A 144,179-nucleotide genomic window follows, 5' to 3' on the forward strand; every position below is an offset into this window, starting at 1 on the left:
TAATTAATATTGCTAACTTGCAATACTTGCCTTAATAATCATACAATCATAACATTTATGCTCCCACTATCACGATGATTATTATAAACATAACACTTATGCTCCCACTAGCTTTGACACGTATTCAGAAACAGCTTAACTTTCAGAAAAACAATGCCTATTGAATTTCTTTAAGTTCATATTTCTAATACCCAATGCTTTGATAATCTTTTATCAAGGCTTTATAAACTTATACACCTTTGCCTTAGATAGTTCATGTGTGTGTCTTAAGCAATTCAGACTAATTGTCAGATCTCACAATTCGAATCATGGAAAGGGATACCGTAACCATAATCGAATTTGAGAATCCAATTATCACAATCACTATCTTCTTAAAATCTTTTTTAGTGAAAGCATTTCCGCACAATCATTTTCATGAAGGAGGGAATCTTATGACACTTAGAACTCGCCGAGTTCCTCTATGGACTCGCCGAGTTGGAGCTACTCGCCGAGTCCACATTGGAACTCGCCGAGTTCATCAGACAGGGGGCCAAAAAATCGATTTTACAGCTTGAACAAACAAACAAGGCATAAATACAATAGAAACCAATCAAGGCTCTGATACCACTGATAGGTTTTAGCCATAAGAACATCCTATGTGCTCATACAAACCCTAATGCTTGGATCTAGGTTTCTCTATTGTACATGCAATTCATCCAAGACTATAAACCCTAGATCTAATATATGATAATCAATATAACATATGAATTAGGGTTTAGATCATACCTTGATTGTTATGTAGCAATAACAATCTCAAATCCTCCTTGTATTGACTTTAAAAAGCTTAAAGTCACAAATGTCACTCCTCTAATGGTTCACAAACACCAAGAGCAAGAGGATGAAGAAGAGAAGAGAAGGAGGCTGCCCAAAACGTGTGGAAACCCTAGAGAACAAGTTCCTTACGTTTTTGGGGCTTAAGGGTACTTTAAATAGTGAGGCTATTAGGGTTATCTAACAAGGAAACCCTAATTTGGATGCTTAGGCCCTAAGCAACCCATGAACTCCTTTCTTAAAGGCATTGGACGATTTCTAATGGGTTTCCCCATAGAATTCGTCCAACCTTATAATATAAGGTAATCCATGGCCCAATTGCAAGTATCTTATAACTACAATTCCAGTCCCTTAAGTTTAATTAATCTCTTTTAGTCACAAACTTAATTCTTATTAATTCTTGACTAATATTAATTAAACAATATGATTTCTCCTTTAATATATTATTCTCATAATATATTAATAAATCATATTTAATCATTTCTCTCCATAATTCATCCTATCAAGTTGCTTTGGTGAAGGCAACCCAAAAGGACCATGCACCATCGGGTCAAGTACATACCAAAATAATTATGGACTTAGACACTAATCCAACAAAAGTCATCTAGGCAGCTAACATCAAGATCAAAAGCAAGCACTGAGCCACCCGTCAGATCGAAAAAGAAATGGGTTAAACCCGACTACAAATGGTTACCAAAGGTTTAATCTCACAAATCAATTCATGATTCTAATATTTCTACATCTTCTGTTTGTGATAAGCAGGATATGTCATGGGAGAGAGTATCGTGCATTGATGACAAAGGTTGACCCAGTTTCAAAATGGGTTGGGTTCCAAAGACCAATTGATCCCGCTCTGTGTAGGAGCAGCTATGGAGGCATATCATCAGACTTCGGTTTGTTGGTAGTGGTTGTTCCAGGCACATAATAGGGGACATCTCTCAATTGTACAACATTCAAACCTTTGTTTGAGAGGTCAGGAAAGAAAGAAAGGAAGAGATCACAAATGGGGTTAATGCTTAATGACATGAATAATTTTCGGGTCTGTTCTGAGATTATGCGTGATGTTCTCAGACCTTTTGGATGCAAATTCAATCGGTGACTTACGGTTTGAATTTTCTTCTCTATACTCCTGAGTTTTTCTTAAGCTGATTCGCTTTAAAGACTAATTTTTGTTTTAGGATAGTTTAAATTTGCGCATTTACTTTTGTTTCTCTCCTATGCACAAATTTAGGGGGAGAAATAAAAACAAAACAAAAATTTTAAAATTTTAATTTAAAAAATCCAAAAACATTAGAAAATCAGAAAATAAAAATGGTGTTAATGGAATGTGCTTGCAGGAGATGTTTTGGAAAATGAAATTAGCAAGTGATAAAAGGCAATCTGAATCTGCGTAACGTACCTAAATTGAATCGTCTACGCTCTATGCTCGATGCGCTGGTAGGCACGAAAGCTTTTAAACGGACTTGACTAGGGAAAGTTGAATCTAATGAATTTAAGGACTTGACAAACTTGGACCTAATTAGATCCGTTTAGCCTGACATCACGACGCTCAGATAGTTGAGCAGGGAGATATACATGAGAATCTATCGGTCACACTAAATAACCTGTATCTAGAACTGTGGATTCACTTTTCCTCGATGTGCAGATTCTGTCCTTAATTCCGGTTGGCTGGGGTGACTGGGGAATTCCGATAAACTAGGTATGTAGAAGGTTATTTTCTTTCTTTCTATCTGTTAGTCATATGTTGCCTCCTCTATGTGATCGAAAGATCGGACCTGGACTGTAGCATATGCAACTCTATCTCTCTGCATCTTCTATCTATGTAATTCTTTCCATCTGTTAGCCATATACTGTCTCCTCTGCGTGACTCAAAATCCGACCTGGTACACAGTATATGCAACGTTCTCTTCTTAATCCCTCTGAAACTTCAGTTAGCCATATGTTTCATCCTTTGCGTGATTGGAAGAGATCCGACCTGGATGTACATCATATGCATTCTAAATCTATCTTCCCTCTTAATAATTGTCTGCTCACCCGGTGTAAGGAGCTGGAAGTCCTTGATGGCTGGAGCATATCAGGAAGCGGGAAACACGTTCTAGTACAATTAAAATTGAACACATACAGATTGTCTATAGATCTCGCTGCTCAATTTAGGTGGACAACAATATCTTTGGTCGTCGTCAGCTGAATGGCCCTTAAGGAATATTATCTAGGAACTTAGGATCACATTGTCTTGTCACTTATAGTATGTCCTAATTTTGTCACAATCTCTCGTGTTTAAGTGGACCACAATACTGGCGATTGACCAGATCTATTCATGAAGGGAGAGGTACTGATAAACGGATAAAGGATGTCTAAAAACTTTGATCCCAAATCACTCTTAAAGTTAGCTATTATTTTTGTTTTTTTTGTTAAGTTTGTTCATAGTGTTCTTCTAATTTAAATATAAGGGGGAGAATTAAAAATAAAAAAAAAAACAAACAAAAATCAGAAAATTCAAAATCAAAAATAGTGTTATTTCTGTTTTATTTCTTGTTCAGAAAAATCAAAAAAATCCAAAAATATTTTTGTTTCTGTTTTATTTATTGTTCAGAAAATATGAAAAACCCAAAAATATTGTGTGCTAAATTTTCTTTTAGTTTTGTTTTGTCTTGAAAAGTGAATTCAGATGAAGATGAAACTCATGGAGTTTGTGTCGAAGATTTCTGAGCCAAAGGCTTCGTCCGTGAGCATCGAAGAATTCTCATTCGAAGAAGCAAGAAATAAAGATTATTCTTTCAAATTCAATCTTTCAACCCCAGAAGCAAGGTGAAACTGAAATTGAAGATTATGTGAAGGATTGCATTGAAGCCTCCTCAATCAGTTTGCTGCTATCTTAAACTTGCTGAAGCGATCCAGAAGATTATTTCTCTTTGATGTTCTCTCTGAAGATTCTCAAGCTGAAAGCGCTATCTTTCAAGAATCAGTACATCAAGCCTCCTCACCCAATGTGCGTTCAATGCCAAATCTTGAAGAATTGCCCAAGTGCTCAAGATGAAGTCATTCATTGAAGATAAATGTTGAAGCCAAGCTTCCAATGAAGATTAACAAGAAAAGCCAACTACTTTTTAGGGTGAGCTTGTTGGGTCTATTAAGAAAAGAAAGTTATAAATTAAGGGGGAACTTGTTGGGTCATTTAGAAAAGAAAGTTATAAACTAAGGGGGAGATTGTTGGGTCAAAAATATGGTTTATACTTTACTTTTCTAGGAAAATATATTTTTGTGTCTTGGACCGTAAACAACTTGGTGTTTACGGCCGTATACGTGTTTATGGTTGAGTTTACAGCCGTAAACAGGTTTACGGCCGTAAACCCATTTACGACTCATGTTCTCCGGCCCATACTCCCTTGTATATATAGGTGTTATGGGTGAGGAGTAGTGATTGATGGAACATAAGAGAGTTTACGGCCAGAGAGAGAGAAAGGAGCGTATGTGTGTAACTGTGTGAATCTTGTGTAAAGGAACTTCATTCATATCAATACATACAAGATTCATATTAATCTTCTTCTCCTTCTCTTGTATTTGATCTGACATCATCCGTTTGATTGGGATTCCGCACCATCAAACGAATCTGATTGATACACAGGCAAATCAAGGACTTACACCTTTTCTACCCTTCGTCCTAAAACACCATTCAAAAGTTAAGATCTCGTAAACATCATTGCCTCCATCCAAAAGGCCTAAGTATTACCTCCTTAAGGCCCATGGCCTTTACACAATCAACTTCCGGGCCACGTCCCTGAAATAAAAAATGACAGTAAACAGGATGTTACATATAATCACAAGAGGACCTCAATGATCCATAAAGTTGCCAACTTTATGGATTCCAACCACACCAACTAACCCAAACGTGTTGGAAAACGCAAAGAAACCTAGATCTAGAAACATAAAGCATAAAGGTTGGAACTTGAAGACTCAAATGGTCTAGAAGATGAGCTAGGAGGTGGAGGAGGAGCTTGTTTGCTAGATCTTCTCACAAAGGATACCTTCTTCTTCTTCTTCTTCTTCTTACCAAAAATCACCACAAAACTTCAAAAAGTCAACGGTGAAGGCTAAGGGTGCTTCTAGCTCGAAAATGTGGTGATGGAGGCTGAGGGTGTGCAAACTCTAGCCATCACATCACTTAAATTAATAAGGCTTAAGGCCCGAAAATATGGGTTTTACGTCCTGACCCTCGCCACATCGTGGCTAACATCATGTCACGTCGTGGGGACTAAAATAAATGCGCGTTTCATCTGGATTTGACCACGTTGGGTCACCACAAAGTTTATTATTTAATAATTGAATTGCCAAAACTCAAAAGTGATAGTTACTTGAAACTTGGTGTTACATTTGTATTGGATGAGATCTAAAGAAAAATAAAGTATTATATCAGTACATTTAAATGATTTAAACTCTAACAAATCTACTCAAATAAATCTTTGTAACCCTTATATACAATTTGTTAGACAAAGACTCATGTATCTCCCTCACTAAGTTTAAATCACGTCATTAACGTGGCATTCCTCATGTTATTTTCGATCGGCATTCTAAAAAACTCTTTTCCAACAATTGCACCTTTTAGGATATGATCCCTATAGCTTATAGGGTTAATGATAACATGTTTATCATAAGTATGGTTTAACCTATTTATTTATTTATTTTGGTCGTTATCGGTGAAATCACCAAATACGTTGCACCTTAATGGCTACGTGCAATTGTTGGCTGCCACTAGCAGATTTGTAATAAGTCTACCATGTTTCCATCATGATGGTACTACTAAATGGTCGTCATTTCTATGCTAACTGCCACATCAAACCATGGAAAACGTACTTTATTTTATATATCAAGGTCTACTGCATACTATGATGTCAAATGAACAGAGTGCTTGGACAACCACACACACACACACAAACACCGATGGGAGAAGAGAGATGAAGGTAAGAAGGGAATTGTTTAAGCTCTGAATGGTTCAAGACACATCCATCATCTGAGCTATTTAGAGATAAAATTTTGGCACTTAACGGTTAAGAGATATTTTTTACTAGCCAAACACCATGAATGCTTAATGGTTCATAGACTACCTCTTAACTGAATGGTTAAGAGGTGAAACAAACAGACCCAAAGTTCCAATATGTCGACATATTCACGAAAGGATTACCTTGCCGCCTATCTACTTGATACAAATTCCAGTCTCAACATTTTTTAAACTACCATTTTGATTGTGAAGGAGTCTTGAGTATACTTATTTTTGTAAACTGATTTGTATATTATGTTGTATACTATTTGTCATAATGTTTGTTGGGGCTATCTGTTATGTACAAACATAAATGCTCTCTGTGGGTTTCTTATTTGTACAAAATACATGAATGTTATTTTCCAGTGAAAATAATTTTAGAAATGCCACATTCCATCCAATCATGTTACGACTTAATTAACAAACGAAACTTTAAAGTTTAGTAAGTGAACATGGAATTGCAAATTTGCACAATTAAAATTTGAACAAAAATGATTAATTACAAAACGGTTAATCAATCAGTTAAGCAGGGAAAAAAAAAACTAATAACTAATTTATGGCTTAACCTGTGCGTTGTTTCCGTTTATCATGCATGCACACATATGGAAAATTTAGCAATGGAGCATTGACTGCATTGTGATTTGTGCTTGATAGGAAAACGGATGAAACCTTAAACGGTTATAACTTTTAATCAAATTGGTAGCTACAAATTAAAGTGTGAGCAGCCGAACATAAATTAGTTAAGGTGTTGATGGAACGGATATTATGACAAACAAACAGTCCATAAGCCCAAACTCTTTCTTTACGGCTGTGAATCCAATATCTTTTCATGTATATTTACTTTGTTTTTAATACAAATAGTCATGTAAAATCAACATCTCCACAAGTTGTAGCTAGCAGTATCCAAGTTTTTCTAAAAGTGTAACTGTAAATTTTAAAATTCTTTTAATCGTGACGAAAGACAAGCGACTGAGCGTTTTGCAGCTAAGGTTAACACAGGACCACTTGGCGTCGGGGAATGGGATCCACCGCCGATTTTGGAAACTCATCTATCACAAACCATTAGCCATCGGATCTTCACAGCCCTAAAATTACCAACGATTCTTCCAATAAAACAAAAGGATAAGTAATAGTAAAAAATAAAAATTTGATGTTATGTATGATTAGAAAAACTTTTTTCCCCCCTTATTATGGGTAAAAAAAAAGGTAAGAGTCCCTATTGTTTTATGTCATTATCTAAATCTTAGAAATATAATGTTTTATATGTTTGAATTTTATTTCATTTTGTAAATAGATGAGAACAGTATATTATACATATTGATTAAAACAAAATATTAAATACAAAGAAGCAAAACGAAAAGTTTATTTGTATTTAAAATTTGAAATAAATAAAACTTATGAGAAAAAAAATTAAAAATAAATAAATTAAAATTACATATTTAGTTGTCAGACCCGTATACTAAACAAGTTAATTATAACAAAATGTTAAATACGAATGTTTAAATGTAATTTATTAAATTTGAAATTGAAAATTTAAAATTAATATAGTCATTATGTATATTTAATTTATAGAAACTAAATTAATGATATATTGGAAAATGAAAAGTAAATATTTACAACTGACAAATGGAAAATATGTATCTCTAAATTACCACAAATTGTCATTTGTCAAATTAAAGGAAATAATGACATGTAACAAATTATTTTCATTTATTAGGAAGGATGTCATTTTTTTCTCACACATGTAAACTTTAGTTTTAATTTGTAAATTTCATATTATGTTTTTTTTATAAATATTAAAAAAGCATAACCTCTTATAGATCAACTACACTGTATTGATTGTATGTCTCTAAGAACCTCTATTTTCTAAAAACATATAATTGTATTTTAAAGGTTTTTTCATTAGGATATTCATAAAATAAATGTAATGATAAAAGTTTTAAAATTTCTTAAAATAGTTTTTGGATTAATAACTTTTTGTTTAAAATAAAAGGTGTTATGCTCATATTCTGAAAAAGTTTTTTTTTTTTTAATTCCATATCAAACATCTTAGATCTATTGATGTTCATGTGTGTTATTGGTAATTACATAAATGATTTACCCAAATCTATAAATTGTGTGTTTTCATGGTATTTACAAAAACGAGTTTGTGGGGGTCTAGAAACGAGTTCTTAAAGTAAACACAATGAAGATCTGATCTAAGATGAACACGGTGAATATCCAAAAAAAAAGTGACAAACCATTCTTTTTCTGCAAGTTTGAATCTTTATTAAATTTGAGGTGAATACGTTGAAGATCTGAGATCCAGAAACATGTACTTGGTTTGTGTTCTGATTTTTGTTCTTGAGTTCTCAAGTTTCAAAAAAACGATTTATGATATGCGTTTTGAAACGTTCTTGATTTCTAGAGATGTTATTGGAAATTTAATGTTGGCTTAAGAAGATTATTGGAGTCATCGGATGTGCAACTCAAACCCAAGGACCGGTTGACCTACAATAGTATGTGACTTGAGGGCTTGGTATGTTGAGGTGAAAATGTTAAAAGCAAAAATATTTCCATCTTAGAGAAAAAAAACTATTCAAGACATTCACAAGCAAAAAATTGATGTCAAAGGTGGATTTGGATGTTCAAAGCAGAGGTGTATAATGCAATTTTACTTCCAAAAAAAAACCTGATTATAAGCGACATCGATCTAGAAAAAAACTATTCTTAGAAAAACCGGACCTATTTAAAACCAATATATGTGCAACTCTAGTTCGAAGTAATGCCTTTAAAGAATCAGGAGATATTGATCGTCATTAAAGTGTGGATTTTGTATTTTTTTTTTCCCATAAGTATAAATTCAATTTTATAGTTTTTTTACTTGGTCTAACTATATGATGAATAGATACAACATAAATCAACTCATTTTTCATAAAAGGATTATAACCGTCACATAGAGTCCATTCAAAATTATCCCACACTTTTAACTTTGAAGTATCTGAGTGGGCCTCATAAAAATATTATTATTTTTTTGTTATTTGCAGACACTTTATAGTTTCTTTGGTTGGGAAAGATAAAACATGCAACAAATATAATTGGGTATATTAAAATGCACTTTATATTTTTTTTAATGGATCATGAATGGGAGAAGTAAACTAATAAATATAACACGGAGTGGGGCGGTATCCTATTATAGTTCCTGATGCAGTTTTAATGAATTAAAATTCATCAACGCATTTCGTCTAATTACAAGCTTGGACGCGTCAACCGTCGTTGCACTCGCATTGTTAGTGTGTCCACTAAGAGTCAGAGACAATGCTTTTTCGCGTTTCTTTTTTACATGGCCAAAATTTTACGCGTCAACCCAAAATTTTATACATTAAAACCATTGATGTATTTTAATTTTCACAAAACAAAACAAGTATACACCAAGTATCAAGTACAAAATACGTCCAGGATCCCAACTGGGTATTACAAAGTATTATACAAAACGAACGATATTTCTCCATGAAAGTCTTTACTTGGATGATTGTTATCATGCTTTTCACAAATACACTCATAACATAAGTATAAACTTAGTGATTAACTTAACTACAACAATAACATGCCACAAAATAATCTTAACCAAACTCAACAACATATAACTTGTAAGTCTTAATATACTCGTTCATTCTATTGAATATTGTCCACCTGTAACTCATTAGGAGGCTCACGATTTGATTAGGATATCACAATACTCCTATATGACCCTAATCATCTCATATATTAAATTCCTTAAATAATGAACTTATACTCTTTATAAGTCTTACCAAGCCATATCTCATTAAAGTACTCTTAACGGCAATTCATAACATAGATACAATTAAACAAATATAGTTTGTATTCCACAATATATCACACGGGTTAAAGTTAAATTACTCACCTTGAATTGTTTGAGAAGAACTTGTTCCGACTCCATAAGATCTCGTCCCGATCCTAGTCATGGCTTCACCGAAACCTAAGTAATAACACATCTCTTGAGTGTTATGACTTATTATGTAATTTCTCTTATATGTTCTATAACATCACATCATTAAAATCATAACACTCAATTATGTAATAACTTCAATAACTCCATATCTAGATAATTTAAGTGTCTTATTGCATTAAGACACAATTTCTCACTACAATACCACTCTCTTTCTCACCTCATGTTTTCATTTTCTTTACTTTGTCCTAATTCACATTCATAATACATCTCATACAACTTTAAATAATGGGATTGAAAATCCAATAACTCCCCTTTTTCTCCCTTGAAAATCCAATCAAACCCTCTTTTCTTTGTGTTTCTCTGCTATGGAACGAGGAAGGTAAAATAATGGGATTGAAAACGACTCCCTTCTGTTTTATCCAGTTTTTACCCCTTTAACGACTTTGCGTCACAGTATATGTTTGTTCACGTCATATCCTCTTTATCAAGTCACTACTTTCTCACTACATACAACACTTTTGTTGTTTGTCATTAAAAACCGCCACAAAAATTATGTCATCCTACTTCCATTGCCTCGTGTCTTACCTCTTTCGCACTACGATTTTATGAAGGTACATTGCCGCCACTATTCATTTTACATCGACCGCTTTCTCGTTTTGAAATCGTGTCACGACCCTCTCTCTCATCGCATCGCTAATAATGATGCAAGATATAATTATTTTCCCAAACTTCTTACTTTATCCCTCCTTACAATTTCTACTTTTTAACACATTAAGCTCTTTACTCTCGACAATATTTCTTTAGCAATACATGTTAGAATCACACAATTCCAAAACATCATTTTAGTTTTTACACACAATTTTTTACATTTTAAGTTTATATTACACTCTAACTTATATTTTATCCAAAAACAAGCACATATACATGGGTCTGAGACATGTTCCTTCGATCCAAACGTTGTGTTGATTCCCATGCTTCCTTGGACTCACTTGAGTCCACCCTTGACTTCTTTCATCCATTGCAATTGACGAGCATGTAACCCTAAGTGATGCGCTTGAACTACATGCAATTGAGCCCATCAAGCCCTAGTTGCACCATCCTTCATCTCACAACTTGTCCATCATACCAAACCCTCCTCCTTACTCGGGTGATCGAAGTCGGACTCTTGCACCCCACTTGTAGTCAATGTCAAAGTTTATCACCAAGAGGGGCTTAAGCTAGAAATTTCGTGAAGAGGGAATCCAACTTGAAAACAAAATGTAAAAATCATCCTGAGTTAAAATTACTGGATCAAATTACATCATAAATCAATATAATACCCATTGATAAGAAACGCATTACTATAATTCTGTTTTTTAATACCAACAAGATTAATGGACTCACACCTAGTGTAACGCCCAGGTTTCGGGGCTAAACATTTTTAGACGATGTAATAGTCTAGGTCAACTATTGTAACTCTTTTGAAGTAATAAAGATTATATATTTGAATAGTATGTGAATTATGTGCTTATTACTTATTTATAAATGTATAATAAATAAAGGATAAAAATAAGCGTCAAAATTAAAGTGTGAGATAAACCCGATATCTTTACATAAAGTTGTAGTAGTAGAAACAAGGATTCCGGGGATATAAAGAACGCCGAAATCCGAGTTATAACGAAGAAGTTATGACCCGTTGAAGTTTCGCGATGGAGCACAATACCGCGAAGTGTGAATAGTGAATTTACGATAAAGCGAGTTTTAGCCTTAGCGACCTAAACTAAAGTCGTAGAATAAGTTAAACCGAGAGCGTCCATAAAAAGAACGCCCAAATCTGACTTCGTATGATAAAGTTATGATTTTTCGAAGTTTCGGCTTAGCGGTATACAGCCTGAAGTTCGAATATCAGATCAAGCGGTTTGTAGCCGACACAACTTAAATGAGAATCGAAGATCTCGTTAATAGTAGTGTAACGATAAAAAGACAGACGAAAACGGACATCAGATGAAGAAGTTATGAATTTTTAACGGACCAATCATGTCCCGGCCTGTTAATAATATAACTTTTAAAATAAAGTCAAAATTTGCCGACTGAGTCTAAACAAAAGTTGTAGAGTACGTTCCCGCCTACGCGTGGCTATAAAGAACATCGAAAATGGAGTTTTGTATGTTAAAGTTACAATTTTTTAAAGTCGAGTGTACAATTTGCGAAATCTGATGCAAGATGCGATGACGTGGCACGATCCTAGCCTTCCCTTGCTCCCCACGGTCTCGTTTCGGATGAAGGACACATCGACCTTCGCTACGCCCCGCGTCCAAGGTTGGGTACGCCCAGCGTACCTCGGCCTTATCCCTTCCGAGCCTCATGCGAGACAGCTGGATGCGAGGTAGCGGTCTTATCGGAGTTAAGCCCAGCGTAACCGAAGGCTATGCCCAACGTAGTTCGAAGTTCCAGCGCTATAAGTAGGAGTGCGAGGCTGCCATCCTTCTTCACTCATTTCTTCATTCTTTCTCTCACTACTTTCTCTCTCTAAGGTTCCTAAACCTCCCTAAACCCTAGGGAACCTCCCTAGCACCCGAAAGAAGCCCCGAGGCTCCCAGAGTCCCGAGAAAAAGGGTCTTTCAGTTTAGAAATGCTGCTCCGAGCAAATCCCAGTTTTCTTTAAAACCCGCTGTAAGTGAGCTACACCTACGCTATTTTAGAATAACTTTTATTTAATTATAGTAACGTTATTAGGAACTTATAATAAGTACTTGGGCTATTATTATGGGTTATATAAGTATTGTTTAACGCTTATATAATAGTAACAATAACTAGACTATTAATTAGTCGCAGTTAACGTTAGACTAAACCCTAGTGATATTGATACTAGGTTTTATCAAGGGATAATTGTTTTGAGATAACGAAGCGTTGTTCGAAGGCAGAATCACCGCCTTTTCAGGTGAGTGCATAGTTACTTTCAGCTTACACATAGATATAAAGTATTTTATATAAAATACGTGTTGTGTGTGTGCATATTATCTGTATACTTGCTACCTATGTTGGATGAGCGAATTTATGCATGTTTTAAACTGTATATGTATTTTATATCTACCAAATGTGTTGGGTAAAACATGGGTAGATGTAATAGTTGCTATGTAACAAAATAAAATAATGATAGGCCTCGTTATAGACGTTATTGATGATCCAGTCATCTAGTGGAGTATAGATGACGATCATAGGCTATTTTAGACAGTCCAGTGGAACGCTAGCAGACTCGCAACTTATAGGTGTTTATTTGAACTGTGTGCTCACCCGGTGTACTCCATCCCCCACATGGTTGCCTTAAGGACATTTATTGATGAGGAATCCCCTTAGCAGTAGTTTCCATCCCGATGATGATCCTTAGGCTAGGTCCCTTATGATAGGTGTTTTAGGGACGTAAAGTGAGGATAACGGGAACGGGTAATCGGGTTATTGTTGGTTGATGAAATTAAATAACTTATTAATTGTGGGTTGAAAACCCTATGTGCTCACCAGGCTCCCAAGCCTGATCCACTCAGTTTCTTGTATTACAGGTAGTGGCGCATGAGCATAGATGTGATGTCTTGGGATGAGAGATTAAGGGATTTTAGGCCTGTAAATACGAAATAATGTAGTAAGGCCTATATTGTACTGTTTATGTTTTTGATCTGTATCGAACATGACATCCCGAGTCTTTTAATGAAATACATTTCTTTGAAAATGCTTTTGATAAATCTTTATCATATTTTGTTTTGGGACAAATTCCGCAACACTTTTATTTAAAATGTTACTTTGATTTTCAAACAAAGCATAAACAAATCGGTCTTTTCTGGCCGTGAAAATGGGGATGTCACACCTAGACAAGTATACGAAAAAAGAATCAACTTTAAAATTCTTCCTAGTAAACTATAACAAGAAAGAGGGCAGTCATATATATATATATCTATATATATATATATATATATATATATATATATATATATATATATATATATATATATAGAGAGAGAGAGAGAGAGTTAGGTTCAAATGTTTTTAGCAACTATTGTGTGCCTAAATGCACCAATGAGAATTCAAGAAATAATAAATAATTAACTAAATCATTAAAGAGTATTTTGGACCTTTTGTACTTTTATTTAAGGAAATTATTTAATTGAAATCATTCAATTAAGGAAATAAACTAATCATTCAATTAAGGAATTAAACTAAATATATTTGACCTAGTTATGTTTGTGGCTGAACACTTCATCATCGACATCAACATCATCACCATCAACCTAGTTATGTTGTTGTTGCCTTCCGTTCGTTCTTCCCCTGCTTCGATCGAGTTCCTTTCGTCCCCGATCAAATGAAGACGAGAATCGGAGATGCTTTCTCTCTCCTTGCAATAGATCGACAAAACATCGGATTTCTTAAAATGCATGCGAGCCTTCATGCTTCATTCTTTCCTGTCGACGTTACTTTCATTCGTTCCTTCATTACCCGATCAAACAAAAACACATGACATAAAAAGCCCTAATTTCTATTAGGTCACCAGGGTTTGAGAAATCATATTCGTTCCTTCTATGCTTGTAAATTCGGTCGTCTGATATACCGATGTCTTCTTCCACCACCACACAAGCAGCAATGGCGGCCACAACGTCTCTTGATAACCCCACCACGTTTGCCTCTTCCTTACCCCGTGGTCACCACCACCAAGCGTCTGTTTCTGTCTCCACCTTCAGTTTCTCGAATTCCATAAAACAACGCTCATTCAAATCCTTAATTTCCCAACCTATCCTGGCTTCTACCTCACCGGTAACACGCCATACATCCATCGTCTCTACGGCAACATCTGATTCATCTTCATCAGGTTCTGCCACCTCATTTCACGGTCTGTGCTATGTCGTTGGAGACAACATCGACACCGACAAAATCATCCCCTCTGAGTACCTAACCCTGGTCCCATCAAAACCTGATGAATACAAGAAGCTAGGATCCTACGCTCTCATTGAACTCCCGGCGTCGTACGAGACTCGATTCGTTGAGCCAGGGGAGTACCAGTCGAAATATTCGATCATCATCGGTGGAGATAACTTCGGTTGCAGCTCCTCATGAGAACACGCTCTGGTGGCTCTGGGGGCCGCTGGAGTAGCGGCGGTGGTGGCGGAATCATACGCGAGGATATTTTTAGGAATTCGGTTGCAACGGGAGAGGTTTACCCATTGGAATCAGAGGGTATGATTTGTGAAGAGTGCAAAACTGGAGATACGGTGACGATTGAGCTTGCACAAAGCCTTCTAATTAATCATACAACAGGGAAAGAGTATAAATTGAAGCCGATTGGTGATGTTGGACCTGTGATCGAAGCTAGTGGAATCTTTGCATTTGCTCGAAAAGCTGGGATGATTCCTGCTTAGAAACTTGAGGTATTGATCACATTCATCAGTAACTGAATCTCAATGTCTTAAACTGCAAATTGGTATGTGCTAACCCTCAATTTGGGCATGAATTTTGTTGTTTGGTGGTTTATAAACTAGAAAAAACAATAGCTTGATCAAATTAGTTAGGTATTTGAATGTTCAATGTCAAGTGGTTATTATGAAACTTAGAATCAAAAATCACACAACAAGATGATCAGTTCCTTTAAGCTATTGTTAGGCAATGTATTTTTATCTAGGGTTTTCTGGAACTACTTAGCTATGCAACTCGCATCACTCTTGATCATAATTATAATGCATAATCAGAACATAATCATAATGGGTTTATCTGCTCATCAAAACGTTAAAAAAGCTAATTAAACTGAATAAACATTGATCCTAAAATGTTAGTATCTGTATAACTTTCTCAATTGGTGAATTGTCTTCATGTTATTTGATGTTTGTTAAATATCTTCCTTAGGTGAATTGTCTTCATGTTATTTTAAAATTTCTATAGTGATTAAATCATTAAAAACTACTTTGTTATCTGATATAGTATTCTACTTTTGCATGTATGTTGGTTGTGGAAAAATTGTTAGGCAATGTACATCGATAATGTTTGTGGAAAAATTTTGAGACAACTCTCAACCATAGCCCAAGAAAATTATGTAATGAAACAGAAAGTAACTTTAACGCACATAGTAACTCATTTGTATTTGATATATAGAATATAATTTACAAATATTAATAGTAACTTTAATGCTTTATTGGGTCTGACATATATTTTTTTCTTTCGGTTATGGAATACAATTCTAGGTTGTTTGTGCCTTTTTATTTTTCATCAACACAAATTAATTTACTCTTTGAACCTTGTGGTATGCATTCTAAATCAAATATGTTGCTGGAAATTATGTATTCTACCAGAATAGAATTGATATATTCTGCCAGAATGTATTATATGTATTCTGTCATATTCTATTTATTCTACCAGAATATATTAAGTGATAGTTAATTGCAAGTAACATGTTTTTAACAATTATTAGTTTTTGTTGTATTTGTGATAGGAATGGTTGGAAGAAGGCGTTGAAGACCTTCATATTCTTTTAGAATATGTATAATTATATTAAAATGTATAAGGATTTTAGTCTGTAAGAATATGTATGAATTTGTATTTAAGTTCGGATGTATAAGAATATATTAGGATGTTTGTTATTTTTCAACATCTGATTCAAAAAATTTGTTTTTCTTCAATAATATTCTATTAGAATTAAATTCTGAAAGAGCATCATTCTAACAAAAAATATTCTGACAGAATATAATCGGTAAAAATTGAAATTGAATTAATTAAAAAATTCAGATTTTCTTAAATTAGGAGAATTAATCATCCCTAAAAATCAGAAAATTTCCTTTCATAAATGTAGTTAATTGTCCAAAATACCCTTTTGCTAAAAATTGTGTGATTATATGGTACATGTTACCCCATTGTAATATCATACACTCTCAAATCATGTTCATTGATTAATTTCATCCGTTGGTCCAGATCTGTACATTCTGGCACACAATACTTAGTAAAAACAAAATATCCTAAGCCTATATATATATATATATATATATATATATATATATATATATATATGCATCTGCCTCTGAGAGGATAATCTATGCTCTGCTCTGGAAAAGTGTAAGGTGGTCTTCTAATAATGCATATGCATTCCTCTTGTTTCGTTGTGTATAAACAATGGTATTGTGGTGTAGGGTGTGGGTGGATGTAAAGGAAACTAATTCATAAAATTTCTACAATTGGTAGCCCTACATAAACAAGGGACTTTAAGTTCATCATGCTCATCTTGATCAAATTTGTAGTCATACCTGAATCATTCACAATTAAATATTTAAATTAATGAAGTAATGAACCCTCCTTAAAAGCAAAGATATGCAATACATACGTTAACTCATCACCAACAGATACATTGGTTTTGGCTATAAGAGCTATATGGCTCTGATCTGCACCCATACTCAATATCCTAGCATAGCAATTTGGCATGCACTGCAAGAAAAACAAATGTTATTTTTTTTAATTACCACGATACAAAAAAGAAAAGAAAACGTTGTTCGTTTTCAATTGAAGTCGGAAGCATACATACCGAATGATTGATTAATCGTGTTATATTCCCTTTATTTGTGGCATCAATTACAATGTCATTGCTCACCTTGAAGAGCTATAATGCAAGCCAAAAACAACAAGAAATATAATAGTTTATAGTTGTTTTACTTTATATTAAATAAATAAACAAAAAGATTGCAGAATCGACTCACATAGCAATCCTTGGCTTGAGACCGATAATGTACCTCCCTCAAATCTGCAACACTACGCCTCACCTGCTCACCACGATATTCAAGCACCTGCATTCCCACAAAAAAAATCAAACTTACTAGTATTATAATTTATAAAAAAAATCAGTATTGCTTACCATTTCTCCTTCTTGAATTTTGCGTCATGCAAAGAGGCCCCATCCATGTATTCCAGATTTACCAAAACAGACATGCTGCTTTTCTGTCCTTTGGATTTTAATAAAAGAGTTAATAGTTAATAATAAGAACAAAACACATCACATCGATTACAATGGTAGAAAGACAAGTAATATTGTCCATACCTACAAACAGTCAAGTCTTTCCTTGAATGTAGAGAAGTTATTCAAATCTTCGACTTACTGCCAAGATAACAACAAAACAAGTTTTGCTTGATCATTCCATGTCCCACCCAATGCAGATAGAAATTAATTAATTAATTATTGTGTTTGAGGTTAAGCCATCTATTTCATCTACTGAATGTTGGATTGGCCTCATTAACCGATGGAATATTGCCTCCTTTACACCATTCTGAAAAAAAAAATAGCTAACAAGTGAGTGAATATTAAACACAAAAATATTATTATATATAACAAGTCTTTATGGATTGGGGCCTACCTTGACCTTGTGCTTGATCTTTTGTAAATGCGACACCTGGCAACAGAGAGTGGTTCTGGTTCATCTTCATCATTCTCTTCTGCGGTTGATGAATAAGAGACAAAGAGTTCCATTATGGTACACAACAGAAACCTTGAACCCCTAAAACTCTTTCTCTTTCTGATGCAACCTCTTTGCACAAAAAACCTCAGAAGATGTCCTGATTACAATGCCAATGTCTGTTGGGGTTCTACATAAACAACATCTCACTAAAATACCAAAAGGACAATCATAAAGAAAAGGAAATCTAGCCTTACCTATGGACAACACAGTATGAAGTCCATTTGGTGTTATATATGCCACCCTTCTCTGATGAGTGCCGCTAAATACAAACAAACAAATGAGATACGTATTTTATAGAATAAGTAAGTAAACAGATTTATTATTATTACTTGAGCTTACCTCTACACAGTAGCCAGCCCTTAAAGCACACATGGCATGAAAATAAGTAGCACACTTGCAACATTGTATACAAGAACCATGGACCAGTTTGCAAATAACACATGCCTATATAAAGTTATTTCACCAAGACAAGAATTAGATGATAATGATGATGATGAGATATTTTGTAGAGTAAAGTTATTCCTAATGCCTAATCCTACTACCTTGAAAAAAGATTCAAGTGGAATCCGAAGGAGACCAGTTGTAGGCTCCATTTTTTCATCACTTGCAAAAGAAACCTCGGGCCGGAACCATGCACAAATCACATGAACCCAAAAACTCTATATCAGTTGGCTTCAAAGCACCACCTGCATAACAACATATTATATTATATTATATTATATTATATAACATTTACAAACACCTCAACCCAACAATTGCAAAAGTACCTTTAATAGGGCAGAGACAACAATCTCTTTCAACTTGAGGCGTTTCAAATGCTCTACAACCCCAAGATGTGAAATCATGGATGTCTCTCACCCCATAGCATTCTTGATGGACATCTATTGCACACTTGTTGCATATAATAAATTTGTTCACATCATAGTCCTCATCCCATCTACAGATAGCACAGCGTTCACTTGTCCACTTTGCATTCACAGCCTCATACTTGTCTGTAATTTCATTTTTACAGATCAACATTATATTATATTATCTATATAATATAACACAATAACAAGGTTACAAAGAAAACTGTACCTTGAAGAAATGAAAACAATTGTTATTCATCTAAAGCTACTATTACAGCTAAATCAACCTTTGATGGGTTTTAGCCATAAGAACATCATATGTGCTCATGCAAACCCTAATGCTTGGATCTAGGTTTCTCTATTGTACATGCAATTCATCCAAGACTTTAAACCCTAGATCTAGCATATAATTAATCATATTAACATAAAATAGGGTTTAAGATATTACCTTGATTGTTATGTAGCAATAACAATCCCAAATCTCCTTGTAATGACTTTAGAAAGCTTAGAGTCACAAATGTCACTCCTCTAATGGTTCACAAACACCAAGAGCAAGAGGATGAAGAACAAGGAGAGAGGAGGCTGCCCAAAATGTGTACAAACCCTAGAAGGAGTCTTCCCCACGTTTTTGGGGCTTAAGGGCACTTTATATACATGTAGGCTATTAGGGTTTTGAACTAGGAAACCCTAAACTGACTGCTTAAGCCCTAAGTAGCCCATGGACCCTTCTCTAATAAGCCTTGGAAGATTTCTAATGGGTTTCCCCATAGAATTCGTCCAACCTTATATTATAAGGTAATCCATAGCCCAATTGCAATTATCTTATAATTACAATTCCAGTCCCTTAAGTTTAATTAATCTCTTTTAGTCACAAAATTAATTATCAATTAATTCTTGACCAATATTAATTAAACAATATGATTTCTCCTTTAATATATTATTCTCATAATATATTAATAAATCATAATTAATCCTTTCTCTCCATAATTCATCCTATCAAGTTGCTTTGGTGAAGGCAACCCAAAAGGACCATGCACCATCGGGTCAAGTACATACCAAAATAGTTATGGACTTAGACACTAATCCAACAGTCTCCCACTTGGATAAGTCTAATAACTATTATGCGCAAGACTTCAGATCCTGACCTGCAATCGTAGCTTTCAAAAGCCGCTGTCAACTCTGATCTTATCAGATACGCGTGTCCTTTAGATAAGGGATCATACATTCCTCCATTCTAAATATCATATAGATATGAGACATGAACTTAATCATTATCTCTATACTATTTCTCTATCTCCGATTTATGACAACTGACAACAGACTACAATTGAACACATCAATTTAGTCCCGGCTTGGCCAAGCGCTTAGGTGCCATCACTAAATCACCGAGAGGCCCAAAGATATCGCTTTTATCCTACTTTGGATAAAAGGAACGGATAAACTTTGATTCAATGCTTGCTTGCACTCACTTACCAAATTACACACAACAATATGTTTTATAACACCAAGTTACTGGTGCGTTTACATATTATCAATATGCAATCGACTCGCAAGATACAACTCACACATCTCGGTTTCAAGAATATAAGATGTTATCGTCTCACCAATCACTCGTGATACAATTCATGAAGTGATCTGTGACATCCCCAAAATCACGGCCAGAAAAGACCGGTTTGTTTATGCTTTGTTTAAAAATCAGAGTTACATTTTAAATGAAAGTGTTGCGGAATTTGTCCCAAAACAAGATATGATAAAGATTTATCAAAAGCATTTCCATAGAAATGTATTTCATTAAAAGACTTGGGATGTCATGTTCGTACAGATCAAAAGCATAAACAGTACAATATAAGCCTTACTATATTATTTCATATCTACAGGCCTATATCCGTAATCCCTCGTCCAAAACATCACATCTATGCTCATGCGCCACTACCTGTAATACATAAAACTGAGTGGGTCAGGCTTGGGAGCCTGGTGAGCACATAGGGTTTTCAACCCACAATAAATAAGTTTATTAATTTCATCAATCAACAATAACCCGATTACTCGTTCCCGTTATCCTCACTTTACGTCCCTAAACACCTATCATAAGGGACCTAGCCTAAGGATCATCATCGGGACGGACACTACTGCTAAGGGGATTCCTCAGCAATAAATGTCCTAAAGGCAACCATGTGGGGGATGGAGTACACCGGTGAACACATCGTTCACAAACACCTACAGGTTGCGAGCCTGCTAGTGTTCCACTGGACTGTCTAGAAGAGTCCGTGGTCGTCATCCATACTCCGCTAGATGACAGAAACAACAACATCAACATCGAGGCCTCTCATCATTTTATCACACATCAGCTATTACATCTACCCATGTTTTACCCCAACATTTTCGTAGATATAAAATACATATACAATTTAAATCATTGAAAACATGTATAACAATGTTCATCCAGCATAGATAGAAAGTATTCAGATAATATGCACACATAGCATGTAATTTGTATAAAATACTTCATATCTATGTGTAAGCTGAAAGTAACTATGCACTCACCTGATTAGGTGGTGACTCAGCACTCGGACAGCGCTTCGATACTCTCAAAACGATATTCCTTCGATAAAACCTAGTATCAATACCACTAGGGTTTAGTTTAACGATAACCGCGACAAATTAATTAGTCCGAGTATTATTAAGCGTTAATAATACTCGATATAACTCATAATAATAGCCCAAATAATTATTTTAAGGACCTAATAACATTCCTATAATTATTTGAAAGCTATATTAAAAATTGCGTAAGCGTAGCACACTTACAACGAATTTTATCGAGAACCGGGACTTGATTGGAGCAACGTTTCGAAACCGAAAAACTCCTTTTTCTCGGGACTCCGGGAGCCTCGGGGCTTCCCTAGGGTGCTAAGGGGCTTAACTAGGGTTTAGAGGTGTTTTGGGGTTGTAGAGAGAGAAAGAAGTTAGAGAGAGAAGTGAAAAAGGTGTGAAAAATGATGAAGTCTCGGCCTCCTTTTATAGTCCTGCGAGGCCTCGGTACGCTGGGCGTACCTCGGACCTACGCGGGGCGTAGTCATCGGATAAGGGCGCCACCTCGGTCCAGCTGGCTTGCACTCCGGAAGAGATAAGGGCGAGGGTACGCGGGGCGTACTGGCTTCGGACGCGGAGCGTACAGCGAGGGCAGGTGTCATCATCCGAAGCGCGTTCCTTCATCAGCGATGGGCGGCCCAGATGCAGCCACGTCATCAGCCTCGCAACAGACTTCGCATTTTCATACTTCAACTTTAAAAATTCGTAACTTTCGCGTACGACCTCCGTTTTCGACGTTCTTTATATCCACGCGAAGGTGGGAACGTACTCTACAACTTTCGTTTAGACTCCGTTGGCTAATTTTGGCTCGATTTTAAATTTTATATTATTAACGGGCCGGGACACGATTGGTCCGTTAAATCCTCATAACTTCTTCATCCGACATCCGTTTTCACCCATCTTTTTCTCGTTACGCTACCCTTAACGAGATCTTTGATTCTTGTTCAGGTCGTGTCGGCTAAAAACCGCTCGATCTAATATTCGAATTTCGGGCTGTACACTGCTATTCCGAAACTTCGAAAAATCATAACTTCTTCATACGAAGTCAGATTTGGGCGTTCTTTTTATCGATGTTCTTATTTTAACATATTCTATGACTTTCGTTTAGATCGCTAAGGCTAAATCTTGCTCTATCGTAAATTCACTATTTACGCTTCCCGGTGCTGTGCCGGTTTTACCGTAAAACTTCGACGGGTCATAACTTCTTCGTTATAACTCGGATTTCGGCATTCTTTATATGTACGGAAACCTTGAGACATATTCTACAACTTTATGTAGAGATATCGGGATTATCTTATACTTTAATTTTGACGCTTATTTTTATTATTTATTAATTATACATTTATAATTAAATTATAAGCACATAAATACACATAATTCACATAATACTCAAATATTTCATCTTTATTACTTCAAAAAGAGTTACAAGAGTTGACCTAGACTATTACATTGACAAAATGCTTAGCCCTGAAACCCGGGCGTTACAATTCTCTCCCCCTTAGGATGATTCCGTCCCGGAATCATGCATCAGCAAACAGATGTGGATAGCGACTCATCATGTCATCCTCTGTTTCCCAAGTGAGATTCGGCCCATTCGAATGTTTCCATCGGACTAGCACCAAGTCGACCATCTTGCGTCGTAACTTCTTAGTCTTACGGTCGACAATTGCCTCAGGCTCTTCGATCAGCCTTTTATTCTCATCCATCCTTAACTCTGAGATTGGAATTATGTCGGGAACATCTCCCGTGAATTTCCTCAAATAACACACATGGAAAGTGTTATGAATACCATTGAGTTCTTCGGGCAATTCCAGCTTGTAAGCTTGGTTCCCAATCTTCTGAAGAACTTTGAACGGTCCAATAAACCTTGGACTCAACTTTCCTCGTTTCCCAAATCGTATAAGTCCCTTCCATGGTGAGACTTTAAGCAGAACGGAATCCCCAACCTCGAAGGTTATCGGTCGTCTTTTCTTGTCAGCATAGCTCTTCTGACGATCCTGAGCTGCTAACATTCTTTCCCTAATCACCTTCAACTTCTCGGCAGTCTCATGGACTATCTCGGGGCCCATAAACTGCTTCTCTCCGGCTTCAAGCCAACAAGACGGCGTACGACACTTTTGTCCATACAAGGCTTGGTAAGGTGCCATCTTGATGCTCGAGTGAAAACTATTGTTGTAGGAAAATTCTACCAGAGGTAAGTGCTCGTCCCAATTTCCTTGGAATTCGAGGGTACATGCTCTCAGCATATCTTCTAGTGTCTGAATCGTTCTTTCGCTTTGGCCATCAGTTTGCGGATGGTAAGCAGTACTCAAACATAACTTTGTACCCAACTCCTCTTGTAGACTCCTCCAAAACCTTGACGTGAAACGACTATCACGATGTGATACAATCGTAAGAGGAACACCGTGAAGTCTTACAATTTCCTTCACGTAAGCATTTGCGAGCTTATCCATAGACCACTTCTCGTTGGCTGCTATGAAGTGTGCGCTCTTGGTGAAACGATCCACGACTACCCAAATCATGTCGTGACCGTTCTTCGTCCTGGGCAGTTTAGTCACAAAATCCATGGTGATGTCTTCCCATTTACCCATGGGTACAGGTAAAGGTTCTAAACTCCCATACGGTTTCTGATGTTGTGCCTTAACCCTTGCACATGTTACGCACTCGGCCACATACTTCGCAACATCGAGCTTCATCGTCGGCCACCAGTAGTAGGGTTTTAGGTCCCTATACATTTTAGTGCTACCGGGATGAATCGAGTACATGGTCTTGTGTGCCTCTTCCATCAGAAGATCTCTTATTCCTCCCGTCTTAGGTACCCAAATTCGATCTTGGAATACCTTCAGTCCTTGACTGTTTGTACCGAACACTAACGTTCTTCCCAAACGTTCTTCCTTTCGGTCATTTTTCTCTAAAGCTTCTTCTTGAGCTTTCCTGATACTTTCGACAATCGTTGAAACGACTTCATATCTTAACGCTCTTGGCCTTTTCCTTTCCAGATTGACTTTCCGACTGAGAGCATCAGCAACAATATTTGCTTTACCTGGGTGGTAAAGTATCTCACAGTCGTAGTCCTTGAGAAGTTCTAGCCAGCGTCGTTGCCTCATGTTCAAATCCTTCTGATTAAAGAGATACTGGAGACTCTTATGATCAGTGAAGAGCTTGCACTTCGTGCCGTAGAGGTAATGCCTCCATATCTTTAAGGCAAAAGCTACCGCTGCCAACTCCAAATCATGAGTGGGGTAGTTCTTTTCGTGCTCTTTCAATTGTCGAGATGCGTATGCTATCACCTTTTCTCTTTGGGTCAGAACACAACCCAACCCGACTCCAGATGCATCACTGTAAACTGCGAAGTCTTCAACTCCATCGGGTAGAGAAAGTATCGGTGCTTCGCATAACTTCTTCTTTAGCTTCTCGAACGCCTCTTCGTGTTTCTCACTCCATGTATATGTGGCTCCTTTATGAGTCAAAGCTGTTAATGGAGCAGCTATCGAAGAAAAGCCTTGGATAAATCGTTGATAATATCCGGCTAATCCTAGAAAGCTTCGAATCTCCGTGGGACTCTTTGGACGTTCCCACTTCATTACAGCCTCGATCTTTGCGGGGTCAACCATTATTCCTTCTTGGTTAACAACATGACCCAAGAATTGGACTTCCCATATCCAAAAGTCGCATTTGGAGAACTTTGCAAAAAGCTTCTCCTTCTTCAACACTTCTAATACTTCCCGTAGATGCTTGCCATGCTCCTCTTGGCTTTTCGAGTAGATGAGAATGTCGTCGATGAACACTATCACAGATTTATCGAGGAATGGTTTACAAACCCTATTCATCAAATCCATGAATGCTGCGGGAGCATTGGTTAGTCCGAATGACATAACCAAGCACTCGTAGTGTCCATATCTTGTTCTGAATGCAGTCTTTTCAATATCCTGCTCCCTCACCTTCAACTGATGATATCCTGACCTAAGATCGATCTTTGAGAAGTAGCTCGAACCTTGCAGCTGATCGAATAGGTCATCAATCCTCGGCAATGGATACTTGTTCTTCACCGTTGCCTTATTCAGCTCTCGGTAGTCTATGCACATCCTCATGCTTCCGTCCTTCTTCTTGACGAATAACACCGGAGCTCCCCAGGGTGATGAACTAGGTCGAATAAAACCGTTGTCCAACAGCTCCTGAAGTTGCGTCATGAGCTCCTTCATCTCCGTCGGTGATAATCGGTAAGGTGCCTTTGCTATCAGTGTTGTTCCTGGTAACAAGTCTATACGAAACTCCACTTGCCTATCAGGTGGTAATCCGGGAAGATCTTCGGGAAAGACTTCCAGATAATCACACACAACCGGTATATTCTGCACCTCTTTCTTCTCCTTCTTGGCATCGATTACGAATGCCAAGTATGATGCACATCCTTTGGACAAACATTTCCTGGCTTTCATCAGGGAGATGATTCCAGAATTCACTCTGTGTTTGTCCCCATACACCATAAATGATTCTTTTCCGGGTGGGTTTACCTTTACTATCTTCTTTCGGCATTGAATCTCAGCATCGTTAGCGCTAAGCCAATCCATACCCAAAACGATATCGAAACCGTTTAACTCTATGGGTAATAGCTCTTCGTGGAATTCGTTTCCGTTTAGGTCAATGACGATGTTCCTAATATGATTACTAACAGGTACGAATTTGCCACTGGCAACTTCTACAATCAGGGTATTATCTAGTTTTTCTACAGGCAATGCTAATTTCCCACCAAATTTATGCGACACAAAGGAGTAGTTGGCTCCGGAATCAAATAGTATATTTGTAGGCAAACCATTTACAAGAAAGGTACCTAAAGCGACGTCTGCTGCCTCCTTTGCAGCCTCGAGCGTCATCTGGAAGGCTCTTGCCTTCGGCTTCGGTGGTATGTTGGGTCTTCCCGTCTCCTTCTTCTTCGGGCAATCCCTTGAAATGTGCCCCTCCTCGTTGCACTCATAACAGACCTTCTTAGTGAACGTGCATTCATTGGCATAGTGCCCAGGCTTTCCGCATTTGTAACAAGTGACCCCTCCGTCACACTTCCCAGAGTGCTTTTTCTTGCACTTGTCACACCACTTCGCTTCTGATCCTCCTCCTCTCGAACCAAACTTCGAGAATCTACCCTTCTTACCGGACCTTGAGGATCCGTCAAATTTCCTTTTCTCGCCAACCTCGACTTTGCTGGTAGCTCTTCCCTTAATCATATCCTCCACAGACTTGGCAGCCCAGATAGCTGCCTCCAAGGTAGGTGCCTGACGCACTGGCACCGCGTACTCCCATGGTAATCCTTTTGCGTACTTATCAATTTTTGTCAGCTCGTCCGGAACAAGACGCAAGGCAAATTCCATCTTTTCTGTGAAGTTGTTCGTGTATTCATCGATTGACATGCTCCCCTTCTTTAGGGTTAGAAACTGGTTCTCTAGCTCGAGCAGGTTTTGAGCTGAGCAATACTTTCGTTTGAATTGTACCAGAAATTCTGCCCATGCCAGTTCCAGGGGTTTGTTGGGGCTTAAAGTCTTCCCCAAAGTATTCCACCAACGTACAGCGCCTCCTCGAAACTGACGCACTGCAAACGTGGTCTGTAGTTTCCCTCTGCAACCGCATGTCATGAAAGCTAACTCCATCTCCGAGATCCAATCCATGACTCCGATTGGATCTTCCTTTCCCGTGAAAGTCGATGGCTTGCAAGTCTGAAAATCCTTGTACTTGCATCCATTTCTCTCGAATCCGTCATCTTGGTTATTTTCTTGAACTATTGGTTGGTTGACTTGACCAATAGTTCCACTGTAGTCTCCTTCCTCAGTCTGCCCTTCGTTCAACTCGGGCTGTTCGATTTGAATAGTGCCTTCCTCTCGATTTTGCTGGAGAAAACGTCTAGTTTCCTCCATTTGACGATCCAACATAGCCTGGATCATCGCTTGCACTCCGGCCATCATGACTGGCTCAGGTGCAACTTCTTCTACAACAGGTATTTGTTGAACCACTGGGGGTTGGTTCCTATCTCCATTCGCGTTCACGTTTCCGCTACGAGTCCTTGCCATCTTGATCTATACACCGAATAAGGTGAATTTAGATCTTTATTTAGGATAGACGTTTTAAATCGTCCTTATCACTCCGAAACGTTTACATGCTAGTTCTAATATTGTAGTCGTACGTTTAGAATCCTAAACACATAAGGTTTCCAGATCCGGTCAGCAACAGACCATAGATCCGAACAATTAACAGCATATTATGCACAAAGCATTTAGCACATAAAAGCATTTTAGGCACAATTCCTAAAATAAGCTAGTGCTCACACCTCACAATCATTGCTTAGCATTCTAAGTTTAAGTCTAGAAATCCTACAAATTCCTAGTTCGCTTAAACTAATGCTCTGATACCAACTGTGACATCCCCAAAATCACGGCCAGAAAAGACCGGTTTGTTTATGCTTTGTTTAAAAATCAGAGTTACATTTTAAATGAAAGTGTTGCGGAATTTGTCCCAAAACAAGATATGATAAAGATTTATCAAAAGCATTTCCATAGAAATGTATTTCATTAAAAGACTTGGGATGTCATGTTCGTACAGATCAAAAACATAAACAGTACAATATAAGCCTTACTACATTATTTCATATCTACAGGCCTATATCCGTAATCCCTCGTCCAAAACATCACATCTATGCTCATGCGCCACTACCTGTAATACATAAAACTGAGTGGGTCAGGCTTGGGAGCCTGGTGAGCACATAGGGTTTTCAACCCACAATAAATAAGTTTATTAATTTCATCAATCAACAATAACCCGATTACTCGTTCCCGTTATCCTCACTTTACGTCCCTAAACACCTATCATAAGGGACCTAGCCTAAGGATCATCATCGGGACGGACACTACTGCTAAGGGGATTCCTCAGCAATAAATGTCCTAAAGGCAACCATGTGGGGGATGGAGTACACCGGTGAACACATCGTTCACAAACACCTACAGGTTGCGAGCCTGCTAGTGTTCCACTGGACTGTCTAGAAGAGTCCGTGGTCGTCATCCATACTCCGCTAGATGACAGAAACAACAACATCAACATCGAGGCCTCTCATCATTTTATCACACATCAGCTATTACATCTACCCATGTTTTACCCCAACATTTTCGTAGATATAAAATACATATACAGTTTAAATCATTGAAAACATGTATAACAATGTTCATCCAGCATAGATAGCAAGTATTCAGATAATATGCACACATAGCACGTAATTTGTATAAAATACTTCATATCTATGTGTAAGCTGAAAGTAACTATGCACTCACCTGATTAGGTGGTGACTCAGCACTCGGACAGCGCTTCGATACTCTCAAAACGATATTCCTTCGATAAAACCTAGTATCAATACCACTAGGGTTTAGTTTAACGATAACCGCGACAAATTAATTAGTCCGAGTATTATTAAGCGTTAATAATACTCGATATAACTCATAATAATAGCCCAAATAATTATTTTAAGGACCTAATAACATTCCTATAATTATTTGAAAGCTATATTAAAAATTGCGTAAGCGTAGCACACTTACAGCGAATTTTATCGAGAACCGGGACTTGATTGGAGCAACGTTTCGAAACCGAAAAACTCCTTTTTCTCGGGACTCCGGGAGCCTCGGGGCTTCCCTAGGGTGCTAAGGGGCTTAACTAGGGTTTAGAGGTGTTTTGGGGTTGTAGAGAGAGAAAGAAGTTAGAGAGAGAAGTGAAAAAGGTGTGAAAAATGATGAAGTCTCGGCCTCCTTTTATAGTCCTGCGAGGCCTCGGTACGCTGGGCGTACCTCGGACCTACGCGGGGCGTAGTCATCGGATAAGGGCGCCACCTCGGTCCAGCTGGCTTGCACTCCGGAAGAGATAAGGGCGAGGGTACGCGGGGCGTACTGGCTTCGGACGCGGAGCGTACAGCGAGGGCAGGTGTCATCATCCGAAGCGCGTTCCTTCATCAGCGATGGGCGGCCCAGATGCAGCCACGTCATCAGCCTCGCAACAGACTTCGCATTTTCATACTTCAACTTTAAAAATTCGTAACTTTCGCGTACGACCTCCGTTTTCGACGTTCTTTATATCCACGCGAAGGTGGGAACGTACTCTACAACTTTCGTTTGGACTCCGTTGGCTAATTTTGGCTCGATTTTAAATTTTATATTATTAACGGGCCGGGACACGATTGGTCCGTTAAATCCTCATAACTTCTTCATCCGACATCCGTTTTCACCCATCTTTTTCTCGTTACGCTACCCTTAACGAGATCTTTGATTCTTGTTCAGGTCGTGTCGGCTAAAAACCGCTCGATCTAATATTCGAATTTCGGGCTGTACACTGCTATTCCGAAACTTCGAAAAATCATAACTTCTTCATACGAAGTCAGATTTGGGCGTTCTTTTTATCGATGTTCTTATTTTAACATATTCTATGACTTTCGTTTAGATCGCTAAGGCTAAATCTTGCTCTATCGTAAATTCACTATTTACGCTTCCCGGTGCCGTGCCGGTTTTACCGTAAAACTTCGACGGGTCATAACTTCTTCGTTATAACTTGGATTTCGGCATTCTTTATATGTACGGAAACCTTGAGACATATTCTACAACTTTATGTAGAGATATCGGGATTATCTTATACTTTAATTTTGACGCTTATTTTTATTATTTATTAATTATACATTTATAATTAAATTATAAGCACATAAATACACATAATTCACATAATACTCAAATATTTCATCTTTATTACTTCAAAAAGAGTTACAAGAGTTGACCTAGACTATTACATTGACAAAAATGCTTAGCCCTGAAACCCGGGCGTTACATGATCCAAGTGAGCGTGGGTTTGATCCAATGGTCAAATCATATTCATAAGCACTCATGAACGTTGCAGCAAACATTTGCTTATGTCTAATACACTTTAGACAATCCACACACCAATTCACGACAGTTTTCATTCATACCTACTTCCAACATATGAATGACTGTGGTCCGTTCGAATAATTTGACTGTTCTAAACCAATTAAATTGCTCAGGAAGTCAAAACATGCAAAGTCAAACACAAGAATAATACTAATCCTATATGGTCCCAAACCCTTGAGTATAAATAAACCCCTTTTATTTATCACCATATCGATTAGTCATTATTTGTTGTTTCGGATAATCAACTTCTTACTTGAATCATTACAACACTTGTCTCATGCTCTTAGCATGCACACGATGTTTACCTATGGTTCTTACTTTGTAAAATAGATCAAATGAACACATTTCCAATCATACTCATTTCATAATTCCCAATTCTTATCACAAGTGAAAGAATATCAAATTCTTGCCACTTATAGAATATGTAGATTTTAACATTTTATACAATGATCCTTTCGTAAAGTCATAGCTAAAAATCATCAAGACTTGGCCAATCTCTATAAGAAACAATTCTATAGATATGATGTCTCTTACTCAAAGTACATTCCTTTGAACATCCTTTTGCATAAAAGTTTCTAACAAAGATTCTCAATATCCAACTCCCAATATGGAAACATTTCCATATTTTTCCATATGACAAATCTTTCTTAATAGAATCTTATCTATTCATAATAATGTCGATATGGTCCATCCAATATCATACTTCCAACTACTCACAAGCGACCAATCCTCAGCGAGCTTTGGATCGTCCTTTGATAGTTGTTTAATTATCTTAGTCAAAAATGATTATTGTCCTTTTTCCCTCTAAATGCGCTAGACATTTGGAAAATTTTAGAATGGTCAAATATTATAGCATTTGCAATCGATCCTTTACCTGAAGCGTATGGGACACGATGCATAATGTTCTTACATAAAGATACAATATTTTATCAATCTTTTGCCATAATATTTTATGTGTCATGTTCTCACAATTCGAACTATGATGAGGGATTCCATAATCATAATCGAAATTTGAGAACGCACTATGTATCCTTGATTAAATTTATTAACATTCCACAACCTAAGCTTTTAGATTTGAAATGAAGCATAATATTCTCTCCCTTAATTATAGAAAAACAACTATTCAACCCTTACAACTTTGCAAAGTATGACTCTTGTTTTCTATAATTAATATTGCTAACTTGCAATACTTGCCTGAATAATCATATAAGCATAACATTTATGCTCCCAATATCACAATGATTATTATAAACATAACACTTATGCTCCCACTAGCTTTGACATGTATTCAGAAATAGCTTAACTTTGAGAAAAACAATGCCTATTGAATTTCTTTAAGTTCATATTTCTAATACACAATGCTTTGATAATCTTTTATCAAGGCTTCTTAAACTTATACACCTTTGCCTTAGATAGCTCATATGTGTGTCTAAACAATTCAGACTAATTGCCAAATCTCACAATTCGAATCATGGAAAGGGATACCATAACCATAATCGAATTCGAGAATACAATTTCACAATCACTATCTTCTTAAAATCTTCCTTTTAGTGAAAGCATTTCCTCACAGTCATTTTCATGAAGGAGAGAATCTTATGACACTTAGATTTTAATGGTGTATGTGTTCCTATCCATGCGAATTTGTCAAAACCAAAGTTTCCGACAAATCCAAACTCATATGGACCGAACTTCTAAATCTTGATTTCTTGCCTTATGGTAACACGAGTGCCCACCATGTCTTCCAAGTAGTTAAGCAGCTCACCCTTTCCTATCAATGTACTTTTCATTGATCAAGGTGCTTGCCTTTTATGCATCCAAATGAGAACTCACAGAACAAACATGCATAATTAACTTAATTGAAATGGCACAGAAACAAGATAGTGTCAACACTCAAGTCAATTGAGACTCCCACTAACTCCTTGACATATAAGATTCTTTTGTCAATAACATTTCTTGACAAACAAATATTCAAGAGTTAGTGTAGCTTTTATCAAAACACTTCATGAAATTGGTCCTAGTTGGTCTTTGTCTTGTCCAAGACATCACAACTTTCCACATTCGATGAATGTTATAAACCTTCTTTAGACTTGTCACTCAATGTCACAATCTTAACACCAAGACTTGTTATTGGAACGAAGTATGATTGACCTTTTGATTTAACAATTTCTTCAATTCTTGATTCCTCTTCTCATACATACAATTGTACTAAGACTCATTTAGAGGATCAATTGAGATATGGTTCTTAATCACTAAGACCTATCATAAAACATAATAATAGGTACTCTCCCTTCTTCTTAGAATAGAGAAACTTTTATCTTTCTGCCTACTTGATTCTTCTTATTCGTTCTGCTATTAATTTAAACTCTTTGAATCAATTCAGAATTACACTTAATCTTATAAGTATAATCATATTTACTAAGCCTTTAGTAAATCATGACGAATATCTTTGTTACTCTTGTGGTGGACTTGATCAACACACAACTTTGTGTACTCGATCTCCTAGTCCTTCACTTGACACTTTGTCAACGAATTAGTCTAATTTCCAAATATGAAATTTCTCATTCATCATGCAACCAAGTTGCATGATTCCAAGTTTCTGTCCAATTGAAACTTGGGTGATGAGAAGCTCTCCCAATTTGGTAAATTCTCGACATTTCCACAAATAACATAATTAAGAATCACATCCACTCGTTGTAGAAATATACGAACATCAATTTTTCATAACGATTTCATTGCAAGGAAATAAATAAATGAGTCAAACCAAAATTTATTTTATTCATAAAAGCAGCGGAAAACATTTGTCCTTACAATGCAAAATCAACTGAAGAACTATGTAGTCAAATATTCCTAACAACTCTATCATAACTCTCTAAGCTTAAAATCTAATCTTCAAGTCCATGCGATCGAGATCCATTTCTTTGTGATTAGACTCGTCTTGCTCTTTCATCAATCTTCCTCTCTTTTCATTGATCCTGCAAAACATTCAAATGCAATCTTATCACATTATGTATTAAGAATCAACGAATAGGAACTTAATGGAGTTAGATAGTGGATTTTACCTGAAGCACAACCATACTCTTTGACTCTCCCATCTTCTGGACTCTTCAGGCTCTTAGGGAAGACTTATATCCAACGCCCTTTCACTTGGCAGCAAACGCAGGTCGGTTCTCCTAGAACGTCCTCTGAAGCATGGTTGGTTGACTTTCCTAACAAATATACTCCATTGCCTTGCCAAATCATTTCTGATTCAGCAACAATGAGCATGTAAGTTAAGTCAATGAGGCTTACGTCATGATCCATCATATGATACTTTCTTTTGAACTAATTATATGTGACATCCCCAAAATCACGGCCAGAAAAGACCGGTTTGTTTATGCTTTGTTTAAAAATCAGAGTAACATTTTAAATAAAAGTGTTGCGGAATTTGTCCCAAAACAATAATATGATAAAGATTTATCAAAAGCATTTCCATAGAAATGTATTTCATTAAAAGACTCGGGATGTCATGTTCGTACAGATCAAAAGCATAAACAGTACAATACAAGCCTTACTACATTATTTCATATCTACAGGCCTATATCCGTAATCCCTCGTCCAAACATCATATATATGCTCAAGCGCCACTACCTGTAATACATAAAACTGAGTGGGTCAGGCTTGGGAGCCTGGTGAGCACATAGGGTTTTCAACCCACAATAAATAGTTTATTAATTTCATCAATCAACAATAACCCGATTACCCGTTCCCGTTATCCTCACTTTACGTCCCTAAACACCTATCATAAGGGACCTAGCCTAAGGATCATCATCGGGACGGACACTACTACTAAGGGGATTCCTCAGCAATAAATGTCCTAATAGGCAACCATGTGGGGGATGGAGTACATCTGGTGAGCACACAGTTCAAATAAACACACAGTTCAAATAAACACCTACAGGTTGCGAGCCTGCTAGTGTTCCACTGGACTGTCTAGAATAGTCCGTGGTCGTCATCTATACTCCGCTAGATGACTGGATCATCAATAACATCTATAACGAGGCCTCTCATTATTTTATTTTGTCACACAGCAACTATTACATCTACCCATGTTTTACCCAACACATTTTGTAGATATAAAATACATATACAATTTAAATCTTTGAAAACATGTATAAAACGTTCATCCAGCATAGATAGCAAGTATTCAGATAATATGCACAAAGAGCACGTAATTTATATTAAATACTTCATATCTATGTGTAAGTTGAAAGTAAATATGCACTCACCTGAAAAGGTGGTGATTCCGAACTCAGACAGCACTTCGCTTCTTAAAAAGAATTTTCTTCGACGAAACCTAGTATTATTACCACTAGAGTTTAGTTTATTATTCGTCGAGACTAATTAATAGTCTAGCTATTATTATTATTATTATATAAGCGTCAAAAAAATACTTATATAACCCATAATAATAGCCCAAGTATTTATTATAAGTTCCTAATAACGTTACTATAATTATATTAAAAATAGCGTAGGCGTAGCTCACTTACAGCGGGTTTTATAGAAAACCGGGCTTTGCTTGGAGCAGCGTTCCCGAGCCGAAAAGCTCTTCTTCTCAGAGCCTTCGAGCACTCCGGGGCTTCCGCCTCGTGCTAGGGAGGTTCCCTAGGCTTTTCGGGGGATTTCGGGGCTAGAGAGAGGTTCTAGAGAGAGAGAGAGAGTAAAGAGAAGAAAGAATGGGAAAGGTGTGAAGAAAATGAGGGTGGGAGAGGTGGTATTTATAGGGTGAAATGTGGCTGAACTTGGTGCCACATGTCACCATCTGGTGGCAAGCCTTGGGGAGAAAGCAATGGCCAAGATTGTGCCACATCACCCATTTTCGCACAGCACACTTCCGACTTCTAAAATCCGTAACTTTCACATACGACCTCCGTTTTTGACGTTCTTTATATCCACGCGTAGGTAATAATAAGATCTACAACTTTCATTTTGACACCGTCAGCCAATTCTCGATCGATCTTAAATTTAACAGTACAAGGAGATTATACTGTTAAACGTCTGCGTAAAATTAATAACTTCTACATACGGACTCTGTTTTTGTCTGTCTTTTTACCGTTGATTTCCTATTAATGAGATCTTCAACTCTCATTTACGTTGCGTAAGCCAAAAACCGCTCGAACTAAAATTCGAGTTTCAGGCCGTACACTGCTAAGCCGAATCTTAGAAAAATCATAACTTCTTCATACGAAGTCAGATTTGGGCGTTCTTTTTATAGATGTTCTTAGTTTAACATATTCTACGACTTTTGTTTAGATTGATAAGGCTAAGAAGTCTTCTATCGTAAATTCACTATTTACGTCTCCTGGTGTCGTGCCGGTTTTGCCATAAAACTTCGGCGGGCCATAACTTCTTCGTTATAGCTCGGATTTCGACATTCTTTATATGTACGGAAACCTTGAGACGTATTCTACAACTTTATGTAGAGATATCAGGATTATCTCACACTTTAATTTTGACGCTCATTTTTATTCTTTATTAATTATACATTTATAATTAAATAATAAACACATAAACACACATAATTCACATAATACTCAAATATTTTATATTTATTACTTCAAAAAGAGTTACAATAGTTGACCTAGACTATTACATTGACAAAAATGCTTAGCCCTGAAAACCCGGGCGTTACAATTCTCTCCCCCTTAGGATGATTCCGTCCCGGAATCATGCATCAGCAAACAGATGTGGATAGCGACTCATCATGTCATCCTCTGTTTCCCAAGTGAGATTCGGCCCATTCGAATGTTTCCATCGGACTAGCACTAAGTCGACCATCTTGCGTCGTAACTTCTTAGTCTTACGGTCGACATATCTTCCAGCGTCTGAATCGTTCTTTCGCTCTGACCATCAGTTTGCGGATGGTAAGCAGTACTCAAACACAACTTTGTACCCAACTCCTCTTGTAGACTCCTCCAAAACCTTGACGTGAAACGACTATCACGATCTGACACAATCGTAAGAGGGACACCGTGAAGTCTTACAATTTCCTTCACGTAAGCGTTTGCGAGCTTATCCATAGACCACTTCTCGTTGGCGGCTATGAAGTGTGCACTCTTGGTGAAACGATCCACGACTACCCAAATCATGTCGTGTCCGTTCTTCGTTCTGGGCAGTTTAGTCACAAAATCCATGGTGATGTCTTCCCATTTACCCATGGGTACAGGTAAAGGTTCTAAACTCCCATACGGTTTCTGATGTTGTGCCTTAACCCTCGCGCATGTTACGCACTCGGCCACATACTTCGCAACATCGAGCTTCATCGTCGGCCACCAGTAGTAGGGTTTTAGGTCCCTATACATTTTAGTGCTACCGGGATGAATCGAGTACATGGTCTTGTGTGCTTCTTCCATTAGAAGATCTCTTATTCCTCCCATCTTAGGTACCCAGATTCGATCTTGGAATACCGTTAGTCCTCGACTGTTTGTACCGAACACTAACGTTTTTCCCAAACGTTCTTCCTTTCGGTCATTCTTTTCTAAGGCTTCTTCTTGAGCTTTCCTGATACTTTCCACAATCGTCGAGACGACTTCAATTCTTAACGCTCTTGGCCTTTTTCTTTCAAGATTGACTTTCCGACTGAGAGCATCAGCAACAATATTTGCTTTACCTGGGTGGTAAAGTATCTCACAGTCGTAGTCCTTGAGAAGCTCTAGCCAGCGTCGTTGCCTCATGTTCAACTCCTTCTGATTAAAGAGATACTGGAGACTCTTATGATCAGTGAAGAGCTTACACTTCGTGCCATAGAGGTAATGCCTCCATATCTTTAAGGCAAATACTACCGCTGCCAACTCCAGATCATGAGTGGGGTAGTTATTTTCGTGCTCTTTCAATTGTCGAGATGCGTATGCTATCACCTTTTCTCTTTGGGTCAAAACACAACCCAACCCGACTCCAGATGCATCACTATAAACCGCGAAATCTTCAACTCCATCGGGTAGAGAAAGTATCGGTGCTTCACATAACTTCTTCTTTAGCTTCTCGAACGCCTCATCGTGTTTCTCACTCCATGTATACGTAGCTCCTTTATGGGTCAAAGCTGTTAATGGAGCAGCTATCGAAGAAAAGCCTTGGATAAATCGTCGGTAATATCCGGCTAATCCTAGAAAGCTTCGAACCTCCGTGGGACTCTTCGGACGTTCCCACTTCATTACAGCCTCGATCTTGGCGGGGTCAACCATTATTCCTTCTTGGTTAACAACATGACCCAAGAATTGGACTTCCCGTATCCAGAAGTCGCATTTGGAGAACTTCGCAAAAAGCTTCTCCTTCTTTAACACCTCCAACACTTCTCGTAGATGCTTGCCATGCTCCTCCTGGCTTTTCGAGTAAATAAGAATGTCGTCGATGAACACTATCACAGATTTATCGAGGAATGGTTTACAGACCCTATTCATCAAATCCATGAATGCTGCGGGAGCATTGGTTAGTCCGAATGACATAACCAAGAACTCGTAGTGTCCATATCTTGTTCTGAATGCAGTCTTCTCAATATCCTGCTCTCTCACCTTCAGCTGATGATATCCTGACCTAAGATCGATCTTTGAGAAGTAGCTCGAACCTTGCAGCTGATCGAATAGGTCATCAATCCTCGGCAATGGATACTTGTTCTTCACCGTTGCCTTATTCAGCTCTCGTTAGTCTATGCACATCCTCATGCTTCCGTCCTTCTTCTTCACGAATAACACCGGAGCTCCCCAGGGTGATGAACTAGGTCGAATGAATCCGCTGTCCAACAACTCCTGAAGTTGTGTCATGAGCTCCTTCATCTCCGTCGGTGCTAATCGGTAAGGTGGCTTTGCTATCGGTGTTGTTCCTGGTAACAAGTCTATACGAAACTCCACTTGTCTATCAGGTGGTAATCCGGGAAGATCTTCGGGAAAGACTTCCGGATAATCGCACACAACCGGTATATTCTGCACCTCTTTCTTTTCTTTCTTAGCATCGATTACGAATGCCAAGTATGATGCACATCCTTTGGACAAACATTTCCTGGCTTTCATCAGGGAGATGATTCCAGAAGTTACTCTGCATTTGTCCCCGTACACCATAAATGATTCCTTTCCGGGTGGGTTTATCCTAACTATCTTCTTTTGGCATAATATCTCGGCATCGTTGGCGCTAAGCCAATCCATACCCAAAACGATGTCGAAACCATTTAACTCTATGGGTAATAGTTCCTCATGGAATTCGTTTCCGTTTAGGTCAATGACGATGTTCCTAATACGATTACTAACAGGTACGAGTTTGCCACTGACAACTTCTACAATCAGAGCATTATCTAGTTTTTCTACAGGCAATGCTAATCTTCCACCAAATTTATGCGACACAAAGGAGTAATTGGCTCCGGAATCAAATAGTATATTTGCAGGCAAACCATTTACAAGAAAGGTACCTGAAGCGACGTCTGCTGCCTCCTTCGCAGCCTCGAGCGTCATCTGAAAGGCTCTCGCCTTTGGCTTTGGTGGAATGTTGGGCCTTCCCGCATCTTTCTTCCTTGGGCAATCCTTAGCAATATGCCCTTCTTCACGACACTCGTAGCACACCTTCTTGTTGGTGGTGCACTCATTGGCATAGTGCCCTGTTTTCCCACACTTGTAGCTGGTTACTTCATCGCCACATTTTCCCGAGTGCTTCTTCTTGCACTTCTCGCACCATTTAAATTCGTTTCCTCCCCCGAATTTTTTTGAACCGAACTTGCTCTTCTTTTTGTTGGGTTTAGCAGACCCTTCAAATTTCCTCTTCTCGCCAACCTTGATTTTGCTGGCAGCTCTTCCCTTAATCATGTCCTCCACAGACTTGGCAGCCCAGATAGCTGCCTCCAAAGTAGGTGCCTGACGTACTGGCACCGCGTACTCCCATGGAAGTCCCTTTGCGTACTTATCAATTTTCGTCAGCTCATCCGGAACAAGACGCAAGGCAAACTCCATCTTTTCTGTGAAGTTGTTCGTGTATTCATCGATTGACATGCTTCCCTTCTTCAAGGTTAGAAACTGGTTCTCTAACTCTAGCAGGTTTTGAGCCGAGCAGTATTTTCGTTTGAATTGCACCAGAAATTCTGCCCATGTCAGTTGCAGGGGCTTGTTGGGGCTTAAAGTCTTCCCCAAGGTATTCCACCAACGTACAACGCCTCCTCGAAACTGACGTACTGCAAATGTGGTCTGTAGCTTTCCTCTGCAACCGCACGTCATGAAAGCTAACTCCATCTCCGAGATCCAATCCATGACTCCGATTGGATCTTCCTTTCCCGTGAAAGTCGATGGCTTGCAAGTCTGAAAATCCTTGTACTTGCATCCATTTCTCTCGAATCCGTCATCTTGGTTATTTTCTTGAACTATTGGTTGGTTGACTTGACCAACAGTTCCACTGTAGTCTCCTTCCTCAGTCTGCCCTTCTTTCAACTCGGGCTGTTCGATTTGAATAGTGTCTTCCTCTCGATTTTGCTGGAGCAAACGTCTAGTTTCCTCCATTTGACGATCCAACATAGCCTGGATCATCGCTTGCACTCCGGCCATCGTTATTGGTCCGGCAGCGGCTTCCACAACTGGTATTTGCTCGATCACGGGGGGTTGGTGTCTGTTCCCATTTGCGTTTACGTTTCCGCTACGGGTCCTTGCCATCTTGATCTATACACCGAATAAGGTGAATTTAGATCTTTATTTAGGAGAGACGTTTTAAATCGTCCTTATCACTCCGAAACATTTACATGCTAGTTCTAATAGCGTAGTCGTACGTTTAGAATCCTAAACACATAAAGTTTCCAGATCTGGTCGGCAACAGACCATAGATCCGAACAATTAACAGCATATTATGCACAAAGCATTTAGCACATAAAAGCATTTTACGCACAATTCCTAAAATAGGCTAGTGCTCACACCTCACAATCATCACTTAGCATTCTAAGTTTAAGTCTAGAAATCCTACAAATTCCTAGTTCGCTTAAACTAATGCTCTGATACCAACTGTGACATCCCCAAAATCACGGCCAGAAAAGACCGGTTTGTTTATGCTTTGTTTAAAAATCAGAGTAACATTTTAAATAAAAGTGTTGCGGAATTTGTCCCAAAACAATAATATGATAAAGATTTATCAAAAGCATTTCCATAGAAATGTATTTCATTAAAAGACTCGGGATGTCATGTTCGTACAGATCAAAAGCATAAACAGTACAATACAAGCCTTACTACATTATTTCATATCTACAGGCCTATATCCGTAATCCCTCGTCCAAACATCATATATATGCTCAAGCGCCACTACCTGTAATACATAAAACTGAGTGGGTCAGGCTTGGGAGCCTGGTGAGCACATAGGGTTTTCAACCCACAATAAATAGTTTATTAATTTCATCAATCAACAATAACCCGATTACCCGTTCCCGTTATCCTCACTTTACGTCCCTAAACACCTATCATAAGGGACCTAGCCTAAGGATCATCATCGGGACGGACACTACTACTAAGGGGATTCCTCAGCAATAAATGTCCTAATAGGCAACCATGTGGGGGATGGAGTACATCTGGTGAGCACACAGTTCAAATAAACACACAGTTCAAATAAACACCTACAGGTTGCGAGCCTGCTAGTGTTCCACTGGACTGTCTAGAATAGTCCGTGGTCGTCATCTATACTCCGCTAGATGACTGGATCATCAATAACATCTATAACGAGGCCTCTCATTATTTTATTTTGTCACACAGCAACTATTACATCTACCCATGTTTTACCCAACACATTTTGTAGATATAAAATACATATACAATTTAAATCTTTGAAAACATGTATAAAACGTTCATCCAGCATAGATAGCAAGTATTCAGATAATATGCACAAAGAGCACGTAATTTATATTAAATACTTCATATCTATGTGTAAGTTGAAAGTAAATATGCACTCACCTGAAAAGGTGGTGATTCCGAACTCAGACAGCACTTCGCTTCTTAAAAAGAATTTTCTTCGACGAAACCTAGTATTATTACCACTAGAGTTTAGTTTATTATTCGTCGAGACTAATTAATAGTCTAGCTATTATTATTATTATTATATAAGCGTCAAAAAAATACTTATATAACCCATAATAATAGCCCAAGTATTTATTATAAGTTCCTAATAACGTTACTATAATTATATTAAAAATAGCGTAGGCGTAGCTCACTTACAGCGGGTTTTATAGAAAACCGGGCTTTGCTTGGAGCAGCGTTCCCGAGCCGAAAAGCTCTTCTTCTCGGAGCCTTCGAGCACTCCGGGGCTTCCGCCTCGTGCTAGGGAGGTTCCCTAGGCTTTTCGGGGGATTTCGGGGCTAGAGAGAGGTTCTAGAGAGAGAGAGAGTAAAGAGAAGAAAGAATGGGAAAGATGTGAAGAAAATGAGGGTGGGAGAGGTGGTATTTATAGGGTGAAATGTGGCTGAACTTGGTGCCACATGTCACCATCTGGTGGCAAGCCTTGGGGAGAAAGCAATGGCCAAGATTGTGCCACATCACCCATTTTCGCACAGCACACTTCCGACTTCTAAAATCCGTAACTTTCACATACGACCTCCGTTTTTGACGTTCTTTATATCCACGCGTAGGTAATAATAAGATCTACAACTTTCATTTTGACACCGTCAGCCAATTCTCGATCGATCTTAAATTTAACAGTACAAGGAGATTATACTGTTAAACTTCTGCGTAAAATTAATAACTTCTACATACGGACTCTGTTTTTGTCTGTCTTTTTACCGTTGATTTCCTATTAATGAGATCTTCAACTCTCATTTACGTTGCGTAAGCCAAAAACCGCTCGAACTAAAATTCGAGTTTCAGGCCGTGCACTGCTAAGCCGAATCTTAGAAAAATCATAACTTCTTCATACGAAGTCAGATTTGGGCGTTCTTTTTATCGATGTTCTTAGTTTAACATATTCTACGACTTTTGTTTAGATTGATAAGGCTAAAAAGTCTTCTATCGTAAATTCACTATTTACGTCTCCTGGTGTCGTGCCGGTTTTGCCATAAAACTTCGGCGGGCCATAACTTCTTCGTTATAGCTCGGATTTCGGCATTCTTTATATGTACGGAAACCTTGAGACGTATTCTACAACTTTATGTAGAGATATCAGGATTATCTCACACTTTAATTTTGACGCTCATTTTTATTCTTTATTAATTATACATTTATAATTAAATAATAAACACATAAACACACATAATTCACATAATACTCAAATATTTTATATTTATTACTTCAAAAAGAGTTACAATAGTTGACCTAGACTATTACATTGACAAAAATGCTTAGCCCTGAAAACCCGGGCGTTACATTGTATGATTCAGGGAGTGACTGCAGAACCCAGTCCACAGCCAACTTATCAGGGAATGACGCACCCAACATTATCAACCTATCGATGTGTGATTTCATTCCCAGAACGTGGGCACACACAGGTTTACCATCTTCATGTTTCATTTCCAATAGGGCTTTAGTGACATTGAACCTTTCAATTCTTCGATCTTGTTGGTTAGGGAGAACAACTGGAGGAGGATGAGGAAGTGAAGCATGATCTTTTGTTCCTCGATCAAATCGTGGAATATCATCTTTATGTGGAATGTTTGTTCCACGGGATATGGGAAGACCATAGTTGTCGTACTTTAACATCTACAAAACGGGAGAAAATAAATTCAAGTTAGTTGATTGATTGAGTCCTTAATAAATCACCCAAATAAGATATTAAGGCTAGGACCCAACACAATATTCTACAACTCGGGAAAGGGATGCCGTAACCCAAATTGCAGAACATTCGAAGGTAAGTGAATGACGATTCACTAATTTTCCACCATGAAAAATGAAAAAACCGATTAAGTTTTAAATGTATTGAAAATTCCTAGATCCTTTGAGATTCATTGAACCTTTCAATGGCATGTTTAAATCTCGATATGCCCCTCTAGATTGTGACTGGGATACCGAGGATCACAAAGCGGGTGTGAATAACCATGCAAACTTACATGGTGCCCCCACATGTTACAGTCACCTATTTGATGTGCCGATTAACTACACACGCTCCACCGAACTATGACAAACATTGAGTCACCCTTTGCTACCTTTGCTTAGAACCATTTAGTGTGTCGGTTAACCACACACACTCCACTAACGTCTTCGCAAGGGCACAAAGTGTAATTTCATGGAATTGCATCAATTCACTTTTGCCTAAAGTAACTAAGATTGGGAATTTGTAAAACATTTAGTTACTTTTGTACTTCATTATACTTTTAATGGAAGGTTTCTGTCCTATCCTACCCGTTCTGCTAACGACCCTCCACTAGTCAAGAGTGCGGTGGGTAAGAGTGGATACCCATTCAATCTCCATTTTATAGGCAATTTCCTTAAACACCCCTTCTAGACCAGCTTCGTGAATGAGGCCTACTAACGGTAAGACTGACTTTTACTCATACATATATATATATATATATATATATATATATATATATATAATGTTAGACTTTTAATGTTATATATAGTATAGGGTGTATTTTACACTTTTAAAATACTAGGTGGTCAATTTTAACAATTATAGTTATAATTCAATTAAATTGTGAACCAAAACTTTATGGATTTATTAAACCTCCTTTAATTATACACCTTAATCAATTAATAAAACCATAAGGGTGTGATTTGAACTTTTTCAAAACAATACTAGGGTTTTAGAATTTAACATTCCTAAATTAAACTTTTAATCAACTTTTAAATTCCAAACTTGAGGGCAAGTTTTGAAACATTTCAAAACATTAGGGATTAGAATTTAAATATTTCAAAATCAAACCTTTTAATCAAAATTTAAATTCCAAAACTTGAGGGAAAGTCTTGAAACTTTTCAAAACACAAGGATCAAATAGCAAATAAATTAAATTAAACAATTAATCTAATTATTATCTAATTTGACCTAAAATCAATTTCTTGCAAGATAAGTTACCCAATTAATACAAATAATCAAGCTTTAATCAAATAAGGAAGTTATCATCTAATCAATTGGTAATTATCTTTTGTTTAATCAAGGATATACTCAAAATATGATTAAAATTCGAATTTTAATGACCCATAACAATTAAGGCAAGTATCTTTGAGTAAAACAACAAGAAATCCCGAAACTGCCTCCTTCTGACGCTCGAACTCGCCGAGTTCCTCTATGGACTCGCCGAGTAGGAGCTAACTCGCCGAGTCCACATTGGAACTCGCCGAGTTCATCAGTCAGAAAGCCAAAATTTTGATTTTGCAACAAGAATGAACATGCAAGGCATCAATACAATAGAAACCAATCAAGGCTCTGATACCACTGATGGGTTTTAGCCATAAGAACATCCTATGTGCTCATGCAAACCCTAATTCTTGGATCTAGGTTTCTCTATTGTACATGCAATTCATCCAAGACTTTAAACCCTAGATCTAGCATACAATTAATCATATTAACATAAAATAGGGTTTAAGATATTACCTTGATTGTTATGTAGCAATAACAATCCCAAATCTCCTTGTAATGACTTTAGAAAGCTTAGAGTCACAAATGTCACTCCTCTAATGGTTCACAAACACCAAGAGCAAGAGGATGAAGAAAAAGGAGAGAGGAGGCTGCCTAAAACGTGTACAAACCCTAGAAGGAGTCTTCCCCACGTTTTTGGGGCTTAAGGCACTTTATATACATGTAGGCTATTAGGGTTTTGAACTAGGAAACCCTAAACTGACTGCTTAAGCCCTAAGCAGCCCATGGACCCTTCTCTAATAAGCCTTGGACGATTTCTAATGGGTTTCCCCATAGAATTCGTCCAACCTTATATTATAAGGTAATCCATAGCCCAATTGCAATTATCTTATAATTACAATTCCAGTCCCTTAAGTTTAATTAATCTCTTTTAGTCACAAAATTAATTATCAATTAATTCTTGACCAATATTAATTAAACAATATGATTTCTCCTTTAATATATTAATAAATCATAATTAATCCTTTCTCTCCATAATTCATCCTATCAAGTTGCTTTGGTGAAGGCAACCCAAAAGGACCATGCACCATCGGGTCAAGTACATACCAAAATAGTTATGGACTTAGACACTAATCCAACAACCTTAACACTATTAACATTATACCCTAAAAGCTGCATTATTTAAATTTAGTAGTTTAGTAGTGTGATATTAAAAGAAAACATTTGATAATAACACAATGCTTTCTTAATGACTTGAAGTTGAAGTTGTACAAACCATCTTCTCCAGTGGTAACATTGAGCCCTTCACTTTAATGTTGAACTTCCACTTCTTTGCTCTAGAACCAGTATGGCATTCCCATTCACCAAGGCTTTGCTTTCTTATTCCACATGAACCACACTTACACTCAACTCTAAAACATAATCAATCAAAACATATCTTACATTAATTCAAGCAATAGGTACTATACACCATCATTTAACTAAAGTGACCATGTATCAGAAACACGTTGCTAAATCCACCACTCACTTACAGATGAAGTTTTGGATAGTAAATCCCTTCCATGACAGTACAAATGTCACTTATTTTCTCATCAAGCATCAAAAAAATCAACCAATCTCCCATAAAAGAGAGAGATCGACTGAACCCTCCCCCCTCACCCTCACAAAGACCATTTTGACCCAAGTTTACTCTCAAATTCTCCATCACTTCCTCTCCAAAATTTAGTGTGCTACATCCCAAAGGAAGTTACATATTCAAGGTGGTCCATAGAATTTGGTAAGTGTTCTTGTAAACTCCAAGTATTCTTACATCTCTTCAAGCTAAAACTCATGTTTACACACCATTTTTGTGTGTAGTCTCTTAGAACATCACCCTTTTTCGAGTGACCTTCAAGCTTCACAAAGCTAGGCTCAACAACTTCTTTCTTCTTCTTCCTATCACACGAAAAAAATACCAAGGTGAGCTTCATACCCCCATCTTTTCATGTTTTTCATACTTTTCGCGAGAGGGGGGGGGGGTGGGTGGGTGGGAGAATACAAGCCAAGTCTTGTTTACTCTTTCGATAATTGCATGCATCATGGTTATGGGTTGAAAATGGAACAAATTTTTGAATACAAAGGTTATTAACATGTGTTAAAAACATAAAGTAAATGTTGATGACATCTTTGTGTTATAAAAGTTTTATGGTCATGTTTGTACACTCAAAATTGCGAAAATATGGGTGTTGTGCTCAAACATGTTTAACTCTTGGACATATGCATTTTCAACTCTCACACTTTACACAAATATTTGGATATAATAAATTTCAAGGTTATTATGTGTGTTCTTGTAAAAACCATGACTTATTAGAGTCACAACAAAATAAAATAGTTTGCATTACAAAACTTTCAAACCTATTATGGTGTGTTAAACAAACTACAAAGCGTGATTATTTTGCTAAAAATAATTTTTATTAGTAAAATAGTTGTAACTATGTTGTCACTATTTTGATGGCTTAAAACCTAAGGTATTATGCTATTTTCACAACATATATTACATTTAGACATGTCCATTAAGGATTATTTATAAAAAATGTTATAAATAATTTAACCAAAATGGTATACAAAACAGAATTTATGACAGAAACATTTGCGTGTCATAATCTGCCTATCATAAAGCTTTTAAAGCATGAGAAATAAACTGTATGTCATAAAAGCTATAAAACGCATGTCATAAGACTTTAGTCATAAATTTTCACTAGTAATATCGTTTTCATTATCCAATAATGGGAGTCAAAGTTCTCGTAAATCCGTTAAGGCTCTAATGAGATATTGTCTTCACCGTACCTACCTAGTGTATACCTTAAGTCTTGCGTTATAACCAGAGTCTCCTGGAGGGGTAGCGAGACCGTTGTGTATAGATCTATACAGGATTGACAACCCCACACCTCAGTTGTTCGCTACAGATAGACCGACAAGTCTAGGGGTGACAAAACTCTACCAATTCCGACGCGTGAAGAACGTCGTTCAGGCATAACAGTCATATCATACAAGGTTATAAGAACTCACTTAGGGATTAACAATACTATCTTGGTTTACGAGAATCTTATACTTGATTGGTTTTATAAAATATAAAACTGCATATTTACTCTCTGTACACTATTGTTTTTCCATTCTTGGTCTAGGGTTTAAGACCACAATTTTCATACAAAAGAAAATATTGGATTTTCTGGGAACATACTCTTTACAATTATAAAGAAAAGAAAACAAATGACATACATGCATATATTCACAGTTTTGTAACGAAACTTACAAATCATTTTTATAGAAAATATCGGATTTTCTGGAGTCATACAAACTATTACAAACAAGGATGTTACAAATCTTTTCATACAAATATGCTTATGAACTCACCAACATTCAATGTTGACGATTTTCAAAATGACTTGTATTCTCAGGGAACCAGTAAGCAGGTACCTAAGAACCGGATTTGCTGCATGTTGGAATTTCCTACTTTATGTCACTTTTGTGTAATTACATAAACAAATACAATATGTAAACAATGTAAGTGTGTTATCTCAATGTATGTTGTCTGGTTGTTATGTTTCATTCATATTCAATTGTTGTGATACTATATAATAACGTCATCCGCCCCCAAACGTTTCCACCGTCTTGGTTTGGGGTGTGACAGATACTAACAAGCTTAAGAACATAAACCTAAACAACTATACAACAAAAGAATTAAACATTTCTTTGCCTAAAAAACTAAAAAAGAAAGAATGTTGTATCGACAAGGTACGCTCTTCTCAGGAAAAGTGTAAGCTGATCTTCAAATGCCTCTTATGTATAAAAATGGTAAGGCAATACGTATTATGTGGGCGTAAAACTGATTCATGAATTTTCTATAATTGGAAGCCCTATATAAACAAGGGACCTTAAATTCATCCTGCTCATCTTGATCAAATTTGTATTCATATATGTTTGTTAACAAAATATTCACAATTATGAAAATAAATTAACAAAACTAATGAGCCCTTAATTAAAACAAGAAATTATACATACGTTAAAACATATACATTGTACATATGGTCAAAAACACCAAAGAGGTAGCAAAAGACACTACTGGGATGTCTTCAGGTAAGTTAAAAGATCATACATAATCATAGTGGTGGAGCGAGAAGGTATAAACAAATACTAGGGTAAAATGTACTCACTTTATAGAGCTTTTAGAGTATATAGGAACGAAGAAGATAGGCAGCGCAAGAGAAAGGTATAAGGAGGCCAATCATGAGGTGAAGAAAGTTATGGTTATAGTTAAGGACATGACATACAAGGAGATGCATATAAGATTAGACACAAAAGAAGAGGAACATGAACTCTATAAGCTAGCTAATGTCAGAGAAAGAAAGAAATGTTGACTGGAGGAACATTATGTATATTACGGACGACAAAGACAATATATTAAGAGAAAGTAGGATAATTATTTTCATTCTTTATATGATAATAGTCCTTCCATCTCGAGAGATATGATTGTAAGAGACTTTTTTATGGAGGCTCTAAACCGATGAAAAGGGTTCTTGCTTGCTTGAAGATTAATAACGAGAAAGTAAAATAATTAAAAAGGCTTTGAGGATAATGGGAGGAATAAAGTAGATGATATCAAATTCCTATTAGTACATCCGGTGTCTTGTAGATAAAAGGTTAAGTGGTTGACAACTTGTATTGTATTTTATATTAAAAACATAATTAATTTTGTTTAAAATAAATTATTTGTTTTATACATTTGCTAATAATTTTAAATATATTATATTTTAATATATCAATTATTTTAAAATATGAAAAATATTTCAAATTAACCCAACTTATTGGCCCACACGAAAAGCCCTTTAACTGAATCTCTTTTACCATTATCTATCCGCCGACTCGGGTGCCGAGTGGTTGGTTCATTGATGTAATAGTATGGCCCGAACCCATGGATAAGCTTGGCCGGGTCTTAAAGATACATATGAGTTATGAGTTGTGACCCGACTCCATTGCTTTCCAACGGATTCATATACAAACTAACGAACACTACTGTTACGTCGTTACAGGTCACGTGGACATTCCCGCGTTTGTATATACATAAGCGAAGCCCTTTCCAATTCAAAATTTTCACTTGACGCTTCGATTTGAATTTCGACAACAAAATGGGGAAACGATTGCGCGGAGCCAAATCGATTTGCTGCTGTGCGTCTCCTCGTTTCTCTTCGTCATCCATCTCTTCATTTTCATGGTACAATTCCATCATGACTGCATAGCTCTGCGTGTAATTTTGAGCTAATGTACGCCTAATTTTGGTCTATTCGAAGAGTTTTTTTATGTGTACAAAGTTTGTATATGTATAATTGAAGTTCATGTGTTTAGTTGTTGATTTATAGTGGTTCAGGATGTTCATTTCCAGTTAATTTTTAGTCCTAGTTAAGCTAATTCAGTAGATTTGCAAGTTGTAGTTGAAATTTTGGATCGAAGTTTGTTTGATTAATCGATGAGCGTGAATCTATGTCAATGTACTCTGATTTGATTGCTTGTTCGTGAGTTTATGATTTACGTAAGTGTGTTTACATCGTAGGAGTTACATTTGAAACAATTGTTTTAGTATCTGTTGATTTACGAATTTGATGTAAATTTATTACACGTTTATCTCTGTTTGTGTGTGTGTTCCATTGATAAATTGAAGGAACTTCATCTGTGTTATGTTGCTTTTGATCTCAATGCAATGGAAGTAGGCATGAAGAGGACATATGGACAGAAATTGCCAAGTATTTGGACGGGAAGTCTTTGGTGATGTTGGCAGCAACCAGCAAATGGTTCCTCCGTGTTGTAATGGATGAGAGTGTTTGGAAATTTGCTTGTCTGCGTGATCTTCAGGTCCCTGATTGCTCTGAAACAGCATTTAAATGGATCAATCTTTATGCTTCAGCTTTTGGTAAACATAGAGCCTCCTACTATATGCTTTACATTGTCTGTCCTGTAGATTTACTAGTGCATTATGATTGAGAACGTACTGCGTATCTCATATCAATGATTGATAATGCAGGTGGAAGCCATTCTTATGATTTTCGTCAGAAGGAGAAGCATATTGGTAACCTTTGCGTTTAATTAGAACTTTAATTTGCTGCATGAGCTTGGTTAATCTTAAAAAAAAAACTTGGTTAATCAAAGATTTAAATGACACATTCTTTTAATCTGTTCAGCAATGGCAAATGCATTAATGTTTGTCCAGCATGGATTTATGCTATGGTACAAAGTATCTCCCCGTTTGGTCACCATGTTTGGTTTCTGAGAATACATGATTAGAAACTGTAACTTGGAAGCCATAAGAGGATTAGACTTAATATTGCATTAGCTTCTTCCTGTAGGTTGTTACCAGTGTTTTGATAAACTATAGGAAAGTAAAAACCATGGTCTATTAGAAAGTATGTAGAAAGAACAATAGGAAAAAGTAAGGAATTCCCTAAATAGTAAATAGTATATGTGTATATGAAAGAAGGGTGCATATGAATGACACTTTGAACTTGCATATCAGACTGGATGAGAATAGGTGCATTTTGCATCAACTCATCAGATGCATTCCTGATGGAGAATCTCATCTGCCCTTCAAAGCTTCCAAAAGAAGATACCATGCAAAATATGTTGAACTCTTATGGGTCCTGTGTATTGCACAACATTAAAACTGGAATATGGATAGCAGGTAATATCTTGAAAACTATTCAAAGCATGATCCTTATTCACACCAACGCAATTAAGTTCTTTTTTTTTTTTTTTTTTTTTTTTTTTTTTCAGATTTACAGCTTGTTCGGTGCCCTGTCTGTGACCTGAATACATGTGATGGTGAGAAAACAGTTACATTACATGCTTGAAGTTAGAAAATCAACCAAAGCTCTTAAGTTATATAGATGAGATATGAGATGTATTGTATTTGTTGCATGCAGGAACAATGCAGGTACTGGATGTGAGACACGTGGAGCTGTTCCTGACTGAAGGGTACCAGACGGGAAGCTGGGAGTACAAGTTGATAGGATCTCATGATATCAGAAAACATTCAGACAGTGCTTCTGGTGGCATTTTTGACATCAAGTATCTCAAGAGTCCATCTACAGCTGGTATATATAACAGTGTTTCTTACCAAAACTAATTCAATATACTTACCACAAACAGAGCCTACAAATTAGTCTTTTTTTTTTTTTTTATTCTGAGCAGAGCTGTTCAATCTCAAGTCATGGGTGGGTAGTCCCAATGACTGGCAGCCCAAAGCCATGGTAACTTACCATGCAGTTGCTATCAACACCAATTTACAAGAAAATGAAGGTAAAATATGCATCTTTATTTATATCAATATTCAGTCTGATTGCCAATTGCCTATCATATTTTTGCCCCAAAAGGTACATACACCAACAACCTAAATTAAACTAAGCTATTTTGTATTGGGAAGCAGGCCTTCACATCAAATACCATGTAATGACTTCCGGAGACACTGGTGAAATTGTCTCCATCCGTATCTCACAGCAACTGCTGTAAATACCAATTTCAAAGAAACCCACTTCTTATCGTTAGCTCTCATATAAAGGTCAGTATAGGCCATAAGTAATAAACACACCAACAGAAAAAAAAAAAAAAAAAAAAAAAAAAAAAAAAAAAAAAAAACAATGTTTTGAAAAATGTATGATGCTCACTCGTATTTGCCAATAGGATTACCACTTAAGCCTCTTGAGAGGACACCAATTAGTTTCTAGAGGAAGGATTTTTAGTATATGAGGATTTGTAAATTGTTATGCAAATAACTCTAGACATCCATGAGTACTGCACTATACATTTTATATTTCTTATTTGACATTAAAAGAGGAAAGTATAATGAATTAACATAGTATGGTTTGTGATACTATCTGTGATGGTGAAAGTGACGAGGGGAGAAGCTAATATAATGTTTAACACATCTTGAGAAATTTATAATATTCCATATATAATCATAGCTTAGAAGAGGATGCTAGCTTTATATTTTTTAGTAGACAAAATTCAACATAAACCTTATATGGCTAGGCTTTCCTAAATTGGGATTTACACAAAAAAAGAAATGAAATAAATTTGAAAATCTTGACATTTAGGAAAACTCATATTCCTGAGCTTCAAATAATGGGTTATGGGCCAAACTATCACAAAGTTGTCCTGATCTTTCCATGGACCGTTGGAGGTCATGTATATTCTCCTGGAATCAAAAGTTATGTTCTTATTCTTCCATATGCAAACAAACATTTTTTTTCGTCATATAATGCACTTGTGGAATCACATGCATTTGCTCTTTCATGATTCAAACATGATACATTATTAAGTCAAGTATATGTATTTGACATCGATCGATTTTGTTTTTTGTTTGTACTTTTCATGGCTACTAGTGTCAATTTTGACTTAGTTATAAGTAGATGAATTGATTTTGATTTTTTAACTGGCCAAATAGATAAGACTAAAAGTACGGTTGAAATGAGTCAAACGCCCGCTCAAAATATGTTCAACTCACAAAACCTCCTAAATTGTTTTGTTTGAAAAGTTGTAAGTGTTATTGTGTTCGAATTCATAAACCTCCTAAATCGTCAACTTTTTTAAGTAATAATATGGTTTTGTGGTCACATTAATGAATAGATTAGTTCTAATATCTTAAAAAATGGGTAAAAAAATACTGACAAATCAAATATCTTTTGACTGCTAGTAAAATATTCCATGCTGTCTAAACTTATTTTGATCTGTTAGTCAACTGTCAACCTGTAAAAACATGTTACTTTTTACCTCTAGACATGGTAATGTCTATACCATACGTTGGCATGTAGGAGATGATGGTGGAGGCCAGATTCAAAACTAAACAAACACAGTCTCAAACCAAAGTCCTTGTAAATTCCATCCAAACTATTTACAATTGTTTTTTGTTATAATTTACAAAGACAATCACGGATTGAATGATTATTAACTTTATGTTGTAATGGATGATTCAACAAAATCGATCACCTTCTTAAATGAAAAAAGAAGGAAAGATATATTTATATAATTATTTTGGTCAATGGGTTTAAATCTATGTTTTTGGACAAATTGTAGGAATATATATATATATATATATATATATATATATATATATATATATATATATATATATATATATATATATATATATATATATATATATATATATGTTTTATCGATAGTATCATTATGTAGGATTGAACTTATAAAATATGCTTTATTTCTCACAATTATTTTAATTTATTTTGAATGGCATAGTAGTCACACGGATAGCTTGAAATTTCTAGTGCAACTCCATTAAAAGGGAATTCGATGGATAGATAGCGATAAATTTAAACATCTTATTATTTTGAGTTATATGTTACTTATAATTATGACTGCTAACTTTAATTTAATCAAAACGTTATTAGGCTTGTAAAGAGAAACTAGAAAAGGCGATGGAGATTCACTTTTAGCATTAAAGGAATATGAACCTGATAAATCAAAACATGTCATGCAAATCTTAAATTATTGGTTACTATATATAGTTATTTTCACTTTAAGAGCCGGTTTGGCCTTGTAAGGTAAAATATCGAACCCAAGCCATCATGGGTATGGAAGATTTTGATACTTTAGGACTTTAGGCGCTTCAATCTGTTTGATGTTTCTTGAGAATTGTGTGTGAGATGTTCAACTTGGTGAAAATTAATGGAAAAAAAAAATCTTTCAATTTCAACATCAACTTATTACACACACTTGTTTATTAAACTTTAAAGTAGGTCTCCAAACTATGAGATTATTTTATACTCAACATGAGGGACTGTTATTAAGAAGTTTTAAATTGTGGTGTTCTTGTAGCTACTTCCAAAGATAAAGGCCTAAAGGGAGTGGCCATTGACCATTGACTTTTGTTAGTTAATTGTAAACAAATGTAGGTTAGCTGTTTATAGGCTCAAAACGCCACAAACATTTGACATAGAAAAGTCAAATATGCTGACATAGTAGTAGTACAAGGGTAATAGGCTTGTATCTTTTGCAAGAAAAGAAAAAAAACATCAATGGAGGATCTCAATTACATCTTCTCCCATCTCCTATTCCTGATCCTAATCCTACTTCATCTTCTTCATAGTCATCCCTCATCAGCATCATCATCATACAACTGCCCAACTTCCTTGTGTGGTGCAACTCCATACTCTGTTCACTTTCCCTTTCGTATGATCGACCAACAACCAGACATTTGTGGCTATCCGGGATTCGATCTTGAATGTAACAGCCAAAACAGCGTGACATTAAACCTTCCGAATTCAGGAGAGTTTTTGGTACGAAACATCGATTATCGATCTCAAATTGTGCAAGTTTATGATCCATCAGGCTGTTCTGCTGACAGGCTTTTGAGTTTGGACCTGTTGGGTTCACCATTTTCAGTCTCCCCAATCCGAAACTACACTCTTTTGAGCTGCCCGGTTGAACTCACAACCTCTCGTTTCCCGATTGTCACTTGCCTCAGCAATTCTACGTATTCTACTGTAGCCACTTCTTCTGTTAGTTTTGCTATGTTAATGGCTAACCGCAGCTCTTGCCAGATCATTGGTTCTTTATGGAGTCCGGTATCGAGGTATCAAGGTCAAGAAGGGCTCACATCGAACCTAAATATGGATATATTTTTGACATGGGATTCCCCTAATTGTCAAGATTGTGTAACCCAGGGCGGGGCTTGTGGTTACACAAATACCACTATGGAAGAAGTTGCATGCTTCGATATTACCAAAAAGGGTAACCATTTTTTTTTTTACTTAACGGATTAAGCACTTAATCATTTTTACCTACAAAAGCCAAAAAAAAAAACACAGCTTAGTAGATTAAGACGCTGGCTTCTTTTTTGGAATGTAATGTTAAATGATCATTTAGCCTCTTTTATTTAGTCAAACGACATGATTACCCCTTTACTTAAAGCAAAAAAAAACCCTTTTCAAATTATTCCGAAATAATGAATCACATTTGCAATTTCAGGAAGTAAAAAAGCAATGATGGTATTAATAATCGTCTCCATCGGCCTAGCTCTACCAGCCATAGGAATCTCCATTGTCATGATATACTACATCTGCATTGACTACAGAAGTGTAGCCACATGGATTTCAAGAAACAATGCAGCACCAGCTACCGCCATGGTGACGCCAGAAACCACCACCGCCATTAGCAGTTTGGTGGCGGGTCTGGAGCAGTCGACAATAGAGTCGTACACAAAAGTGGTGTTAGGGGAAAGCATGCGTCTTCCAGGATATGGAGATGAAGATGCAACATGCTCGATATGCTTATCTGAATATGATGTTAAAGACATGGTTAGATGTATACCAGAGTGTAGACATTGCTTCCATGCTGACTGTATTGATGAGTGGCTAAGGATGAAAGGGAATTGCCCTGTTTGCAGGAATTCACCTTCTCCGCCTCCCTCACTTACTTATTATAACAACTTAACATAATCAATATCTCAACTGAAAGCAACATCGAATTGTAGGATGGATTAAATTTAGGAAATTAAATATAACCAATATTTTGGTACATGTTTTTTTTTTTTTTTTTTATAGCTAATTTGACATCATTATAAATTAAAATCCTTGGATACTTGTTTATTTCTAATCTCTGACTTGTGATAATATCAAAGCCTTAGTCCTGTTAAAGGATACATACATACATAACATATCTTTGCTTCCAACTCAAATTAATGCAGCTTTTCCTGTTACAGATCAAAACTTTGAGGCACAAAACAAGTATTATCATGTACCAATGATATCAACACTAAAACCAAACTCATCAAGTAGGGGAATTTATAGATTTATTTTTTTCTGAGCATATCACGTGTATATTAAATTAAGAAGCTTTTAATACATCATTTCATAAACATAACAAACAGGAGGATCAGGAAACATTCCAATATTAAGAAGCTATAAAAAAAAGTACAAGTAGAAGTAGAAATAGAGCATATTCTGGAATCACTTTTTAGCAAGCAGCTTCTTTGGTAACCTCTCAATCGGTGTGGTTTTCAGAAGGAAAAGTCTGGCTGCACGTTCTTGCAAGGTGCCCCCACACTTTAATCCCCTTTCTTGAAGCTCAGATTTAAGCCTTTCCATACCAACAACCTAAAAGTCAAGAATTTTTTTTGAGGAAAACAAATTGGAATGGAAAAGACAAATGCAATATAAAACAGATTGAAGCATACCTCCATTTCTACTGCTGAGTTGAACTCCTCAAAATTTATTGGCTTCTCCAAGACTCCTAATTTAGAATCAGAAATTTTCTCTTCTACATCATTTTGCACATTTGAAGCACTTGGAAGTTCACACTCTTTTTCTTCCAAGTCACCAAACTCAGCTTTGGTGGATTTCTCAGATTCAACTCCCAATACTGTTGTTTCATTTACAATGCTCTCTTCATGTATCATTGATGCATCGACCCCTTCATGATGAGGAGGTTCATCATTTGAATCTTTAATGGATCTCACTTGTCCTTCTGCAACACTCTCCTTTTCTTCCTCTGATGCACTCTCGGATGAACAACCAACTGATGATTCTCCTTCAAGTTTCCCACCAGTAACAGATGCTAAACTCCCATCTGCTTCCTTATTGGAATCTGATTGGTTCTCATTGTTGGTAACCACCGATTTCTCATTCTCATCGTCACTATCTTCCTCATCCATCTCATCACTGTCACTGTCACTGTCATCCACTTTTCGCTTTCCCATCCTACAAAATGCATGTTATGGAGTGCTTAAAATGGTGTGATTGGTGATACTAATAATAACAAGAAGAAGAAGAAGAAGAAGCCAAATACTTGCGCTATAAGACTATCAACAAATTGCAAATGATATAATAATAACAAGAAGAAGCAATCAACTCTTACCAGATCTTAAGTTTCTTAGATTTCGAACCACTACCATCCTCCACGTCTATCCCCGCAACCGTTCTCTTCGATTTTCGAAATCCACCAGCAAGTGATTCCCTAACCGACTTATCAACATCCTCCATACATTTGGCTGAATCCTTTCGATACTTCTCCACATACTTCTCCGCCCCATCGCCACCGCCGGCCTTTTTCACCGTCTTAACTTTCTTTTTAATGAATTCCTCCGCCACCTTCTCAAGCTTCCGCTCTTTCTCTTCAGCCAACCATTCCTCCATCTTCTTCTCCGCGTTCACGTGCCTTAGCCTCCGACCACTCATATCCCGACACGCATCGAAGTTATTCATCTTCTTCTGACCAGCTTTCGTCGCCGCTCCACGAAGTAACGACCCAAACCCACCCTTACCTCCACGGAGACGAAGCAGGAGGTGCACCGTTGATGGTGAAGAATTCCCGTGGTACAATACGCCATCGTCGAAAAGTGTTTTGCCGTTGGATAAGAGGAGTTGATAATGTACCGGGATCGATGTAAGATTTTGGATTTGTACTTTGATTGATGAAACTGGGATTCTTGGGGTTTCGAAATTTAGGGTTCTTGATTTACCATCTAAGAGTTTTGCAATTACCTGATAGATTTTGGATTGACATTGCTCCATCAGAATCAATCACTCCAATTCCAACCGGAAAACGATCTGGTAGATGTGAATTCCAACTGAAAACGCTTTGATCGAATATGAGTGAAAGGGCCTGTAAATGATAACTATTGCGATATCTATATTGAGCCCTAATTTGGTTTAACCGGGTCTTTACCGTTGACCCGAATAAATTCTTGTTGTTATTTTCCTTTTTGGCCCCTTCTTACTAAAGTGTAACCAATTTTGATCTACCAAATTAAATAATTTCCATTAAAAAAAATAACAAAAGTAGTCATTTTCTTAACTATTTAACAAAAATTAAAGATTCATTCATTTGTTTTCGTAAAAGTAATTGTTAGTTTTTAAATTAGTTAAAAAGTAAAAGCTAAAAACTCTAAAAAAAAAAAAAAATTTGAAGTAGTTTTTGGATTTAAAATTTTATGTTTAATATTAAAGCTAAAAGTTTTTGCCAACAAAGTTTTTTTCCAACTTTTCACTTTAAAGCTTAAAACCAAATTTGTGTTTGGCGTTGGCTTTGTGTTTGGCGTTGGCTGAAACATTAATTGTTATGTGAAAGTTAGTTATTAGTTTATAAGTTAGGTGATAAAAAGATGATATTTGATAAAAACTAATTGATAAGCTACTTGAAGTATATAAAACGATATTTAGAAGAATATTTTTTTATAATTATTTAAAGATATATTTAGTAATTTAAAAATAAATCCTAAAAAACTCGTATAAATATCTTTTTAAAAAATTAGCTTATAAGTTATTTTTTGGTTTATCAAACATGAGAAAAAAAAAATTAGCTTATCAGCTACTTGTGACACCAAACACAACGTAAAACTCTTAAAACCTCTGAGGCACTTAGGCTATGCAACATAATTACCCACAGTAGCAGAAAATCAAATCTTATACCAAAACAAATTTAACACTAAATCAAACGCATTCTCTTAGTGATTCTTCAAAGATTAAACTGCACAAATGGTCCCTGTAATTTGCTTAAAATTGTCATTTTGGTCCAAAAATGTTTCGACTAGCACCATAGGTCCAAACTTTTCATTTTGTTGCGAGTTTGGTCCAATTTGCTATGAACTTTTTCATAATGACGAATTTGCCCTTACTTTTTCCTTTTTCAATTTTTTTTATTATTTAAAGATTTTTTCTGATTAAAAGAAAAATAAAAAAGAAAATTTTCCTTTTTTATTTTATTTTTATAATTTTTTATAACGGAAAAAAGAAAATAAAATGCAAACTCTCTCTCTCTCTCTCTCTCTCTCGTTTCACACAAAAAGTTGCTCATCTCCTTCACCACCAGCCACCACCACCGACGATGGAGGCTTCTGACGAAGCGGGTTTCGATATTTGAGGCTAGGGCTTCTGGTGCCATAGATCTGAGAAAGGGGCGAAGGGCGAAGGACGAACTGAGAAGATAGATGATCTGAGTCGGGTTTGCCAGAAATCGAGAAATCAGTTGCAAAATCTGAGAAATCATTTTTCCGGCGAACAAGAAACCCTCCTAAGGACGACGTAGATCTGTCGGAAACCGGACTCAATCTCTTCTTCTTTCTATGAGCTTTTCATCAGAACCATCATCACCTTTGTCTTTGATCTTCTCATCTGACGACGCCTTCGATCTGTTCGTCATCGGCGATGACGATGACGCCTGTGGCTCGATAAAACTCTAGTTTCAGGCGTCGGAACCATCAAACCGCTCGACTCTCTTCTTCTCCGACGAGGTGTCTACATAGCAAAAGCCCTAGCGCCGCCACCCTTCTAGTTTTACGAAACCCTAAGTTTTCAGATTTGTTTTCACCCTCTTTCTCTCTATTTTTCTTGTCGAACAACCAGCAAATCTAGATCTCCGTCGTGGCGGCGAGATGTTTAGATCTTCATCATTGGTGGTGATTTGGATGGTCCGACAAGCGGTTCATATCAGTAGAAGGGAGAGAAAGAGAGAGAGAAAGAGAGAAAGAGAGAGAGAGATGGCCATCGTAGCAGAAGAAAGAAAGAAGAATGATGGTCTCTGGAGGTTCAGATCTCAGTTTTTTTTCTCCGGCGAATTCGGCGCCGGATTGTTCTAGGGTTCCGACGTCGACGATGGTTTTAGTGGTCGGACGACGGTGCTCCGGCAGCCACCGGAATCTGGTGGTGTTTCCTTTTTCTGAATGGGAGAGAGAAAAATATGGGTTGGGGGTGATAATACAAATATTTTTTTTTCCTTTTTTAGTTTTTGAAATTTAAAAAATAAATAAATAATGAAAATACAAAAGGGCAAAATCGTCATTTTATAAAAATTTAAAACAGATTGTACCAAACTCGCAACAAGATGAAAACTTTGGACCTGTGGTGCTAGTCCAACCCCTTTTGGACCAAAGTGACAATTTTCGACATACCTTTCGAAACTAACTATCTCTCAACACGCGCCACAACCTTTTATATAGGAATGGTGAACTAGGGACGCTACTAAACGCTAATAAACAGTTTAAATTCTAAGCCTATGCTCCTAGTAGCCTAATAAATAAAAAATATGATCCAATATAAGCCAACATTATAATATCCATGCAAACACTAGCTCAATGATGATGCTCCAAGTTAAATGATTTGTCTTACTAAAGGAAATGGTTTATGCATGCGACATAATCTGACTCCGCAAGAGAGATGAACCTTGATATGCATGGATCGCCTAAGTTAGAGGCAAGGTTGCAGAAATCGCTCGACGGTAGCTCGACGGTGGACCGGGGTCAAGGGATTAATCGGCTAGGCGGGGATTAATCGGGGACCATTAGTTATTAAAAAATTAATAAATAAAACATTAATCCTAAGAATATAACATTATATCTATTAAAAAGTTACGAAAAATTAATAAATATAACATTATAACATGATACTATGATTACAAAAACCCTTTTGATCCCTAATACATTAGATCTAAATAACCAACAATTGCATTTGGATCCAAGTCTGCATAAAATGGGGAGAAAAAAATGTTATGAACAATGAGTTCCAATAGCATCGGGAAGAGATGTGGACCTGCAACCTGTTGTCTAATGCATTTGGAGCTTTGTGAATCTTGAGGGAATTCAATAGCAAAAGGCTGTGGATATGTGGGAATTCCATGATCGATGATTCCATCCTGATTATTGCTATATAACACACAAGAGGCGGCGACTGTTGTAGAAGCTTTAGAAGGCAAAGACTGGTTTGTCTTCGAGGATGACGACTAACGGACTGCGATGACGTGAATGGAAGAAAAAGACGGTGTCGGGGGAGGGACAGATGGCATCAAAGAAGAAGATGACATCGTTTTAGAAGCTTCAGTTCATGCTTTCTTTCGTTCCTTCAGACTACAGGGAGAATTTCAAAAAAGAAAAGAAATAAATGTGATGGAGTGAGAAGCACCCTAGCAGCAATTCTAACAATTTGAAACTTTTGCCCTTAAAGTTTTTTTTACCGTTTAGGGTGCCTAGGCCCGCCTAGAACCGATAATCTCCGTCTTTGACCGATTTTGACCACGTCCGATAATAGGGTCCGATTAGCTATAAACGTCGACGGTGGAGGACCGCCAAGCGCCTAGGCGCCGATTAATCGGCCGCCTAGGCCGATATTTGCAACGCTGGTTAGAGGAAACCTAAATGTGATAATGAAGGCAAACATTTGTCACAACAAGAAACGAGACCTATGATGACGACAAATATCATCAGTATGGGTTCAAAAGTTGTCCCTATAAGTGCCTAAGACAATAAGTCGCCGCATCGCCATCACCCTTGTCACCATAACTTTGTCGTAATAGATCTCTTTTTTCATTGACATAGGTACACTTTTAGCCACGACAAATTGTCGATGTAGGTTCGTGGCTATATGTTTCTAAGAAAATTAAAAAAAAATAAAAAATAAAAAATAAAACTATACAACAACAAGTCATCCCTGTAGGTGGCCCTATATCAATGACTTTTTGTTCCGCTGTTAAAAGATCTATATGCCTAAGAGTCATTATAGATTGATATGTGCTAATGACACATGATCTTATGGGGTCAAACCTTATAGCAAATTATCACTAATTGATTATTTATTAAAGTAATTTGATTATTAATGAATATTATCAACACTTATACTTAATTAGAAAATTATTAGTTTATGAAAATAATATTTTAACAACTAATTGAGAATTATTGTTTATAAAAAAAAAAAAAAAAAAAGAGAACAAAGAAAAACTAGTTATATTCATATGGTATAAATATATATATATATATATATATATATATATATATATATATATATATATATGTTATATACAATTTATTTTGACACTTTGTATAATCATCTAGTTGGCATGTAACTAGCTAGTTAGTAAGGTAGAGTGTAACACACTCATGCTCCATACCTCCTTTATGGAGCTGTGGATTCTCTTTCCATGTGAGGAGAATGTGTGTTGCTTTTGTTCTTACATGTCATGCTTGTAAGAAAGAGACCATACCTTACTTTATTACTAGCTTTCACTTTAGTACATATGGGTATGTATATAAAGAGAGCATAAGCTAGTTTATTGGGTTTATCTTTGCATCTTTTTCTTCTCTTATTTGGTTGCCAAAACCGAAAGAATTCTAGTGCTCCTACCCTCTCCTCTTTTGCAATGTGTAGTGTAGAGTTTGAGTGCTTATTAGATAATTGGTTTGTTTTGGAACAATGTATGTGTTGAATTTAGTCTGTCTAAATACACGTCTCAGTTAATTTATTAGATAATTGGTTATTTACATAATCGTTTTTAATAACGATCACATTCATATTTTGAAATGATTAAATTTTGTTTTTGAGAACTAGATCTCTTAATAGAATTATAAAGTAAATATCAATGTTTTCTAAATAATAAGTTCTATATGAAAAAACTTTTGACTCAAAGATGTTTCAAATCAAACTTATCTATGACATTGTTATCTTTATTATACAAATAAATACACATATTTTAAGTTCAAGGTATCGATTTTTGAAGGCAAATAATGTAGTTTATTTGACATATGTGAATATTATTTATATATAAAAAAATTAATAATTATTAAGGAACTATACATAGTGATATATGACTTCCCTTCTAATGAATGTTTATATTTAATGCAAGATACTTAATCAACTTTATTAACAATTATAGTTGTTATAATTATACGAGAAATTAAATATTCTCCTACTTTTGTTCCTACAAATCCTCCTACCTAATTAAATGATGACATGTGTTATTTTAGTATATTAAAATATCATTAAATTAACATTAAATGTGACACATGTTATCATTTCATTGGGTATGAAGATTTGTAGGAACAAAAAGTATGATGATTTTTAATTTCTCTTATTATATTGTATATGGTAAATGATAAATATGAAATCGTTTGAAGTTTTTAAAAATGAAGTTGAGAAACAAATCGGTAATACCATATGGTTTACTTTCTAATCGGTAACAATCATTTTCCTTTATCTTTTTGGGATTATGACTTAATCACTATCACTTGTATTTTGAATACTAACTCCAAATAAGAAGTGGATAAAACACTTTATAAAATTTAGTATGGAAATGCTCCATCCTTATCTTAATTAATGTTTTGAGGATTTAAAGCTTATGCTAGACTAAAACTTCTAAACCTAAAATCTATTGAATACATATTTGTAGAATATTCTAAAAGGTTGTTTAGATTATATATACAAACCCACCAAGAATAAGTTTTCTTATTCCTTTGAAAGTTAAGTTATCAGAAAACAAGATTCTAATGACAAAGCAAGTGGGACGCACATGGAACTTTAACTTGCTCAAGAACCATAGCCCGACGTCGTAACAGTTGGCACTAGTGTCAACAATGAATTGTTAAACATGAATAATAGTTATTCGTAAACACAAATTGTCCGCATATATATGGTAGAAATCATCTATAACATGAGAAATATGGATCTCTCATTGATGAGGTCCTCTTGATGGTTTCTGGTAAATCCATCAACTACCAAAATGTTATATCAGACTTTGAACCTGATTAATAACTTAAAGTCATGAGCATTGAGATGTTATCCATATCTAATAATCAAGCATGGGATTGATTAATTTTCCTCCCTATAACAAGGCTAGAATGAGTAAGTAATTCTTTTAGAAAGAATACAAACATGGAGATCTATACACATTTAGCAAGACTAGTTGTAAAAGGCTTTAATCATACTCATGTTAATGACTACGATTATATATTTTCCTAAGTAGTTATTATTAGATCTACAAGGATATTATTTACCATAACTACATGTTATGATTATGAGATATGACAAATGGATTTCAAGAAAAATCATTTTTCTTAATAGACACCTACTTAGAGATGTTTATATAGCTTAGCATGAAGGTTTTCTTAAATTTAAGTTATCCTAACCAAATGTGTAAGCTTTCAGATCCATTTATAGATATAAATTAAACATATCAAGGTTGGAATTATCATTTTAATATAAAAACACACAATATGTTTTACATCAAAATAAAGATAACATCTATGTTTACTAAGAACTAGTGAGTGAAGGGTTTTTGTTGCATAAAATAGATAGTTTTTCACAAAAACCGGCAACGGAAGTTTTAAAATTTCTTATAAATTTCGAGTGTGACAACAAAACAAACCATCAAGGATCCTTTTAAAGAGGTTAGAATGATGTTACAACAACCATAGGGTGTTTATAAATAACAACCTTTGATGCCTTTGGACCTTCTTGGATTTGGGGTGTTAAAGTAGATGGCAAGAACAAGAAGCTTGATCGTTTCTACAAGTAATCCACCAACAAGAATATGGTACCAAAATTGCCAGATTTCTTCTTGTACAAATTTGCTCTTTAAGCCTTAAGTTCTCAATCAATTAAGCACTAAAGGAAGACACAAAGTGAACACCAAAAGCAAGTAATGTCTTCAAAAGAGGAGAGAGCTCCAAGCTCTTAAGTGCTTACGGTTTTTGAGAGAAAAGGGAGGAAGTTCAAGACCAAAAAACTTAAAATTTTCCATGTATTAGACCCTATTTATATATCCCATGCAAGCATGGCCTCTTGAATATAATATTCTAAAATATGGGCTACAAAGGAGAGGCATGGGGAACAAGATGACGGGGGTTGACAAGCAACCTCCATCCCTCTACATACTTTTGGTCATATGGCCTAAAGACGACAAAAAAATATCCACTAGTCTTTTTAACCATGGTAGAGTAAGCCTTTGATTTAATAATGGTTAACCAAAGTGTCCAAAACTTTATACATGACTTATTATATGATACCTTATCATATAAAGACTATTTATATACTTCTTAGAATATTGTTTTCATAGAACAATTATTTTTCTCTAATTAAATATAGGAATTGAATTTATTTATTAATAACAAATTACTTAATAAATATTCAATAAGTAGCAACTTGATTAAGATGTGACCCTATATGATCATATGTCATTAGAAATGTCATTCAATAATGATTCTTGAGCATATAGGTCCAACAATCTCCCACTTGCACACGATTCATTATAGACTAACATAGAGAATAGCTGGCGTCTGGCAACGGGCTACTGTCCCTAACAACATATGAAGGGGTGCCATCAATCAACTTCCAATTCCAGGAGCTCACTAGCTATAATTGAGGTATAAGGTAAGTGTATCAATATTCTCTTTGTTACGAACATCATGTTAGATATGAGACATGGAACGTGATCATCCTAATTTGCCATCCAACTTATAAGTAAGGCGCCTTAGATGTCTAACTCTCAACACATAAGAGGAACGAATCCCATCTTGACTACATACATACTCTCATATAGTTTATGCTCTTGCCAATGAAGGCTTTTCTAACTGCATAGTTGCGAACAACGTTTAACCATGCCAAAGTATAACAATCTTCGTACTTGAGTTCTTCAATATGCATCTCAGGTCAAAAGCCATAAAGATATTTACCTATGATCAAGATTCACTTATGATATCGATCCATGAAGTGACTCTTGATGCGGGTCATTTCTAATAGTTGTTCTCAAACAAGTACATATGAAATTGGATGCAACACTTTGCTATTTCACCTCTTGAAATCAACCAAGTCGATTCATATTAGTCTTAATTCACAGTTACTCCTGCAACAGTGACTAACTATGGACAATTTTGAATAATTACATTATTCAAGGATTAAATAACATGCTAATATAGAACACAATAATATTCAACACAAAATAGATATCTCATATATCAAAGGAGATTACATATCATTGCTACATAGTTATGAATATCCAGATATTAGTAAAGTACATATTTAAATGCAATCACTAGCTAATCGTAGACTGATTCCTTTTGCATGACTCTCAAACTTGCTTTGAGGTAGAGCCTTTATGAATGGATCTGCTAGATTATCATTTGTATGAATCTTCTCAATGCATACATTTCCCAATTCTAATTTCTGACGAATGAAATTGAATTTCCGTTAAATGTGTCTAGTCTTGTTGGAAACCATCGGGTCTCTTGTTATAGCGATGGCACCAGTGTTGTCACAAAGTATCTCAGTGGCATTTTTTATGCTTAGAACAACATCTAGATCACCGATGAATTTCTTCGTCCAATCAACTTCTTGAGCTGCTTCACATGCAGCTATGTAGTTTGATTTTGTTGTAGAAAGTGCAACCACTTCTTGCTTTGAACTTTTCCAGGAAATGGCTCATCCATTAAGTGTGAACACACATCCCGACTGTGATCGTAAGTTATCTCGATTAGTGTTGAAACCAGCTTCAGTGTAACATCTTACAGTAAGCTCTTCTTTAATTCCTCCATATACCATAAACATATCTTTAGTACTTGTTAAGTACTTAAGTATGTTCCTAACATCCACCCAATGTTTTTTGCCAGGATTAGCTTGATACCTACTAGTTATACTAATAGCATAAGCTACATCCGGCCTTGTACATGTCATAACATATATAATTGAACCAACTATTAAAGCATACGGTATGTGTCTCATTCTTTTGATCTCATCTTCAGTACTAGGGTTGTCAGCCTTAGAAATAATGGTACCAAGCAGTATGGGTACAATTCCTCATTTCGAGTTATCCATTGAAAAACATTTTAAGATTTTGTCAATGTATTTACTCTGACTCAAACCAATGAGTCTTTGGGATCTATCTCCATATATCCTAATACCGAGTATGTATGCAGCATCCCCTGGATCTTTCATTTGAAAGAACTTACTAAGGTAGGCCTTAGTCTCCTTCAATGTTGGGATATCTCTCCTGGTTAGTAATATGTCATCAACATATAGAATTAGAAAAACAATATGCCTCCCACTTGCTTTGATGTATACACATGGTTCATTGGGACTTTCTGAGAAACCAAACTTTTTGATGTTTTCGTCAAAACGATGATACCAGGCCCTAAATGCTTGTTTCAATCCATAAATGGACTTCTTCAGTTTACACACCTTCTTTAGGTTATTCGGTTTGACACAACCTTCAGGTTGTTCCATATAAACATCTTCCTCAAGATATTTGTTAAGGAAAGCGGTTTTGACATCCATTTTCCATATTTCATAGTCATAGTATGCAGCTATTAATCTTAGCAATTGGCAAGAAAGTATCTTCATAGTCAACACCTTGAATTTGAGTATATCTTTTCGTGACAAGTCGTTCTTTGAAAGTTTGTGCATTTCCGTCCATGTCGATCTTCTTCTTGAAGATCCACTTGTTTCCAACAACCCTGCTGTTAGGAGGTAAGTCAACCAAGTCCCATACTTGATTGTCATTCATTGATTGAATTTCAGTTCTCGTGGCTTCAAGCCATTTGTCAGACTCTGGGTCTATAGTAGCAACCTTGTTATTTATGGGCTCACATTGATCCATCAAGAAGACTTCCTCTTCAGGAATGACAAATCCAAATCTGTCAGGTTCCTGACGAGTTATACTGGAGCGTCGTACAGTTGGGGTGATTTCCAGCATCTGAACGATAATTTCAGGTTCAACAATGTTTTGTTGATTATCATTCTCAACTAAAGTTTGTGTCTCTCGAATTTCTTCAAGGGAAATGGGGCTCCTACTTACTTTATGCGAGATAAATTCAGTTTCAAGAAACATTGCTTTATGTGCTATGAACACCTGATTTTCTTATTTCTGGAAAAAGAAATAACCCATGGTTTTGGGTATCCCACAAAGATACACTTTTGAGATCTAGGGTCAAGCTTGTCAAAAGTTTCTCTTTTAACATATGCTTCACATCCCCATATCTTTAAGTAATACATTGATGGAACCTTTCCATGCCATAACTCGTAGGGAGTTTTACTAACCTTTTTAGTTGGGACCATGTTTACAATTCGAGCTGCGGTTACAAGGGCAAAACCTCGAAATGAATGAGGATGGGAAGTATAAATCATCATCGATCGCACCATATCAAGTAGAGTATGATTTCTCATTTCCGAGACACCATTATGCTGAGGTGTTCCCGATGGAGTGAGTTGTGACACTATGCCACAATTCTTCAGATGTTCATCAAATTCATAGCTTAGATATTCACCACCACTATCTGATCGTATGGTTTTAATCTTTTTACCAAGTTGATTATGTACTTCATTTTGTAAAACCTTGAAGACATTGAATGCTTCATATTTGTGTTTCATGAGATACACATATCCAAATCTATTGTAATCATCAGTAAATGTAATGAAATATCTTTCATTGCTTCTGGTCATTATTCTAAAAGGTCCACATACATCAGTATGTATGAGTCCTAATAGATTTGAAGCTCTTTCACCAACACCGGTAAAAGGAGCTTTGGTCATTTTGCCACATAGACATGATTCACATACATCAAAAGACTCTGATCATGTTGACTCTAAGATCCCATCCTTTTGGAGCTTAGCAATGCGAGTTTTACTTATGTGCCCAAGTCGACAATGCCATAAATAAGTTTTATTTGAGTCTAAGTTTGTTTTCTTATTTAAGTTGAGCACTGAATTATCCCTTTTATATGAACCATTTAAATCGATTTCATATATTCCATTATTGGGACTAGTCTCAAAATAGAACACATTATCTTTAAACACATAAATGTTTTCAGAATCAAAGTCAAACTTATAACGAAAACCTTGTTCATACAAGCGAGAAGTAGAGATGATATTCCTAGTTATACTAGGTACATAACAACAATTGTTCAAAATAAGATTAAGTCCATTTGGAAGCAAAAGATGATATTGCCATACGGCTTTGACAACTACTCGAGTGTCATTGCCAACATTGTTGGATATAGTGTCTAAGTCCATAACTTTATTTGGTATGTACTTGACCCGACCCGACGTGGTCCATTTGGGTTGCATGGCATTGCAATACTTGGATAGACTAGATGAGAGAATAAGGCACTTATGATTATTAATATATTATAAGTTCTAATATATTAATAATAGTATTATTTAATTAGTATTGATCAAGTATTAATCTAGTATTAATTTGGTGATCAAAGGGGGACTAATTAAATATATAGGGTTGATTATGACAATCATCAATTCTTTTATGGTGGATTAATGATCCATGGTTTATGGGTTTGGTTTTAACCATATGGAGCTCCATGGATAGTCCATGGGAGTTACAAACCCATGGGTCATGAGAAATGAAGAGTCATGACAATTAAGAGTATTCATGTGAAAACCCTAATTGTGACAACACTATAAAAGGAACCCTTTGGCTAGCAAATCGGCTACCTAGAGTGTTTCTAGAGAAGGCATAACCGATTTTCAAGTGTAAGAAGTATTCTCTCAAGTTATTCCAAGTTTTGTGGTGTTGTGTGAAACATTTGAGGCACAACATTTGGGGTGCTAGGCTCACAAAGTCTTGAAGGAATCCAAGCAACAACAAGGTATGTATTCCTACTAGTTTTTATGTTTTATGTAATCCCCATGCCATGCTAGTTAGGAAATAACCTTGAAAAAGAAATTTGCATGTATATAGAGAAAACATAGATTCAAGGTTATTAGGGTTGCATGTACACTTAGGAAGTGTTAGAATGCTCAAAACCCATCAGTGGTATCAGATCCTAAGATTGTTTTCTGTACACTTAATGCAAAACTGCTTAAAAATCGAAAATTTTGCACTCTGACGACTGGACTCGCCGAGTTCATGGGGAGGACTCGCCGAGTCCATGAACAAATTCATCCTACTCGACGAGTTGGAGCGTGCTGGGCAGTTTTTTCGAGTTTTGTTGCTAGAAGTGGATTAAAATCATTATCCCAATCTATTTTGGACTTGTAAAATCTGTTTTTCAAAATGATAATGATTATGTTAACCCATTTTACATGACTTTTATCAATTTTCAAGTATTGTATATGTTTATATGATTTCTTGAAGTTGCTTGACATGAATTTGTGTTCTTATGAGTTTTAGAAGATCATAGGAATTATGTGTAACCTCCATGTGTGTTTAATTCATGATCTTAATGACAACGATGGTGTCCATAACTTGTCATCAAGTTATGGATAACCAAAAGTCACTTCTTTAAATTGTGATTAAAGAACTAAAGAGGTTTCATAAAATGAAGAGTCTTCATTTTTATGAACAATTAAAACTCATAAGTTACAAATTGAAGAGACTTGGAATAGTTTCAGATCTTGCCCTCAAGTTTTGGATTTTGAAAAGGCTTACACTTTAATACTTTAATTCCAAATTAAACCTTAGATTTTTAAAAAATTTAAAAATCAACACTTATACTATTATTATAATTTTATTATATAGATATGTATAAGAATATGTCATTCTTACCGTTAGTAGGCCTCATTCACGAAGCTGGTCTATAAGGGGGGGGGGGGTATAAGGTTGTTGCCTATAAAATGGTGACTTAATGGGTGTCCACTCTTACCCACCGCTTCCTTGATTGGTGGAGGGTCGTTAGCCGAACGAGTAGGATACAACTTTAAATTCTCATTAAAAGTATAATGAATTATAAAGTAACTATACATTATCAATTCCCAATCTTAGTTACTTTAGGAAAATGTGAAATAGGTGCTAGCCCATAAAATTACACTTTGTACCTTGCCAAGTCGTTAGTGGAGCGTGTGTGGTTAACCGACACACTAACAAGGACTAGTAAGTGTGGCAAAGGGTAACTTGACTTTATTATAGATCAGTGGAGCGTGTGTGGTTAACCGGCACATCGATTAGGTAATATGGTTAAGGGTACCAAGTCAATTTGTATGGTTATTCACACCTTGTTTGTGATCCTCGGCATCCCAGTCACAAACTTGAGAGGGCACAATCGAGATTCAAACATGCCATTGAAAAGTTCAATGTATCTCAAAAGATCTAGGAATTTCAAAACCAATAAAACCTAATAATAAAATATTTCGTTCTTATGGTGGAAATTGGTAAATCGTCATTTACCTACCTTCAAATATTTTATAGTGTGGATTACGGCATCCTTCTTCCAACTATAAATAGTTTGTTGGATCCTAGCCTTAATATTTCATTTGGGTGACTTATTAAGGACTCTTAATCTAATGAAACTTGTCTTCCTTTTATTTCAAATGTCTTCCAATAACGCTGCTAGCTCAAACCCTACAGGCTCCTTTTCCATAATGAACTTGTGTGGTAAGGTCATCTTTGATGGATCCAACTTCAATGAGTGGATCAAAAACATCATAATGATTACCCGCTATGAGGACAACGAGTATGTTCTCGACAGGGAGGTTAAGGTTGTTAATGAAGCCACTGCTACTCCAGAAGAGTTTGCGGAGTTCATTGCACATGAGAAGGATGCTACTAAGGTATCCTGCATCATGATGGCCACAATGACTCCGGAGCTCCAAAAGTCTTATGAAGATTTCTACCCCTATGAGATGCACCAGGATCTGATGGAAAGGTACCATCAAATCGCGCATCAAGAGAGGTATGAAATCATTTCCTCCATGATAACCGCAAGGATGAAGGATGGTGAACCCATCACCGGTCACTTGCAGAAGATGCAAAGTTTCGTTGACCGGTTGCTAAAGCTCAATGTTGACTTCCATGAGGAAATGGCGATTGACATCATTGTCCATTCCTTACCTCCAAGTTATGATCAGTTTCGTATGACTTATCATATGAACAAGGAGGAAGTCACGCTTAGCAAACTTCAAGGAGTCTTAAGGACAACTGAAAATGGCCTTAAGGGTAAAGCGGTTGCTGCTTCTACTCCTTCAGTAGCCCCTGTTCTTGCAATTGGGCAAGGGAAGGGTAAGAAGAGGAAAAGCCCTTCGAAGGGTACCAAGGGTAAGACTCTTGATGGTTCCTCTTCAAGTGGGACAAAGAAAGGTCCCATTACTCTTTCTTCAAACCCAAAGGAAGCACAGTGCTTCTATTGCCAGGATAAGGGACACTTCAAGCGAAGCTGCCCCAAATATCTGCAAGATGTAAAGGATGGGAAGGTTAAACCCACCCATGCAGGTATTTACACAATATTATCTAACAACTCATCTAATGCTAATTCTTGGGTGCTTGATACAGGTTGTGGTATTCACATTTGTACTGATTTGCAGGCACTAAGAAGAAGTGAGCAAGTGGAGCACGGGAAGATAAACTTAGTCATGGGCAACAGGAAAGCATCACCTGTTACCAAGATAGGAGTTTATTCTTTATTGCTTAATAATGGGTTAATGTTAGATTTGAATAAGTGTTGTTACTCGCCCGAAATGGCGAGAAATATTATTTCTTTTCATGGCTTGTACAAACAAGGTTTTTCATTTTCATTTGATAATAAAAATGGTGCTATTAATGTTTATTACATTGATGTATTTTACTTTAAAGCATTACCTTGTGATGGTGTATATGAAGCTATGAATGTTGTAGAAAATCTAGGAAATAATGTGTTGTATATTGATTCTTCAAATAGCTTGGATAAAGCATCCTTGTGGCATTGTCGTCTTGGACATGTTAACAAGAAGCGCATAGGCCAGCTCCAAAAGGCTGGAGTCTTGGAATCATTTGACCTCAAGTCAGATGATAGTTGCGAGTCTTGTTTACTTGGAAAAATGACAAAGTCACCCTTCACAGGTACTTGTTATAGGGTTGAAGGTTTGTTGGACCTTGTACACATGGATGTGTGTAGGCCTTTCAGAGTGGCTACAAGGGATGCTAATCGCTATTATGTGACTTTTACTGATGATTACAGTAGATATGGATATATTTACTTAATCAAGCATAAGTCATAAACCTTTGAAAAGTTCAAAGAGTTTAAGCAAGAAGTTGAGAATCAATTGGGCAGGAACACCAAGATGCTCTAATCCGATCGGGGAGGAGAGTATCTTAGCATTGAGTTCCTTGACTATCTTAAGGAATGTGGGATTGTCTCACAATTGACACCTCCTAGGACACTAGGGTTGAATGGTGTGGCTGAGAGGCGCAATCGAACCTTGTTGGATATGGTTCGTTCCATGATGAGTCGAGCTTCGTTACCAATCTCTTTCTGGAGGTATGCTTTAGAGACTTCCGCCCATATCCTTAATCTAGTCCCTACTAAAAAGGTTGCCAAAACACCTCACGAGACGTGGACTGGGAAAGTGCCCAATTTGGACCACATCAAGATTTGGGGTTGTGAAGCTTTTGTGAGGCGTGAGACTCATGACAAGCTTGAACCCCGAAGCGAGAGGTGTATTTTCATCGGCTACCCACAGAGATCCTTTGGTTACCTCTTCTACAGACCCAGTGATAATGTGGTCTTTGTAGCAAGAATAGGAGACTTTCGTGGGAGAGATTTTATAAGCCAAGGGGACAATGGGAGGCAAATTGACCTTGAAGAGCTTTAAGAATCAAGTGGTGAAGGAACCTCAAATGCTGTCAGCTAACCTGAGGAGGAAACTCTTGTTGAGCCGATAGATGAGTCTGTACCTCCAAGACGTACCACTAGGGTGAGGAACATGCCTGAATTTTATTATGGTTATCACATCACCACTGAAGGTGATACATTTATCAGTGATAGTACATTGATAGATTTGGATGAACCTAATAATTATAAGGAAGCCATGGCAGGCCCTGAGTCTGAGAAATGGAAGGAGGCTATGGACAACGAGATTCAGTCCATGTATGATAATCAAGTTTGGAACTTGGTTGACAATGTACCAGGTCGTAAGACAGTTGGGTGCAAATGGATCTTCAAGAAGAAGACTGACATGGATGGGAAAGTACACACTTATAAAGCGCGACTGGTTGCGAAGGGCTTTACTCAAACTCCGGGAGTTGACTATGATGAGACCTTCTCACCAGTAGCTAAGATTAAATCTATTAGAGTGTTGTTAGCCATAGCTGCATTTCATGGTTATAAAATATGGCAAATGGATGTCAAAACCGCTTTCCTTAATGGGAAGTTGGCTGAGGATGTTTACATGGCTCAGCCATAGGGTTTTGTCGATCCAAAATACCCTAGTAGAGTGTGTAAGCTTCAGAAATCCATTTATTGATTGAAACAAGCATCTCGCAGATGGAATCTTTGCTTTGATGAGAAAGTCAAAGAGTTTGTCTTTTCTCGGAGTGAGGATGAGTCTTGTGTGTATGTCAGGGCTAGTGGGAGCATAGTTAGCTTCTTGGTGTTGTATGTGGATGACATACTTTGTAACACCCGGATTCCCAGGTATGATATTTTTTTTTCCTTTATTTTTGGGTTTTGTGGGGGAACTCGGCGAGTTGGCGTCTAGACTCGCCGAGTATGGTCGCGGATTTGTACGCGAGTTCACAGCTGGACTCGACGAGTTCATGAGTGGACTCGGCGAGTCCACGCTGTTTAATGAAACCCTAATTTCCAGGGTTTGAGACCTATTTAAAGGGCCTTATGGCCGTCATTTGCGGCCACCAACTCCCAGAGAGAAACCCTAAAGAGATCTAGAGCGTTTGTGAGGAAGGAGAGGTCAATCTTGAGCTTTGGTGGCTGTTTTTGCAAGAAGGAAGTGTTCAAGGCAAGAGGAGACTGAAGGAGGTGCGATTTTGGTGGTTTTGAGCTCATAGAGATTGCATTGAGGTATTATTCTCAAACCTTCTTTAGTTTTGGTGTTGATTCTTAATGTTAGGGTTTTCTAACCCTTTTAGAGGTTGATTAAGTGGTGTATTTGGTCCCTTCTCGAGTTTGTGTTCTGGATTTGGACCCAAAGAGGTCCAGAGACCTTAACCCTTGGAGCTTTATGATTCATTTGGGGAGTCTTGAGCTTGGAATGTCATTTTTGGGGCTAAATCACCATCTTGGTGTTGGATTAGTGTCTAAGTCCATAACTATTTTGGTATGTACTTGACCCGATGGTGCATGGTCATTTTGGGTTGCCTTCACCAAAGCAACTTGATAGGATGAATAATGGAGAGAAAGGATTAAATATGATTTATTAATATATTATGAGAATAATATATTAAAGGAGAAATCATATTGTTTAATTAATATTAGTCAAGAATTAATAAGAATTAAGTTTGTGGCTAAAAGAGATTAATTAAACTTAAGGGACTAGAACTGTCAATTGTATGATAGTTGAATATTGAGATAATGGACTCCATAATAAAGGAGTGGACGAATTCTATGGGGAAACCCATTAGAAATCGTCCAAGGCCTTTAAGGAAGGAGCCCATGGGTTGCTTAGGGCTTAAGCATCTAAATTAGGGTTTCCTTGTTAGATCACCCTAATAGCCTCTCTATTTAAAGGACTATTAAGGCTCAAAAACGTGGTGAAGTAATTGATTAGGGTTTACACACATTTTGGGCAGCCTCCTTCGCTTCTCCTCTTCATCCTCTTGCTCTTGGTGTTTGTGAACCATTAGATGAGTGACATTTGTGACTTTAAGCTTTCTAAAGTCATTACAAGAAGGAATTGTGATTGTTATTGCTACATAACAATCAAGGTATGATCTAAACCCTTATTTATATGTTATATTGATTATCATATGCTAGATCTAGGGTTTATAGTCTTGGATAAATTGCATGTACAATAGAGAAACCTAGATCCAAGCATTAGGGTTTGTATGAGCACATAGGATATTCTTATGGCTAAAACCCATCACTTGGACCATTTCTATGTTATATGTGTGTCAAGTTTTGAGTTTGTGCCTGGCATGAACTCGCCGAGTCCGAAGAACAGACTCGGCGAGTATTATGAAGGTTGCCCGTTAATCACTCAGTGAGTGGACTTGTCGAGTTGGGGGAATGACTCGGTGAGCCAGGGAGAGTCAGGGGGACTGAGTTCAAGTTGGAACCCGCCGAGTTGTTCTTGAGACTCGGCGAGTTGAGTCGGGGTGGCCCCGCGATTCATGCCAGGTGGAACTCGTCAAGTCAGGGAAGTAATCGACGTGCCAAGAGAGGGTCTAAGAGAGTCAGTGGTCACGTGAAGACTCACCGAGTCGCCCTAGTGCACTCGCCGAGTCGGGTCAAAGTTTGACTGTTGACCTTGTTGACTTTTAGGGTTGAGTACAATTGTATTTATGAGAGTATTACTTTATGTGATTAGGCGGAGGCTAGATCACACTTCTTCCGAGTCAGATATTTACCGAGACATCGAGGTGAGTCTTCTCACTATACGTTACCTAGAGTGGTACTATACGACGACCAGAGGGTCTTATGTGTTATGTATGAGATTATGTGCTATGTGATATTTGTATGTTGTATGATGATATAGACCGGACCAGAGGGTCCAACGAGCTATGACCAGACCTAAGGGTCCAACGAGCTACGGGACTGGAGGGTCCCGCTGAGACACATTGACAGGAGGGTTGTATTATAGCCTCGAGTGGCGTATGTGCTGTATGTGGTATTTTGGGGAAATCACTAAGAATTTATGCTTACAGTTGTTGTGTTATGTGTTTCAGGTACTAGTGATGAGCGCGGGAAGGCGCCGGCATGATTCGTACACACACGCATTGGAGTTTTGTAGAGATTCTGGGGAGATGTTTTGTGATAATAACATTTGATACAATGTGTTTGACATTATTTATGAATGAATGAATGTTTTAAAAATGAAAAATTATTTTGAAAATTCACGTTGTTACATACTTCTCATAGGAAACGACGTCCCAACTTTCCAGGAGGTTAAGTCCTGGCTTGGGAAGTGTTTTGCTATGAAGGACCTTGGGGAAGCTGCCTATATCCTAGGGATAAGGATATTGAGAGATAGGAGTAAGAGACTAATTGGACTTAGTTAGAGTACTTATATGGATAAGGTACTGAAGAGGTTCAGTATGCAAGATTCCAAGAAAGGAGAATTACCAATCCAGAGTAATGCCAAGCTGAGTAAGACTCAGAGTCCGAGTACAGAGGCTGAGATAGCTGAAATGAGTCATATACCATATGCTTCCGCTGTGGGCTCGATCATGTATGCTATGAATTGTACTCGCCCTGATGTGGCCTTTGCTTTGAGCATGGTCAGTAGATATCAAGGGAACCCTGGCAAGGCACACTGGACATCGGTAAAGAACATTCTCAAGTATCTGCGGAGGACTAAGGACTGGGTCGTTACCCTCGGAGGCAGTGATGACTTGAGAGTGGAAGGATATAGTGATGATAGCTTTCAGACTGATAAGGATAATTTCGCTCTCAGTCAGGCTGGGTCTTTATCCTAAATGGAGGAGCAATTACTTGGAAAAGTTCCAAGCAGGAGATAGTAGTTGATTCAACTTGTGAATCAGAGTACATAGCAGCAAGCGAGGCAACAAAAGAGGCGATATGGATAAAGAACTTCATCGGAGACCTTGGAGTTGTACCAGCTATAAAGGAGCCAATGGAAATTTTATGTGACAGTGAAAGTGCAATTGCTTTGGCTAAAGAACCAAGAGATCATGGGAGATCTAGGCACATTGACAAAAAATACCATTTCATCAGACATAGAATAGAAGAAGGACTCCTCGTGGCAAAGAGGGTATCATCAGATGAGAACCCGACAGATCCCCTCACGAAGGGACTAAGCAGGGTTAAGCATTTACAGCATGCGAGGCGCATTGGGCTGAAGGATGATATTAGTTTCAATAATTAGATTCCCGAAACTTGTAAAATGTAATTGACATTTGATGATAAATAAAAGTTGTTATTTATTTATGAGTAAGGTGTTACTATCTTGTGTTGATTGTTTACTATGTTTCAATTTTGCATGTTTTTACTTCCAGAATAATTATGCTATTATTCAAACCATCCACAGTCAGTCAAACTTTGGAAGTAAGTATTGATTTAAGACTGTCATGAATTTGGCTTGTATGATTTGTCTAAAGTGCTTTGGACAATGCAATGGTTGCTACAACATTCATGAGTACTCATAAGGGCTGAGTATTGGATCCAACCCACACTCACTTGCATCACTTCATGGAATTTATCTCGAGTGATCGTGAGACGGTAATATCATATGAATCTTCCCCGGAGTCCTCGAAGAAACAACAGATAGTGGCAGTCCACACTGCCACTACCCCTGCTGCTGTTTCTGTTATCGGTTCCTTAGCCCAAGCACCTATCACCGGATATGCTGGTATCCTTCCGTGGTGCAATAGGTGCAGTTACCACCATCGTATCCCTGGCCCTTGTCGTGCAAAGTATTGTAAAAATTGTGGCCGGGAAGGTCACCTCGCGCGAAGCTGCAGAGCACCAACCCAATCAACTAGTCAAGCTTCCGGAGCGGGTATCGGTCAGGCCTGCTACAGTTGTGGGGAAGTCGGTCATTACAAGCGAAACTGCCCCAAGGCAGCAACATCTGGCAACACCGGGAGAGTCCTAGCTATAGGACAAAATGAGGCAGCCGCCGAGCCCACCGTTGCCACAGGTATATTCCTCCTCGATGAATCTTATGCATGTGATCCTTTTTCGATTCTAGTGCTGAAAGAAATTTGCTAACTATCCATTCAAACACCTTTCTAAACTTAATCCTTCGTTAGTAACCAAAATGTGTACCGTCAAGATGGTTAACCAGTGAGAAAGAGAACGCTAACGTCATACCCATAGGTTGTATCCTTAATCTAGACCATTATTCTTTTCCATTCGATCTAATGGCAAACTTTTCATGAAAAGCTTTGATGCTATCATTGGCATGGAATGACTGAGTCTCATTCATGTTGTTATTCTTGGTTTCGAAAAGGTCGCCCGTCTAAATCTTTTCTCTGACCCAATTCTCATGATCTTCGACAACAAACCTAAATCCAACCTTCGCATCACTTCATGCATCAAAGCTTAAAAAGTTTCCCTGAAGGGATTGCCATGCATTCCTCGTCCGTGTGATCATCAGGAAACGGGAAGTCTGCAACTCTTTTCCTGATGTCCTTCCCGAAGATTTCCCGAGAATTCCTTCCGAACGTCTAGTCGAGTATCGCATCGACCTAATCCTTGGAACTACCCCGTAGACCCTTCCAAAAATCAAGATGATAGAGAATTAGTCGGCACCGAAGATACCCATAGAAACCCGTCAATTTTTGGGTCCTGCCGGCTATTATCGCAGACCCACCCAGAAATTTCTTTCAGAATCATCAGATCCTTAGCTACTCTGCCACATGAAGATGTACCCTCTTGTTGGAGCTTGTGTCCTGTTGAGGGTCTTATTCCAGAAGGCATGACATACTTTGGATAGCACGGAAAACTTCACCCGAGGTACATCGGACCTTTCAAAATCCTCGCCAGAATCGGAACCATGGACTACAAACTTTGACTATCTCAAGGGCTTATTAGTATCCATCCTGTCTTCCACGTCTTGAATCTTTAGAAGTGCCTGCCCAACGAAACCCTAGTAATTCCTCCTAACAATATCAAGAACCAACGAAAACCTGAACTTCCTTGAAGAACAAATCGAGAGATCAAATGTACGAAACAAAGCCGCATCCCGATAGTGAAGGTTCATTGGAATGTCAAGCGGGGACCCGAATTCACTTGGGAGCGTGAAAGATCCAATGCGGCAGAATTATCCACACCTCTTTTCAAATCGTGAACTGTATCTTAATCTTTGAATTTCGGGACGAAATTCCCTCTAACGGGGGGATAATGTGACAACCCGAAGTTATTTTGTCACCGTAACCCATTCCGTCCGTAAAACCCGTCTTTAGCAATTCGTTCCGATTTTGTTTTGGGGCTAAGTTATTGAAATTTATATGTTTATTATAATCTCATGAGTGTCCAAACTCCTTAGAAACTCATGTAAACGGCCCAAATTATTTATTTGAAAATTTTTAGAATCGGTTCCGTCGGGTTACGACAACTTAATCGGGTGCGACCAAAAGCCCCGTTTAACGTCGGTATCGGGTAGAATTCCACCGTGTCCCAAACCCGAACTATATATAAAGTTGATTAAGCCTCATTTGAAGCTTTTTCACTCTCTCTCTAACCTCTCTCCTCAAATCCAATCTAAGGGTCCAAAATCATCAAATTAAGGCTCCAAATCATCAAGGTAACTACCCTAACTCATAGATTAGCATCCTTAGCCTTTAATTTCGTGTTCAAATCGTGATTTAGGACCATAAAAATGTGTTTATGGCCCTGGAACATTCTTGGGCCGTGAACACATATAAGTGGGGTTTTTTAGCCTTAAAACCCTTCCAAACCACCTTTGGAGCTTAGATATGGCTTATAGACTTAATGGAATGGACTTAGAACACCTTAAACTCATTATTAGAGGAGTAAACATGAGTTTACTGCCCAAGAACATGCTTGGGCCATAAACACCCATTCATGGGTAGTAAACTCCTTCTAAGGTGTTAAATTGCCACTTACACACCTCCTAAGCCTTGAACTAAAATCTAGAAGCAACCACAAACGAATTAGAAGCCTTAAACTTGATGAAAACAACTCCCTTAGGAGTTCATGTCCGTAAACCCCCCCAGAATGGGTTCCTGGGCCGTAAACTCCTAAAACATTGTCAAATGGTGCCCTAAATTCACCCCTTGGCTTGTAAAAATGAGTTGAATCACATGTGATTAATCTAGGATCCCCAAAACACTTTGTGAATGGGTACATAAGAGTTTACGGCCGTAAACTCATAGTTTACTGCCGTAAACTCCTCAAATGGTCCTTAAAATGCCCAAACCACTTTCCAATGCCTTAGAAGCCAAACTAGCATCACCCCTTAATTGATACAAGGCCATTTAGTACCCTAGAACACCCCAACATGAGGTTACGGCCATAAACTCATGGGGAGTGGGTCATTAGGGCCGAAAACTCTCTTGAGAGTTTACTCTTGAAGAGTAAACTCCATATCCAAGCTATATGTGTCCATAGATGCCACCCGGGTCCCTCTAAACACTTGTAATGAAGTGTTTTCGCGACTAGAAGTGTATGTCCTCAACTAATTACTAGTTCAAGTCCTAATTAGATACAAATGTGTATCTTTTCATATTACATAGGAATCTTGTGCGTTTGTGTAACGCCTGTGTTTCTGGGCTTGCTATTTTTTAGCAATGTAATAGTCTAGGTTAACCTTTGTAACCCGTTTTGAAATAATAAGAATGTATTATTTGAGTAGTATGTGTTTTGTGCTTAATTGCTTAATTATGTGGTCTGATTAATTAAGAATAAAAATAAGCGTCAAAAATTTAAGTGTAAAATAAACTTAATATCTTTGGATAATGTTGTAGTAGTTGAAACGAGGTTTCCGAATATATATAGAACACCCAAATCTGACTTCGTATGAGGAAGTTATGATTTATCGAAGTTTCGACTTAGCGGTATGTAGCCTGAAATACTCGATTTGAGATCGAGCGGTTTTTAGCCGAAGCATTCTAAACGGGGATCGAAGGTCTCGTTGTTAGTATCGAAGCGATAAAAAGTTAGGCGAGAACGGACGTCAAACGAAGAAGTTATGAATTTATAACGAAGTTTTTCTGTCGCGGCCTATTAAAAATAAATAATAAAAATAAAGTCAAAATTAGCCGACGGAGTCTAAACGAAAGTTGTAGAGCATAGTCTCACCTTTCTGTGGATATAAAGAACGTCGAAAACGGAGTTCGTATGAAGAAGATATGAATTTCCGAAGTTTATTAATTAATTTGTATTTATTTTTAAATCAAAATCCGGAAGCCTTATCCGAAGGCGAGTCATCGATCTGATCCGAGGTACGCGCCGCGTACTTGAGTACGCCCCGCGTACTCCGAAGGTGTCGACATCGCAACAAGTGGCTTCGGATGACGCATGCAGTGACGATTTCGGAGGCCAGTACGCCTCGCGTACTCCGAGGCTCCAGCCTCTATAAATAGGATCCGAAGGCAGCCGAGTCATTTGCTAATTTCTTCTCTTCTCTCTCCCGTTTTGCATCGTTTTGCGTGCCAGAAATACCCCGAAGCCCCGGTATTATTCTCAATCCCCGAGGCAAGTCCCGAGATCCCGAAGATCCCGAGAAGTGCGGTTCCCGAGTCGAAGCTCTGCCCGCGAGAAGTTCGATTTTTGTGGAGATCTTCCAGATCTGCTGTGGATTACTACTTCTGCAAGTCGTAGTGCTGTCCGATCGTCTTCTGATCAAGTGAGTGTATACTACCTTTCATAAACACGATAATAATACAAGTATGGTTCGAGTGTATTAGGTATATTGTTGTTTATGTGTGTGAGTGTGTAGTTACTTTCTTCTAACGCATGATTATGAAGTATTTTATACGAAATACGTGTTGTGTGTAGAGTTTGTTATGTGTGTGAATGTATGTTCACCCTCTTCCATCTCATAGATCTGAATTGCTTTCTATGAAATACGTGTTACGTGGGTATGCCTCATCTGTTATGTGGAATATATATTGAATGAAAATGATATACAGGTTTTAAACTATGTATGAAAATATATATTTTATCTACTAATATGTTGGGTAGAACATGGGTAGATAGTTGGTGTGTAATAAATAGATGAGAGGCCTCGATGTTGTTGTTGTTGTTGTTGATCTAGTTATTCAGCGGAGTATGGATAACGACCACAGACTCCTTCTAGACAGTCCAGTGGAACGCTAGCAGGTTCATAACCTGTAGGTGTTGTGAACGATGTGTTCACCGGTGTACTCTATCCCCCTCATGGTTGCCTTTAGGATATCTATTGTTGAGGAAACCCCTTAGCAGTGATGTCCGTCCCGATGAAAATCCTAGATTAGGTCCCTTGAGATAGATGTTATTTTAAGGACGTAAAGTGAGGATAACGGGAATGGGTAATCAGGATAGTGATTGGTTGGTGAAATTAAATATAACTTATTTATTGTGGGTTGAAAACCCTATATGCTCACCAGGCTCCCAAGCCTGACCCACTCAGTTTTATTTGTATTACAGGTAGTGGCGCGAGGGCATAAGATGGTTGAATCATCAAGTTGTTTTGTTTACAAGTCTGTATATGTATATATTTGTTGAATGACTTGTAATGTTATCGTTTATGTTTTATGGTCTATATCGGAACATGGCATCCCGAGTTTTGATTATATAATGAAAATGCATCTCTTGATGAAATGCTTCGATAAATATTATTTTATCATGTTTTGTTTTGGGAACAAATTCCGCAACTCTTTCAAATCAAAAGGATTTACTCTGAAATTATTTAAAAGCATAAATGAAAATCGGTCTTTTCTGGTCGTGATTTTGGGGATATCACAGTTTGCAAGCCCCGAACTGACGTTTAGGATCCAAACCGACGAGTTCCTCAACCGGTGAGTTCATACCCCTACCCTTTTTTCGTGTTTTTCAAATGTTTTCAGGGGGGGGGGGGGAGGGGGAATACAAGCAAAGATACAAGGAAATCTTGTACTTAAACTTATTTTCATCTCAAATGTTTCATTTTATGTATGCTTTTAATACCGAAAATCGTATTAACCAATGGTTCGAATTGCAGAGTAAATTGTTAGACTAAATGCAGATTTCTTTAAAAAGTGTTATAAACTATGTTACATTTTACAAAGAAATCATACTAATCATAAACTAAGATTAATACTAATAAAAGACGTCCTAGAATAGTAACAGAACGAATACGAACGAAGACGAACGAATAGGACAGAACGAAAATGAAATGAATAGGACAGAACGATTACGAAATGAGTAGGATAAAACGAAGACGAAACGAATAGGCGAAACGAATAGGGTAGAACGAGTACAAAAGTACCGTTAGGACAGAACGAATACAAAAGTACCATTAGGATAAAATGAATACGAATACGAAAGAACGCCTTTGGATGACGCCAAGACTTCGGAAATACAGCTAGTGTACACCTTGAGTGTCACCAAAGTTTCGGAAATAATTTGAAAGTACGCCTCTGGACATCGACTGAGTTTCGAAAACATACGCCTTTGGATGTTGACAGAGCTTCAGAGATACTTCCAATGTACTCTTTTGAAAATCACCAGAACATCGAATATACAATTAATGTACGTTTCTGAGTGTATCCAAATATTCGAAAATACATCTAAGTATAATAGATAATCGACATTCGAGTATAGGATAACTAAGATATCAGAATACCTAACTAATACTATAGGTATGGTAGATACTAGTATATCAAAATCCGAACTAAGAACTAACCGCAATATTCAGGAAAATTTGGGATTTTCCTGGGATAACATAACAACTTGTAATCGAATTAAGTAAGGAATGGATAACTAAACTAATAGGAAAATATGGGATTTTCCTGGGATAACATAACAACTCGTAAACGAATTAAGTAACGAATAGAAAACTAAACTAATAGGAAAATATGGAATTTTCCTGGGATAACATAACAACTCGTAAACGAATTAAGTAACGAATAGAAAACTAAACTAATAGGAAAATATGGGATTTTCCTGGGATAACATAACAACTCGTAAACGAATTAAGTAACGAATAGAAAACTAAACTAATAGGAAAATATGGGATTTTCCTGGGATAACATAACTACTCATAATCGAATCGTGTAACGAATAATAACTAAACTGTTTTTATATAAGAAATCATGGGATTTTCTTGAATAATGTATTTTTCAGAAAACCAAAGGAAACTCATTCTTTTCAAAACTAATCCGCTTATGAACTCACCAGCTTTATGCTGATTTTCAAACTGCTTGTATTCTCAGGTCAGCATTAGATAGGTACATCGCCATCTTTTGGAGAAGACGGAGCGTTAGAAGACTCGTCTTTGCTTTTGTTCATATGATATATGTGTATAACACTTGTATAACTTTACTTTCAAACAAATGTAAATGATTCTATGTAATGTAATGTTTTGTGTTTACTGTGTTACTATGTACATTGGTTATGATATTCAACATGAAGTCACCTCCGCCCCAGAACGTTTCCGCCCTGGGTTTCGAGGTGTGACATAGTAATCTAGTATTGATTTGGTGATCAAAGGGAGACTAATTAAATATATAGGGTTGATTATGACAATCATCAATTCTTTTATGGTGGATTAATGATCCATGGTTTATGGGTTTGGTTTTAACCATATGGAGCTCCATGGATAGTCCATGGGAGTTACAAACCCATGGGTCATGAGAAATGAAGAGTCATGACAATTAAGAGTATTCATGTGAAAACCCTAATTGTGAAAACACTATAAAAGGAACCCTTTGGCTAGCAAATCGGCTACCTAGAGTGTTTCTAGAGAAGGCATAACCGATTTTCAAGTGTAAGAAGTATTCTCTCAAGTTATTCCAAGTTTTGTGGTGTTGTGTGAAGCATTTGAGGCACATCATTTGGGGTGCTAAGCTCACAAAGTCTTGAAGGAATCCAAGCAACAACAAGGTATGTATTCCTACTAGTTTTTATGTTTTATGTGATCCTCATGCCATGCTAGTTAGGAAATAACCTTGAAAAAGAAATTTGCATGTATATAGAGAAAACATAGATTCATGGTTATTAGGGTTGCATGTACACATAGGAAGTGTTAGAATGCCCAAAACCCATCAAACATGAAGTTCCAAATCGCCATCTCTTAGTTCTCTAACATTCTTTAGTCCCTGCAAATCATTGTAGTTGTTAGTACCACTTCTAGTATCGAATACCCAAGAATTAGTACAAAATTCATGTTATTCAGTCACATATATACCTGAGGTGCCAACCTAGTTGGCCTTGATCTTCTTAAGTTCCTCTAGGTATTTGGGATGGTTGTGCTTCCAATGTCCCTTTTCATTGCAGTGAAAGCAATCAGTGTAACGCCCCGATTCTCAGGTATTGATTTAATATAAAAGTTTCTTGATTTCAAGGGCTACTCGGTGAGTTGGTTGCGCTACTCGTTGAGTAGCAGCGGGTTGGTCCAGGTGTTTTAGTGACCTACTCGTCGAGTCCAAGAAGGGACTCGACGAGTAGGAGCTGGCAGATGAAACCCTAAATCCCGGGGTTTTGCACCCTATTTAAAGGATCATTGGCCTCCCCCAGCCTCCCATTTACTACCTCTTGTCCCTCTCAAACCCTAATCGTGTGTGTGTGTGTGTGTGTGTTCCATTTGTGTATTCTTGAGCTTGGAAGAGGATTTTCTTGGAGAAAAGAGCTCGGAGATCAAGTATCCAGAAGAAAGGAGCTTGTGGGATCTAAATTCTATCTTATTTGGCATCTTCTGTAAGGTATCAAATCGCTATCCTGACCTCATTTCATTTCTAGATTCCTTTTGGGCAAATTTTAGGGCTTTCCTTATATGTTTGGAAGCTTCTCTTGTGTATGAGCTAAGATCTGAAGTTGTAACTTTAGAACTGAACTCTCTTGGGCTTCTAAGTCCATAAAGCTTCCAACTCTTGCAAGGATGAGACTCTCCTAAGGTGTAAAACTCCATTATAATCTTAAAATTTTCATTTAGATCCTTTAGAGCCTTGCATGCACGTAAAGTTTGCAACTTTACGTGATAAACATGCCTTGGGAAGCTATATCAACAATATGGAGCCTTAGCATGGCTTAAAAAGAATCTTTTTGGATGAAGGATTGAAGGGACTCGACGAGTCATATGAAGATGGGCATGAACTCGACGAGTTGATGAACAAGTCGGTGAGTCAGTCGAAGACTCGGCGAGTCACTAGGGTTTCTCTCAACCTTTGGACTTGTATGAACTCGACGAGTCAACCTAGGATTTCACGACTTCTCGAGTTCAAGAAGAACTCAACGAGTCGGTGAACTGCACTCGACGAGTTGGGTCAACATGGACCGTTGACCTTGACTGTTGACTTTGACCTTGACCCAGTGCTGTCCAGTTGACCTCTGGGGGTATTTTGGTAATTTAGAGATTTATGGAAAAAGGGTTTTATGATAACTATAGGTGGTGGAGTTCGTGTTGGTGATTCGAGAGTTTGAGCCTATCATTTTCAGTGCGACATTCTAAGGTGAGTTATCCTCACTATACCAACAGGGTCTAAGGCACCAAGGTCGACCCTTTATGGATTTGTATCCGGATTATTACATGATATGTTTATTGTTTGGCATCCTGGTAGTTAGGATGATGACATGCTTATGCTTAGTGACCTGGTTTGGTCGGTATCCTGGTTATAGGATTAGGCTATGTTAATGACCTGGATAGGTCGGTGTCCTGGTTATAGGATGTTGCTATGCTATTTGATCTGCTAGATCGGTTTGATTGTTACTATGATAGCATATGATATGTATGTGCACATGTTTGTTTGAGTGGGGGTTGGGTTGAGGCGGTCCTGCTTTGTGCTGAAGGCCAACATACCCAGGGCGGTCCGGATATACTACAGACACAGGAGGGTATGCTAGTCAGGCTGAAAGCCCGACGAGCGGTCTGGATAGGCTGTAGGCCCTGTGAGGCGGTCCATACATGCTGAAGGCTCGGAGAGCGGTCCAGATAGACTAAAGGCCTGCGAGGCGGTCCAGTCAGGCTGAAGGCTCATTATGCATGATGTTTGCTTTTATAATTATATTATATGGTTATGAGGTTGGTATTTTGGGGGTAGCTCACTAAGATTTCGGGCTTACAGTTTCAGTTGTTGTTTCAGGTACCTCTGGTGATCACGGGAAGGCGAAGGCATGATCGTACCGCTCCTCCTACTGTTATGATTTTTATGATTTGATACTGGGATACTCTGATAATCAGTATTTTGAAAACAAACTATGTAATGTTAAATGTTTTTAAGTGTTTTGGAAAAGTTTAAATTTGACTTGAATTTTTGGGTGTTACAATCAGAGTCAACAACAGGCTTGGGTTTAGGAGTTGGGTTAGTAAAAGGAGGCTTCACTTTACCCTTTCCTTTCTTGGCAGCTTTGTCTTTCCCTTTACCGGTATTATTACAAATTTTCTTCTTGGAGATTTGACCTTCATGCATGGATCATCAACACTTGACTATTCCCAGATTTCTTGATGTTGTACTCATCATTTTTTAGCATGTTATGAAGCTCATTGATGCTCCTCTCTCAGCCATTCATTATGAAGCTCATCATAAATTGGTTGAATGATTTAGGCAATGAGGCTAGGATCACATCGGTCTCTAGCTCATCCCCAATAGGGAATCCGAGTCGGATAAGTTGCTCAACGTAAGCTTTCATTTTGAGTACATGTGCACTCACAGAAGATCCCTCAGCCATCTTGCAACCAATGAAAGCATTCAAGGTCTCAAACCTATTTTGCTTAGCCTAAACTTGAAACATGACTCTTAATTGTTCAATCATTTCAAATGCTTCATGAAACTCAAAAGTTTTATGTACTTCAGGAGTCATAGTTGCAAGCATGATGCAAACCACTTCGGTTGAACCATTAACATGTTTCGACCGAGCATCTTTCAATGCTTTGGCAACATGGGTCGGGAGCTCTTCCGAGATAGGTTCATTAAGGACATAGTCCTTTTTCTTAAGCTTGAGGACAATTCTTAGTTGTATAAACCAATCAAGAAAGTTGGGTCCGCTTAGTTTTTCTTTGTCAAGGATGGATCGGATGGTGAGTGATGAGGTGGTTACAGTTGGGGTAGTCATCTACAAAATAATAAGATTCATTTTAATATATATATATATATATATATATATATATATATATATATATATATATATATATATATATGATATAACTTCTTTTCAAAAATAATTACCCTTCAAATTAAATTTTGAAAAGCTACGATCTACATCACCCAAAATAACTTAAGGCAGTGACCCATAACACGAATGATTTTGTTAATCGGTAGGTTACGATATCCAATTACAACTCTTATGTAATTCTTAGATTTATGGGATCCAAAAACATTACTTTTTTTAATGGCATGTTCATCCCATCTATGCCTCAAAACCCTTATGCTTAGGTGACCTTTATCACATAAGAAATTGATCAAATCATCCATTTAAAAAACATATGAGTTATATTTCACAAATGGCTAAGTGACCTTTATCTGATAAGCAAATACAAAACACCTTGACTATTTTTGATAACCCAAGTGAATAAGGTGACCCTAAAATCCACAAGAATTGCAAAAAAATCTCAAGTGATTTTTAAGTGGATTGCATAGATTTGAAGTTTTGTAAATAAGGGCTTTTATCAATGTTTTATTATTCTAGCATTTTTAAAACATTTTGTATCGTGAATATTTTATGCATAAGATATTTCATGGTACATTTAAAGTGTTCCAAAAATCATAAAGTTGAATTTATTTTATATACAATTTCACTGGTTAAAATTTATATTTGATTTTAATTCGACGTTATACGGATTGGAACAGATTTCAAACTTTGTTGATGAAACAACCTTTTATTATTGAGTTATGGAGTTTAGATTAAGTTTAAAAAATATTTTAAACATTTTTATATCTTTAAAAGTTTGGCTATTTTAGAGTTTTAAAACAATTTAAAACTCTTCTTAACAAAAAAAAACTCTATTTTTGACATTTTATGTTGAAACTTTTATATAAAACTCTAAACCCCAAGTTTGATGTTATTTTTGTGAAAATGTTTTAGCATGACAAACATATTTTCATACATACAACATTTTACAACAACCAAAATAAACATCACATGCATGCACTTTAAAGTGTATAAACAAAACCATTTTTCTAGTAATGTTTATTGTGAGCCATCACAACAAATATTAAGTCATTTCCTAAATGACTTAATGAGACACTTCAAGGTCTTCATATCTTCATAAGATCTTCAAGCTCCATCTTGTTACATTTTTATAAAAAATAAAATACAAATAGTCTAAAACTAATTTATTACATATAAACATAAACACATTAAACAATACTTATTTATCTATTACATCATCATACAGATAAATAGTAACCACAAATGTCCCAATGGCTTGTTTATACACAACAAACATATCAAACATACCAACAAACAACTCTTTGTTTTTCTAAGGCAACCTTCATATAACCAAAGTGCATGAAAAAATGGTTATATAAAAGAAAAACACTTTTAACAACAAGTTGCTAAAGAAAAAAAAATATGGATGTTTCTTAAGCCAAAAAGAATCCATGCTTGTTTTCCAAAACTCAAAGATTATCATAACATGAAAAATCATTCTAACATTTAAAAGATGACTCTAATACCGCTGAAGGGTTTTTGATGCATAAAATAGATAGTTTTTCACAAAAACCGATAATGAAAGCTTTAAAATTACTTATAAATTTCGAGTGTGACAACAAAACAAACCATCAAGGATCCTTTTAAGGAGGTTAGAATGATGTTACAACAACCATAGGATGTTTAGAAATAACAACATTTGATGCCTTTGGACCCTCTTGGATTTGGGGTGTTGAAGTAGATGGCAAGAACAAGAAGCTTGATCTTCTCTACAAGTAATCCACCAACAAGAATATGGTACCAAAATTGCTAGATTTATTCTTGTACAAATTTGTTCTTTAAGCCTTAAGTGCTCAATCAACTAAGCACTAAAGGAAGACACTGAGTGAACACCAAAAGAAAGTAATGTCTTCAAAAGAGGAGAGAGCTCCAATATCCTAAGTGCTTACGGTTTTTGAGAGAAAAAGGAGGAAGTTCAAGACCAAAAAACTAAAAAATTTCCATGTATTAGACCCTGTTTATATATCCCATGCAAGCATGGCCTCTTGAATATAATATTCTGGGCTACAAAGGAGAGGCATGGGGAACAAGATGATGGGGGTTGACAAGCAACCTCCATCCCTCTACATACTTTTGGCCATATGGCCTAAAGACGACAAAAAAATGTTCACTAGTTTTTTTTAACCATGGTAGAGTAAGCCTTTAATTTAGTCATGGTTAACCAAAGTGTCCAAAACTTTGTACATGACTTATTATATGATACCTTATCACATGAAGACTATTTTTCTGCTTCTTACAATATTGTTTTCATAGAACAATAATTTTCTCTAATTAAATACAAGAGTTGAATTTATTTATTAATAACAAATTACTTAATAAATATTTAGTAAGTACCAACTTGATTAAGGTGTGACCCTATAGGATCATATGTCATTAGCAATGTCATTCAATAATGATTCTTCAACATATGGGTCCAACAGTGGGAGCATAGTAATATTCCTATTCTTTTATGAATGAGACATACTTAATCATTTGCAACTATATTCCGACTAAGCAAGGCCTTTTCGTCTCGACTTGGAAAGTATTTCTAAAATGAAAGACTTAGGAAAGACAAGATACATTCTTGGCATGTAAAATCCTTGGAGATAGATAAAGATGAATGTTAAAGTTTTAAATCTTTATGCATATGCTGACAATATCTTGAAAGAGATCAAAATAGAAGATTCCTTTGGAGGACTCTTGAGATTGGCACATGCCACCATTTCGAGCTTGCCTCAAAAGGACCTAGCACAGAGGTTTGAGCTAGATAAAATGATTTTTATTCTATTTGTTTTGGCAAATAAATCCATCATTTGTGTCATATTATGTACAAAACTAGGTATATGATCATGTTATGAGGATATCATTAGATACCAATAAGATCCATGGGACAATTATAAGAAGATTATAAGGGCATTCCAAAATTACTTACGATGAACTGGAGAATGTATATGAGTTAATCAATTTAGAAGAATATCTTTATGTAAAGAGCTACACAAGATGCTAACTTCGAAACATAAAAATATAATACACTTCATTATGAATGAAGAATTATTTTTGTTGGAATAAGATCCATGAAAAACATAGTTGTATAATCTACTATAGAATCATAATAGATTGCTACTTCAGAAGTTGCAATTAAATATGATTGGATGAATGAGTTCATTGAAAAACTAAGTTCCATTCAAAGATAACCTAGAAATATTTTGCGACTTCAAGAGTATACTTAATCAAGCTAGGAAAATCTAAATCTCATTAGAAAACTAATCATATTCTCTAATATATTTAACTATACTTAGAATAAATTTAAATATCAAGAGGATAGTATTCGTAGAATTTACACAAATAAAATTTAGTTAGGCCCATTAACAAAGTTTTTCCTTTAAGCTAAGCATGAAAGGTCATAATTGAGCTATATAACTTTGTTATTCTAGAAATGGAATTTGATTTGGATTTAGTATTGGGATATTGGAACATTAGGACAACAACTATTATATTGTCTTGATATATTGGGATATGATCTACACATTAATACTTGTTATGTTCTATATTATCATGTTTAATCCATGAATAATCTAGTTATTTTAAAAGTCCATAGTAGGTCATAGTTGTGGGAATAGTTATGAGGTAAGACTAATATGACTTGGATTGGTTGATTTTCATAAATTGAAAGTAGGCAAAGTTTTGCAACCAAGATTCATAGGTACTTGTTAGAGAACAAGTATTGTGCATAATCTATATCAAGATCACCTCATGTATCGCTATCGTGAGTTATACTTGATTAAGGTACTCTCTTTCCATCATTAATACTTGATCAGATACATTGTGAGAATTAAGTGTAGGGAATGTTATACTTTGATGTGATCAAATGCTGATATTTAAACAAGTAGTTATAAAGGTCATTATCAGGTGTGATATGAACTATACAAGATTCTTATGTAGCCAATATAGGATTTGTTCCTCTTACGTGTTGAAAGTTAGACATCTAACACATGTTACCAAAATTTAAACACCAAATGAGATTGATTGTGATCCAAGTCTCATGTTTAACAGAATGTTTGTAACAAAAGGATAACTGGTAAATTACCTTATAAATCAATTGTAGCTTTGAAATTTTGAGAATTGGATGTTAATGAATGACATATTTCATCATGTGTTATTGGGGGCAGTGAAATGTTGCTAAATGTTCACCACTATTTGTATCAATCTATGATGAGTCTTGTGCAAGTGGGAGATTGAAAGATCTATATGTCCAATAGTCATTATAGAATGATATTTGCTAATGATGCATGATCCTATATGGTCACACCTTATAGCGAGTTACTACTAATTGATTATTTATTAAAGTAATTTGATTATTAATGAGTATTATCAACACTTGTACTTAATTGGAAAAATATTATTTTATGAAAATAATATTTTAACAACTAATTATGAATTATTGTTTCTAGAAAATAATAATAAAAGGGAACAAAGAAAAACTAGTTATATTTATATGGTATTAATATATATGTTATGTATAATTTATTTGGATACTTTATGGAATCATTTAGTTGGCATGTAACTAGCTAGTTAGTAAGGTAGAGTGTAACACACTCATGCTCCATACCTCCTCTATGGAGTTGTGGATTCTCTTTCCATGTAAAGAGATTGTATGTTGATTTTAGTTCTTACATGTCATGCTTTTAAGAAGAGACCATACCTTATTTTATTACTTGTAACATCCCCCTTTGGCACGTATCACAATATTGTCCACTTTGGGCTCCCGACGCAAAAACTTCCCAGTGGGTCACCCATCCCTAAATTGCTCTCGCTCGTGCACGCTTAACTGCAGAGTTCTTATGGGATCTGCTACCTTCACGACTTTAAAATGCGTTGTGGAAGGAAAGGTATCCACACCCCTTATAAGGAAATGTTGCGTTCTCCTTCCAAGTTGATGTGGGATCAGGTGTAACCCACCTTCACCCCTTATTATAGGGTTCGATGTCCCCGGAAAACACATCTACCCATGCCCAAACTCTGATACCATTTGTAACATCCCCATCTGGCACGTATCACAATATTGTCCGCTTTGGGCTTCCGACACGAAATTTTCTCAGGGGGTCACCCATCCCTGGATTGCTTTCGCCCGATCACGCTTAACTACATAGTTTTTATGAGATCTACTGCCCTCACAACTTTAAAATGCATTGTGTTAGGGATGGTATCCACATCCCTTATAAGGAAATGTTTTGTTCTCCTTCCAAGCCGATGTGAGATTAGGTGTAACCCACAGGATGTTACATTACTAGCTTTGAATTTAGTGCATATATGTATGTATATGGAGAGAACATAAGCTAGTTTATTGGGTTGATCTTTAAATCTTTTTATTCTCTTCTTAGGCTGCCAAAACCGTGAGAATCTATTGCTCCTTCCCTTTCATCTCTTGTAATGTGTAGTGTAGAGTTTGAGTGCTTATTAGTTGATTCTCTTTAATACTTATTTGGTATATGTCTTTAAGGCTTAAGAACAACTAATTACAAGTGAAAACTAGCGTCTTGAAGTGGTTTATCCTTGTTTGGTGGATACATTATAGAGAGCTTCTACTTTAGAGTTTTTGCATTACTTCATCCACTTCCATACTTACATGAGAATCAAAATTATTCAAAGGTTTTAATTCGTTTCTTTCTATTGTTGTATTAATCTTTCCATGTGTGCAAAATGATCATCGGTGGGTAAAAACAGATTTAAGTTTATTCAACAATTTTAAAGCTTTCGTTCCCGTATTTAGTGCTTTGGAAACTAGATTTTTGAATAAAACCCAACACATATAATGACGATTTGTGTAACGCCTTACTCCGAATCGCCTTCCTAATTTGGGATCGTGGCCTGAAGATAGGTTATCATAAGGCTTAGGGCCTTTGGATAAGAGAGATCTAGACCCATTTGAGTACGGGTAATGTCATTGAGCTGATCCGGGAGTTTAGGTTGTGTCTTGGAGCCAAGGGGTATATCGGTTAAATGGTAGTTCGGGCTCTTTATGAATATTGGATTTTTGTTTGGAAAGTTTTGAGGTGAGGATAAGTTGATAGATGTGTAGAGCTTTTTTCTACCTTTCCGTGGATATAAAGAAAGCCGAAAATAGATAAAGGACACAAAAGTTATGACCATTTGAAGTTAGAAGGGTTTTGGACCGAATCAGGTACGCGGGGCGTACCTGATGGGAACGCGTGGTGTTCAAGGAAAATGGTCACAGGTCTGGGTAGGGACGCAGGGCGTTCCCCAAGGGAACGCAATGCATTCTCTAGGCAGACTCAAAAGCTCGTTTTTAGGGTTTGGTCCCTTTATAAGCATCATTATTGTCACACCCCCAAACTAGAACGGCGGAATCGTTCGAGGGCTGATGACTTCATGTAGTATCATAATAGTTGAATAAATAGTAAAGAAATCAAACACAACCATCATAAATATAATTTAAAAAGTTACATTGTTGATTGTAATACATGTTTCAAAAGAAATTACATTATGATGATAAAATGAGTTTGAAATTGACGCCTTAGCGTCCCTTCCCCAAAAGTTGTTGTTACCTGTATTATTGAATCCCTGAGAAATACAAGTAGTTTTGAAAAAGTTTCAACAATTAAGTTGGTGAGTTCATAAGCGTTTTTGTATAAGAATTGTATGCCTTTTTGTATAAAGTAACTGTGTTTTGTATCTAGAAAATCCAATATTTTCCATAAATGAATAGTAGTTTTAAAAGTTCCAAAAAAAACTGGAATGCATAAGTATTTTCCATACCTAAAATAATGTAAGTAGATTTATATATGTATATATAATCACTAAGGTGTTGATAGCCTCGTAAATCAAATGTTTTAATACTTCATGTGAGTTTTATAACCGTACTATTGACCAGACTACCTGTTACAACATTCTTTAGGCGTTGGAATGATATGACGTTTGTCACCCCAGACCTGCCGGTCCAACTGTAGCTAATAGTTTAGTTGCGGGATTGTCAATCACGTATAGATCTATACACAAGTATCATGCTCTCCCTACAAAAGATTATGGTTTATAACACAGTACTTGAAATGCGTACTTGAATGTATGTGACATTAAATGTCTCACAAAAGTTTGTATCAAATAGATATACATATGAAAAGTCCATTTTTCTTGTAAAAGTAAGTGTTTCCTTTCTATAGTTTCATAGAGTGTAAAATATCATGAATATCTCGTAAACTATACATATTATAGTTTTTCAAAAGTGTGTTTCATTTGAATGATAAACCTTAGTGTGTTACTAACTTTGTATGTAAAGTATAGCATTGGCAATAATGTTATTTTACGTATTTAACATTTATACACAAAATGTAGATAAAGTATTTGAAATTGTATGTAACGATTTGCATTTTATCATAAGTTTTTCTTGCATTTCACTTGTATTTCTCCCCCTAAAATATAGTAAAAATGTGAAAAATAAAGGGGTATGAACTCACTTGGAAAGATTGATGATTTGAAGAAAACAAGACTTTTCTCGGGCAACAATTCGACCGGAAAGTGGTATATTCCTCGGGAATCTCGGAGCTTCGGACCTTCGTCTGGACTTGGATACGTAACCGGGATGTCGGGATAGTCTCGAGGGGCTCGGAAGTGAAAAAGTGGGAGAGAAATGGTGTGAATTAGCAATTTGAGCCGACATCCTCGCATCTTTATTTATAGTGGTGGAGGCAGCCTCGTACGCTAGGCGTACTCCGAAGTATGCGAGGCGTACCTCGTCCGCAGCTCGTATGCGGGGTGTACGTCATGCATGACGCCTTCCTCGGCTGCCGAACTTCGGATGGGATGGGGGTAAAGGGTACAGGGGAGACGTGGTCGATCCGAGGCCCCGTATGGCGTACGTTGGGCGTACCCTCGTACGCTGGGCGTACCTCCTCGGTTTGTGTGCCTCAATCTTCTAAAATGCGTAACCTTCGCATACGAGCTCCGTTTTTTATTTTATTTATATCCACACGTAGGTGAGAATATAATCTACAACTTTCATTTAGAAATCATTGGCAAATTTTGACTTTATTTTTAATTATATATTTTTAATAGGCCGGGACAGAAAAAGACCGTTAAAAATACATAACTTCTTCATCTGATGTACGTTTTCGTCTGTCTTTTTACCGTTGTACTACTATTGTCGAGATCTTCAACTCTCGTTTAGGTTGTGTCTGCTAAATATCGCTCGATTTCTATTTCAAGTCTTTAGCTGTCTACCGCTACTCCGAAACTTAGAAAAATCCTAACTTCCTCATACGAAGTCAGATTTGGACTTTCGTTTTATGTATGTTCACGGTTTAATGATATCTACGTCATTCATTTAGATACCTAAGGCTAAAAAGTATTTTATTGAAATTTCGCATTTTACGCGTAATAGTGTTTTACCGGTTTTGCTGCAGATTTTCGATTGGTCATAACTTCTTCGTTAAAACTCATATTTTTGTGTTCTTTATATTTCTGAAAACCTAGTTACAATATCTATTTCTTTATGTATCCCAATTGAGACTTTTGAACATTTCATTTATGATGCTATTATTTATTTATTTATAAATTCAAAATAGATTATAACACTTGACTTATGTCATTACATTGACTTGAAATATCAGGTTGTCACAATTACGGACCCAAACATCTTCCATTCTTCAGCCTCCATCCTCTCTAACCCTAAGAATGAAACCCTAGCCTCCATTTGAGTTATTATTGAGCTTGAAAGTGATTTATGAGTATTTCGGTGCTTGAGGAGGAAAGAGGAACTTCTTGAAGAGTCATTGCTTGACTTGGAGCTTTTAGATCTAGACTTTGTGCACCTAGATCTATCTTCTGGAGGTATAAAGTCTCAACCTTGACAACTCTTTCATGTAGATCTAGCTAAGTGGTATTTTGTTATAAAATTGGTCCATTTGAGGTGGTTCTTGTGAGTAGAAGTTACTCCATAACCTTTGAGCTTCATATTTGGTCCTTGTTGAGGCTATGGAGTCATAAAGTTTGGATCTTGATAAGTAAAACCCTTTCATGCATGATTTGGTAATTATTTGATGAATTTTGGGGACTTAGGGTTATGATTTTGGTCTGGTTAAGTTATGCTAAGTCATAAAGTTGGAAACTTTATGACTTGAGAAGTCCCTTTGAATCAGATTTGGAAGTTTGGATTAAGGTATTAAGGTAAAAGCTTGCATCTTGGCCTCTTTATGGAGTTATAAGGCTTTAAATCATGATTGGGTCCTTTTGGACCATGCAAAGGTGCCAAGTTGACGACTATATGGCTTAGGTCACTGATAGGAAGCTATTTTGAGGATTTGAACTTTGGACTTAAGGTACTAAGACATTAGTGTGATTTTTGATCCATGGTCGGGAACGTCGTGCGTTAATCTCGGGAACGCAGCGTGTTCCGACGTTGAGTCCCAATCGGTGGTCTGGCTACGAAATCCCATCATTCCATAAGGGAACGCCCAACGTTCGCTCTATCAGTGGGCCTTTTTGGGCTTACTCATGTTTGGGCTTCAGACTTGGGTTTGAGTTTTGCGTATTGGGCTTTTTGGCCAGAGGGTCCTTAAAATCTTGGACTCTTGTTTAGACATGTCTAGTTAGGCCTAGGTTTTGTAATGGGCCATTGTGGTCCCAATGGGTTTGGGCCTTTGGTCCATCGGAGAAATTTTATTGGACAAGGAATTGTTGGGCTTTAGGGTAAGGCCCATATGAGGTTGGGCCTAATTTGGAAAATTGGGCCATTAGTGGGCTTATGGATCTTATAGTTTTGGGCCTTTTGATTTTGGGCTAGGGCCTTGGTTGAGAGTCTTGATGTGCTAGGGGTAAATTAGTCATTTTACCCTAAGTTTAGATTATGAATCATGGTTTGGAGTTCAGCTGCTAATTGGATGTTGTTGGGTATTGCTAGTTTATGAAGTCGTCCGATCAACAGCTAGGGTTTCGTGCAGGGAGCTTCAGCAGTGCGAGGTGAGTTACCTTCTCGGTAGCAGTGGGTTGAAGGCACCAATGTCGGCCCACTAGTATCGTTTATGTAACGCCCGGGTTTTCAGGGCTAAGCATTTTTGTCAATGTAATAGTCTAGGTCAACTATTGTAACTCTTTTTGAAGTAATAAATATAAAATATTTGAGTATTATGTGAATTATGTGTGTTTATGTGTTTATTATTTAATTATAAATGTATAATTAATAAAGAATAAAAATGAGCGTCAAAATTAAAGTGTGAGATAATCCTGATATCTCTACATAAAGTTGTAGAATACGTCTCAAGGTTTCCGTACATATAAAGAATGCCGAAATCCGAGCTATAACGAAGAAGTTATGGCCCGCCGAAGTTTTACGGCAAAACCGGCACGACACCGGGAGACGTAAATAGTGAATTTACGATAGAAGACTTTTTAGCCTTATCAATCTAAACAAAAGTCGTAGAATATGTTAAACTAAGAACATCGATAAAAAGAACGCCCAAATCTGACTTCGTATGAAGAAGTTATGATTTTTCTAAGATTCGGCTTAACAGTGCACGGCCTGAAACTCGAATTTTAGTTCGAGCGGTTTTTGGCTTACGCAACATAAATGAGAGTTGAAGATCTCATTAATAGGAAATCAACGGTAAAAAGACAGACAAAAACAGAGTCCGTATGTAGAAGTTATTAATTTTACGCAGACGTTTAACAGTATAATCTCCTTGTACTGTTAAATTTAAGATCGATCGAGAATTGGCTGACGGTGTCAAAATGAAAGTTGTAGATCTTATTATTACCTACACGTGGATATAAAGAACGTCAAAAACGGAGGTCGTATGTGAAAGTTACGGATTTTAGAAGTCGGAAGTGTGCTGTGCGAAAATGGGTGATGTGGCACAATCTTGGCCATTGCTTTCTCCCCAAGGCTTGCCACCAGATGGTGACATGTGGCACCAAGTTCAGCCACATTTCACCCTATAAATACCACCTCTCCCACCCTCATTTTCTTCACACCTTTCCCATTCTTTCTTCTCTTTACTCTCTCTCTCTCTCTAGAACCTCTCTCTAGCCCCGAAATCCCCCGAAAAGCCTAGGGAACCTCCCTAGCACGAGGCGGAAGCCCCGGAGTGCTCGAAGGCTCCGAGAAGAAGAGCTTTTCGGCTCGGGAACGCTGCTCCAAGCAAAGCCCGGTTTTCTATAAAACCCGCTGTAAGTAAGCTACGCCTACGCTATTTTTAATATAGCTTTTATTTAATTATAGTAACGTTATTAGGAACTTATAATAAATACTTGGGCTATTATTATGGGTTATATAAGTATTTTTTTGACGCTTATATAATAATAATAATAATAGCTAGACTATTAATTAGTCTCGACGAATAATAAACTAAACTCTAGTGGTAATAATACTAGGTTTCGTCGAAGAAAATTCTTTTTAAGAAGCGAAGCGCTGTCTGAGTTCGGAATCACCACCTTTTCAGGTGAGTGCATATTTACTTTCAACTTACACATAGATATGAAGTATTTAATATAAATTACGTGCTATTTGTGCATATTATCGGAATACTTGCTATCTATGCTGGATGAACGTTTTATACATGTTTTCAAAGATTTAAACTGTATATGTATTTTATATCTACAAAATGTGTTGGGTAAAACATGGGTAGATGTAATAGTTGCTGTGTGACAAAATAAAATAATGAGAGGCCTCGTTATAGATGTTATTGATGATCCAGTCATCTAGCGGAGTATAGATGACGACCACGGACTATTCTAGACAGTCCAGTGGAACACTAGCAGGCTCGCAACCTGTAGGTGTTTATTTGAACTGTGTGCTCACCAGATGTACTCCATCCCCCACATGGTTGCCTATTAGGACATTTATTGCTGAGGAATCCCCTTAGTAGTAGTTTCCGTCCCGATGATGATCCTTAGGCTAGGTCCCTTATGATAGGTGTTTAGGGACGTAAAGTGAGGATAACGGGAACGGGTAATCGGGTTATTGTTGATTGATGAAATTAATAAACTATTTATTGTGGGTTGAAAACCCTATGTGCTCACCAGGCTCCCAAGCCTGACCCACTCAGTTTTATGTATTACAGGTAGTGGCGCTTGAGCATATATATATATGATGTTTGGACGAGGGATTACGGATATAGGCCTGTAGATATGAAATAATGTAGTAAGGCTTGTATTGTACTGTTTATGCTTTTGATCTGTACGAACATGACATCCCGAGTCTTTTAATGAAATACATTTCTATGGAAATGCTTTTGATAAATCTTTATCATATTATTGTTTTGGGACAAATTCCGCAACACTTTTATTTAAAATGTTACTCTGATTTTTAAACAAAGCATAAACAAACCGGTCTTTTCTGGCCGTGATTTTGGGGATGTCACAGTTGGTATCAGAGCATTAGTTTAAGCGAACTAGGAATTTGTAGGATTTCTAGACTTAAACTTAGAATGCTAAGTGATGATTGTGAGGTGTGAGCACTAGCCTATTTTAGGAATTGTGCGTAAAATGCTTTTGTGTGCTAAATGCTTTGTGCATAATATGCTGTTAATTGTTCGGATCTATGGTCTGTTGCCGACCGGATCTGGAAACTTTATGTGCTTAGGATTCTAAACGTACGACTACGCTATTAGAACTAGCATGTAAATGTTTCGGAGTGATAAGGACGATTTAAAACGTCTCTCCTAAATAAAGATCTAAATTCACCTTATTCGGTGTATAAATCAAGATGGCAAGGACCCGTAGCGGAAACGTAAACGCAAATGGGAACAGACACCAACCCCCCGTGATCGAGCAAATACCAGTTGTGGAAGCCGCTGCCGGACCAATAACGACGGCCGGAGTGCAAGCGATGATCCAGGCTATGTTGGATCGTCAAATGGAGGAAACTAGACGTTTGCTCCAGCAAAATCGAGAGGAAGGCACTATTCAAATCGAACAGCCCGAGTTGAACGAAGGGCAGACTGAGGAAGGAGACTACAGTGGAACTGTTGGTCAAGTCAACCAACCAATAGTTCAAGAAAATAACCAAGATGACGGATTCGAGAGAAATGGATGCAAGTACAAGGATTTTCAGACTTGCAAGCCATCGACTTTCACGGGAAAGGAAGATCCAATCGGAGTCATGGATTGGATCTCGGAGATGGAGTTAGCTTTCATGACATGCGGTTGCAGAGGAAAGCTACAGACCACATTTGCAGTACGTCAGTTTCGAGGAGGCGCTGTACGTTGGTGGAATACCTTGGGGAAGACTTTAAGCCCCAACAAGCCCCTGCAACTGACATGGGCAGAATTTCTGGTGCAATTCAAACGAAAATACTGCTCGGCTCAAAACCTGTTAGAGTTAGAGAACCAGTTTCTAACCTTGAAGAAGGGAAGCATGTCAATCGATGAATACACGAACAACTTCACAGAAAAGATGGAGTTTGCCTTGCGTCTTGTTCCGGATGAGCTGACGAAAATTGATAAGTACGCAAAGGGACTTCCATGGGAGTACGCGGTGCCAGTACGTCAGGCACCTACTTTGGAGGCAGCTATCTGGGCTGCCAAGTCTGTGGAGGACATGATTAAGGGAAGAGCTGCCAGCAAAATCGAGGTTGGCGAGAAGAGGAAATTTGAAGGGTCTGCTAAACCCAAAAAAAAGAAGAGCAAGTTCGGTTCAAAAAAATTCGGGGGAGGAAACGAATTTAAATGGTGCGAGAAGTGCAAGAAGAAGCACTCGGGAAAATGTGGCGATGAAGTAACCTGCTACAAGTGTGGGAAAACAGGGCACTATGCCAATGAGTGCACCACCAACAAGAAGGTGTGCTACGAGTGTCGTGAAGAAGGGCATATTGCTAAGGATTGCCCAAGGAAGAAAGATGCGGGAAGGCCCAACATACCACCAAAGCCAAAGGCGAGAGCCTTTCAGATGACGCTCGAGGCTGCGAAGGAGGCAGCAGACGTCGCTTCAGGTACCTTTCTTGTAAATGGTTTGCCTGCAAATATACTATTTGATTCCGGAGCCAATTACTCCTTTGTGTCGCATAAATTTGGTGGAAGATTAGCATTGCCTGTAGAAAAACTAGATAATGCTCTGATTGTAGAAGTTGCCAGTGGCAAACTCATACCTGTTAGTAATCGTATTAGGAACATCGTCATTGACCTAAACGGAAACGAATTCCATGAGGAACTATTACCCATAGAGTTAAACGGTTTCGACATCGTTTTGGGTATGGATTGGCTTAGCGCCAACGATGCCGAGATATTATGCCAAAAGAAGATAGTTAGGATAAACCCACCCGGAAAGGAATCATTTATGGTGTACGGGGACAAACGCAGAGTAACTTCTGGAATCATCTCCCTGATGAAAGCCAGGAAATGTTTGTCCAAAGGATGTGCATCATACTTGGCATTCGTAATCGATGCTAAGAAAGAAAAGAAAGAGGTGCAGAATATACCGGTTGTGTGCGATTATCCGGAAGTCTTTCCCGAAGATCTTCCCGGATTACCACCTGATAGACAAGTGGAGTTTCGTATAGACTTGTTACCAGGAACAACACCGATAGCAAAGCCACCTTACCGATTAGCACCGACGGAGATGAAGGAGCTCATGACACAACTTCAGGAGTTGTTGGACAGCGGATTCATTCGACCTAGTTCATCACCCTGGGGAGCTCCGGTGTTATTCGTGAAGAAGAAGGACGGAAGCATGAGGATGTGCATAGACTACCGAGAGCTGAATAAGGCAACGGTGAAGAACAAGTATCCATTGCCGAGGATTGATGACCTATTCGATCAGCTGCAAGGTTCGAGCTACTTCTCAAAGATCGATCTTAGGTCAGGATATCATCAGCTGAAGGTGAGAGAGCAGGATATTGAGAAGACTGCATTCAGAACAAGATATGGACACTACGAGTTCTTGGTTATGTCATTCGGACTAACCAATGCTCCCGCAGCATTCATGGATTTGATGAATAGGGTCTGTAAACCATTCCTCGATAAATCTGTGATAGTGTTCATCGACGACATTCTTATTTACTCGAAAAGCCAGGAGGAGCATGGCAAGCATCTACGAGAAGTGTTGGAGGTGTTAAAGAAGGAGAAGCTTTTTGCGAAGTTCTCCAAATGCGACTTCTGGATACGGGAAGTCCAATTCTTGGGTCATGTTGTTAACCAAGAAGGAATAATGGTTGACCCCGCCAAGATCGAGGCTGTAATGAAGTGGGAACGTCCGAAGAGTCCCACGGAGGTTCGAAGCTTTCTAGGATTAGCCGGATATTACCGACGATTTATCCAAGGCTTTTCTTCGATAGCTGCTCCATTAACAGCTTTGACCCATAAAGGAGCTACGTATACATGGAGTGAGAAACACGATGAGGCGTTCGAGAAGCTAAAGAAGAAGTTATGTGAAGCACCGATACTTTCTCTACCCGATGGAGTTGAAGATTTCGCGGTTTATAGTGATGCATCTGGAGTCGGGTTGGGTTGTGTTCTGACCCAAAGAGAAAAGGTGATAGCATACGCATCTCGACAATTGAAAGAGCACGAAAAGAACTACCCCACTCATGATCTGGAGTTGGCAGCGGTAGTATTTGCCTTAAAGATATGGAGGCATTACCTCTATGGCATGAAGTGTAAGCTCTTCACTGATCATAAGAGTCTCCAGTATCTCTTTAATCAGAAGGAGTTGAACATGAGGCAACGACGCTGGCTAGAGCTTCTCAAGGACTACGACTGTGAGATACTTTACCACCCAGGTAAAGCAAATATTGTTGCTGATGCTCTCAGTCGGAAAGTCAATCTTGAAAGAAAAAGGCCAAGAGCGTTAAGAATTGAAGTCGTCTCGACGATTGTGGAAAGTATCAGGAAAGCTCAAGAAGAAGCCTTAGAAAAGAATGACCGAAAGGAAGAACGTTTGGGAAAAACGTTAGTGTTCGGTACAAACAGTCGAGGACTGAAGGTATTCCAAGATCGAATCTGGGTACCTAAGATGGGAGGAATAAGAGATCTTCTAATGGAAGAAGCACACAAGACCATGTACTCGATTCATCCCGGTAGCACTAAAATGTATAGGGACCTAAAACCCTACTACTGGTGGCCGACGATGAAGCTCGATGTTGCGAAGTATGTGGCCGAGTGCGTAACATGCGCGAGGGTTAAGGCACAACATCAGAAACCGTATGGGAGTTTAGAACCTTTACCTGTACCCATGGGTAAATGGGAAGACATCACCATGGATTTTGTGACTAAACTGCCCAGAACGAAGAACGGACACGACATGATTTGGGTAGTCGTGGATCGTTTCACCAAGAGTGCACACTTCATAGCCGCCAACGAGAAGTGGTCTATGGATAAGCTCGCAAACGCTTACGTGAAGGAAATTGTAAGACTTCACGGTGTCCCTCTTACGATTGTGTCAGATCGTGATAGTCGTTTCACGTCAAGGTTTTGGAGGAGTCTACAAGAGGAGTTGGGTACAAAGTTGTGTTTGAGTACTGCTTACCATCCGCAAACTGATGGTCAGAGCGAAAGAACAATTCAGACGCTGGAAGATATGTTGAGAGCATGTACCCTCGAATTCCAAGGGAATTGGGACGAGCACTTACCTCTGGTAGAATTTTCCTACAACAATAGTTTTCACTCGAGCATCAAGATGGCACCTTATCAGGCCTTGTATGGACAGAAGTGTCGTACGCCGTCTTGTTGGCTTGAAGCCGGAGAGAAGCAGTTTATGGGCCCCGAGATAGTCCATGAGACTGCTGAGAAATTGAAGGTGATTAGGGAAAGAATGTTAGCAGCTCAGGATCGTCAGAAGAGCTATGCTGACAAGAAAAGACGACCGATAACCTTCGAAGTTGGGGATTCCGTTTTACTTAAAGTCTCACCGTGGAAGGGACTTATACGATTTGGGAAACGAGGAAAGTTGAGTCCAAGGTTTATTGGACCGTTCAAAGTTCTTCAGAAGATTGGGAACCAAGCTTACAAGCTGGAATTGCCCGAAGAACTCAATGGTATTCATAACACCTTCCATGTGTGTTATTTGAGGAAATTCATGGGAGATGTTCCCGACATAATTCCAATCTCGGAATTAAGGATGGATGAGAATAAAAGGCTGATCGAAGAGCCTGAGGCAATTATTGACCGTAAGACTAAGAAGCTACGACGCAAGATGGTCAACTTGGTGCTAGTCCGATGGAAACATTCGAATGGGCCGAATCTCACTTGGGAAACAGAGGATGACATGATGAGTCGCTATCCACATCTGTTTGCTGATGCATGATTCCAGGACGGAATCATCCTAAGGGGGAGAGAATTGTAACGCCCGGGTTTTCAGGGCTAAGCATTTTTGTCAATGTAATAGTCTAGGTCAACTATTGTAACTCTTTTTGAAGTAATAAATATAAAATATTTGAGTATTATGTGAATTATGTGTGTTTATGTGTTTATTATTTAATTATAAATGTATAATTAATAAAGAATAAAAATGAGCGTCAAAATTAAAGTGTGAGATAATCCTGATATCTCTACATAAAGTTGTAGAATACGTCTCAAGGTTTCCGTACATATAAAGAATGCCGAAATCCGAGCTATAACGAAGAAGTTATGGCCCGCCGAAGTTTTACGGCAAAACCGGCACGACACCGGGAGACGTAAATAGTGAATTTACGATAGAAGACTTTTTAGCCTTATCAATCTAAACAAAAGTCGTAGAATATGTTAAACTAAGAACATCGATAAAAAGAACGCCCAAATCTGACTTCGTATGAAGAAGTTATGATTTTTCTAAGATTCGGCTTAGCAGTGCACGGCCTGAAACTCGAATTTTAGTTCGAGCGGTTTTTGGCTTACGCAACGTAAATGAGAGTTGAAGATCTCATTAATAGGAAATCAACGGTAAAAAGACAGACAAAAACAGAGTCCGTATGTAGAAGTTATTAATTTTACGCAGACGTTTAACAGTATAATCTCCTTGTACTGTTAAATTTAAGATCGATCGAGAATTGGCTGACGGTGTCAAAATGAAAGTTGTAGATCTTATTATTACCTACACGTGGATATAAAGAACGTCAAAAACGGAGGTCGTATGTGAAAGTTACGGATTTTAGAAGTCGGAAGTGTGCTGTGCGAAAATGGGTGATGTGGCACAATCTTGGCCATTGCTTTCTCCCCAAGGCTTGCCACCAGATGGTGACATGTGGCACCAAGTTCAGCCACATTTCACCCTATAAATACCACCTCTCTCACCCTCATTTTCTTCACACCTTTCCCATTCTTTCTTCTCTTTACTCTCTCTCTCTCTCTCTAGAACCTCTCTCTAGCCCCGAAATCCCCCGAAAAGCCTAGGGAACCTCCCTAGCACGAGGCGGAAGCCCCGGAGTGCTCGAAGGCTCCGAGAAGAAGAGCTTTTCGGCTCGGGAACGCTGCTCCAAGCAAAGCCCGGTTTTCTATAAAACCCGCTGTAAGTAAGCTACGCCTACGCTATTTTTAATATAGCTTTTATTTAATTATAGTAACGTTATTAGGAACTTATAATAAATACTTGAGCTATTATTATGGGTTATATAAGTATTTTTTTGACGCTTATATAATAATAATAATAATAGCTAGACTATTAATTAGTCTCGACGAATAATAAACTAAACTCTAGTGGTAATAATACTAGGTTTCGTCGAAGAAAATTCTTTTTAAGAAGCGAAGCGCTGTCTGAGTTCGGAATCACCACCTTTTCAGGTGAGTGCATATTTACTTTCAACTTACACATAGATATGAAGTATTTAATATAAATTACGTGCTATTTGTGCATATTATCGGAATACTTGCTATCTATGCTGGATGAACGTTTTATACATGTTTTCAAAGATTTAAACTGTATATGTATTTTATATCTACAAAATGTGTTGGGTAAAACATGGGTAGATGTAATAGTTGCTGTGTGACAAAATAAAATAATGAGAGGCCTCGTTATAGATGTTATTGATGATCCAGTCATCTAGCGGAGTATAGATGACGACCACGGACTATTCTAGACAGTCCAGTGGAACACTAGCAGGCTCGCAACCTGTAGGTGTTTATTTGAACTGTGTGCTCACCAGATGTACTCCATCCCCCACATGGTTGCCTATTAGGACATTTATTGCTGAGGAATCCCCTTAGTAGTAGTGTCCGTCCCGATGATGATCCTTAGGCTAGGTCCCTTATGATAGGTGTTTAGGGACGTAAAGTGAGGATAACGGGAACGGGTAATCGGGTTATTGTTGATTGATGAAATTAATAAACTATTTATTGTGGGTTGAAAACCCTATGTGCTCACCAGGCTCCCAAGCCTGACCCACTCAGTTTTATGTATTACAGGTAGTGGCGCTTGAGCATATATATGATGTTTGGACGAGGGATTACGGATATAGGCCTGTAGATATGAAATAATGTAGTAAGGCTTGTATTGTACTGTTTATGCTTTTGATCTGTACGAACATGACATCCCGAGTCTTTTAATGAAATACATTTCTATGGAAATGCTTTTGATAAATCTTTATCATATTATTGTTTTGGGACAAATTCCGCAACACTTTTATTTAAAATGTTACTCTGATTTTTAAACAAAGCATAAACAAACCGGTCTTTTCTGGCCGTGATTTTGGGGATGTCACAGTTTATAGTCATATGATTGTCTTGATGATAATTTTCTGGTATGCCACTATCTGCTATGATTTATGTGCTAGTATGATATAATATTATGTGGTAGTGGTAGGGGTGAAATAGACCCCATATCCGGTTGATTAGACCGAAGGGGAGGCCAGCACCCAGATGTGCTTGGCAGTATCCGGTTGATTAGACCGAGGGGGGCAGCACTCAATTATGCTCAACAGTATCCAGCTGATTAGACCGAAGGGGAGACCAACACCCAGATATGCTTGGTAGTATCTGGTTGATTAGACCGAGGGGGGGCAGCACTCAAATATGCTCAACAGTATCCAGTTGATTAGACCGAAGGGGAGGCCAACATCCAGATATGCTCGGCAGTATCCGGTTGAACAGACCGAAGGGGAGGCCTGCACCCAGATATGCATGGCAGTATGTTTGTTGTATCGTATGTGGTATGATGGGGGAACTCACTAAGCTTCGTGCTTACGGTTTTCAATTTTGGTTTTAGGTACCTCTTCTTCAAAAGGAAAGGAGTTGACATGATCGCAACACATCACACTATGATTTTCCGCATTATGAGATTCTTGCGGATTGTACTCTGATATTATTTTCTTATGACATGTTGTGGATTTTGACACTTGGGTTTGATATGATTTGGATGACACTGTTGATGTTTTCAGACTATCGTTTCTATAAATTACTTAATTAAAAATGAAATTTTTAGGTGTGAATTTTGGGATGTTATAATTTGTAGTCCCTATAGGTATGGTACCCTTTTAGAACAATGTTTTTTTAATATTTTTCTAGATAGTGTTGTCATCACTAGGAGATCTTCTTATCATGGTTTGTGATGAAAGCCTACAATGTACCACGCAATTATATATTTGTTTACAATTGATATGTTTCTTCAATTCTGCCCAAAAATATAACTGTTGTTGATTACATGAACCTTAGTTTAATAGCAAAAATACAAAATTACTCACCATAAAAACCTACAACTCTTAACAGCCAATCCATTTTTTCTTGTATCCATGTCAGCGTAAAACCATGCAACCCATGTCTCTGTTATACGTCTACATCAACACTTAATACTTTATTTTTGAAGCTTTGATTTGTGGGTAATCAGTTTCTGTCAATAGAGAAACAACTAATTGTCTTGTTATCCGCCGATAACCAGGATGTAAGAGAATCAAAGAACAAGAATACAAAATATAACAACATAAAGTTATTGGTATAGAGAAAATAAACCATTCTCCTTCCAAATTGATCACTTGAATCGTCAATATTGAACCAAAATATGAGTACCGCAAGTAACCATAAAAACAAGATAGGGAAGATGAAATCATAATCATAAGATTTACTTATGAGAAGATACAACTAAATTGAACACTAAATGAACATGACATATGTGAATTTGAATCACAATATTTCTTATGAGAAGGCACAATTACATGCACAAGGGGAAAGAATAAGCATAAGAAACTTCACTTAAACATGTTATATGAACATATTACATTTTTTCCCAAAAATGATGACATCTTCCAAGGACAGCTCAAGATCGTCCATGATTTCTATCTGAGTTGGTGATGAAAAGTCAACGTGTGTATCAACAATATATTAATTTTAATTTGACAATAAAACGAATTTGTGTATTAGTAATTTAGTTTATAATTTGTATTGTAAATCATTTTTAATTGATCTTTTCATTTTTCGATATAATATATTCAATGTTGGTATCTATTTGAAGGTATTTGTATTATTTTCTCAATGGTATAACTATATAAGAATAATACATAAATTATAGTCATATATTTTATAATATATTATCTATGTATAATATATAATAAATGAAAAAATGAATTAATCAACAATGAAAGATATAAATAAAAAAAAGAGATGAAAGTTGAAGGGTGATAGTTGTATCGTGCAGGCGTTATATATATATATATATATATATATATATATATATATATATATATATATATATATATATATATATATATATATATATATATATATTGTCAGAATAAACAATAGATAAAACATGGAAATAATGGGCCCACGTGAAACAAGACTAACTATACAACATTTTTTAAAAGCAGTCTATTTATATAAAGATTTTTGAAAACAAACCTACTTTTACAAAAATCTCATAGATATATTAGGGGTCCACAAAAAGGAACGAATTAATTATGAAAGTCGGGTAGCTGCGTATATTTTTGGATCGATATTTTATGGACATACTTCTATTATTCTTACTAATCATTATTCCACACGCGACAGGTATTTCAATTCATGACATTTAAATAATCACATGATTGAATCATATATTCATGCATCTTTACATTTGGATTTCGTCATGAAACTAATAACCGATAAAAGTTTAGTTACTTGTACTATTCCATCAGTTTGTGAAAAGACTAAACCACCCATGGAAAAATGCATGTAAGACTCCCTTAACAAAAAAGAAATATTTAGTTACTTATACTAATTAATACATCCGTCTTTACATGAAAAAGACAATACTACCCTTGGCTTGGAAAACACAAATCATCCTCGGGATACCTCTATATATAGTTTTGAAAATCAAAATTTTACATATGATATAGGAACAAAAAAACATGAAAGTGGCAGCAGTAAGAATAGCATGGACTTTGGTGATTATATTGGTGTTTGGGGTTGGGGGACCAAATACACAGGTTGAAGGACAACTTACTCTTCCTTGCATGAGGATTAATCTTCGTATGATAACTTGTTATCTGCACGTGATAACTTGCCACCCTAATTGCAGAAAAGCGCCTTGTAACGATCAATGCACACCTCCCCCAATATCGTGTTGTATACAACTCGTGAGGATAGGTAAAGGTATACAAACTGACGCCGATGCAAAAAATCTTTGTGACTGCATACAAGAAACTGTGGTCGACAGACAAGGCACACCGTTTACTGGCATCGGTCTCTCAGTTCTTCCTAAGGAATGCATGCTTTCCATGAAACTTCCTCCCGTCAAAGCCGATACCAACTGTAAAAAGTATATTAAGCATACTCATCTTTTTTTTTTTTCTCATCGACTTATTGTCGTTTAATTGTATATTAGTTTGTGTATTGATCATAATATTGGTTTTCTTATGCAGGTGGAAGAAAAAGATGATAGTTCGTGTCTAGCTCTCCATATATAAATATACATATATAATGAGAATTAAAGCTTGTAATGAAATCGCTATATATGTTTTTTATGTATAATCTGGAAAGTTTGTCCATTTATACCGGATTAAGGTTCAAAATCTACTATGATAATATGTACAATTCCAATTGAAATGAAGGGTTTTCAATTTCAATAAAAATAAAAACTTTGTATGAAATAAACATGCAATAAATTGGAATGAAAATAATCAATTGATAAGGAATCCAGCTTAAACACTTGGCATCACTAACTCGAATGACATAATGTAACACCCAAAAAAAATCATGTCGAATTTAAATTTTTTAAAACATTTCAAAGCACATGATTATTACAAAACTTGTTTTCAAAATAGTATATTGTCAGAGTATCCCAGAATCAAATCGTAAAATCATAAAATGTGAAGAGCGGTACGATCACGCCTTCGCCTTCCCGCGATCATCTAAAGTACCTAAAACAATAATCGATGAATGTAAGCTCGAAGGCTTAGTGAGTTACCCCCAAAATACCAACGCCATATAATCATAACCATATCATATAAACATATAAACAATAAACAACAAACAACATGCATAATGAGCCATCAGTTTGACTGGACCGAATCCCGGTCCTCAGTATATCTGGACCGCTCTCCAAGCCCTCGGCACGTATGGACTGCCCTCCTCGGGGCCTTCAGCCTATCTGGACCGCTCTCTGGGCCTTCGGCCTGACTAGATTTGCCCAACATACAAAAATAGAGGGAAAGCACAATTTAGGGTTTTTAAATTCGAGGGATGCAATAATAGAGGCTAGGGAGAATAAGTGGTCCTTAAATAGGGTGCAAATCCCCGAAATTTAGGGTTTCATCTGTTAGGTCCTACTCGTCGGGCCCCTTATTGGACTCGGCGAGTAAGTCACTAAAACACGCGAACCAACCCACTGCTACTCGACGAGTAGGGCAACCAACTCGTCAAGTAGACCTTGAAAACAACAAAATTCATATATTAATTCAATACCTGAGAATTAGGGCGTTACAATTCTCCCCCACTTGAACTAGACTTCGTCCTCGAAGTCAGTCGCGGCGAACAGTTCCGGGTAGTGCTCCCGCATCTCTGCCTCTGGTTCCCAAGTCCACTCGGATCCTCTCCGATGCTCCCATTGTACCTTTACCAAAGGTATTTCCTTGTTTTGTAGAACCTTCCTCTTCCTCTCAAGGATGGCCATGGGCCTCTCCACATAATTCAGGCGCTCATCGATCAGAATATCATCCGATGATACTACCGCCTCATGGTCCATAATACATTTTCGCAACTGTGAAACGTGGAAAGTGTTGTGGATCCAACTAAGCTCCTCCGGTAGCTCTAGCCTATAAGACACCTTGCGAACTCTGGCAATGATCCTGAATGGCCCGATGTAACAGGGACCCAATTTCCCCCTCTTCCTGAAGCGGATCACACCCTTCCAGGGTGAGACTTTCAGGAGTACCCTATCGCCCACCTGAAACTCCAACTCAGATCGGCGTCTGTCAGCGTAACTCTTTTGTCGACTCTGGATGGTCTGCATACACTGCCTAATCTGTTGAATCTTCTCGGTAGTCTGCAAGACTACCTATGTTCGTCCCATCACCCTGTGTCCGACCTCACCCCAAAAAACCGGGGTGCAACATCTCCGTCTACACAACAACTCGAAAGGAGGGGCACCAATGTTGGAATTATAGTAGTTGTTGTAGGCAAACTCTGCAAGCGGTAGGTGCGAATCCCAACTCCCACCGAAGTCAATGAAACACGCCCTCAGCATATCCTCGAGGGTCTGAATGGTACACTAGCTCTGACCGTCTGTCTGCGGATGGAATGTTGTGCTAAAGTGCAACCGCGTGCCCAGGTCCTCATGGAACTTCTGCCAGAAATGGGAGGTAAACCTAACATCCCGATCGGAGACAATGGAGACCGGAACCCCATAGCGAGCTACGATCGTACGTACACGTCGGCCAAATTCTCAAATTCTCGGCCGATGAACTCTCCCGTATGGCTAAGAAATGGGCACTCTTGGTCAATCGATCCACGATGACCCAGATGACGTCAAACCCCTTCGCCGTTCTCGGTAACTTGGTAATAAAATCCATCGTGATTTGTTCTCATTTCCACATGGGAATCTCCAGGGGCTGCAGCTTTCCGTGCGGCATCTGATGCTCGGCCTTGACCATCCTACATGTCAAGCACCTCTCGACATACCAAGCGATTTATTGCTTCATGCACGGCCACCAGTAGCTCAAACTCAAATCTCGGTACATCTTAGTGACCCCCGGGTGAAAAGAGAAGTGAGACTTATGAGCCTCCTCAATGAATGTCTATCTGACCCCACCAGACATCGGAGCCCACACCCGACCGCATCGGGTTAAAAATCCCCGGCTATCCTGCACAAACCGGGTGTTCTCACCCCTGATCCTTCCAACTTCTAATTCTCTGGCCGCATGCCCTCGACTTGAGCATCTCTAATCAAACTCACAAGCGAGGAATCCAATGCTATCCTCATACATATTGTTGGGGTGGAAGTCCTAGCTGACTTGCGGCTCAGAGCGTCCGCCACCACATTCGATTTATCGGGGTGGTAAATGATCTAGCAATCGTAGTCCTTGACAACATCCAGCCACCTGCGCTGCCTCATGTTCAGGTTCGGCTGATCCATGATATGTCTCAAGCTCTTGTGATCCGTGTAAATGGTACAACGGACCCCATAAAGGTAATGTCTCCAAATCTTGAGAGTGAACACCACCGCTCCCAGCTCTAAATCATGCATAGGGTATCTCGTCTTATGCGGCTTCAACTGGCACGATGCATAAGCTATCACCCGTCGCCTCTGCATGAGGACCGCCCCTAAACTTGTGATGGATACATCACAGAACATCACAAAATCCTCAACTCCCTCAGGGAGTGTCAAAACTGGAGCTTCACACAACTGCTGACGAAGGGTCTCAAACGCCCTCTGTTGCTCAGGGCCCCACTGGAAATCCACCCCCTTCCTCGTCAGACGAGTGAGGGGTACTGCAATCTTGGAGAAATCCTGTATGAATCTTCGCTAGTACCTTGCCAATCCCAGAAAACTCCTGATATGTGAGGGAGATTTCGGAACCTCCCACTGCATGATTGCCTCGGTTTTGGCCGGGTCGACCAAAATCCCATCCTGGTTAACGAGGTGCCCGAGGAACTGGACCTCTCGTAACTAAACTCGCACTTCGATAACTTGACATATAGTCGCTCTCGTCTCAGAACTCCCAACAACTCCCTGAGATGCTCCCCGTGCTGCTCTCGAGTCTTGGAATACACCAAGATATCATCTATAAACACAATGATCGAGCGATCCAGCATCGGTCTGCAGACCCAGTTCATCAGGTCTATAAATACTGTCGGCATGTTAGTGAGCCCAAACGGCATCACCACGAACTCGTAATGACCATAATGAGTCTGAAATACGGTCTTCTCCACGTATTCCTCTCTAACCCGGACTTGATGATATCCCGACCTCAAATCTATCTTGGAGAACCAAGATGCTCCCTGCAACTGATCAAAACGGTCATCTATCCTAGGGAGAGAATATAAGTTTTTCACCGTCAACTTGTTCAGCTCCCTATAATCAATGCACATATGGTGCGAGCCGTCCTTCTTCCTGACGAAGAGGATCGGTGCTCCCCATGGAGAACTTCTTGGTCGAATGAACTGCTTTACCAGCAGCTCCTGAAGCGGTGATGACAACTCCTGCATCTCTGGTGGTGCCAACCGGTACGACGCATTGGCGATAAGGGCCGCACTTGACACTAGGTCGATCCTGAACTCGACCTGCCTCTCCAGAGGCACTCCGGGTAACTCCTACGAAAACACATCAGCAAACTCTCTGACTACCAGAACCTCTGAAACTAAAACCTGTTCCCTGGCCCGCGTATCTACCATGTACGCTAGGTAACCCGCACACCTGTGCTAAATGTTCCGTCGAGCCCTGGCAGCTGGACAAAACCCAGATCCCAACCTGGTGCCCTCGCCATAAACGATTAGTTCTCCCCCACTTGGGGTTTGAATTACAACTCGTTGATCCTCACAATCCATCATGGCACCAAACCGGCTAAGCCAATCCATCACTACGATTACGCACACCTCCCCTATGGGAATCGGTATCAAATCTCTCGGAAAGGACACTCCGAAGATATCCAACTCGCACCCTCGATAAACCGAAGAAGCAAAAACTTTGTGTTTGTTGGCAATAGAGACTCGCAACGGACATTCTAACTCGCCCACCGGCACACCAAACTCCATACTAAAGGTCTGAGATACGAAAGACCGACTCGCTCCCGAGTCAAATAAAACCAAAGCAGGCAAGGAGTTCACTAAAAACGTACCTAATCACAGGTACACGGATAAGCATAAAATAGATATAATAAATGAGATAAAGGATAGAAACATACCAGCAACCACATCCAGTGCTGCTCTGGCCTCCTACGCTGTAAGCTGGAAGGCACACCCCTAGGCCCTCGGGGGCACTACTCCACCCTGACTCCCGTTAGTAATCCTCAATGTAGTCGGCGTTGGAGCCTACGCCGACCTGGCTGCAAGTTGTGGACCATTGGTCTTCACGTGACCAACCTGGTGACAGTGGTAATAGATCCTCATATCCTTAACCGGGGCCGCCTGACGACAATCCCTCGCAAAATGCCCCTCCTGGCTGCATTTGCGGCATCCGCTACCAGAACTACAAGCACCCGAGTGCCTCTTTCTGCACTTGTTGTCCCCCTGATTTGGAACCAGCGGTCTTAGACCGCTTTAGCGTCGGTTGTGACTGTGTCGGGGCCCGACCCTGCTCTCTCAGCTGTAACTCAATCTCAAGCTCCCGCTGCCTGGCGGCCTCTTGTAACTCCAAAAGCGTATCACAACGTCGGGTCACCACAAATTGTCGAATATCCGTCTTGAGCATGCTCAGATAACGAGTCATCTGAGCTTGCTCAGAAGCAAACTCTGGGCAGAACATCGCCCTCTCAGTGAACATATGAGTGATCTCCGTCACCGTCTCCCGATCATGTCTCAACTCCAGAAACTCTTGAGCTAACCGTTCCCGCTCGACTCGAGGAATGTAGCGAGCGCGAAACATATCCCTGAACTACTCCCAAGTGACATCAACTCTCTGCTCGTCCGAATACGACCCAGTTATAAACCTCCACCAGTCCTTTGCCCCGGACCTCAACAAGTTCAAGGCACTTCTGACCTTCTGGTCAGTAGGACACACACATGTGAAGAAACATCCCTACACATCAAACAACCACCTCTTGGCTTTGATGGGGTCCTGTGTCCCATCAAAAGTAGGGGCGCTTCATGTTGTCGAAGTCCTGATACTGAAAAGCCCGATCGGCTCCCAATCCTTCCGTCGATACAGCTATTGTAGTTGCCTTGGTAGCTGCCTCTGTGAGGGTTGCATAGCGATCATCAAAATACTCCACCATAGCGGTCTTAATAGACCCGAACATCTCCGGCAATTCGTCCTGGAACATAGCAGCAACCTCATCGTGCAGGATCTCCCGGATCCTGTCATCCATCTCATCTCGCCTCATCTGGCCGATAGCCTCAAGCGCTGTCGGCGCCCCCTGTCCGCCCTCTCCCTCTCCTGATCCTGATCCCGAACCGGATCCAGTCACAAAGCACCTGGTTATCACCATTTTGAAACATAACACAAAGTATCAGATAATCCACACAAAGTGTAACATCCAAAATTTCAAAACAATTAAAACTTTTCAAAATCACCCATTTTATTAACGTTGTTACAAAAGGTTTTCAATACATTATTAAAACAGAGTAATTTCCCAGGTTCATATCATAAAACACCAACGCTAGGAACGGTACGATCACGCCTTTGCCTTGCCACAGACTCTTGAGAACCTGAAACATAAAACGACAACTGTAAGCCTGAAAGCTTAGTGAGATACCCCCAGAATACCAACCACATATACACCTTTCCAGGCCCTGACCTTCCGGTCCATGTGTCTCAGGGGACTTCCGTCTCTGCTGGGTAAACCTTCCGGTCCTACCCACGCCGACCTTCCGGTCCATCACACAACATAATCGCCTTCCGGCCCATAACATATTGCCTTCCGGCCCATAAGCATAAAATGCATATATAAAATAACAAACAATCATATAGCAGTTCATAGACAACAATCGATCAACAGATCACATATCATAGCATTACTCTAACAAGATACCGGTCTAGCCGGTCACTATCATAACATTACTCTATGAATCAGTCAACATACTAAATGCATACATACGCCTTTCCAGGCCATGACCTTTCGGTCCACATAGTAATGCCTTCCGGCCTGTAACATATAATGACAACTACCCGGATTTCCATCCGGTAAGAAGGGTCGGCCTTGGTGCCATATACCCTAGCGATATAGTGAGGATAACTCACCTCGAAACTGCCGACTGAACCGATAGCTCAAGCTGCTCCGATCACTGATACGATCTCCACCTCTGGATAGCCACCAATGCACTGAACTCAAACGATAAACAACAATTACCAACATACCCCTGGAACCACTGATAAATCCTTGGTCAAATACAAGGTCAAAGTCAACCCCTGACTGACCCTACTCGCCGAGTCAACCCTAAGACTCGCCGAGTCCCCAGGCTCAGGACTTCACTCAACCCGCGACCTAACTCGCCGAGTCACCCCAAGACTCGCCGAGTTCAACGACTCTGAGTCCACTCGCCCTTAACTCACCGATTCCTTAAGGCACCCCTTTCTACACGTCGAGTATCCCCTTTTTTACTCGACGAGTTCCTCCTGGAAGAATCGCGGGGCCACCCCGACTCAACTCGCCGAGTCTGAAGAACAACTCGACGAGTCCCAGTTAATCTTCAAGCTACTCGCCGAGTCTGTTCATCAAACTCGGCGAGTCCATGCCATGCAACCGCTCAAACTGCATCCTGGGATCCGCATGGTTCCGAAATACACAAGCATGGGACCTTCTGGACCTCTAAAGGTCCTAATACAGGGTTATATTCGTTTGGGTAACAAGGCAATAATCCATCTAATCACCAAATGGGTTCCATAAACCCTAGATCCATACACACATCAACATAGCAGAGCATAACTCGAATTCTTACCTGAATAATGTGCCCTCTGTGTCCCCAAATCCTCAGAACGTGACTCCCTTGCTGTTCCTTTAGCCAAGCCCTTCTCTTCCTTGCACAACAACTCTTCCAAGATCAACAATGTCCTTAAACTTTGCTCCAGATGCACCCAATCGATTTAGGGTTCTTCTCAGAAGACTAAAAGACGGATAATGACGGCATAAAGTGCGTTATATACGACCCAAACCTGAACGGTTAGGGTTTTCGCTAAACAACGTAGACTCGCCGAGTCCATATCGGACTCGTCGAGTCCAGCCGCGAACCTGCGACCCGGTCTGCGATCCTACTCGGCGAGTCTGGGCTCCAACTCGCCGAGTCCCCTCTTAAAACACCCCCAAAATCATAATTATATCAATATTTGAAATTCCGGGCTGTTACAACTCCCCCCACTAGAACTAGACTTCGCCCTCGAAGTCTCACTCTGAAAAATAGCCCCGGATGCTGCTCCCACATATCACGTTCCAGATCACAGTTCATTTCCGATTCCCCTCCGGTGCTGCCACTGAACTAATACCAGAGGTATCTTCTTATTCCTCAGAACCTCGATCTTCCGTTCTCTGATGACCACTGGCTTCTCGGTGTAATTCAGGCTTGCATCTACCTGAATGTCTTCTAATGGAACCACTGCCGACTCATCGGCTATATACATCCTCAATTGCGACACATGAAAAAAAATATCGTGGATTTGTCTCAAATTCGTGGGCAACTCCAACCGGTAGACCCTCAGGCCTACCCCCGCAATCACATGAAAAGGCCCAATATACCGGGGCCCCAACTTGCCCCTCTTCTTGAATCGAATCACTCCTCTCCAAGGAGAGGCCTTCAGGAGTACGAAGTCACCGACCTAAAACTCAAGCTCGGACCGGCGTCTGTCTGCATAACTTTCCTGTCGGCTCTAGGCGGTCAATAACCTCTGTCTCATCTGCTGAATCTGCTCTGTCGACTGAAGCCCGATCTCTGTACTGTCCATCGCTCTCTGTAACCGAGAATTACCCAAGATGCAACTCTGCTCTAAATCTCAACAATCACTCGACCCATAAGGGTTAGGAAACCATGAACCACCAGATCCCCGATCCAAAGCCCACTTTGTCCATTCCGGACTGACTGAGAGATCCATTCTCACTCTCAGAGCAACTCTCACAAGTTCCCCTCTTGCAATCACATACACCTGCTGAACGAGCCCCAACGCCCGCAGGTTGGAAGACCCGATACACTGATGATATCCTTGAACATCCCCCAAGATGAACCACTACATCCACCCTACACTCTGATCAGAATCACACTGAGACTTTAAGATTCTCTCTCCCCTGCATCCCTTCTGAGCCTCAACAGACATCCCAAACCGGATGGGTTCCTACTTCGCTGCCGCAAACACGATGCTCGAAGGCATACTCGAAATACTCTAACCATAACTCTGCTCTGCAGCTTTCATTCTCGTGAACTTGCACTCCCTTCGGAGTTACACACCTTTCTCTTTTCCTTCCAAGGGACCCTCTTGGCCATAATGCCACTCCAACCGGTGCTACGGTGCTTGCCCCAAGCGACACCACCCTTTTTTTTTTGCGTAACCGCTAATCACATACCCTGGTTCTCATTGCAGGGGCTCTCAATCCCATGCTCTCTCTCCACTCATCAAAATCACTGCCTCAGCTAAACAAGATCACTAACCCGGGGCCAGACCTTCCAATGCAATCATACTGCAACATACACGATCCGCAATCTCAAACTGATCCAACAATACCAACAGAGTCTCCAGCATGACTGGACCGACTCTCATAACACATACTAGCCACTCGAGGCTATATCTCTGTGGGTCCGTACACCCAAACTCTGCGAACCCTCAGGTTCTAACTCTGGGAACCTTCCGGTTCCAGCTCTAGAAACATGCACAACATAATCCCGTGGGATTAATGCAGTACAATCCATCACGAACCTCAAACATACCAATACTCTGATCGCATAACCCCGGTTACTTACTCAAGCTTGATCCCGGCCTTCTCTCAGGCCTCCACAATCAAATGCCCTAGGTCTGTATCCCGCCCCGCATACCCGACACTCGCTCTCGTCGGCCTATACTCTGAGCTGACAAACACTGCTGAATCCCAACAGCTAAGCACCCTCACATACTCATCGATCTCCCGGAGAATTCTCCAATTCTCCCCCACTAAAGCACTGACTAACTGCCACCGATCGTCATTAACGACCTTTCAGAACAATCCTGCACAAGAGAACATTTAGCCACTGACTACTTCCCACAAGCATAAGCAACCCTCAGCAAAGCACATCTCCTCCCTGATCAATCCGCTCAAAAGAATCTCGTCTTTCAATTATCCACTCCACGACTGCAGATGCTACCCGACATTCAACCCAGTGCCGCATTACCACTATCAACTCTCACGAATGATAACCAACGGAATTCCCAACAATAACCCGTAACCAAACCCACAACCTGCCAAAGGATGAATACCACATCGAAAACCGCACAAGGCTACTGGCACCAAAACACCAAACTATAACCATATCAAACCATCAGGGAACAACGAATGCCAAAGCGAAAACCTGAAACACCAATCCATAACCATGCCAAACCCGCGAGACAACGAATACCGCATCGAAATCCACACTACCAGCACAAACAATACGCCACAATCAACGCAAGCTAATCAAGACATCAAGAAAGCATCATACCCGGAGCTGCCTCCGGCACTGCTCCGTCTCCCTCTGTCGCAAGCAGATAAGCACGACCCTGAGCCCTTGGGGCTCCGCTCCATCCTGTCCTCCTCCTGAACTCCTCAAGGTGGCCGATGCTAGAGCCTGCACTGGTCCTGCAGAAAGCTGTGGACAGTTGACCCTCAAATGTCCAGCCTGCTGACAATGATAACAACCCTCGAATCCCGAATCGGCACTGACTGCTAACGATCCCGCGCATAGTGCCCCTCTTTTCCGCACTTGCGGCATGCACCACCGGACCAACAAGCTCCGGTGCCATCCCTCCCACACTTCCCACAAGTGTGACCGCTTCGATCCCCCCATTCTAACATCTACGGTCCTGGACCGTTTCGGCGCCGACCGCGACTGCATCGGGGCCTGCCTCAGCTCACGCAACTGTAACTCAACCTCTAACTTACGCCACATGGCGGCCTCCTGCAACTCCAACAAGGTCTCACACCTCCGCGCAGACACGAACTGTCTGATATCTCTCTTGAGCATACTCAGATATCAGGACATCTAAGCCTACTCCGAAGCGAACTTCAGGGCAAAACATCGCCCTCTCAATAAACATCCTGGTGATCTCAGTCACCGACTCCAAATCCTGCTTCAGCTCAAGGAACTTCCGAGCCAATTTCTCCTTTTCATCCCGCGGAACATAGCTAGTACTGAACATCTCTCATAATTGATCCCATGAAACCGCAGCCCTCTGCGCATCGGAAAATGATCTCGTAGTCAATCTCCATCAATCCTTCGCTCCTAGCCTCAACAGGTTCAGAGCACACCTCACCCTCTGATCAGCAGGGCATAAACTTGTGGAGAAATACCCCTCCACGTCTGATAACCATCTCATAGCAACAATCGGGTCCTGAACCCTATCGAACGTGGGAGGCTTCGTATAATAGAAGTCCCGATACTGAAAACCCCGACTAGCTCCTCCCCTCGCCGCTGCTACAGCCGTTGTAGCCGCCGCGGAAACCGTCTCTGCGAGAGCCGCATATCGCTCGTCGAAATACTCAATCATGGCGGTCTTGATCGACCCAAACAACTCCGGCAACTCAGCCCGGAACAATGCAGCAACCCCATCACGCAGGATCCCATGAATCCTCGCATCCCGCTCGCTCGTGCTCATCCGATCGATAACCTTCGACGGCACTGATCCACCCGGAACTCGCTCTCCAGCTCCCGATCCTGATCCGGATCCACTATCATCATGCCTCGAGATCTCCATAATGAAGACACCCTACCAATCTCATACACTTCCCAAAATCCTGGGATCCAACTCTCGCAACCCTACCCTACAGACCATGGTTTCCCTGATACGCGTATGGGTCCTGTGCTTTCAGAAGTACGGGCCCATACTACCTTCCACACCTACCCATATTTGTATGAAGTACTACCACAATACCCTAGGGAACATGCATAACAACTATCAACCCTCACCACTAGAGGAACACTGAGAACATCCCATAAGGGACCCTAGGCTACAGGCATCACATATCAGGCAACATTATCATGAATTCCTGAAGATCCCTAGCCTAACTCTAGCATGCTGTTCTATCAAGCTCAAATAAACAAATATCATGTATGGTATCTTGGGGTTACTTACTGGCTCCGGCTGATCGTACCTCCGCGTCCTCCTTTTACCAAATTTGAAAACCATTTTAATTTCTCATTTTAAAATCCTCCTCGATTTGAGACTGGAGTCACACGAATGTTTCCCCAATTCACTCAAACCAAGGCTCTGATACCAACTTGTAACATCCAAAATTTCAAAACAATTAAAACTTTTCAAAATCACCCATTTTATTAACGTTGTTACAAAAGGTTTTCAATACATTATTAAAACAGAGTAATTTCCCAGGTTCATATCATAAAACACCAACGCTAGGAACGGTACGATCATGCCTTTGCCTTGCCACAGACTCTTGAGAACCTGAAACATAAAACCACAACTGTAAGCCCGAAAGCTTAGTGAGATACCCCCAGAATACCAACCACATATACGCCTTTCCAGGCCCTGACCTTCCGGTCCATGTGTCTCAGGGGACTTCCGTCCCTGCTGGGTAAACCTTCCGGTCCTACCCACGCCGACCTTCCGGTCCATCACACAACATAATCGCCTTCCGGCCCATAACATATTGCCTTCCGGCCCATAAGCATAAAATGCATATATAAAATAACAAACAATCATATAGCAGTTCATAGACAACAATCGATCAACAGATCACATATCATAGCATTACTCTAACAAGATACCGGTCTAGCCGGTCACTATCATAACATTACTCTATGAATCAGTCAACATACTAAATGCATACATACGCCTTTCCAGGCCATGACCTTTCGGTCCACATAGTAATGCCTTCCGGCCTGTAACATATAATGCCTTCCGGCCTGTAACATATAATGACAACTACCCGGATTTCCATCCGGTAAGAAGGGTCGGCCTTGGTGCCATATACCCTAGCGATATAGTGAGGATAACTCACCTCGAAACTGCCGACTGAACCGATAGCTCAAGCTGCTCCGATCACTGATACGATCTCCACCTCTGGATAGCCACCAATGCACTGAACTCAAACGATAAACAACAATTACCAACATACCCCTGGAACCACTGATAAATCCTTGGTCAAATACAAGGTCAAAGTCAACCCCTGACTGACCCTACTCGCCGAGTCAACCCTAAGACTCGCCGAGTCCCCAGGCTCAGGACTTCACTCAACCCGCGACCTAACTCGCCGAGTCACCCCAAGACTCGCCGAGTTCAACGACTCTGAGTCCACTCGCCCTTAACTCACCGATTCCTTAAGGCACCCCTTTCTACACGTCGAGTATCCCCTTTTTTACTCGACGAGTTCCTCCTGGAAGAATCGCGGGGCCACCCCGACTCAACTCGCCGAGTCTGAAGAACAACTCGACGAGTCCCAGTTAATCTTCAAGCTACTCGCCGAGTCTGTTCATCGAACTCGGCGAGTCCATGCCATGCAACCGCTCAAACTGCATCCTGGGATCCGCATGGTTCCGAAATACACAAGCATGGGACCTTCTGGACCTCTAAAGGTCCTAATACAGGGTTATATTCGTTTGGGTAACAAGGCAATAATCCATCTAATCACCAAATGGGTTCCATAAACCCTAGATCCATACACACATCAACATAGCAGAGCATAACTCGAATTCTTACCTGAATAATGTGCCCTCTGTGTCCCCAAATCCTCAGAACGTGACTCCCTTGCTGTTCCTTTAGCCAAGCCCTTCTCTTCCTTGCACAACAACTCTTCCAAGATCAACAATGTCCTTAAACTTTGCTCCAGATGCACCCAATCGATTTAGGGTTCTTCTCAGAAGACTAAAAGACGGATAATGACGGCATAAAGTGCGTTATATACGACCCAAACCTGAACGGTTAGGGTTTTCGCTAAACAGCGTAGACTCGCCGAGTCCATATCGGACTCGTCGAGTCCAGTCGCGAACCTGCGACCCGGTCTGCGATCCTACTCGGCGAGTCTGGGCTCCAACTCGCCGAGTCCCCTCTTAAAACACCCCCAAAATCATAATTATATCAATATTTGAAATTCCGGGCTGTTACACAAAGAACTAGGAACCAACTCCCAACTAAACTCTAGGGGTTGTGACTTCCTTGCTACGCGTATGGGTCATGTGCTTTCAGTAGTACGGGCCCATACTACCTTCCACACCTACCCATATTTGTCTCAAGTATCATCACAATGCCCTAACTATATATATATATATATATATATATATATATATATATATATATATATATATATATATATATTCATACCAAGCGCTCAATCCTTACTCCTAGAGGAAGGCTAAATATCTCATAATCGGGGGACTCATCTCAAACAACCTATCCACTCATGAAACTTCCACCAACCCTGCAACACTCGTGTATGCTCACCATACATAACGCTGGACCCTATAGACTTTCGAATACCTGATCCTACCCTAAGCCTTTCATCAAACAAGAATAGGAAATAAGACCAAACCAAACATTCTAAGGCTATAAGGTTTTAATTATGTACAGTCGTGACGCATACACCAAGCAACTACAGTAATGCTGTCAATTTCATATATAAGGGAGAATTCTAGGCTATCAGGCATCATCCAATCAGACAATTCTATCATGTAATTCCTAACGATCCCTAGCCTAGTACTAGCATGTTTCTCTAACATATCACAAAATCAAATAATCCGTAAGGTATTTTGGGGTCTATTTGCGAGCTCCGGCTGATCGTACGCCTGCGTCCTCTTTATTTTATTTTGAAAACGATTTCAGAAAATCATTTTATAACCTTGTCCTCAGTTTGAGACTGGAGACACATGAGTGTTTCCTCCAATTCACTCAAACCAAGGCTCTGTTACCAACTTGTAACACCAAAAAAAAATCATGCCAAATTTAAACTTTTTAAAACATTTCAAAGCACATGATTATTACAAAACTTGTTTTCAAAATAATATATTGTCATAGTATCCCAGAATCAAATCATAAAATCATAAAATGTGAGGAGCAGTACGATCACACCTTCGCCTTCCCGCGATCATCAGAATTACCTGAAACAATAATCGAAAAATGTAAGCTCGAAGGCTTAGTGAGTTACCCCCAAAATACCAACGCCATATAATCATAACTATATCATATAAACATATAAACAATAAACAAAAAACAACATGCATAACGAGCCATCAGTCTGACTGGACCGAATCCCGGTCCTCAGTCTATCTAACCAAAGGGGAGTCAAGGTAACAACTTGTTACCTTCAAAACAATGCCAAGACAGAGAAGATTCCGGATCTACAACAGCCCCTTGCTTCACACCTCTTGAATTCCAAGCCCTTTACTCCAAGAATCTTCTTTCAAGATAAGAAGCACACAAAAATAGAAGGAAAGCACAAATTAGGGTTTCTGAATTCAAGGGATGCAATAAGAGAGGCTAGGGAGAATAAGTGGTCCTTAAATAGGGTGCAAATCCTCGGAATTTAGGGTTTCATCTGCCAGCTCCTACTCGTCGAGTCCTTTATTGGACTCGGCGAGTAAGTCACTAAAACACGCGAACCAACCCGCTGCTACTCGACGAGTAGGGCAACCAACTCGTCGAGTAGACCTTAAAAACAATAAAATTCTTATATTAATTCAATACCTGAGAATCGGGGCGTTACACATAGGTTGTTTAATTCATAGTTTAAGTCGGTACTAGGCATTAACAAGTTCTAATACTAAAATACTTGCCAACCATTTAGTTAAAACAAAATTTTTAACTAAACATAATCTAACTAATTAAATTCAAACAAGTTTTTGAATTAGGATTGGAATATTGCACTAAGAAAAACAGGTTTCCCGACAACGTTTTTGTTTCTTATAAATTCTGAAAGTTCTCAACGTGTAATACATGTTATGATGTAAATGTAAAGTTACAAAACATCATTTGTTACTTGGTAAAATTCCCAAAACAATTACGTATTCCAGAAATTCTATTAATAATTACTCAAAAATAACCTAAGCTAAGTGGCCGATTCAAGTTAATTGTGTAATGAGATTGATTAAAAATGATCAAATTAACATGCATTAATAATCCATAATAAGAAACCAACAAGCATATGTGATAGAGCATATGAACCAAATATAAAAACAACTTAAAGTCATAAACTAGGGTTTTAGCCACACAACATGGCTATATTGAAACACAAAAGTTTATAAATCGAAGTAAAAAGCGCTTACAATGCGTAACTAAAAATCAAAATAACAAAATATATGTGTAAATACTTGCTTCAAGATGTTTATCTTTGTTCTCCTTTCTCTATAATTAGTTATCTCTTCAAAAAGTGTCCCCCAAGTCATATGATTCGGCATCAGAAAAATTGTAACTGAAAACCTATTTTTGCGGGAGCACGACCGAGAATGATTTTTAGTGTAAATAGGCTCGGGTGGTTAAAATTTTCTTCGGCGTGAGCCTAACCAAAAAATTACTCAAATTGGCTTGAACCCGACCAAGTCATTTTGGTCATGAAATTTTGGGTTTTGCTCAAATGTAGGAAATTTGGTATTCTTTTTGTGCCAAATCTTCGTTCTTCGAGCTTGCTTGCTCCACATCACATGCTTGCTCCTTCATTAAGCTCTTATGCTGCTTCAAACATGTAAACCAATTCAGAAGTCCACTAATAAATTTGAACCTACCTCATAAAATGAAAGACGAAAAAAGCTAATATAAAATGCATGAAACAGGGATAAAATGGGTTTAAAATAAAAGAAAAGATGCATAAAAATGCATCTGGTATAAGTAGCCTCCCACGCCCTTGAATTGTCATGTTTCCCTAGCCCCGACTCCGAATCCCCTTGTTTTCTCTCCCTGATCTTGTTTGTGAACTTTATGACCACCCATGCTCCCGCCCTCAATTCCCTCGATTCCTCGGTTAGCCCGAAATTCCCCGTTTAAACTTTTTTACCTTATTTTGTCTAACCTTGCATATTACACTAAATATTCAAATACAAAACATATTGTATACAACGGTTACTCTAACTTTAATATTTATTATTATAAATATAATAATTAAATATAGGATAATTATTTTGGGCCCCAACGGACTATGCTATGTGATTTGTAAATTCTTTTTGACTTGGAAACAACTACTAATTGTCATATTCATGAATTTTATGCTTCTAATGTAGCTTTACTGCATGTGACCACAACGAGTGATCTTCTCGCATAACACGACCACATACTGATTAAGATCAAAACAAGTACAGAGTCGTCCACCATTTCACACGTATAACGAAATGGTACAAGATGGCGTTACCAACATAATGGAAATTACCAGCAACAAAGTTGGTTGAAAAACTCAATATTATCCCCCCTTCTTCTCTGAGACCATCAACCTTGTCGCGTTCCAACTGACTCTCTTATAATGATCCTCCTGACCAAATCTGAAGCACTTGGATGTAAGCACATGAAAGATACTCGCATTCACCTTTCCATCTAGCTAAAATGATCACAACTTCCTTATCCTCTAAAGCGAGAACCAATAGGTTTGATCCTATTCGTCGACGGTGGTGCCTGAATTTGCACTTGTTCTTTCATCCTTTGATGGACCTCCAGTCTCAACTCTTAAATCACATAATCTAATTTTAATGGGCACACCCATTCTTACCCAACCCATCCTATGAAATGGTATATATTTTAGCTATAGTAACAAGCTAAGCGATCATAACCCGATAACGTTTCGTTGCAAAAAGGTCCATAATGAAATGAACCTTTGCCTCTACGAGACTGACACTAATACGGAGGACGTCTTCCATCTCTATTATCCTTCTTGTGAGAACAACATGATCCTTCCTCCTCTGAAAATGGGTGTCGTCAGCCGTAATGAAGGTTGCAATCCTTCTATAGATCACCTTCTTCTTAAATCTTAAAACTAAAGTCAGTTACTACATTATACAAAGTTCTCGGAACCAATACACTTACTTACGTAGATCTATATTACCCATACTCGATATTTCATGGACCCAAACCATACCCACTCTCCTAGACATCACCATACCATAGGTAATGGCAGAAACATGCAAAACGAATTCATAATTCTATCCACACTATCTACTTAACTACCATTGCCTTAGTAACTTTGTGACTCCTCCTGATCCAAGTATGTATCATGTGCTTCCGGTAGTACATGCATACACTGATGGGTTTTATGCATAAGAACAATCCTATGTGCTCATACAAACCCTAATGCTTGGATCTAGGTTTCTCTATTGTACATGAAATGAATCCAAGACTTACAAACCCTAAACTAGCATACATATTTCATAATTTAACATATAGAATCAGATCTAGATGTTTACCTCTTCAATGGAAGCTTGAATCTTCTTTCTTGGAGCTTAGAGTCACAATTGTAACTCCTCTAATGGCTTACAAATACCACAAGCAAGAAGGCAACTATGAGAGAGGAGGGACTGATATGGGCATATTTAGTTATAAAATTCATGCATTATCTTTATACTTTATGTTGATTTTATCTCATTTAATGAACAAAAGGTACTTAATTAGTTTATAATTTCATTTTTCAGCAACAATTACATGCTCGGATGGAAAAGGAAGCGGAATTGGGGATTGGACGCTTGGATCTTGGATTTTGAAGAAAGAAGGATGTTGTTGGACAGCTTGACCCCTCGTTGGTGTTTTGGCCATATCTCATGAACCGTAACTCCGATTGACGAGATTCAAAATGTTATGAAAAGTAGACACAATTTCGGACGACTTTCATGTTTTGAGAAAATGCTGATTCGAAACGTACTCGGCGAGTAGGGTCGATTACTCGGCGAGTTGTATCGAACTTTCGCGATTCTGGACGCGCTGACTTGCCGTACACGGGTTTTAAATGATGTACTCGGCGAGTAGGTCACTGGACTCGCCGAGTAGCCTCTGTTTTGTGAAAATCTATATAAAGGGACTTTCAGATCGATACCCTAATATGGAGAGAAACCCTAGGAGGCTGAGAAACGATTGGAAGTGCTGCTAGGTCGTGAGGAACTGAAGAATCAACCCTACATTCAATTGTGAAGAGAATCAAGAAAATTTTGGTTTATTCTTAGTAACTTTTTGATTTGAATCATGTTTACATACTTTGATTTCGTTTTTGATTTTATGTTTACTGCAACCATGAGCTAAAAACTTATTCTTCTGTTAGGGTAGACAATTTTGTGAACATGGATTGATTATTTGAGTAGGATTTATTTTAATTGGTAATTATGTTTAGTTAAGCTTGTTAAAGAACCTTATGTGTTGACAATAACTATTCTTCTGTTAATAAATCAGTAATTAAGTTGTATGAACATCTCTTAGTTATTAATTTCATATGATTTATTGTGACCACATAGTTGTATGTCTAGGAATAACGAATGTGAAACTACAATTAACTAGAAGATAGGTAAGTTAATGTGTGGGCTTGTTTGATGAACATCAGCAAGAGGTTAATTGAAGGGCCAATTTAGCTAACCACTACAAGTATTACTTAACCCGAATCAATAATCTAGGAAACCCGTTAATTTAGACAACTAGCCATTGCTTGAGTTAATTTGTTTTCTAAGAATTAGGAATAGCGAACGTGGACCTAATTATCTTAATCGATAGCCAATGAAGAATTAATCCGATACATTAAAATCATCCATGGGAACAAATGAGTCGTACCTAAACAGAAGTCCTCTTTACTATTGAATTTAGTTGGTAATTAATTGTTTTAGTTGCTAGTTAGTTAATTTGTGTGTTGGTTATTCTAATTAAGTTTCTAGTCTTGTAAAACTAGAGAAAACCCCTTTTTTGTTATTTGTTTTATTTAGATAATATTAGCATTTATTTTAATTGTTTACCGTTTCCTGTGTTCGATACCCTACTTGCTTGAACTATATTACTAATCGATAGGTACACTGCCTTTCGTGTGTTTATTTTGTGTCTAAGTTAGTAGGATTAAAACTAGTTGGTTTTACACACATCAGGGAGGATGCTTAATTTCAGCCTAGGGTTTCTCTTGGGAAGCAAGTAGCCGAAAATTGAAGGCTAGGGGTCTTATTTATACTGTAGGCTGCTAGGGTTTCAGTCTAAACCCTAATGGACAACTTAGTCACCAAGCAGTCCAAGGAACCTTCTGGAATAGGGCCTTGGACGAAAATATGATGATCCTTCATCATAGTTTCATTCCCCCTTAGTCCATTAGGTTTCCCAGCCCAAAACTCAACTATCATACATTTAACAATTTATGCCCCTTTATTTAATTAATCTCTTTTAGTCACCAAATTAATTCCTAATTAATTTCTGACTAATACTAACTAAATAAATATGATTTCTCCTTTAATATATTATTCTTATAGTATATTAATAAATCATATTATCCTCTCTCTCTCTCTCATCAAATTACCTTGTCAAGTTGTTTTGGTGAAGGCAACCCAAAAGGACCATGCACAACCGGGTCAAGTACATACCAAATATAGTTATGGGCTTAGACACCAATCCAACAGTCTCCCACTTGGATAAGTCTAGTAACTATATCTTACATATGTCTTCAGGATCCGATAAGCAATCGTAGCTCTTATACGCTGTTGTCAACTCTGATCAAAATCTTGTCCTTCAGATAAATGATCGTATAATCCTATGTTCTAGATATCATGCTTACAATACTTGTTGTCTAACATTTTGTTCCTCGATTTCTGATTTATTCGACATAGAATTTAGTTGAACTCATCAACTTCATCCTGACAGGGCTCGACACATAAGTCAAACCAAATCATCGAGTGGCCAGATATCGCTTTTATCCTCTTAGAATAAAAGGAACAGAAAAACTTTGACTTAAATGCTTTTATCATTCACTAGTTAAGTCACACACAATAATGTGTTTTATAACATCAAGTTACTGATGCGTTTTCGCATTATCATTGTATAATCAACTAGCAAACAATAACCATATCTCTAGGTTTAAAGATTATATGATTTTATCATCTTGCGATCACTCGTGATACCTCTAATGAAGTGAAACCAGCAAGCGTGGGTTTATTCCAATGGTCAAATCATATTTCATAAGCACTCATGAACTTTGTAGCAATCCTTTGCTATGTCTAAAACCTTTCATAAAATCCACAAACAAATTCATGACAATCTTCCTTCATATCTACTTCCAACATATGAACGATTGTGGACTGTTTGAATAATCTTATTATTCAGGAAGTCAAAACATGCAAAATAGAAACAATACATAAATAATCAACACAAGATAGTAACCTTTCTTATAAATAATACACCTTTATTTAATCATCAAATGTTGAATACAAAATTATCTATTACAAGTTTCATACCAATCTAATCTAAACTAATATCGTCCTTTAGCCCAACGCTCCTAGCATGCTGCAAATGTTTGACCCTACTCAGTCCCTTCGTAACGGGATCTACTGGGTTATCTTCTGATGATACCCTATTCACAAGGAGGAGTCACTCTTCTACCCGATGTCTAATAAAATGGTATTTTCTGTCGATATGTCGAGATCTGTCATGATCCCTTGGTTCCTTGGTTAAGGCAACCGCTCCTTCATTATCACAGAAAATTTCCATGGGCTCCTTTATGGATGGAACAACTCCAAGGTCTCCAATGAAGTTCTTCAACCATATAGCCTCTTTCGACGCTTTGCTTGCCACAATGTACTCTGATTCGCACGTTGAATCAGCCACGGTCTCTTGCTTAGAACTTTTCTAAGACACTGCTCCTCCGTTCACGGTAAAGACCCAGCCCGAATGTGATCGGTAATTATCCCGATCTGTCTGAAAACTAGCGTCACTATACCCTCGCACCCTTAAGTCATCACTCCCACCGAGGACTAGAAACCATTCCTTGGTCCTTCGTAGGTACTTAAGAATATTCTTGATAGCAATCCAATGTACTCTACTAGGGTTCCCTTGATATCTGCTGACCATGCTCAAAGCGAAGGCCACATCAGGGCGAGTACAAGTCATAGCGTACATGATAGAGCCAACTGCGGAAGCGTAAGGTACTCGGCTCATATCTGATATTTCTGCCTCTGTACTCGGGCATTGAGTCTTACTCAACTTGGCATTGCTTTGGATTGGCAACTCCCCTTTCTTGGAATTTCCATACTAAAACGCTTTAGTACCTTATCCAAGTATGTATCCTGACTGAGTCCTATCAGTCTCTTACTTATGTTTCTTATTATCCTTATTCCCAGAATATACGTAGCCTCTCCGAGGTCCTTCATAGCGAAACACTTCCTAAGCCAGGACTTGACCTCCTGCAAGGTTGGGATGTCATTTCCTATGAGTAATATGTCATCGACATACAATACGAGGAAGCTCACTATACTCCCATTGGCCTTGACATACACACATGACTCATCTTCGCTTCGCAGAAAGCCAAACTCTCTGACCTTCTCGTCAAAACAAAGATTCCATCTGCGAGATGCTTGCTTCAATCCATAAATGGATTTCTCAAGCTTACACACTCTATTTGGATGCTTCGCATTGACAAAACCCTCTAGCTGATTCATGTAAACATCCTCAGCCAACTTTCCATTAAGAAAAGCAGTTTTCACGTCCATCTGCCATATTTCATAATCATAGACTTTATCTTGGCAACTGGCGAGAAGGTATCATCATAGTCAACTCCAGGAGTTTGAGTAAAGCCCTTCGCAACCAATAGTGCTTTATAAGTGTGCACATTCCCATCCATGTCTGTCTTCTTCTTGAAGATCCACTTACACCCGACTGTCTTACGATCTGGCACATTATCAACCAAATTCCAAACTTGGTTGTTGTGCATGGATTGAATCTCACTGTCCATTGCCTCTTTCCACATAGCAGACTCCGGGCCTGCCACGGCTTCCTTGTAGCTGCTAGGTTCGTCCAAATTTACTAGTGTGCTATCACTAATAACTGTATCCCCTTCAGCAGTAATATGGAATCCATACAACTGGGGTGGAACACTAGCCCTACAGGAATGTCTAAGAGGTAAGGACTCGTCAACAGGTTCAACAGGAGTTTCCTCCTCAGGTTGAGTGAAGTTCCTTCATCGCTATGCTCTTGAATCTCTTCAAGATCAATTTGCCAAACATTAATAGAACCATTACTATTATCAAATGAATATCTGAAACCTTGTTTATATAATCCATGAAAAGAAATGATGTTACTTGCCATATCTGACGAATAGCAACAATTATTTAAATCTAATCCTAACCCATTACTCAACGCTAAAGAATAAACTCCGACTCTGGTCACAGGTGACAATCTACTGTTTCCCATAATCAAGTTTATCTTCCTATGTTCAACCTCCCTACTTCTTCTTAGGCCACACAAATTAGAAAAAATGTGGAAACCACATCCTGTATTAAGAACCCATGAAGTAGCAAGTGATGAGTTGTTAGATTTAATAGAATACATACATACATAGGTGGGCTTTATCTTCCCATCTCTAATGTCCTGCAGATATTTTGGGCAGCTTCGTTTCCAACGGCCCTTCTCGTGGCAATAGAAGCACCCTACTTCCTTAGGGTCAGAGGAGGGTTTAGCAGAACCTGCTTTGGTCCCACTAGAGGATGAATCATCACAGGAATTTACCTTTTGGTGGCTCTTTGAAGGAGCCTTCCTCTTCTTTCCCTTCCCTTGGCCAATTGCCAACACAGGAGAAGCCACAGCAAAGGATGATGCAACAGATTTGTCCTTGAGGTTGCTCTCAGCAGTCCTCAGCAGTCCTTGAAGCTTACTCAAGGAGACCTCCTCGTTATTCATGTAGTAGGTCATTCTAAACTGGTTGTAGCAGGAAGGCAATGAGTGGAGGATGATATCGATAGCCAAATCCTCATCAAACTTAACATTAAGTTTGAGAAGACGATCAACATACCTCTGCATTTTCTGCAAATACGAGGTTAGGGATTCTCCACTCCCCATCTTAGTGGTGATCATGTTAGTAATGATCTCATAACGCTCTTCCCTCGCGCTTTGGTGGTATCTGTCCAGCAAATCTTGATGCATCTCATATGGGTATATGTCTTCATAGGACTTTTGGAGTTCGAGGTTCATGGTGGCCAGCATGATGCAATGAACTTTCGTAGCATCACGCTCGTGGGCCTCAAAGGCAGCCAACTCTTCAGGAGTAAAAACATCTGGGTTGATCTTTTTAAGTTTCTCATCGAGGACATATTCTTTGTTCTAATAACGATTGATCATACGAATGTATCTCATCCACTCGTTGAAATTCGACACATCAAATGTCACCTTTTGGCATAGGTTCATTAGCGAGAATGACCCAGAAGCGTTGTTGTTTGCGTTTGCATTAGACATCTAAAATAGAAAGGAATAAACTTTGATTAGAAATGAATCCGCAATTAAACACCCAAATGAGAAATTAGGGCTAGGATCCAACAGCATTATTTACAACTTAGAAAAGGGATGACGTAATCTAAAAGTAAATAATTTGAAGGTAAGTGAATGACGATTCACTAATTTTCACCATGAAAAACGAAAATGAAGATTAAGTTTTAAATGTATTTGAAAACTCCTAGATCTTTTAGATTCATTGAACTTTTCAATAGCATGTTTAAATCTCGATATGCACTTCAAATTTACGACTGGGATACCGAGGATCGCAGACAAGTTGTGAATAACCATGCGAACCAACATGGTACACTCAATGTCTCTATCACCCAATTAATGTGCTGATTAGCCACGCACGTTCCATTGATCTATGATAAACATCGAGCCACCCTTCGCCACCAATGTCAATCCCAAATTAGTATGTCGGTTAACCACGCACGCTCCACTAACGTTTGACAAAGGTGCAAAGTGTAATTCCATGGAATAGCATCATTTTCACATTTTACCCTAAAGTAACTAAGATTGGGAATTTGTAAAACATTATAGTTACTTTGTAAATTCATTATACTTGTAATGAGGAATTAAGTGCCCTATCTTATTCGTTCGGCTAACGACCCTCCACCAGTCAAGCAAGTGGTGGGTGTGAGTGTACACCCATTAAACATCATTTTATAGGCAGCAACCTTATACCCACCTTATAGACTAGCTTCGTGAATGAGGCCTACTAGCGATAAGACTAGCTTATTCTTATATATATATATATATATATATATATATATATATATATATATATATATATATATTAATCTTCTAATAATAAAGTATAAGGTTGATTGTTAAACTTGTAAAAATGTAAGGGTTGAAATTTGAAATTTTCAAAATTAAACTCTTAATCAAAATTTAAATTTCAAAACTTGAGGGCAAGTTTTGAACTTTTCAAAACATAAGGGATAAAATAACAAATAATATAAATCTCACAATTAATTCAATGATTATCTATATTTGACCTATTCTTGCAAGATAAGTTACCCAATTAATTCAAATAATCAATTTTTAAGCACATAAGGAATTTATTATTTAATGAATTGGTAATTATCTTTTGTTTTTGGCAAGGATAGTGTTACAATGACATTAAAATTCAAATTTTATCAGTAAAAGCAGATTAGGCAACTATCCCTCAGCAAAAACAACAAGAAATCCCGAGAATGCCTCTGTCTGACGATCCAACTCGCCGAGTCACTCATGGACTCGCCGAGTTCATGAAGTGACTCACCGAGTCATGTCGAACAGAAGCTAGAAAAACGATTTTCCGCATGTTAATCATACAAAGCATCCATACAACAGAAACCAATCATGGCTTTGATACCACTGATGGGTTTTATGCATAAGAACAATCGTATGTGCTCATACAAACCCTAATGCTTGGATCTAGGTTTCTCTAATGTACATGCAATGAATCCAAGACATACAAACCCTAACCTAGCATACATATTTCATAATTTAACATATAGAATCAGATCTAGATGTTTACCTCTTCAATGGAAGCTTGAATCTTCTTTCTTGGAGCTTAGAGTCACAATTGTAACTCCTCTAATGGCTTACAAACACCACAAACAAGAAGGAAACTATGAGAGAGGAGGGAGGATGCTTAATTTCAGTCTAGGGTTTCTCTTGGGAAGCAAGTGGCCGAAAATTGATGGCTAGGGGGCTTATTTATACTATAGGCTGCTAGGGTTTCAGTCTAAACCCTAATGGACAACTTAGTAACCAAGTAGCCCATGGAACCTTCTGGACTAGGGCCTTAGACGAAAACATGATGATCCTTCATCATAATTTCGTTCTCCCTTAGTCCATTAGGTTTCCCAGCCCAAAACTCAACTATCATACATTTGACAATTTATGCCCTTTTATTTAATTAATCTCTTTTAGTCACCAAATTAATTCCTAATTATTTTTATGACTAATACTAACTAAATAAATATGATTTCTCCTTTAATATATTATTCTTATAATATATTAATAAATCATATTATCCTTTCTCTCTCTCTCATCAGATTACCTTGTCAAGTTGCTTTGGTGAAGGCAACCCAAAATGACCATGCACAACCAGGTCAAGTACATACCAAATATAGTTACGAGCTTAGACACTACTCCAACATATACTACCTTTCACGCGAATTCATACTTGTTCCAAGAAATGCCCCAAATTTCCCAAGTCACTACATATGGTAACCACAAAGCAATTTAACATATATGTACGTGTCTAAACGAGAAGATACATAAAATCTTCCTAGACTCCACTAGGATTTTCGTGTCTCACCCAGGGGTCCTAACCCATAACTGTGTGTTTTACCAAACACATACTAAATTTCCCAGCCTCTCCTTCTAGGATTCCTCCCATGCATATGCCTGAACTAGCATATTCTAACACTTTTCCTATGTCACTAGAAATCCCACTTCATTCTACTATCTTCTGAGGAAGCAATTTATACTAATGCCAACTAACAATCTGACGAATACAATTACATGCTGCTAAAACTAAACAATCTTTCGACAAAACGATTTTCCACTACAATGGTTGGACTCAGAAGAGAGTTGTGCAATGGAGCTAAATCAAGCATTCTAAAATGATTTAATTCTAGAAGCATGAAACCTAACGTATATGTCCAATAACTAATTAATATCAATATAGGCTCCAAGAAGTACATAATAAGCAATTCCTAGGCTACAAGGCATCTCAAATATCAGACAGTTCTAACCTGCAATTCCTGAAAAGATCCCTAGCCTATATACAAGCATGTATTTCTAACAGTTTACATATAAGCATTTATAAAAAGTATGGATATTTTGGGAATTACTTTTCTTTCTGAGCATCGACTGACTGTACTTACCACATCCTTTCCTTTTTGTACAAACTTCTTTTCTAAAAGGGTTTGTAAAATCTTTCTTTTCTAAAACGGTATGCATAAAACTCTTTTCTAAAAGTTTTGTAAATTCTTTCTTTTGTATATAAACTTTTTCAAAAATTTTGGTAAAAAATTACACATCCTTAGTTTGAGTTTGGAATCATACGAGTGTTCATACAGATCCCTCAAACCAGGGTGTTGATACCAACTTGTAATGTCCCGATTTTTCAACATAAATTTTTCATTTTTAAAGTAGAGCATACCAATAATACTTGTACCTAACGGTAACATAAAAATACCTTGTTATTCAATTATTGTCAAAACATAGTTTAACTATTCAAATCTGAGTATAAATAGAACATGCATAAAACTAAAACATGATGTCGATGCGCGTGTACAGTCAAGACTTGCCCTTCGCCTTTTCTGAACAAGTACCTGATATCATTTGTAATCAACTAGGTAAGCATGAAGCTTAATAAGTTCCCCAAGATACCATATATCACAATACTTATATATGCATACAAACAAAGGTTAAAACCTTTTTCTATTCTACCACAATAGTTATGAACTTTTTTCGTTCTATCAATAACGCATGCATCTGTACTCGTGACATGTCTCCGTTCCGTTGTCAAAACGAGTCTACAGGTTCTTGGCCTATCGTCGTTCCACCTTCAAGTCCTCAAACATACATATGAATGAATCATACATAGACTATAGTTATCTGCAAATATAACTCTACTCTAGTAGTTCTTATATCTTATCATACATGGATATATATTGTAACACATAATATAGTGAGATAAACCATCTAGATAATTACTCAGAAGACTATCATCTATCCAACTGGTGAACAGGCACGCCAAACATGTATTAACCTATAATATTATAACTAATCAATATCTATGAAAATATGATAACAAAAGATAGATCTTTCACTAATTCCTATAACACCGAATGACTATCAAACAAGGATTAGCCAGTCAGGAGACAGGATCATTTTTGCATATAGTTTTTCTGAAATCCAACAACCAAGCCAACGTGTCTATTCTAGACACTACACCCACGAGTAGGTCAATCAATATAATAACTGGGATTAATTATTAATCTAATACACATATTCATAATAACAACGACATGTATTCTTCATATCAGTTATACTTAAGCAAAAGTGTAACTTATCCAATCGACGTACTCCAAATATCTGCGAGCAGAACTTCGGCACTTACTTTTTATCTTTTTGAAACCTTTAACATTCTGTTACTTATACTACTGAAACTCTTGCATGAGAAGTCGAATCAAGACGGACCGAAATTCTCGAGGGCAAGAGAGAGATTTTCGAGAGAGAATGGTGCACGAAATGAGGAGGGCTAGCCTCCTATTTACAGGAGTCTTCAACAGGTGGCTCGTGCTGCCTGCAAGTATTGACACTCCATAGGTGTCATGTCATCGTTTGTTGGATTAGCGTGTTGAGTCTCCAGCTACCACATGGTGTATTCCTATGGTGCCATGTCACCCCTCGTAGGTAAATTCTTGTATTCTTCGATAAATCGTAACTTTCACGAACGAGCTCCATTTTCGATGTTCTTTATATCCACGGTGTAACGTCCCAGTTTTTAGAGTAAAATTTTCATTTTACACTAGAATGAATACTCCTTTTCATAAAGATATGTTCAAGGTAAAACCCTTTGTTTGTAAACCATAGTTCAAAATCAGATTTACAAAGCAAAGTATCATGGAATCTGAATTCATTAAACTCTTGATGGGTGCATAACGTCACACCTTTACCTTCCCACGAACTGATAAAGTACCTAAAAAACATTTAATCTACAATTGTTAGCCAAATATTAGTGAGTTCTCCAAAATACCTCACACAAAAATACACATACAATGCATGCACACAAGGCCTACATCACAAGGTTGGACTGCCACCTGTCCTTTCAACACAAAGATGGACCGCCCCTTGTGCCTTTAGTATAAAGCCAGATTGCCCCCCTTTGGGTCGTCTGCACAAATTTGGACATGGGCTTTCAGCATAAAGTTGTACCGCCTTCCTTGGGCCTTCAACACAAAGCTGGACCGCCTAGTTATCTTTACCTTCAACACACATTTGAACCGCCCTCAAGCTACCCATAATACATTGACATATGCATATTAACAAAAAACTACATGTAATTATAACAAATCTACCTGCCTAATAGTTCACCACAACATTTCAACATCCTAACATACAAAGGATCTATATTGTAGTATAAAGTATAGTAAGAAGACTCGCCTAAGTGATAAATCAAACAATCACTACAACATGTAGAAACATAGAAGGCTGGCTCTACAAACAACTTAATCATAATCATAAGGTCAAACCTCAGTCAATACCCTAAACCCTAATGTTTGGACTAAGGTAAAACTCAGTAAAAAATTCAACAAAAGTCAACCCTATGTCAACAAGCCCCCGCGCTCTCTTAAGGATGCCACACGCCACTACAAGACAAAACAGTCAACTAGTTGCGCTTAAACAAGCACTTAACATGAGACCCTAAAAGTGCCTTGCACTCTAAAGAGGCGCACCATGCTTTAACTCAATCAAAAGGGTAAAATGACTTATTTCATTAATTCAATTCCCCAAATTCCCACTTATGACCCTTAAAATTTTCATAATGGATAAAGTTTCCAACTTTACCTATTAAGACACTCCAGACAAGCAAGACCTAAACTTTAAGTCTCACAAAGTCAAAGAAAGCATCTTTCTTGACTTAATCTAATACGTTCAAGTCTTCAACTTTCAGATATAAATCATCATGATGTCCAAATGGATAAAGTTTCCAACTTTATTCATTATAAGGCCACGAACTTCCAACATCCAAAACTCTAAGTTGAGAAATGACCAAAAAATCATCCTTCTTTATGCATGGAGTAAAGAGAGCTATTTCATGCACTCTCTACTTCACCAAGTGACCGTATATCGTCCCAAACATCAATCAAAAGCTCAAGAGCTCTTCAAACTCTATAGAACAAGCCACCAAGGGACCAACACTCATTAAAATTTACCAAAACACCATACATTCATAGATCTAAAGATAAAACACAATAAATCTTGGAACTTTGTGACTTACAAAGGTCTAGAAGGTGAATAGAGGTTGAATGCTTTAAATTCATAGCTTCAAATACCAATATTTCTTGTTCTTCTTCCTTGTAGAGCACAATACCACCAAAAGAGAGCACCAAATGGTCATTAAGAGAGTACCAAAATAGATTTACGAGAAAAGACGAGTTCCAAACACTTCAATGGACAGTACGGTTTCATTAAAGAAGTTCTAAAGGAAGTGGAAGCTGAAAATGACAAACCATTAGGGTCAATGGCCTTTAAATACCTCAAAAACCCTAAAAAAAACATGCAACCCACTATGTCGGGGACGCTCTGCGATTCTCAGATAAACTCCTGATTTTTCAGTTTTTAGTTTCAGCTTTAAACAATCATAACTTCTTCGTTTGAACTCACTTTTCAGTTATCTTTATATTCATGCAAAGGTATTGACTACCTTATAGTTCTATCTAATTACTTTTGACATCAAACATCCCAAACTAAATTCATTAATTCATGCAAGAAGTCAAAATGTCACTTTTTCCCATTCTAACCTTTGGCTCGAAAGCACAGTTCAAAGGCTTAAATCACTTAAACAATATTAACAACATTTAATAAGGCCTAAAATCTATTCCCTTGAAGCCCAATAACTTTATTCGAACAAAAAATATGGTACGCTATCTTGAAATCATAAACATCCTGAATCTGGATGTTACCTACGCTTTCGTAATTCTATGTACTACAACTTTCCTTTGGATCTTAACAACTAATTCATAGTCTATCTTCATTTTATATTTTATAAAGATTATACCATGAATAACCTTGCCGAATTCATAAGTTCTTCATACAAGTTTTATTCTCGACATTCTTTATATCTACGATTTCGTAATCACGTAGACATTATCTCTTGTTTACATTACTTTCGCTAACAAGTAATCTATTTTCGTTTTGTATTTACAATAAATAATGGCGAAATGTGTTGTGATGCGCATATTCAAAAAATCATAACTAACTCATATGACGTCATATGTGACGATCTTTATACTCAGAGATTCGTATTGATGTCTACTATACCTTTCATATGGAACACATTTTCTAAAACACAATGTGCTAACACTTTGAATTTTGTAAATTGACATTAATTCTAAATTATATTGTAAAGTGAAAACGAGGTGTTACACACTTCCCTAGTATTAATTTACCCTAACCTCCATAATTGTTCATACTCTTGGAAGTAAGTATTGAAATAAGATTGTCATGAAGTGTTAGTAGATTGTCTATAGACATTAGACATAGCATGAAGATTACAACTAATGTTCATGAGTACCTAATAGATATTTAAGTATTAGAGACAACCTGCTCTTAGAGAGATTACTTCATGGATTCTATCACAAGTAATTATGTGATTATAATATTTTGAATTCTTAAAAAAGAGAGACATTGAGTATTTGTGTACCAGTTGGTTGTGTATTAGTCTTACTCTAACGCTATCTGTAACTGGTGGTCATAACGAGTAAGTCTATGCACAATTTGACAAGTAGACAAAAATTATTTAGTCAAAGTTTATTTGTTCCTTTTTGCCTTAATGGGAAAATCGATATCATAGGTCCCTCAGTGATATAATTTTGACATTCAAGTGTTAGGCCTAGCCAAGACTGAATTTATGTATTCAATTAGTAGTCATACTTAGTCATCGTAAATCATTAATCGAGAAACAAAAATTGAACTGTATGGTTGATTCATAAATCCATGACTCAATTCAAACATATCTCTTGTAGAAACAAAGGAATATATGATTACTTGTCAAAGGGTTGAAACTTGATTAGAAAAGGATTTAAGAGAGTGAGATAAATAGTTTATTAATTTATAATAACTTCAAAAATTAATTAGAAACTAGTTAAAATAAGTTATAATTAATTTGAATTAGTTGGAATTAATTAGAATTAATCAGGATATTATTTAAAGGTACATGGACTGATGATTGTTCAATAGTTGAGAAACTGAAATATTTTGGAAAGTCTATAGGTTTAACGGTTTTTAGGGAGGGATGGAATCCTTCTAGAATTCGTCCATAGCTGTTGATAATCCATGAATTTGAATTAGGATTAAATATGATTATTTAATTAATTTAAACTTGCTTTCTCTACAATATTACTCAACTATAAATAAACTTTCCTGGCCTTCAAAATTTCATCCCTATCATTCTTGCATTCTTAGATTTTGAGTTTTTCAACTCACTTCTCATCTCTCCTAATTTTCTGTTGTTTAGTCTTTTGTGTGTAATGCTTTAGAGACATTATGCTTTGGGTGCTAGTCCTTACAAGAGCATCAAGGAATGCGAGATCTACAAGGATTCAAGAAGCAATTTCGATTTTGCTTAAATGTTAGCAATACTATCTCTCTTTGTACTATTATTTAGTAGTTTTGAAAGAAGGTTGATATAAGTGGTAAAATGTGACATCCCCATTTTCACGGCCAGAAAAGACCGATTTTGTTTATGCTTTGTAAAAATCAGAGTACTTCTTTTCATAAAAATGTTGCGGAATTTGTTCCCAGAAAAACATGTTAAATACGTTATCAAAACATTTTCGAAGAAACGTATTTTATTCATTTTAAAACGTTTGGGATGCCATCGTCAATACAAAAA

At 38.0% G+C, this 144,179-nt stretch overlaps 3 protein-coding genes and 2 pseudogenes across 3 annotated transcripts; 3 read left to right on the forward strand and 2 right to left on the reverse strand.

Annotated features, from left to right (window-relative positions):
- The first annotated feature begins 14,405 nt into the window (after nucleotides 1-14,405).
- LOC145062843 (3-isopropylmalate dehydratase small subunit 1 pseudogene) lies at nucleotides 14,406-15,178 on the forward strand (annotated as a pseudogene).
- A 1,778-nt stretch (nucleotides 15,179-16,956) lies between these two features.
- On the reverse strand, nucleotides 16,957-46,573 carry LOC145061923 (histone-lysine N-methyltransferase ATX4-like; annotated as a pseudogene).
- A 3,070-nt stretch (nucleotides 46,574-49,643) lies between these two features.
- Nucleotides 49,644-52,169, forward strand: RMF (reduced male fertility). Its single transcript, XM_079010506.1, has 8 exons — nucleotides 49,644-49,854; nucleotides 50,348-50,547; nucleotides 50,659-50,703; nucleotides 51,148-51,312; nucleotides 51,405-51,452; nucleotides 51,554-51,724; nucleotides 51,822-51,929; nucleotides 52,057-52,169. The coding sequence occupies exons 1-8, from the start codon at nucleotides 49,769-49,771 to the stop codon at nucleotides 52,137-52,139; spliced, it is 906 nt and encodes a 301-aa protein (XP_078866632.1). The 5' UTR covers nucleotides 49,644-49,768; the 3' UTR covers nucleotides 52,140-52,169.
- Nucleotides 52,170-54,626: 2,457 nt separating this feature from the next.
- LOC145061638 (putative RING-H2 finger protein ATL21A) lies at nucleotides 54,627-56,322 on the forward strand. The gene is made up of 2 exons (XM_079009172.1): nucleotides 54,627-55,379; nucleotides 55,617-56,322. Exons 1-2 carry the CDS (start codon nucleotides 54,665-54,667, stop codon nucleotides 56,084-56,086), a joined length of 1,185 nt encoding a protein of 394 aa, XP_078865298.1. The 5' UTR covers nucleotides 54,627-54,664; the 3' UTR covers nucleotides 56,087-56,322.
- Nucleotides 56,323-56,414: 92 nt separating this feature from the next.
- Nucleotides 56,415-58,266, reverse strand: LOC145061637 (Ubiquitin-like superfamily protein). Its single transcript, XM_079009171.1, has 3 exons — nucleotides 57,504-58,266; nucleotides 56,824-57,346; nucleotides 56,415-56,743 (listed from the first exon to the last, which is right to left on the reverse strand). The coding sequence occupies exons 1-3, from the start codon at nucleotides 58,157-58,159 to the stop codon at nucleotides 56,597-56,599; spliced, it is 1,326 nt and encodes a 441-aa protein (XP_078865297.1). The 5' UTR covers nucleotides 58,160-58,266; the 3' UTR covers nucleotides 56,415-56,596.
- Nucleotides 58,267-144,179: the final 85,913 nt, after the last annotated feature.

Source organism: Lactuca serriola, chromosome 7 (genome assembly GCF_051521515.1).
Source record: "Lactuca serriola cultivar US96UC23 chromosome 7, Lser_US96UC23_V15, whole genome shotgun sequence".
Taxonomy (NCBI): domain Eukaryota; kingdom Viridiplantae; phylum Streptophyta; class Magnoliopsida; order Asterales; family Asteraceae; genus Lactuca; species Lactuca serriola.

Bases quoted from the DNA above. Each gene is read 5' to 3' on its own strand.
- RMF (XM_079010506.1), top strand. From the start codon at position 49,769: ATGGGGAAACGATTGCGCGGAGCCAAATCGATTTGCTGCTGTGCGTCT. The intron at 50,548-50,658 runs GTAAACATAGAG...TTGATAATGCAG, and splicing joins TCTTTATGCTTCAGCTTTTG to GTGGAAGCCATTCTTATGAT. The intron at 51,930-52,056 runs GTAAAATATGCA...ATTGGGAAGCAG, and splicing joins CAATTTACAAGAAAATGAAG to GCCTTCACATCAAATACCAT.
- LOC145061638 (XM_079009172.1), top strand. From the start codon at position 54,665: ATGGAGGATCTCAATTACATCTTCTCCCATCTCCTATTCCTGATCCTA. The intron at 55,380-55,616 runs GTAACCATTTTT...TTGCAATTTCAG, and splicing joins CTTCGATATTACCAAAAAGG to GAAGTAAAAAAGCAATGATG.
- LOC145061637 (XM_079009171.1), bottom strand. From the start codon at position 58,159: ATGGAGCAATGTCAATCCAAAATCTATCAGGTAATTGCAAAACTCTTA. The intron at 57,347-57,503 runs GTAAGAGTTGAT...TGCATTTTGTAG, and splicing joins TCTAAGAAACTTAAGATCTG to GATGGGAAAGCGAAAAGTGG. The intron at 56,744-56,823 runs GTATGCTTCAAT...CTTGACTTTTAG, and splicing joins ACTCAGCAGTAGAAATGGAG to GTTGTTGGTATGGAAAGGCT.